This window comes from Pygocentrus nattereri, chromosome 26, assembly GCF_015220715.1.
Source record: "Pygocentrus nattereri isolate fPygNat1 chromosome 26, fPygNat1.pri, whole genome shotgun sequence".
NCBI lineage: Eukaryota > Metazoa > Chordata > Actinopteri > Characiformes > Serrasalmidae > Pygocentrus > Pygocentrus nattereri.
In genome coordinates, this window is record NC_051236.1 from 9,774,049 (window position 1) to 9,892,500 (window position 118,452).

Genomic DNA, 118,452 nt, shown 5'->3' on the forward strand with positions numbered 1-118,452 from the left:
TTTAAGACTGACATATGTGAATGAGCTCTGTTCTAAATGGCTCCTCATTCAAAACACTCCTTATATCTTCAGTGTTAATGGGCAGAGCTAAACTGCTGTTGGCTGATCAGGCCGAAATGTATATAGACTCATTTTTGTGACAACTCAAAAACAGTGAATTCAAAATGGGCTGTTTTTCCAGTTTAGCTTCCATCTACGGATTGGATGGACATGGCAGTGGATGGTTCATTTTGAGCCTTTAACAATGTTTACATACTTTTAGTTCAATAGAGTGAAGAAAGTTCAGTTTTCCATGATCCGGGCACTCAAAAGCTCTTCTTGGCCTCAGAGGTTGTAGCATGGCTTCCTTGTCTTCTAAGATACGGGAAGATGATAAACTGTAACATTTCCTTTGTGTAAAGACAAGCAGGCTAGGAGTACACAGAAAGGGGAAAAAGCTGTAGCTCCATGTAACAACTTTTTTGCTTGGTGATTAAATGGAGGATAAACCATTGTGATATGAAAGCCGACAGAAGGCTCTCGAGGCATTTTGGCTTCCTCCGCACCCCCAAGGTGTCTCTGGCATGGGTGGCGAAGAGCCAAATGTGCTACGCTTGCCTGATTTATGTGAACAAAGGGAACGAGTGAAAAGAGAGAGAAGGTCTGCTCATCAATCAACTTCATCACAATAACTGTGCCCTAATAAAACACTCCCTTCTTCTTTCTCTGCCCAACATGGACAGACAGAAAGAGAGAGAGAGAGAGAGAGAGAGAGAGAGAGAGAGAGAGAGAGAGAGAGAGAAAATGAAGATAAAAAGGAAAGGGAGAAGTGTGAGAACATGGAGAGAAGACATGCAAGGACGGTATTGTAATACTCAAGATATTAGTCATGCCAACAGTGGCACAGGAGTTCCCCTTTCTTTTCGGAACATGTGTCACAGCAAGACTGAAAAAGAAAAGCAAGGGCCTCCTTTCAAAAATAATAACGTCTCAATAATGTCAATTTTACTTTACGAATACTTAGGACACGCCCATAACACAAAGGAGCTATCATAACCGCATTGAGCAACCTGTCAGCTTAATTGGCAACTTTTCAACGGAGAAAAAAAACTGCCTCAGATATCAAGATGATTAGATTCTGTGTAAGTTTGATGGCTATAAAATTAGGCTTAAAGTGGAGGATAGGTGTAGGGCAAAGTAGAGCAGCAGTGATTTGGAAGCGATATGCTGAAAACAGAGAAGCAATGGCCTAATTTAACCTGCCTGAGGCAACTGTTGTTCCTCATAGCAAGGAAGTGAAGGACTTAGTCTCCTAGACTTACACTTATACCCTGACTCCCAGACTTTTCCCATGTTTCCAGAATTCAGTGTGTTCTCTGTAGATAATGTGTTAAATTAGGTTCACCTAGAAAAATAACAAAATATGTCATTTTACACACACACACACACAAACATATTTATATATATATATATATATATATATATATATATATATATATATATATATATATATATATATGTTTGTGTGTGTGTGTGTATGTTGGAACAAAATAGTAATTTTCCTGTTTAGCTTTTAATGTGAGTCCATGGAACCAGACTTTTCTCCAAGTAATTTTGGGTCATTTCTTTTGTCCATTTATGATGAAATTTATACACAATGTAAAAGAACAACAGACATTTTCAAATAATGTCAAAAACTGAAAAATGAAGAACAATCTACACTATGGTGAACACATTAACATGTGAAACTGAACTGTTGAGATACAATGTGTTGCCATTCAGTCATGGTATGGTAAAAACAACAACCACAACAACAACCACTACAGACCTACAACACCATTGTGAAGCCAGGCATTGACTGATTACATTTTCATGCTGTTTCATAGATATCTTTCACTTTTGTCCTCATGTGTGGCATGAAGGGTGTATTACCATCCTCATAAATGCCCCGCATCTGAAGCCCAGAGCAGCAGGTCATGATGTAAGTGTTTCTGGTGCTGCTGAAAAGTCTCAGTTGAAACCACCATCATGTGGAGTTGATTACAGTCGTGTACTTACTCACGACCATGCACCTCTTAGCCCTCATCTGGAGTTGAGCAGGACTTGGGCCCAGAATTCACCCTTGATGCAGCCCCCCACCCCAACCAAGCCCATATGTAGACAAACAGCTACACACACACACACACACACACACACACACACACACACACACACACACACACACACACAGGCCTCCAGGGCGAGTTGATTGACAGGTTTGGGTTGTGCAGTTGGATTAAGCTCAGAGAGGGGGGTTGAGTGGGGAAGAGGGGATTAGGAGCAGTGAGCTTCATTAACCTGAATGTTTACACAAGCTGATCCCCAGCAATGAGAGCTTTTCCTTCCCACAAGTGTCCCCCATCATCAGCCCCCAGTGGAATGGATGTCCACACTCTGTATGCTCTGACTGGAAGAATGTAAGAAATTGCAAATGAGGAAAATGACTACAGCTCTGCGGCAGCTTCATTACTAATGCATTCAGTACACAAAAAAGTGCTTGATAATTAATGAAATGACTCAACATCACTTCATTCAGTACAAAGATTGGCAACTATTAGTCATAGCACAAATATTTCATAAAGAGGTTGGAAGTGTTCTTGTCCTTGTATTTGATTGCACATACTTAGGCTGCAAACCTCCCATCCTCACATGTCTTGCCATCAATGGACAATACCATAGCTCCTCTACAATAGTCTGCCTACCAGCGGCCACTTTTACATGCGAGTAGAAGGGGTATAAAGGGGGAAAAGTCATAAATTCAAAGCCATCAGCCCATCTCAGACTTCAAACACTCTGACTCATTCGCTTTGTTGAAATTCTCAGCGGCCCCATAGTGGAGCCCTGAGTCACTCTTGAGCCTTAAAGACAATATTGGGAGCCTTTTTTCTCTCTATCACACAGTCTGACAGTGTGTATGTGTGTGTACTCGCTCACTAAATGTCCTCCGACTTATAGGCTAGCTGAGGGTAGAGAGAGCTTTCTGAAGAGCTGCTATCATCTCTCGAGTGGGCGCTTTGTTTAGTCACTGCAGGGCAGTTGTTTTCCTACTGCACTCAAGTGGAAAAGTAAATTAGTCTTCTCTCCCTGGCTGAGGGAACAGTGTGAATGGTGTGTGTCGACAGGCGGGGTGCTGGACGGCTCTGGGTGGGCCGAAGGGGCCGATTTGCTGCCTCTTTGGCCGAGGCTCACACTCACTCTCACTCGCCCCTCGTGGAGATATGCAGAGGCTGGCTGGGGCTCAAAGAGTAGACTTGCGCTGAGGCATGCAGGTGGAGAATGTTGGGGGATTCAGAAAGGCGAACTTTTCCCTCGGTTTGGCCAAATTCCCGGCATAGCTGTGTGCACGTGTGCGCATGTGAGAGTTTGAAATGTGATGTAGGCAAGGCTCATTTCTCAACCTTGATAAGAAGGAACATATAAGTGCTTGCCTTAAAATCCCACAAAATAAATCGTCAATAGTTGAGGCCTCAAGGGTACCCGTAGCACCACCGCCACCACATATCCCCATCCACACGGAATGTGGAATTCCAGACAGGAAGGAGGGATGGAGGAAAAGGGGAGGTGAGAGGAGAGCAGAAGAAATGTTCAAGAGACATCTGGTGCTGATTTGGCCAGGGTGCTGTGGACATGCTCGGCCTATGCTTGTTTTGACTTGGATTCCAGGGGAAGTTGCCGTTATTTGTTTTTGAATAGCAAGTGGGGCCATTAATTGATGAACACAGGGGCATGGATTGTAAACACCAAGCTGCAGAGTTTAACGGCTCAAGACTGGAGATGTCAGACGACAGCCATAGTGGTTTTGGGATGATGAGAATGATGGAGGCATCACAAATAAAGGAGATAAAAAGAAAACACTGAAAAACAAAAACAAATGGCAAAGTAAATTGGATAATACACAGTTAAAGAGCAATTCCACCCATTATAAATCTACAATTCATTGTAACAATGTAAGAATATGTATTGTTACATTCTACAATATATTCTACAGTTTTTGACATGTCATTCAGATCAGGTTTGATATGACATTTTACAAAAACTTACAGACTTTCATTTTTCCTACGGTGGCTGTTGAAGGAACCAGGGGTTGTGATGCCCACAACACCATTTTATTTTCTTTCCAAAACCACCAGTGAACCTATATATGTATTTTGAGCTTTTACATGTAATGTTGATGATAAAATATATAAATATTGGTAAATCCCAATAAAAATTACAATTTCTTTCTGCCCTATTTTGACACACAAAGGCCTGCATGCACCACTCCAGAACTATATATTAAAAACATTTTTAGTTTTAGTCCAAAACTATCATAAATGAATACAATGTCTCAGTGATCAGACAACATTACCATTGCATATAATAACTTTACTGTGAGGGAGCTTTTAGAGGCATTAAATGCTTTGGATGTCTGGTCCCTATCACCACCACTGTGAACAGTTCTGACAGAGCAAACATCAAACCACACTAAATAAGTTGGTCTACATGTTAATTTAATTTAATTAATTTATTTAATGCATTTAATTAATGCACTTTTTTGGTTGCTGAACTATTTATACTATAGATCAAAAGCATGAAAGTAAGACTTTATTATTTAACTTTGGGCTATAATTTGTCTTCTGGGTTACTCAAAGCATATATGATATAATTTGTGATATATTATTAGTTTAGATTTTACATTTTTCATCTAGAGGCTGATTTTGACATTATGAAAACAAGCATTGTAATCTTTGATTTAATCTAACTTCTAATAGTAAGTTAACAGGCCACAAATCTGCATCTTACATTCTGTTCACTTCTTAAGGCATCCTGGTGACTAACTATTTAAAATGAAAAGTGCCGATCGATTTTCTTTAAGACTAATTTCATGCAGTTTAGTGCAAAAAATGCACAATTAGCAGCTTTTCCTCAACACGGTGCTGTTGTTTCAGAGAAAAAGGGAACGACACACATACGTGGCAGGTAGGGTGAGTGGAAAAGCAAAGTTAGGCATCTGCTATGAGGGAAGCCTGACTAACTACACTGATTAGGAAAAGCTCATCACATCCAAACACACACTGACTCTTTTAGCTGGATTAAGTGAGACTGAAAGAAATGCACAGCCTTGATGCCCTGAGCATCTGCTTATGCATAAAACCACAAACCTGAGGGAGCTGCCAAGGAAAACGAACCGCAAAGGCAGTTTGCACTTAGCTGAGAGAGAGAGAGAGAAAGAGAGAGAGAGAGAGAGAGAGAGAGAGAGAGAGAGAGAGAGAGAGAGGAGATGAAAAGCATACAACAACTATAAGAAACAGGCTATGAAAAACCACTGCAAGAGAAAACATTTGAAGTTTGTGTTGTTCTGAACTCTGTTAAATATTTTCAAGAGTACTTCTACAATTGGAGGGTTTAAGATGTTTAAGTGAAAGACAAAAATGCAAAAAAAAGTGCAGGTTCTATAGCTTCAGACTGTGGTTATGAAACCTCAGACTCTGGCTTTTCCCCATTGGGGCACGGTACAAGTTGACGGTAATTGGAACTGGCATTGGCTTGATTTAGTGAGGTGTTGGGGTATGGTGTGTGCTTGCTTAAGTAATGTATTTGGTTAGGATGCATTGCAAGTGTTTTTGCTGTTGCTTATGGTAACCAGTGCTGAAGTAAATGGATACTAGTTTGATGCAACAAAAAGAAGAGTAACAAGAAAAAGGAGAGAGGAAGGAAGAGGAAGAGGAGGAGGAGGAGAAGGAGAAAGAGGAGGAGGAAAGATGAAGAAGAAGAGGGAGGAGGAGGAGAAGAAGAAGAAGAAGAAGAAGAAGAAAACAAGAAGAAGAAGAAGAAAAAGAAGAAAAAGGAAAAGGGAGGGAGGGAGGAGAGAGTGAAAGAAAAAAGGAATGGAGGGGAAGAGGAAGAAGAAAAAGAGGATGAGAGATGGAGAAGAAGAGTAAGGGGAAGAGGAGAAGAAGAAAAAAGAAGAGGAGGAGGAGGGAGAGAAGAAGAAGAAGTCAGTGAAGGAGAGGATGGAAGAGAAGAAGGAGGGATGAAGAAGAGGCGAAGAAGAAGAAGGGGAGAAGCAGGAGACAGTGAAGGAGAAGAAGAAGAAGAAGAGAAGAAGAAGAAGAAGAAGGGGGGAAGGAGGAGACGGTGAAGGAGAAGGAAGAGAAAGAGGAGAAGAAGAAGAAGAAGCAAAGGAGGAGTTGATGAAGAGAAGGAAGTGGAAGAAGAAGGAGGAGAAGAAAAAGAAGAAGAAGAAGAAGGGGAGAAGGAGGAGACAGTGAAGGAGAAGAAGGAAGAGAAAGAGGAGAAGAAGAAGAAGAAACGGAGGAGGAGTTGATGAAGAGAAGGAAGTGGAAGGAGAAGGAGGTGGAGAAAAAGAAGAAGAGAAAGCAGTAAAAAAATAAAAGTCAATAAAAACATAGCCCACTCTTTAAAGGTTCTCCAAAGAGTTCTTTGGCATAATGCCACTGAAGAATCACTTTTGTTCCCTGAAGAACCTTCCAGCAGATAGTGCTTTAAAAAACTAAGTCAGCGAATAAGATGTACGAGTTAAAAACCATAAAGAGTTAAGAGAATGTACGCCTAACGTGGAGGGTCTACAACAGTTCAAGGTTTTTCACAGAACCAAACGTTCAGCCAAGAACTATTTAAGAGCCTACTTAAGACTGCAGAAGAGCAAAGAGATTCTGAATGAAGAGCCAAAAAACTGATGCCAAACCAGGAGCTGGAGAAGGGAATGAGGGTGAAGACAGAGACGTTTGCATAAAAGAAGCAGAAGAAGCTAAAGATGAAGGGGCTGAAAGGAACTGGATGCCCAGTTTGTCAGCAGGAGTTCTGAAGAAGTCAGTAAAGAAAGCCCACCTCCACCATGCAGTTCCACGGCTACTGCTAGCACGGCCACAGCACAGGTCAGAGTTAATGAAACAGTATCTGCGAGCTGAGAGGCAGCTGGGAGGCACAGGCGCAATTCAGGGATTAGGTGTGACGTTATTCCCAGTGCTTAACAAATACAGAGGAGAGAAAGAAAGAAAGAAAGGGACTGCAGCAACGGCTCACTGAGCAAGAATGTCCTCAACCTCCTGCTTAATGCGAGGAAACAGCCCACATCCTCTGCAGTGCTGATCTGCTCAGGGAAGGTGCGCGTGTATGTGTGTGTGGTAATAACGTGGTGTGGTAGCAAGACGTTTATAATTCACAGATCAGTTCACATACATGGATCATTAAGCTTAGGAAATGCTTTAGCAAATTATGCAAGCCAAGGTATGTCTGTAAATGCCAGCCTCAGCCATTGTCAAGATTTCTTCAGACCACAATTACGCTACAGATTGACCAATGGGCTTCTAGCAGACCAGATATTCAGCCCTTGACCTCACTTTTTGGGCACTTTGTCTGTTTCATGCAGTCAGTATTTTATTTGGGAGAGCTTCCTGCACACTGAAGTACGTGCACAGACGCTTGGGCGGGAATAGAAGTGAATTAACACTTGACTGTTTTCCCGCTGAAGTGTGAAGACAGGGAGGTCTTGAAATTGAATTTGCTGGCTTGTTTTGTTTTTGTTCTCTGGTCAGAAATGTCTGTCTGGGTGAACACCCAATGCAGTAATGCGGGACTTATTTTCAGTCAAAACTCCGCTTGAATTGTCTGGAATACGTCCGCGGTTTATCTAAAATACCGTGGCTCTTTTATAATGACAGTGTTTCATTCACTGTATTTGTAGCTTATAAAGCCTCAGAATAGAGTTATTATTATGTATATCTCTTTGGAGGAGTACCTTGGGCAGCTGAGGGTAAGCTAAAGTAATAACACAATTTTCAGTCCAGTCTCTATCTGCCGCATCTGTGGAACAGTCAAATGGTACAGACGATTTCCCTGTGCTTATAAAAGAAAAAAAAAACATTCACTTAAAACCCATTTATAATAGAAGCCAATGGGCAGATGCTGTTTTCATGGGTGGCTTTTGCTCTAGGCCAAGTTAGACAGCCTCCTAAGGCTCCCATGAGCCAAGACCCCTTTGAAAACATACAAATAAGACATACTCCACATGTTAATATTAAATAATCTATTCCAACTTATACATACATTTTAAAAATAGCTGTTAATTGTAGTGATTATTTTTATTAATGTCAATGCAGCCTCACCCCCTGTTGTGGTTATAGTGGACTGTTCCATGTTGTTAAGTGCTGACACAACTGCACAAAGACAGACTGCTATGAATAAGCCAATTAAGTGATAATCTACATTATGATGAGGAGAGCCATTGTGTGATTTTCTGAAAGTTGAGATGGAAAATCTAATAAAGTTAGACAAGTGTAGCAAAGAAATAAAAAAAAGAAAAGAAAGCAAAACATTTGTTTCTGCACTCCCAAAGCTAACTTTCAGTCAGAAAAGAGTGTTGCACAGGCTCAGCAGACTGTATATACAATGCTAGTATGTATGTAACATTAATGTGATGCTAATGTTAGTGTATAGTGTAACATCTGGCTAGAAATAGATTACAAGTGTAAGGTGGCTTAATTTGGGTCAGTCCAACACTCAGAGACCGTAGACCACGTAGAGGCCAAAACACTGGCAGGCAGGCAACAACAGAGGTACATCCACAGCCAAAAACCTGAAAGACAAAGCAAGGGCCAAAACAAGAAAACAATACAGAGAAACCACAGCTCAAAACACAGAGACCACAGAGACCCCACAGACCTCTAAACCACATGTGTCAGACTTCAGTCCTTGCGAGCCAAAACACTGCAGACTTCAGTACAGTGCCTTATTAAACACACCTGATTCATGTCATCTGCTACTTACCAAGGCCTTCATGAACTGAATCTCTGTAGCGCCTTGGCTCGGAAGGGTCCCATTTGGAAGTGCATGCTCTAAACCAAACAAAGGGGTATATAAAAGGGAGTACATGAGTCTGTTGGCTAGCTACAAGTGTGCAAGGTAGACGAGGAATGGAGTCAGAGTTGAGCAAGATCTGGAATGAGCCATTCTAGTCCAGCCCAGTCCAAGGAGCCTCCCTGGGGGAAGACTTCATGACAGATAGCTCCAGTGATGGGATAGTCACTCAGGAAAAGTTACTAATTACTTCTCTCAAACTGTAATGGGATTATATTACTTTTATGTTAAAGTAACTTTATTACTCATTATTTGACTTCTATATTACTCTGCACCAAATGATCTCACTACGTTAGCAGATACTTTTGCTTGTTTTGTGTATTTGTCAAAATAAGCAAAAAGATCTGCCAAACAAAACCTGGTATCTCCATTTTTCAGTTTTTGACAGATCTGTACATTTATCTATACATTTCATGATGAATGAACCAAAAGAAAAGGCCCAAAATTACATGGACAAAACGTCTGGTTACACTGACTTCCATTAAAAGTAAAGTATGTTTATTCCTTCTCCTGTAAAGTCACCATTTTAGAGATACAAGGTTTTGTTCCAACATCAGCAATATATCACATGCATATAATGTTAGACACAATATATATAAGACGCTATTTTAGATGTTAGATATAACCTCTAATATTTTTTTGGTGATGTCACTTGACAAGATGTAATTTCTTATGAACAGCTGCACCACTAATCTAAAAATGTGTATCCAGGGGGCCCCTTTCCTGTCTTTTACCTGGGGCCCAAGAATCGTTTAATTTGCCCCTAGCTGTTATGTGTGTGCTTTTCCCTTCTTTTCTAAGCACAGGGAAACTACTGTCTGTGGTAACCGACCTTATCCTTGCTGTTTTTCTTAAACTGCAATCATAAAAACTGCTTCACAGAGATATAGTTATTTCTGCATGTTTAGTCAGTTTGTTACCAACTTTACTGAAGGCTTAGCTTCATATTCATTCATTGATATTGATATTCATTCATGCTCACTTGGTAATGCATTCTGTGACTCATTTTCAAAAGCATTTTTCTCTAAATCAGCTTATCTCTGCATTTAAAACTCTGAGCTTTCAGAATACCTGACTGATGACATTTTATGTGTTGAATCTTAACCATATTGTGAAAATATTTGAAAATGATTTCCTAATATATTACTCTCATTATGAGCCATCACGACCACTCAGATCACAGAGTGTTGGCTTATTAATAGTCCCCAGAATTCAGAAGGTTTCAGCTGGGGGAAGAGCTTTTTCTTATAAAGCCCCCAAACTCTGGAATGATCTTCCAGAAAATGTTCGGGACTCAGACACAGTCTCAATCTTTAAGACTAGGCTGAAAACTCACTTATTCAGTTTAGCTTTTGGTAGGTAAGGTTCCCCCTTAGATAAAGGCAGCAGATCCAGGGGTCCATGGACACAGGGAATTATAGTAAACTGAGATGCTGGTGCTGTCGTCCCGCTGCTCAAACACGCGGTCACTCAGGTTTGTGGACGGTGGAGCGGAGGGATGCCAAACTGTTTCAGAGTGCTGCCGTGTCTGTGTCCTTCTGGTTCTCTCCTTTTAGCTAAGCTGTCATAGTCAGATCTGCCGGAGTCGTTAGCCACACTCTGTAAATGTTTACATTCCCTATTTATGTACAAACGGATAGAATAAAACTAATTCCATCTCCCTGCTTTCTTTCTGAGTATACAATCACCCACATGTCCAGCCGGACACTGAAGGACGACCGACTGCCGAGCCCTCCTGCTACCCACTTCAGACCAGCTGCCCACGCCCCAACTGCCACCACCTGCCTTAGACTAGCTGCCCACCCTACACTGATATTCTCATAGACTCCCAGCTATTCCTAATACCAATATTACTGCTATTAATATTAGTAGTATAATCACTTGTCGGTAGTTTGACCAGAGGAGGATGGGCCCCCCCCCTGGTGAGCCTGGTTCCTCCCAAGGTTTCTTCCTCAGTTCTGAGGGAGTTTGTCCTTGCCACTGTTGCCCTTGGCTTGTCCAACGGGGGGGTTTGTACATTTTTACACTCCTGTTAAAACTTTGTCTTTTCTGAAATTCTGTAAAGCTGCTTTGTGACAACATCCATTGTAAAAAGCGCTATACAAATAAATTTGATTTGATTTGATAAACTGGATTTTTGTAGGACAAAATGACCTGACAAATGTTTTATAAGAACAGTATATAGTATTTTCTTAATTAAACAATAAAGCAATGAGATTTCGATAATCTGTCTGCTGAAAGCCTTTCTCAGCAGTACGTCCTCACAATGAAATAAGATTTTTGTTTCTAAAATATGCAAATGTGTGCTTTTTTAAATAGAAAACATCTCAAGAAAGAAAACATAGTAAAAATACTTGTAATGATATCAGCAATCAGTAATCAAAGATTCACTGTGATATCTATTCGTTTTTAAAAATTATATAATTGATAAAGTAATACAGATTTCACTGAATCCCTATAAAGGAAGCAAGAAACTGAAGGAACAAGGGAAACTCAAATCCGTGAGCCAAAACACTAGAGGTAAGGCTGAACGGCAGACGGTGAGCAGCACAGAAAATTAAACCTCTCCATCAACTCTGCCCTTTTTAGCTCACCATCCTTATCTTCACTAATGAAACACTCCGTTCTCTGGGCGTCAGAGCAAGCGTCTACAGGCCTGACCCCTGGCCATCTTTCTTACTTCATCAACACATCACTCAACCTGCTTCATCCTCAGGAAACAACTGCCCCTTGGCTAGCACAGGTGAACTGCTTAAATTAGATTTAATAGACTGATGACTAACAAGCCAGGATGAATGGTGTGGGAAAAAGAGCGCAAGTGACTTTTATAGACACAAAGCTCCATGTGCAAGAAAGCAGCCGGTGGAGAGGGTGTGCAGAATCCTGCTGAGAACAATTTAAGTGCAGATGGAGCGAATATTACAGTGTGGTTTTATTTCAATTATGCAGTGGACTGGATTTAGTTTATGCCACTTAAAGTGTTGTTAAGTTGTTAAGCTTTTCTGTCACTTTTTGTAGATAGCAGTATGGCAAGTAGTGTCAGAAACATCACAGACAAATTTGAGGCTGCTTATTAGAGAATAGGAATTTCAGCATAGCAACAAAAAAGTCATTGAGAGTGTTTGATGTGAAATGATGTGTTGTAGAGAGACTTGCTTAACAACCAGGGGTCATCATGTCTACAATGCAAACATATTTACCATCCAAAATGATCAGTGAACCTAGTCGTCTTCTAAGTTTGAAATGTAATGTTGATAATGATGAAATAGTGTTAAATCTGAAGAAATATGGATTCTTTGAGAACTATTTTGACTTACAACACCTTGCATGTTACTCCCCACCAGGAACTCCAAACGTCTGTAAACAATTGCTTAGACATCAGGTATATATTTGTATATGTATTGATTTTTGTGTTAATTTCACTTAATAGCTTTCTGTGAGGGAGCCATCCATTTACCATTGTGGAAAATTCTGACTGTAGGATGGAGACTTGAATTATGCAGATTTTTGACATTTATGAATTTTTAAAATTCTGTGGAATTCCCCTTCAACAACCTCACCTGGTTTAAGACAAATGTTTCAGGAGTGCAATCTGCATGATGCTAATCAATGAGATATGAACTTCCCTTACTTGTTACCTACGTTCGCCTTGTAGCTCCTGTACCAAACTAAAGGAGCAAACTTCAGACACTAAAGACATCTTGGCTGATACACTACATAAGGAAAAGGGGGAATTGTGTAAACAGGATTTGGATGAACCATCGCTTTAACAACATAAACATACTAAAAGCAAATTACAATGCCCTGAGTGTTTCAGGCATAAGAGGATGGCACATAAAATGAAATAAATGAGAATCATTTGGCCCACAGTGACATCATTCAACCTATTTAATAACTGAATCAATACATATTATAAAAGGCAGAACTGTATGCCAAACATTAGTAAGTACATGCAACATCATAAAATAATGCATTCACAAAAGCCCATTGAAGCATAGTATATATTTTATTGGAGGGTCTGACTTCACTTTTTCTTCTGGCAATTTGTACAACACTTGCACACAGGGAAAACTTTATACTTAGTACTTTTATACTTAGAAGAATATTTAAATTCTTTTTTTTTTAGCCTAAATCTGCTGAGTCTATAGCATATGGCTAATTACAATAGACAAGTTTGATATGTTTATCTATACTTAGTAAAAGAACAGAAACAGATTTTCATCTCATAGAGATGTCCTTAAGTCGAATATAAACTTTTAGCTTCTTATTATTATATCCATGCAACTGTAAATCCTAAAGGAAAAGGAAAGAGGCTAAACAACTTAGTTAGCCAGGCTGTACATCAACTATGCAAGTTAGTTTGCATAATAGCAAATCCAGCCAAAGATTAGTTTTAGATTAGCTGACTACTTCAGCAAAATTTGCTACTGCACTAGTGTCCAAACTACATGCTAACCATCAGTTTTAAGTTGTTTTGCCTCTTTCTTTTGAACCCCATATTTACTGCATGTAGTACTTCTTTGTGTCCATTAGATTGAAGGTTTTCCAATAATCAATGATGTTATTTGAAGCTGTAACAAACCTGATGCTATCGCGAGCTGTGAGAGATCCACACTGCAGTAATGACTGCACAAAATTCACAGGCAAAGTGAGCTTGGAAACAAGATTCATTTACTATTAAGGCCGGAGGTCAAAGTTTAATCAGCTCTACAGTGTTTTTATCTCCGAGTTATTCTCAGTTGATTCGCAAGTCAGTTAAAGTCGAGAACAAGTCGACTCAACATGCGAGCCCCTGATTTAGGTCCCCATCTCTGAAATACACTTATAATTGAAGTCAAAGAGCAGTTGCTCCATCTAAAGATAATGCGGTCAGTGTACTGATGCACTTTAGGAAGATACTTTTGCACCAAAACAAGATTAATTTGCATGAAACACCAGACTTTCTACTTTCTAATTTCTTTCCTGGATGGTTTGGTTAACACATTCAAAACAATTGCCTCTCCAGGTGAAAACCTGACTGCTTTTTTGCATTTAATATATGACGCTAGTGTGTTTGATGGCAATTCATGAACTGTAACCTTCAAGCGTCTGCATCTTAAAGAGCCCATATGCCACATTTTTCTTGTATTTTATTTTTTCCCCTTGAGCTCCACTTATAACATGTGGTCCTATGTGCCAAAAACAGTCGTAATTCATTTTTTCTATGACCATTTTCCAATATTTCTTTATTATTATGTAGATTAAAACAGGCTCTTGTTGTTACTGTGCCTTTAATATTGATATATGTAAACACCTCTATTCTGATTGCCTGATCTGTATTGTGCCTCATTCAAAAAGAAGTCCAGGCTGAAACACTCCTTATAACCTTGCCATGAAAGGGCGGGGCTAAACTGCTGTAGGCAGATGTATGCAAATGTGTAGTTTTCTGTGATAAAGACAGATTTCAAAGCAGGCTGTTTTTGCAGCTCGGTTTCTATATATGCCCTGAATGTGCGGTGGAGTTAACAGTATGTCTTGAAAAAAATCTTATTCTGTTTGCTAGCTATCATATTCTAGGATGAGATACTGGTAAGGCAACTCATCTCCTGATGGTGTCCTGTATAGGCAGCACTCCTGAATCAACATTGCAAATTTATTGACAGCCTTTAAAAATATTTACTGTGCCACTTCCTCTTCCCAACAGGCGCCCAGCCTATAATCCTTCTGCCCCTTTATTAGATCATTTGTCAAAGCCCAGAGCTGTTTTTTTCTTCTCTCTCTCTTTTTCTTTTCCTCTCTCTTCCCCCATTCCTCTTGTCCTCTCCTTTGAGAGAGTTATTGTGCAATGGGCCTCAGTGGGTTAACTCCTTCCCTCCCTCTACTTTCCTTCTTAAAACAGAATTTACAGCTGATTAGCCTGTGCAGTAAAGACAGAGCCGGTCCCAAAAGGAACGCACCGAAAACATTTATGCAAGGCCAGACGCTCAGGCTTTTATGAGAAACACATGGGGGGAGAATGAGGAGAGAAGGCAGAATGAGAGAGAGCTGGTTAAGCAGCAGCAGCTCTTTTCAAAGATTTCTGGAAACAGTAAGAAAATTAGAGAAACAGGGATGCGGTTACATCTGCACGGGGCACCACAGTAAATAAACTAAAGGGAGCATTGCTCTGCATGACACAGGAGCCCTCAGTCACATGGGGTCTCTAAAACGTCCCAGTCGGATGGGTCCTGGCAGTGGCAGAGGTGGCTCTCAGGTTTAGGCTCACACACATGCGGCTGTGTTCAGCTCCCCAACATCAGGCCTTTCCTGCCATACACATGCACACCTAAATGTGGAAAAGCAAAGTGCTGGAGCTCATTGATATGCAAAAGCATGCAGCCTGAAGGCAAGAGAGGCCTGTTATTATTAGAGTTTGTGTAGAGATGGGGTCTGGCAAGAGCTACCGTGTGGCAATGCCCCTGTGCACCATGAGCACACACACACTCACACGAATAGCCACAGGTATGTCCCTGTCTCCATGGGTAACCCCTGCCCCAGCCAAGTAGCTGTCAGGAGCCCTCTGCTCCCCCTTCAGCATAACGAGAGCCGACCAGGGCCGAGCAGCCAGCAACTGGGGTTTTTGGATTGGGGGGGGAGTTGTTCCACTCCTGCACATGTGGAGGTTTTCCCCCCCAAATCTCAGCCTTCAGGCTTCCCTCGTTAGCTCCATAGACGCTGCCAATTACTGCTCCTCTCAAGCGGTGGAAAACATCTTCTGGAGTTCTGTTACCGAGAGTGAGGTCAGGTGGAGCCTGGGAATCAGGCGTAATCAAGGAAAATAGAACAAGAAGTGTATTATCATCATGGGCGATCATATTTGATAAAACACGGTGGGTGGGTGCCCCTTTCCATCATATTACATCAGCAATATTGCATTTTCCATTAGAAAAAAAGCAAAAAAGGAGAAAAACTACACTACACAGATTGCATTGGGGCATGAAGTTTTCAGGGGCAATGTTATTACAAGGGTGATGCTTTTAGAAGCAGATGGCCAAACTAAATTGGTGGACCACTTGACTTCTGCCAAGAGTCCAGAGAAAATAAAAATTGGTCATGGCTCGAGTTTCGCATATCAAAGAATGACAGCAGTGTGAACTTGAGCTGCAGCAGAGAAGAACCACTGCAGTTTCTGATCTACTCAGATCTATCTTTGCTTTACATCATCAAAGTCAAAGTCAACTTTATTGTGAGTTGTGAGTGATGAGTGAAGGAAAAAATATATTTTCTCTGGAACACGTTGCTACATTTAACACAGCACAGCAGCAGACAGTGCAGACAGATAATAACCACAATAAATACAAATGATAAACTATAAAGATGCTATACAAAGTCATGACCACAAATGCAGGAGACTAGATATTGAACAGTAAACAGTAGACAACAGGACGAGGGAAAAACAGAATGATTTTCAATAGGGTGGGATATCACCAACAGCAATGATTATCCATCCATCCATCCATCCATTCTCTAAGCCGCTTCTCCGTCAGGGTCACGGGGGTGCTGGAGCCTATCCCAGCAGTCTTCGGGCAGAAGGCAGGATACACCCTGGACAGGTTGCCAGTCCATCGCAGGCCAGACAGACAGACACAGACAGTCACTCACACCAGTCTGCATGTCTTTGGACTATGGGAGGAAACTGGAGAACCCGGAGGAAACCCACGCAGACACGGGGAGAACATGCAAACTCCACACAGAGAGGACCCTGGTCGCCCGGCCGGGGAATCGAACCCAGGCCCTCCTTGCTGTGAGGCGACAGCGCCACGCCACCATGCCACCCAGCAATTTATATGTATTACTGTGCAATAGTCAGAGACCACCCTTCATTTATTTAATTGCCATTCAAAATGGTCATTAAGTGCAAGTTATTCATTGCTCTTATAGACATTTCTGATGAGGTTAGATATAAGATTATTCATTTCTATAAGGATGGGGAAAGTCATGGGAGAATAAGTAAATAAAGAAGAGTTTTCAAACCTGATCCAAAAAATGTTTAAATATTATTTTCAAAACGATTCAAAAAATGATTAAAAGCTACAGAGAAAATTTGACTGCTAACAACCATGCAAGACCTCATAGACCACCAAAACTGTCCCCATCAGATAAAAAAGAGAGAAGAGAAAATCAAGCTGCTTCAGATCTGAAAACACGGGTGTTTCTGTCCATCATTCCAAGCTGCCAAGAAGCCTGACTGAGAAAAGGAAATAGACAAAAAGCAATAATGTTTGCACAAGAACACCAAAACTGGACATCTGACATGAAAGGTTTATGGACTGATGAGACTAAAATTCTATTTAGGATTGCTTTGATTGTGTCACACAAACTTCTAAGACTGAACTTTGGAAGTCTCATGAAACGAACAAAAGCTATAATAAACGCAAAGGGAGGAGACAATAAATACTGAAAGAATATATATTATTCTAAGTTGATGAGTCTTCTGTGTAATTTTTGTTAAATATATGTTGTTTTCCTGAAAAAAATGAATAACTTGTACTTACTGGCCACTTTGATGGTAAATTAAATAAATAAAGGACGGTCTCTCACTGATGCAAATTCATTAGTCTTTTTTCCATGACCTAAACCTTCACGTCCACCAAGTCCACAAGATGCTTCACGGCAAAAACCTTTTTTTCAAATTCATCACTTTTTTTTACCTTCATCACCATTACATATAAAACTCATAAGATGTGTGTAAGTTCACTGGTGGTTTTGGATGGTAAATAAAATGGATATATTGGTACTAACATCATAAATCCCAATTCATCACCACCACTGTAAAGCAAAAATGAGTCAGTAAGTTTCTCTACAATTTACCATTTCACATCAAACCACTCTGAATGACTCTATTTACAGCTCAATGATTGAATCATGCAGTAATATATAAAATCTGCTGAAAAAATAAAGGTGACTAAAGGAGTGTGATGATATGGAAGAACCTGTTTTGGTTCCCTAAAGTAGTGGGACTCACTACCCCAGACCTGCACTGTGGTCTTAACCCTGATCCAGCTAATCAGCTGATTAACCAGCTCTTCCTGCGTTGAAGCAGGGAAAACACTAAAATGTGCAGGACGGGGGTCAGCAGAACCACAATGGATGGTTATTCAAATATTTTTTGTAAATGAGAAGTGTGAGTGTGAAGAACCTTTTTTTAAAGTTTGAAGAATGTCTGCATAAAGTAATGGTTCTATGCTAATTCAGGACCTTTCCTGGAATTGTATGTCCAAGCCAAAAACCATTTAGGAATCATATGTCCAAAACCAACAACTCTTTAGGAACCTTTTAATAGTGCTGATTAATATGATTATAATTAAGATTACTGTAAAGATCTTTAATAGCACTTATAATAATAGACCTCACTAATACACAGACCCCATTCCTAAAGTCATTTCAGTGAGCTTTAGTCACTGCACTATGATAACCCTTATTCAATTTGCAATGACAAGTCTAGGAACATTTCAAGTGGAGAGATATACCATTATAGCCATTAAAACTGACAGATTGGTCTAATACTGCTCCAGGTACATTCATATTAAATAGGGCGCAAAAAGCCTCCCAATCCTTAAGCAGTCTTACATTCTTTTCCCATTGCACGTATTTTGATGGACTACCTTTTGAAATTGAATCAAGATATGCCTTTCCATTCCCCAGTCGAACCATTATTATTTTAACCCCGAATGCGCTGTATGATCTCTATACCATATTGGTCTGCCAAAATGTCCCCGGTATGCTTTGCTTCCTGCTTTGGAGGAGAAAAAGCAGAGAGAAGAAAAGAAGCATTCCTTAGGTTTCCAGAATTCTGGCCTCCTTCGAGTAGCTGGAGACTCTTTTGGTTGGGAGAAGTCTCAGCCAGCACAAACAGCAAGATGCCTGCCCAATTAGAGATGCTAAATGCATTTGACTCGCTGCCCCACCAGGCCTGATGAGTGCGGCTAATGCCTGCCCCAGGTTCAAAGGCCAGTTCAAGCCGATTCCGTTACACTGTGAGGCATCAGTTCTGATTGCGTAAAAGGGACAGATATTGGGTTCTACTGTTCTTTTCAGAGAAAGGCTGTAAGATGAAATAAGCATCCCGAGATATGGGTTTACTCAGGCCAATCTTTAGGGCTGTGGTTTTGGGGTGAAAGCATAGATCTATACAACTTGGTACAAAGACAATCAAAGTATTTTAAAGAACTAACTAACACTGTGGCACATGATCTAATGAAGATCCACACTCCAGATCATTTAGCTGTTAGACCTCTACATAATCTAATAACTCGAGTCACATAAAATCCCATAACCACTATAGATAGTTAGGTAACTGTATTATTAACTATTAACCTAATAGTCTGAAGCATATTCATGCACATCAATCATCTTCCTTGCAAACTAATGGCACTGTGAGGTGCACATCAATGTTAAACCAATCACCATCTCTCAAGACTCAGGAAATAGATTTTTATTAGCACTCAAGAAAACTTTTATCTCTCACCATCAGAAGTGGAGTAGTGACCTGTCACTGGCCATTTCTTTTCATATTCATTGTTGACGGTGAGAGAAAATCGACTTGCAATGCTTCTGGGAAGGTCCACCCACAGCGACGTATTAACTACATTGTCCTGGCTACTTGGCTGTTAGGTCAGTGATGAAGGAGAATCAATTTTTCCAAAATTCTACAGAATTAAACGGTTAAGATGTAAGCAAAGTCATTCAGAGTGGTTTGGTGTGAAATGCTCCACTCTAGAGAAACTTGCCGAGTCAGAATTGTTCACAGTGGTGGTGATAAGAGCCAGACGTCCACCTCTAAAAGCTCCCTCACAGAAAGTTTTTATATGAAATGGTTATGAATGCACTGCCTGATGCCTGAGACACTGATTTATTATAGTTTTGTGATAAAGGGTTGGCTTAAAATGTATTTAATCCATTTATTTTAATTCAATCTTGGCCGAGAGGCACACACAGTGCGTTGTAAGGCAAAATAGTCCCCCTCTCAATTTATTTTTCAGATTTATGACCATGTTACCATCATTAATTTGACATATTTAAGCTCAGAAGACACATGTAGGTTTGCTAGTGGGTTTGGATAGTAAGTTTAAAGGCCATATTTGTGTTGTAGACATCCCTGGCCCTATCACCAACACTGGAAAGACGTCTGTGAGTTTCTCTACAGTTATCCATTTCACTTCAAACCACTCTGAATGACTCTCTTCACAAGGACTGAACTATTCAGAGGTTTTGAAAAATTGGTGGACTTCCCCTTTAAGCCATTTTTTCTTGTGAAAAATGTGATGGACATAAAAGAGGTTTATGTAATGTAATGAGGGGTCTTGGGCTCCATCTAGTGCTTAAACTAGATAACTTGCATTAAAAAACATGTACAGTTGTTCATTTCCACGAACACTCGGTGGCGACAATTCAGTAACGAGACCCGACTAGCTGGAGGACCCTCTTTGTGCGCTTTCCTCGTTTGTTTATACGTTAACTGCCTGACTGTGTTTATCTGTGTACTACTCGGATTTGAAAGGTCGATAAAAACCCCCCTAATCTTATTTTCAACATGGGATGTGACGGCGGCACTATACCCAAAAGGCATGAATTGGTTAAAGGACCAAAGAAGGTGGAAAAGGTAGTTAGCGGCTAGCTAAAACAGTAGCGCTAGCTAGGCTTCGATAGCCAGCCAGCTAGCGCTAGTTAGTTCCTTAACATGACGGCTCTGGTCTTTGTTAACGTTTGTCATGCTCTAGATATTCTAGTTGGCTAGCTTTTTATCGCTTTTCTCCGTTAACGTCTTTCGCACGGCTTGTATTTTATTTGACTTAATGGTCTAAATGACATGTTTGGCTACTTGACTGGCTAGCCACGAAGCTAGCTAACCTGGTAGCTAGCGTTAGCTAGCTAGCTCCCATATCAGGTCCAGTCAGCTAGTTTTACACGTTACTGATATCTGTTTTCGTTAGTATTTGTCACTACAGTATGCAGAGGGTTGTAAAGCTGTAATCCGAAAACAAACTGGTGTATTTCAGGTGGATAAAAATGCTGAGCTCGCCGCCAAGTGGAAGTACTGCGCCCTGAGCCAGGAGAAGTTGAGGCGTCCTATTGTGGCTTGTGAACTTGGGAGGTACGTGTGTTTTTTGAGCTAAGTTTGTTTAGCTTGAGGGCTAAACAGAGGTACTTTCTGTCACATCCAATATCTGTTTCCAGACAATCAATCAAATGCATGTTTAAAGCTGACTGAAGAGGTTGTTTCAACAGGCTGTACAATAAAGATGCTGTCATCGAGTATCTGTTGGACAAATCAGCAGAAAGACCAAACGTAGAGATCGCAGCTCACATCCGTGGCATTAAGGTGAGAATAAGATTTTATAGAACCAACACGGGTTTAAAAACGTGCGATTGTGTGAAAGTCATCCATTAAGTCGTAGTTAAACTTGTGAATGCTACTACATAATCTCAATTTGTCAGAAAGAAGTAAATATAAAAAGCCTGTTTATCCATTTGCACCTGCCAGTTTAGTCTCATTTTCATTTTTTTGTTAAGGTTGTGTTTAAAGTTCCCCTGAATCCTGTTTTAGTAACAGCTTGATGCTTTGCAGAAAATAAACAATGCACTGTAAGGCTTTCTTAAAGGCGTATTCTGGTCCTTTATAGCCTAAACCCTTGTTATTATTATTTGTTGTGTTGTGTAGTATAGTTTAGCACATTGCATCCCTCAGCCTCATAGATCTGACAGCGTTCACAATTTTGTGTCCTTTTCATCCATCGGTGTTTTGTCCATACAATACCTAGATGGTATTACACAAAAACCTTATTGGGAATAAACATTTCAAACCTAAAGCACTTGTAGTTTTCAAAAGTTTCTTTTATCGTCAAGATAAAACCCATAAAAGTGGGTTATCCTTGTCTTTAAACCAGACAAATCTCACTCTCTGGACTCTTGTGGCCTCATAATATGAGAGTAAACATGTTAAAAGCAGATGAACTTGGGCAGCATTAATATGCTCGTTTCACATGCTTGGTGTTTTTATTTTTGAAGGATGTGAAAGAGTTGAACCTGACCGATAACCCAGCGTGGGAAGGAGATCGGAGGAACGCTAAGGGTGACTGCTATGAGGACATGCACCGCGCCATGTTCATCTGCCCTGTTGTGGGACTGGAGATGAATGGCAAACACAAGTAAGAGCTCTCCGTTTTACCGATATATGCTCAGATTGTCATGGTCAAGTAGGACTGAAGTGTCACAAGACTTAAAATAAACAGTGGTAACATCAAACTCTCTGCTGTTTTAATATGAATAAAGCTGTCAACCTAGTGTAGAGACTGGCATTAAAACATTAAAAGATTTATGTATTTTGAACAAATGTGGACCCATTTTTGCCTGCTTGAAAACTTTATGATAATTAACCACCATTATTCAGTGATTAACTATTAACAGGCAAATCTAAAATCAAACATGTGACCCATCAAAATATCAGTAATAAAATAGATCATTCTGGTTATAAAATCTGTTTGCCTGAACCACCTTTGAAGCTATTGTATAATAGTATATCGCTGATGTTGGAACAAAACCTTGTATCTCCATTTTTGACGTTTTTCCAGTTTTTTTATAATTTGAAAATACCTGTTGTTTTTTTTACGTCGTGTGTAAATTTCATGATGAATGGACCAAAAGAAGCGGCCCAAAATGATTTGGACAAACGTCTGGTTCCATTGACTTACATTAATGTTTTTTCTTTCTCCTGTGAAGTTACCATTTTGGAGATATTGGAGGTTTTGTTCCGACAACAGCGACATGCAGAAACTTTATGATGTGTAATGTATGTGTGTATTACATGCAAGGTATACCCATAACTGTACTGTAAACACACCCTGCATCAGAACCCAGGAGACTGACAGCTGTAATGTGTTTATGTTTACATGAACACAAATGTTGACAAAATAAATGTAATATGCAATGTTGGTCTTGCTTCTGAAAAAATTCTCAAATCTACATTTCTGAAGATATATTTACCGCTCATTAGTAGCTCAAGTGAAAATGAGCATAAATATCATAACCGGGTCTAGTTTTGGCTCAGTGTACCTCAGTAGCTTTCGAAAGTCATTGGCGTTCACCAAATCCTTCTTTATAATTTTGCACAAGCATGTGTCGTTTCATCACACTGCCGTCCATTCAAAAACATTCCTCCGCTGGAAGAATAAACCAGCTAGTTCAAATAGGAACTGTTGTTCTTTATTTACTGTAATAAAATAATTTGGTCATTGGTCAACAAAGTATCTTCCACAGTTCCCAAAATATTCAAAGAAGCATGTACAACAGTGTTATTTAGATACTATTATTACCTCACCACAAAATGTTAAAATGTAATTTTTAATAGTAAGAATTTTGAATAATTTGGTAATGAATGTATTTCATTAAAATTAAATAAAAATCCCGGTGTATAAATTTACAAGATAGAAACTCTTGTATATGTTAGTTGCTTGTCACATAAAATATGCAAGTCTATTAATTTCACTGCTTAAAATTTAGCAGAAATGTATAGCAAGTCTAATTGTGGAAAATCAATATGTTAGGTAGTCCGTTTAGCTGCTGTGCCGTATTTTGTTTTACAAGTGAGCACTGGTTCCACCTAGTGGAATGTCTATCAGGATTGCATTAAAAATTGTGTAGAGAACTCATATTGTACACCATTGGTCACCAATCATGACAAAAGAGGTCTGCCTTCATGTTGAGTCTGTTTCCAACCACAGCCTCTCACATCTGGTCCAGCTCATTAACTTCTTCAGAAGTTCTTGATTGGCTATATCAGATGCATTAGTGCTAGTTTAAGGGGTGTGTCATATTAGATGCATGTTGGAACTAAACTTTGGAGGAAAGAAGGTCTGTTTGAGGAGGGTTAGAGACCTCTGTTGTACACATTAGCGCAAAGAGATTAATGAGAACACTCTGGAATGGTTCATTTGTGAAAATATAAATTCCCCTTTAAACAAATGGTAATTAATAGTAAACCGTTTAAGCAAGTTAAACAGTTGCACTTAATTATTTGTTTCTAAAGTGTCAAATTTTCGAGCCTGTGAAAGATAGTGAGGTAAGTGTTTGTCTTCTTGTCAGGTTTTGCTATCTCCAGACCTGCGGCTGTGTCTTCTCAGAACGAGCTCTTAGGGAAGTCAAGACAGAGATCTGTCATAAGGTAAGAAGCAGCCTCAAAATGTGGTCACTATTTGCTTTTTGCTTTTTTTTTTGCCATGACACAAATTTGTAGGCTACAGCATAAGGCTGCACTCTGAGGGGAAAAAAAACATGACGTTAAAGCCTACCTTAGGGCTGTATTATGTGGGTAAATAATGGAGTTATTTCTGTTGAGAAATGTCCAACAAATCCATGAGTCTGCAGTCTGTTGGTTGGTATGCACAAGTAGCATCTGGGCACAGATACTAGCCTGACCAGCTCTTGATGCCATACATCGCTTTTTCTCCCTGACAACGTGGACGAAGTAATGAAATGGTCTGTACTTTCTTGGGTCAGTGCTTGTGGATGTTTGCTGCTGATGTGATACATCATTGTACTCGTGCTGCTGCTAAATTTCGTTTCATCGTTACATAGTTTACATGTGACCACATTGCCTTCTTGTGGATAGTGGTCCCCACAATGCTCTTTTAAGCCACATACTTCTTTTTGTTGTAGGATTATTGATGAGGAGTAGATTTCAAAAGACTCAATTCTTCAACTCCAGGAAACCTGGGTGTCAGAGCTGACTCTTGGCCAATGTCTCTAAGAGTCAAAAAGCATTTATTTTCTTCATATTTGCATGATCTGTAATTATTAGGGGTAGGGGAAAAATCAATTCTTAGATGCATCGCAATGTGGATGATTCTGAATCGATTCACATGTCGAAAAATGATTTTTTTCTAAATTTTTATTTATAATGTAACATTGATGGAACACAAAAGGAAATACAGCACCTGGACAGTCTGTGGCAGCACATAACAAAAACACAACTGGATGAGTAAACAGCCCAAATGTTAAGAAGAGCCATTTGTCCTTTCAACAAGAGTCAAACCACCTTGGGAGCCACATTTTATGTCCAGTATGTCTCAGTATGTGCAAATGTCCTAGTATAGGTTAAGAAAATATGAGCAAAAATTACATACTTTGCTCTGCTTTAAGCTTTAGCTGTAGCCGCATTCCTCACATCTCCACCAGAAAACCTTTTCTTCAAAATTAGAAGAGTTTCATGTAAAACACCACTTCTCAGTCATCGAGAACCAGGGCTTTTACACACAAGACCAAAAGCGAAGTTACAAAAAATTATAACAGCCGTAACGTGCTGCGTTGACATCCATTGCCACTGGATCTTATGTCACTGTAACAGTGCACTTTATTGCAGAAGAGTGGCAGCCAGTGTTGCCAGTGTTTCCAATGCGCCAAACAAGAGCAGTGTATGAAACCCTTCCCGTTCACTTGCCACATCACTTACATTTACAGCATTTAGCAGACGCTCTCATCCAGAGTGACTTACAAGAAGTGCTTTGTCAATCTAGAGAAAGTATCTTTGCTAGTTACCAATAGCTTAGAGAAAAAGACAGTCCTGGCCTCAGATACTGCTAGAAACAAATATGTCACTGCAGACACCAAGAGAAAAAGAAACAGAGTTGAATGCAGAACTCTGTGCCATTCAATGCAATACAATAACAATAAGATAAAACACAATAAACTACAATACAGAGTGCAGTACAATAAAATAAGTGCAGCTTATAGTTCAATGCTCATATAAGTGCTGTGTAAAGAGATGAGTCTTCAGTCTACGTTTGAAGACAGCAAGAGACTCTGCTGTTCGGACAGCCAGTGGGAGTTCATTCCACCACCTGGGTGCCAGTACAGAGAGCATTCTCGACGCTTGTCTTCCGTGCACCTTGAAGGATGGCAGGTCAAGCCGAGCTGTACTCGAAGCTCGAAGTGCTCGTGGTACAGTTCAAGATTTCACCATTGCCATCAAGTAGGTAGGGGCTGGTCCATTTTTGGCTTTGTAGGCAAGCATTAGGGTTTTAAATCTGATGCGCGCCGCTACAGGAAGCCAGTGAAGGGAGCGCAGCAATGGGGTGACTTGAGGATGTATCAAGACGCATCGATACTCATTTTATAATCGCATCACTGCCTCTGAATCATGATCGAATCTTGAGGTGCCTAGAGATTCCAACCCCTAGTAATTACCATAATTTGTGTAAACTACAATCAGGATGGTTTGCTCTTTGATGCATCTTTTACTTTGCAGCTCTGTCTCTCTCAGTTATAATTAAGTCGATAGTCGGAGTCAACCCCATGAAACCTAGAGTTGTACATCATTAAGTAAGACTACTGAACGTTTTGCTTTCTTGCACCCCACAATTCAAAAACAATCCTCAGCTGAATGAAAAACTTGCCTATTTTGGAAATTAAATTAGTTTACTAAACAAAAGTGTTGGTCAAACATTTATGTATTTGAAGGTTAATGGTTAACCTTTTTAACATTCGTGTCATGATGCAACATGTGTGTCAAATTTCTGACATCAAGATGTAGTAGATCGCTGAGTTTTGAAAGGTGCCATGACTAAGCGGGAGGGTATTGTTTTCTTCTGATCTCCAAAGTTGGAAATGTCAACTTTGAATATGTCTGTGTGGTAAACATGTGTGGTTTCCAGAGAGACAAATGTTTGCTAAAAGGTCAGTGATTTCAGTTTTATTACATGTGTAAGTTAGTCATATGAGCTAGTTTGTCTGGATAATAAGCAGTGTGACTCCACATTGTGAGCATGATGTTGTATTACAGTAATTTCCTATCTTTTGTCCTAAGATCTGACAAGGTCAAGATAAGATGTTTTACAAATTCATATTACAGAAGTGAACCTTATCTTCATTTAGCAAATATATCTTACAGCATCTTATCTCAAGTTGGGAAATTACTTACTCAGTCAAAGTCAGCCATCAACTGTCATGTCTGTGACCAAGCAACTGATATGTGCACAGCTGAAATGTCAACACGTGATCAGAATAATGTTAAAAATCTAAGTTGCAGCTACTGTTACTTATTAAGTTAAAGCAAAGTTCAAACAAAACTGAAGTGCAATAAACTGGAAGTTAGGAATATTATGACAATGAAATGGGCTGTTTCTCAGAGCAGGGCTGTTCCGCAGTTTTCAGGTTCCATCTCCTAAAGCTTTAGATGGCCTGTGAGCAATGCTAACTTTATTCCTCCTAATAAACAGCCACACATTCAACCAGGTCTCCTTATTGTTATTAATCACCCCATCACTGTAAAACTGTTTGATTTTTTTTTTTTTAAATCAAAATTAACACACCATGGTCATAAGAATAGATGTTGTGAATTGAGCCACCGTATTGAAACATAAAGAAAAGCCAACTCATTATGTCAGTAGTGAACTATGCTGCCTGTTAAAACAGAAGTTAGGACACCTTCGGGGTTGTCTTAAAGTTATGACGGTATTTTATTAAATTTTGTCAAGTTATGATCTTTCTGTAAGTCTGTTTTACCATCTAGAGATAGGAGAAGAGAGAAGCTGTTATTCTCTAAAAGCTGTCCTAAATTAATTTGTAAATGAAGTTGACATAGTAACTACGATGAGATTTCAGATTTAGGATGTTTCTGTAATACGGCCCCTGAAAAAACGATGCTGTGCGGATTGTTTGGTTAAGACAAACCTTACTAAATTACTGTTTTAACAATGTTATCTATGCAGCACATTAACTTTATTAAATGAACAAAGCAAGCAAACCCACCTCAAGACTAGCAGAGAAAACTGATGGGGCTTCAGTGTTGAATACACTGAATGCAGTAGCAGGACAAATGATCTTTTTATTAATCCCAGTATATTAAATTGTTTGGAGCAAACAAAGCAGTTGTGTACATTTTTAAGTCCTCCTGAAATTACTTTATTGTAAATTAGGATGCAGTATATAAAGAAGATGCTGCCTGCATACTGGAATATTTGGCCATCCAAGGGTCTTTGGCTTTTGGAAGCTCATGTTTCTACATGCTACTCAGGAGTTTTTGACACAATCAGTACACTTGTGTTATATAGTGGGTTATTTAAAACACAGTCATTTTCTTATTCCTTTTAAAGGATGATGTAAAAAAAAAAAAACAAGCAGTGAAGGTAAGGACAGCGAGACCAGCTGCTGCCACTTTTAGTCAGTAGGTTTCTTTATCAGTTACAGTACTGCTTTACATTACCATAGCCTCTAATCGTCCTTGCAGTTGTAAGGACCCGCCACAACACTGCAGTGACGCAAGGACAGCTAACTTGTTGCCACATCATTGCCACCACAGCGATCAAAAAACACCTTTTAAATGTTTCAGCACCCTCTAGTGCAGCCTCTACTCTTTTGTCAGGGAGTATGGTTTATTCTGCCAGTTAATTGACTCAACCAAGTTTACAGTTTTCTCCTGCTGGAGCATTTAAAAAACAGCTGGTAGACCTACCAGAGCAAAAAGGTTCAGAAACAGATCCAAATCCTCATCTTTTACAGAACTAACATGGGTGTCGGGTTAAAACAGAATCAGTGTCATCATATTTTTATGTATATTTCCATAAAAATATTATGATAGTATATTGTTTCACAGAGGAAAACATGCATGACTTGCACCCCCTTCCTACTCCTAGACTTGAGCCTATGGTTGGGACATAACAAAGGCATAAATTATGTCTTTAATATATAAGTCTTAGTGTTATACAGTTTTGTCTGTATGTGTACAAAAATGTGAATTTTTATATTTATTTATGCTTTACATGTAGTGCCTCCCTATGCTCCCTGCCTTGTTTGTTTTTGTTTTCAGTATTTTATTAACAAATAAGCATGTAGATCACAAGAACTTTATTCACAAAGCCCAAGCATACTCTTTCAGACTATCATATGAAAGCATGTCCACACGCTCACATCAGTTACCAAGGGTCGTTAAGCTCTCATTATTTTTTAACAGTTTTTCTCAGTATTTAGTCACAGTACAGTTTTGGCCTTACTAATCCTACTGTTGTGCATTCCAGAATGGTAATGTCCTTAAATGATCAAACCAAACAGGATGAGCCTTATTAGCAAGCCAAACAAGATGAGTAGAGGGTTCGAGCCATAATTTCAAAATGACCTTTTTGGCTCTTAAAGCCAGTCAAAAAATGCTTTTTTGATGAGTAGAAAATTATTCTGCAGAGTCATTAAGTAGAAAGAAAGTCCACAGATCTTTGTGCTTTGATTTTCACAAAATATTGGACAATATTTGAGTATAGGACCAGAATACATCCACAATAGAACACACTTCAAACATATAATAATAGCTGTCATGTATATGCATGTGAATAATAAGGGTTTTGTGTAGGTGTAGTATATGTAATAAAGTAGTAGCACTGTGTCCCAGTTAGGTTTAGCATTATATTCATTCTCCCAAAGAGAAATAGAATGCTTTTTGTTTTTGTTCGTTTAAGCAGTGACATGTACACTGTACACTATGCCTTTTCATGCAGAACCAGAGTCTAATTTCTGTAAGGGGTTTAAAATTATTTGATTAGACTAGGGGACGCTGTAAGCCTTTAATGGGTTTCTCAGTCTTGAATAAAAAGGGATCTGGGGCCATTTGCATCAATAGTTTAATGTATTTAGTATAAAAGCTGTGTTAGGGCCTGCATGTTGTCTAGAAAACACCATCTCTGATTCTTATGAAAACCTTTGCTGCCAGAGAATTTAGGTGTGATCTGTACTGTGTCTGAAAACTGTCAGGTTATTTTTTTTCTTTCTTTTTTTTTTTTTTTTCTTCTTTTTACACAGCGTGGTCCAAATATGTTTTTTTTTTCGTAGATGCATGATGCAACATGAATGAACTAGCATCACATTTTTAATCAGTAAATGCATAGTAACCCAATTCTTTCCTGTATATTTTTACTCATTTCAGTGCTGAAAGCATTGCACACAAAGCATGTCTTGTGACAGCCTTCACAGCTGAAAATATGTTTAAGTGAGATAAGTGCACCTTTCTGAGATATGACACACACCCAGCAATAACCGTTGTTCATCATAGTTGAACAGCAGCTATTCAAAAAAAAAAAAAAAAAAAAAAAAAAAAAAACCCCAAGTGAGCGCAAAGTCAATCTTGGGTGAGGGCTCAAAAAGCCCTTAGTAAACAATAGGCTTGTTAGCCACAGGATGATGTGAATATTTATTTTTGTTTTTGTAATAGACTACAGTCTTCCTGTTTAGCATATTTGGCACGTTTTATTAGAAATGTAGGCATTTAAGCTTAAGGTTATGACAAGCTTATTTATTTTGTCTCAACTTGTTGCAAAATGTTGGGTTTAGCATTGTTTAAATCACCAAATTAAACATCAGATTTTGCAGGCCTATGCAGAAAAGCTGTTTAGGGATGCTGAATGGATGGAATTGTATTATACTAGCTCTTAGTATTTCTTTGATTTTGATTTTGACCTAAATTGTCTGTCTCAACAGCATTCGTGGCCGATCAGGTTGTTGTAAGGAAAAATAGCAGCCGAAAAAAAAACTTTTTTTCCTCAGATTTACTATTAATTTTATCAGCTTTATCTATACATCTCAGAAGATTCATGCAGTTCCAGTGGTAGTTTTGGATATAAATAAAATGCCTATGTTTGTATTGTAAACATTATGTACTCTGATTCCCATCACCGCCACTGTGAAGAAATCTGAGTCTGTATGATTTACTACTACTGACTAATGTACAAAATTTCAAAACCTATATAAAACTGCTGGAATTCCTTTTTAGAAAGAGGTCACTTTAAAAATTAATAAAAAAGAAAAATCATACCCATCTGGTCTGAATCTCCGGAATAGGAACCTGCACCTAGAGTTTCTTTATAAACTGACTGCCAAACTGACTTGAGCCAACCTCTGAAGCACCGACTCATCATCTCGGAATCATTTAGTGAAACCCCAGCTATAGTTGTCATACACGCACTACATGGACTGGGTACTGCATGACACAGTTTAGGACTTAAACAATGTTTACGTACTATATCAAAATACTTTTCTTTAAGAAAAAGTAAGAAAATATAGTTTTCTGATATGTGCTCTCATGTGTTTGTTGAAATTGATGGTATAAATCCAGAGCTTATTTTTGGAGATGAAATAATCTGTTTCTGGAAGTTGGTATCTGTTGTACTAATACATTTATGGTTTGTTTGTGGTAAGCTTCAAGAATCTGGGTGCCATGCATAAAGTGCTATAATGGAGGACAGAAAATCATCATCCACTAATACACAGCAATAACCTAATCTAATTTGCTCTGGTTGGACTCTGCAATCACTGAATTCTCAAATGCATAAAAGTACTTTAATGTAGCACAGAAAAATATCACCCACTAATGCATTGCTAATCTGACCATGCTGCAAAACATCTCTCAAGCAGCCTAAAGCAGTGTTGTGGAAGCAGGCTGGTTTCTCTGAACTCCAATATACGCTTTCACTTGTGGCTTCCTATATAGAGTTGTGTGTATGTACTAGGGCTGCAACAAATGATCATAGACAATGAACAAATTTCATAGTCAAATAATCTATTGAAAGGATTAATCGATTATTCTGACTTATGAATCACTACATTACCAAATTACTAAAGAACGCACTATATTGCCAAAAGTATTCGCTCGTTCTAACTGTTCTAACACTTTAACATGCTAGTTCACTAGACAAACTGTTTGTAAATATGTTTTTAGGTTTCCAGTGGTTGAAGGTAACATTTTCAAGGAAATGCTCCCAGACTTCTGTAATCGTTTGTAATGATTTTTCTTTCGCTATCTGCTCACATGGGTACAACACTATTTATGAATTGTTGCCCTCTGCAGGTTAAGTCGGTAGCTCACTTTAGGTAGGATAGCACTTTGAAAATGTAAACAAAATATGAACAGTGCACCACAGATGGAAAATGTATTTCTGGCCGTGTAATCGGCTGAATGTAAATGGAATCTGGATTAAACCTATCTGTAAATTAATTTTAAGATGTAGACCGAATGACATGGCTAAGTGTAAATAGACTTTAATATGTGAACATATTGAAATTAGTTTTTTTTTTTTATAGATTGTGTTTTTTTAAATCATTTAATAATGCTTTGATATCTGATTAGCAAATCCTAAAAGTAAAAAGGTAATGACTCATGGTCAGCCCATTATGACTTTATTCTGTTAGAAAAATAGAAAAGTGCAGTTATTAGTCTGTCAGCAGTTAAATATTTCATGTTATAGGTAATGTTTCTTTAACAAAGTGAAATATAAAATGTTTCTGTCACATTAAACACCTCCCCTAAATTATCTAGGGCAAAGCACCAGGCCTGTCATTTTATTGTGTGAAAGGAATAAAGGCACTAAGGATGCACTGATACCAATTTTCTTTTCTGATACCCCAGTAGTATACTAACTACTAATACTTACACTAACTCTGTCTCTGATGTATGAATAGCTAGTTTTATTTATTTACTGTTATGTAGTTAGTATTTGCTATTATATAATTATTACTAAGAATTATACTTAACCACTTAAGTAAATATGACATTTTATTGTGCAAAGTGAGGTGTACACTTAAGCACGCAGCTGCTACTCTGGCTCTGCAAAACAGTGCTAAAGATCGTTTCACATCTAGATTCAAGTAATTTGTCTCCTACATGCATTTATTTCACTTGCTCTTCGCATCAGACGTTGGAGTAAATATTAGTCATTAATGCTGTCAGTACCAGCATTTTTCTAGTTTGGTTGAAGCAACAGGCTGCGAAACCTTGCTGCTGCCAAGACTGAAGGCTATCATTTCCCTAGGACACTGGCAATTGCTTTCATGTGTCTCATTAATCTTTGCTCCTGCTCTAATAATTTGGACTAACATGAACTCAGACTGTAACTGACTACACAGTGAGAGATGAGTGTTTGTTAGAGGAGGGGTAATGGTCTGGGTCTGTTTTTTGTGCTAGGCCCCTTCCAGTGAAAGATATTGTTAATGCTTCAGCATACAAAGACATTTTTGACAATTGTGTTTACAACTATGTGGCAACAGTTTGGGAAGGCCCTTTCCTGTTCCAGCATGACTGTGCACCAGTGCACAAAGTGAGGTCCATAAAGACATGGTTTGACATGTTTAATGTGGAGGAACCCCACTGAAAACCTTCAGGATAGATTGGAACATCGAGCCAGGAACTTCTCGTTCAATATCAGTGCCTGATAACATAAACGTTGGCCATATAGAGATTGCTTGTACTCGTTTAACTTACCAGGATAGGGACGAGATGCATAGTTATAGTCAGATGTGAATGATAATTGTGTTACATTAGTTTTAACAGGTCACAGCTGTAGAATGACATCCTAGTTTACTTTAAAGTTAATATTATCTGTTCTTCCAGTAGCCTGCATTATTTTGAATGAAGTGTTTGGTTTGGAATTTATGAAATGCCAGATTTGACTAGTGATATTTGGACTTATGGCACTGAGAGCAGAACTAACAAAATGGCTTTAAACTGCATGTGTAGCTGGTAGGACACAGAGAACTCCATGTGAAAACCCATTTTATTATCTTATTAAAAGATATTCTGGTGACAAAGTCATGGAATTTTTTTAGCATATTGTAAGGTAATTCAGTTTTAGTCAAATGTGAGTCAGTCTGTCACAGTCTTTTGCATCACTGACTGGAATTTATGTTCTAAAAATGTTAATTACTTCTTCCGAAGCCAGCGGAAGTGGCAGCCCATTACATGTTTTCAGTGTACTAACAATGCAGTAATTTGCATCAGAGTTTTAATTGGCTCAAAGCATTGCAGAGAAAAATGCTGAGAATGTTTTCCTTCACATTGAAGAGTATTAAAAATGTGTTCTGTGCATTGTCTTTACATGAGATTAAATAAAAGGTACAAAGAATATGTATTTGGTTATAAGGATACGAAAGCAAACATGTTTGTAAGTAGTCTTCTGCTGGTTGTGCATTCCAACGGTCTGATCTTTATACTAAGAGTTACAAGAGTTAGAGGCTCTGTGGTTTCTGCTTTGACTACCACCTTCAAGAGAATAGTTATATGAATAAATGATTTACCATCTTGTAAACTTCCACTCTGTTAATTAGTAGTAAAAAGCCCTGCTCAATAAATTACTCTGTATTTAATGAAACTTGCATTTATCCATAGCCTTGTTTAGCATTTAATCATTGATAAGGAGAGAGACGGTTTGCATTTATTTAGATTCGGTATATATCAAGCACACTTCTGTGTCAGAAGCAGTTATCCCAACCTTTTTCATGTCAGAACCCACATGTAGAGATAGTTTGTTTTTGTCCCCCCCCGCCTGCAACTGGTTATTTCCCAGTTAAGCCTCATTAATAGTAATGACAAAAGCCAAAGTGATCAGAGTTCAGCGCAAAACCATGCGATTCCCACGTCAACAAAAATAGCCTAAAAACTAAACCACAATGACCACGCGTCTTATCTGTCACTATTTGTGTGACCCTTAGTAACACGCAGGACGCTTTGCATGCATGTGAACATGCTTGGTGTGGGTAAAAAAGCCCACATTTATCAGAGCGACCCACTCATCCATGCACTGTGACCCATTGGTTGGAAACCACCTGAAGTATTAACTATTTGCAACTGTTTTAATTTGTGACTTATAATAATTTGTGTTAATGTGGTATTTTTGAGCTCCATTTTCAATAGCCCCAATTAATCAAAGTTGCATTAAAAAAGATTTGATCACTTTTAATGACATACAGACTATTCTGCATCAGATTCGTACACCTTCATGATATTCTACACCTAAATGATAAATCGGCTTCAACGAGTTAGATCATGCCCCTGCCTACCAGTACTTTACAGATCATTTCTGTGAAGCATGCATGGAATTCAGATGTTCTGGCAGCCAAGAATAAATAAATAAATAAAGGGGTGACTGCAAGGATAAAATGTGAAATTAACAAGAACATCTTATTTTGGTTGTGTAATAGAAAATAAAGGCACAGTGTAATAAATCTTTTTTTAAAGATTTTTTTCTTTGTTCTCATTGTTAAATAAGTACATCTACGTTAGTATAAGGTTGCCATGTGTGGACATTATTAGTGCTATTGTGATTAGTTTTATTCCTATTATTGTAGATGAAATTGATGGTTTTGGTTAATTGCAAATCAAGCATTTTTTCAGGTTGTTAAACTATTACACAGACCTTTAGATGCACTTCTACCAGATTATACAGATATAACAAAGATGAAACTGAATAACAGAAGTGTTTGCTTCTGGACATTTTATGGATTGGATTTGGCTTTATGCAACTTTGATGAAAAAGGTCTGTGGTGTGCTAAAGATATCAAGTGCATTTGCTATACAGGGTGGGTCATTTATATGGATACACCCAAATAAAATGTGAATGGTTGGTGATATTGACTTCCTGTTTGTGGCACATTAGTTTATGGGAGGGGGAAAACTTTTCAAGATGGGTGGTGACCATGGTGGCCATTTTGAAGTCGGCCATTTTGGATTCAACTTTAGTTTTTTCAATGGGAAGAGGGTCATGTGACACCAAACCTATTGAGAATTTCACAAGAAAAACAATGGTGTGCTTGGTTTTAACATAACTTTATTCTTTCATGAGTTATTTACAAGTTTCTGACCACTTATAAAATGTGTTCAAAGTGCTGCCCATTGTGTTGGATTGTCAGTGCAACCCTCTTCTCCCACTCTTCACACACTGATAGCAACACCGCAGAAGAAAAGCTGGCACAGGCTTCCAGTATCCGTAGTTTCAGGTGCTGCACATCTCTCATGCTCTGTAAATTCTAACCAGTAACTAACATTCACAAGTGGAATGACTCATGCTGTGGAGATATACTGTTAAAAATCTAAGGTCGGATTACTAAAGAAAACCTTTGGAAAGCCTGAAAAGGCCAGACAAAGTTCTTTTTTTTTTTTTTTTTTTTTTTTTTTTTTTTTGTGGAACTATGCCAGTGTTACCTTCTGCATCACGTAGCACTCGACTAGTAACAGAAGAACAGAAGCTAACATGATCTAACACAAGAAATGATAGAAAATTACTTACTGAAATGGCTGAGAACATACCTGGAAATGTCTAAGATGGTGATTTCACTGTTGGGAGGCCATTTCATAACTACATTTACAAATATATATGTGTAAACTAAAGGTCAAAATATATTTTAAACATAACCTCCTTCACAATAACTTGGGTGTGTTTTTGGGAACTTGAAGCATTAATACATTCCACAATGTTCTTGCTGGTCTCAGACCAGTGTACCTACCCACTGCCTTTAAAAGATAGGCATCAACTACTTAAATCATATTGCGTTCATGTGTAAATATGTAAATCCATTTAACATTTTTGGCTCTAAACATTTTCTTTTTGTTTCCAAGTTGCCCATCACAAGTTATGAAATATGATCATTTTAATGTTGTCATACAACTTTAATTAATCACTCTTACAGAGATATGCACTGAAATTAAAATATTGAATTATAGAAATGCTTTTGAAGTAATTCATTAGATTATACTAATGGTCTCATATGAGTAGCATAAATGCTAAATAATCAGTCATAGTACATGATGACTGTTAGCTGGACATTGATATCTCAGCTTAGAGGACAGCTGAAACTGGATCATCCACTGCATGTAGCTCAAAAATACATAAACAATCACATTTCAACGCAATTGGTAAACAGTTGTTTTAAGCTGTCAAACCTGGAGAAATAGGCACAAAAACATTAGACACACTGACCCTATGAAAAAGATCAGTCAGTGTCATCTGTTACTGTAGCAGTGTTAGAATCAGCATTAAGGAGAACGTTTGATTGGGTTAGAGTGCAATCATTGATCGTCCGGACTTTAAATCATAAGCAAGCATGATATTGTTAGTAGTCTAGGGTGTTGTCCGTCATACTTATGAAATACTATACTTGTTCTCTTCACGCTATCTGAACATAGTTAAACCATACTTGTCATAATATCTGGGTGTGTTAAGTAAGCTCTATCCTATACTGTGCTGAAACTATAACCTTATAGTTTTGGTTTTTAACCCATTAAACCATTTAAGTCTTCCACACTAAGCCTAAAACCTAGATCTGGCCAATTTCAGGAGTTTCGCTAAATTCATGCATTATTTTGTAGAATGCTGCTGAATTGTCCATTGATTGCATGTTATTAATTAACAGGGTGAAAATGACAAGTTTCGTATTACAAGGAAACTTCCTTTAACCCTAGAGTTCTGTGGACAATTGTTAATCTGTAGAGAGAGAGAGAGAGAGAGAGAGAGAACTTTAGAACACACATCAAATATTTCACATACTACGTCACCATTACTTATTTGGAAACTGCCAGTGATTTAAATTCCTCACTTTTCCCCAATAACTGAAGGCCTTATAAGAAAGATGTTAGGGCATGCTCTGAGTAAGAGCCCAAATACAAAACATCTCTTACAGCTTACCAATTCTGCTGCCTATACATTTCCACTCTGAAAATGGATAATTAAAAAGCCCAGATCACCATCTGGAGCTCCTATATACTGCAAACATAGTGTTAAAATACTGAATGATTACAGAAAGATAATAAAATTGAATTAAAAAGAATTCATGTGTGACAATTAGGATAAATATTTTAGACTGGGACATTATTGTCATTCAAGTTTAGACCTTGCAGTGCGCATTAGGACAAAATTACATTGCATTGGTTTAGAGTAGATCGGGGAGAAAAGAAAAAAAAAGTAATACAATGTAGTGCAAAGTGTAGTGCATATGTGAACATGTATATCAACAGATAAATACATTTTAAATAAGTATATATACAAGAGAGTGTATTGCACTGGAGCCCCTGTGTATGGAGTAATCAAAAAAGAATTTGAGCAGCATTTTATTTAGAGTTCAGCAGTCTTATGGCATGTGGTAAGAAGCTGTTTTTGAACCTGGCTGTTCTGCTTTGAAGACTTCGGAACCTCTTTTCAGAGGCCAGCAGCGAGAATAGTCCATGGTGGGGGTGGGAGGGGTCTCTGTTTATGTTCTGAACTCTGGTCAGACAGCAGCTTGTCGCAATGTCCTGTATGGGAAGAAGTGAAGTCCCAATAATTCTCTCTGCTGTCCTTACCACCCTCTGCAGGGACTTGCAGTCAGGGGCGCTGCAGGCTCCTGCCCAGACAGAGATGCAACTGGTCAGTACAGTGCCTCTGTAGAAGGTGGTGAGAATCAGAGGGGTGGTATGCTCTTTTCATCCATCTCAGGAAGCTTCTCAGGAAGCTCTTTTGACCAGAGCTTCAGTGTGAGTGGACCCATATCTGAGAGTTTGTTATCTGTACCCCCAGGAACTTGGTTTTGCTGACTATCTCCACTGCTGTGTCCTTGATGAAGAGTGGTATGTGGTTGGGTTGGCTCCTACTGAAGTCGATGATGATCTCTTTGGTTTTCTCAAAATATAGGACAAGGTTGTTGGTTTTGCGCCAGTCAGCCAGATGGTTCACCTCCTCTCTGTAGTCCAGGTCATTGTCATCCTGGATTAGGCCCTTTAATGTCGTGTTGTCTGCAAACTTCACAATGTGGTTAGTAGTGGACCTGGTACAGCAGTTGTGGGTTATCAGGGTGAATAGCAGTGGGCTCAGGACGCAACCCTGAGGGTAGCCGATGCTCAGAGAGATGACACTGGAGGCGTTGTTGCCCACCCGCACAGACTGAGGTCTATTTGTTAGAAAGTCCAGCAGCCAGTCACACAGGTGGGTGCTGAAGCCAAGGGGGGCCAGTTTGCTTATCAGATGTTGTGGGATGTTTTAACATGAGTAATGCAAGTTCTATGCATTTTAACATAAGGAAGTAGAATCTCTATGTGTGAAGAGGACGTACCCCCCCTTACTCTGTTCCTGCTACATGAAAAAGTAATAATATTTAAGAAAACTGTCAAGAATCTCACATTGCCTCACACAGTCATATTAATTCTTTTTCTTTAGGTGTAATATCCTGTTCCCTAAATTGTCCTACTTATTTTAACCTCACACTGCACTCAAGGGTATGACATTACATAAACTGTAATGAAAACAGTCTGTCTGGTAACCTTACATAATACATAAAAAGCTGGAACTTTTGCCTGGACTCCTCACAAGACGCTTCTTCTTTCTACCTTCCTTTCAGCCTTAAGGGGCATTATTAAAAGTACTTAAATAAGTCCACTCTTACCTTTTTTAATTTGTTTCACAAACGGTCTTTTACCTTCCTACGAAGTAACTGGGTAGAAACACTAAAATGATGTGCAGATATTAGGCAAGACCCGTTGATTTGATTGGACACTTTTTTAAATTTAATACCCATTGATTTGATTTCAACTTTTGCAGTTTATCCATTAAACACCATCTCAAGCCATGGGATATTAAGTTACATTTATTTAGCACCTTTCTCAAACCAAAGGATACTTTACAGTACCAACACTACAGCAGCAGACAAAACCTACACACAAACATGTCTGAATAGCATTTGCATCAAACCATGGGGAGTTAAGTAATCTCAAATAAAATTGCTCATGTTGTTTCTGATACTGTATGACATTTTGTATAAAAATGGACAAAAAAAGCCATCTGGAAGCTTGAGTTTTGTCTGTACGTTTAAGGATTTTAGTTAATAATATGTCTTCTAATGGAAGAAACCACAAAAGTCTGTATGAGATAACAACTTGCTCCCAACTTGTATGCTACATTACCTTGTATGTCAAACTTTTTCCGTCAGTGTGACGCATAGCTGCAGTAGCCACTTAAGGAACAACAAAGCAGTGCTTTTTGCTCTTTTTGTTTTACTATCTGTTGCTGTACACCGACCAAATTTCAGAAATCATGACTGCAACAAACAACCCCAGTGTCTACCATCACCAGAGTCTGCTACAGCTGAGAAATTAGCCGCAGTCTCTTCTTGCAGACGGACTGTGGGAAGAACTGTATGAGCTAGGCTTGCACTTGTATGAGCACGGCGCTGCATTTGCCTGCTTGCCCAAAAGCGGTGTGCGAGAAGGCAATAATGAGGTAAGCGAGTTGTGGTGTGCACTCGGCTAATGGCTAAGTTCAGGCGACCAGTGGGCACTACTGGTAACCTTAGATAATCAGTCCTGCTTCTCAATGTTTGTTTTATGGAAAATAAACTGGACTACGCCCGGATCCAGCGGGCTACCCAGCATGAGTTTGGAGACTGCCGTGTTTTCGTTTTTGCAGAAGCATAGTTGACAAACCGCTCCAGACTCTGTTCTGGACTGAACTGTGTGTGTTCACACCTGTGGTGTGAAAAAACGGCGCTAGTCTGTAGGCATTGCTCACTGCTGGTGGAGTTTGCAATGGTCAGATCCAGGCCTTGACTACAGTGTATATGGCAGCAGTGTATATAGCTCCCCGTGCTAATGCTAATGCCACACTGAATGAGCTTCAGTGATCTTACAGTGCTATCAGTGATCTTCAAAACACACAACCAGACAGATTGTTGATTGTTGCTGAAGATTTCAACCACGCAATTCTGAAGTGCATGCTCTCTATATCCCCCTGTATGTGGAATCCGCAGGGCTAACATGCTGGATCTTGTCTACACAAACATCCCATGCTTGTACAGGGCCGAGCCCCACCTCCTCTACAGCTACTCAGATCACATCTCTGTGGAGCTCATTCCAGCATGGAGACTGTTCATCAGACATACCAAACTGCTTTCTTTGGTACTGTGTCTGTCCACTGCTAATGTGCAAAGTACTCTACCCAGAGTCAACCCATGAAAAACTTGAGTATCTGACAGCACACCTGGCTGGAATGTGGTGAACAGCTGGCAGATGTTCTCACAGACATATTCAACATCTCTCTGAGCACTGTAGTCATTCCAATGTACTTCAAGTCCACCACCATCATCCCTGTGCTGAAGAAGTCTCCAGTGTCCTGCCTCAATGACTACCATCCCATTGCACTCACTCCCATCATCCTGAAGTGTTTCGAGAGACTTGTCACTCACTCACTCACTCACTCACTCGTACACACACACACCTTTTTTTGATGCTCTACCTGCACCTGCGTATCTGGAACATTGCTGCTAATACTGTATTCTACTCAAGTATGTTATGATTTGGCTGCGTACACCCACATATCATAGCATGTTATTTATTGTATTGTTTCTAGTTTAATGTTTGCATACTTACGGCTGCACTGTCTCTGTCCTGTCTTTGTTCCATGTTACACTGGTCCTGGAGGAATGCAGTTTTGCTCCACTGTGTACTTGTACATAGACGGAATGACAAAAGCCCCTTGACTTAAAATAAGCTAACTCCAGCCACCAAACTTGTCTTTGCAGATACATAGGTAATAGAGTATTATAATAGACTATTTTATATTACTTAATAACTGAATGTGGTTTGTGGCAAGTGTTTGATTTAAGCCATATTTGGACAGAATTAGTTTTACATTATTATTTATTTAATGATTACCAGCATTAGTACAGCGATTTGTAGTCCAATACAAATAGGCCATGTCAGTCATTTATTTCGACAGCACTTTCCCACATCAGTAAAGATTCCACTGCCTTTTATCTCTAGCCACAAAAAAAAACCTGAAGCTGTGCAAATGTGACGTGTTGGTAAAAACGCTCTCATATCCTGTGGTCAAGGAGCAGAGTATGGAGGCACACAGAAAAGTGTTTACTTGTGTTCTCTGACAGCTGAAATCAGCTTCTTATTTGCCAGCTTCTTGTTCAAGGTTTGTCATTCCACCTTAAGTGGTGTGGCAGTTATTATATTGCCTGAAGCATCATAATGAAACTGTTACACCATTTTAAGGTAGAACAGAAAAAATTGAGAAGCTGGCAGAGAGCAAGCCAACCTGAGCCTTGTTGTCTTCTGTGGCTAAAATCAGGCTGATATGTAGCATTACTGTCCTGTTTCATGTGTACAGCAACTTAAATAAAAATCACAGAAAAAAAAGTTTGATTTTATGGTGAAGTTGACTGCTTGTTTTATCTGCAAAATTTCTCATTAATAACCTTTTTTTTTCATTAATATAAGTTATGTTAATCACAGATAATGGGAGCTCTTGGGCTCATTTCCCAGACAAAGATTAATCTCCATTCGCAGAAGTTTGTAGTTTGGGACTAAGCTTAAACCATGTCCAGAAAACCATTCCTAGGGCTCTCAAACAAATAATACTCAGTAAGAGGGGAGGCAGTCTTATATTGTATCGGTGTTTGGTCTTCACTTACCCATGATGCACATTTTATTGAAAAATATATATTTACATACATTTAATACATATTCATTTTTAATTGTTTCTTTATGTAAATATTTTTTTATAATGAAATTTTTAATTTGAAATGTTAGTTAGATACCACTCCAAACATTTTTGTTTTCGATGAAGTAAGGCATTAAGTCAGTTAGCACCTCCAGTCTTTAAAATAAAGACATTTAAATAGCTAGCATTAATCAAGCTCTGTTTCTTAACTCTGCATAAAATTATTGTTACAAGAAAACACATTGTGTGCCATGTGGTTGATGATTTCTTTTGCAATGAACCTACTTTTTCAGCCGAATTTGTGTATAAATGTATATATACACTGCTCAAAAAATAAAGGGAACACTTAAACAACACAATATAACTCCAAGTAAATCAAACTTCTGTGAAATCAAGCTGTCCACTTAGGAAGCAACACTATTTGACAATCAGTTTCACAGCTGTTGTGCAAATGGAATAGACAACAGGTGGAAATTATTGGCAATTAGGAAGACACACTCAATAAAGGAGTGGTTCTACAGGTGGGAACCACAGACCACTTCTCAGTACCTTTCTGCTTTCTGGCTGATGTTTTGGTCACTTTTGAATGTTGGTGGTGATTTCACACTCGTGGTAGCATGAGACGGACTCTACAACCCACACAAGTGGCTCAGGTAGTGCAGCTCATCCAGGATGGCACATCAATGTGAGCTGTGGCAAGAAGGTTTGCTGTGTCTGTCAGTGTAGTGTCCAGAGGCTGGAGGCGCTACCAGGAGACAGGCCAGTACACCAGGAGACGTGGAGGAGGCCATAGGAGGGCAACAACCCAGCAGCAGGACCGCTGCCTCTGCCTTTGTGCAAGGAGGAACAGGAGGAGCACTGCCAGAGCCCTGCAAAATGACCTCCAGCAGGCCACAAATGTGCATGTGTCTGCACAAACTGTTAGAAACCGACTCCATGAGGATGGTATGAGGGCCCGATGTCCACAGATGGGGGTTGTGCTCACAGCCCAACACCGTGCAGGATGCTTGGCATTTGCCAGAGAACACCAGGATTGGCAAATTCGCCACTGGCACCCTGTGCTCTTCACAGATGAAAGCAGGTTCACACTGAGCACGTGACAGAGTCTGGAGACGCCGTGGAGAGCGATCTGCTGCCTGCAACATCCTTCAGCATGACCGGTTTGGCAGTAATGGTGTGGGGTGGCATGTCTTTGGAGGGCCACACAGCCCTCCATGTGCTCCCCAGAGGTAGCCTGACTGCCATTAGGTACCGAGATGAGATCCTCAGACCCCTTGTGAGACCATATGCTGGTGCGGTTAGCCCTGGGTTTCTCCTAATGCAGGACAATGCTAGACCTCATGTGGCTGGAGTGTGTCAGCAGTTCCTGCAAGATGAAGGCATTGAAGCTATGGACTGGCCTGCCCGTTCCCCAGACCTGAATCTGATTGAGCACATGTGGGACATCATGTCTCACTCCATCCACCAACGCCACAGTGCACCACAGACTGTCCAGGAGTTGGCAGATGCTTTAGTCCAGGTCTGGGAGGAGATCCCTCAGGAGACCATCCGCCACCTCATCAGGAGCATGCCCAGGCGTTGTAGGGAGGTCATACAGGCACGTGGAGGCCACACACAATACTGAGCCTCATTCTGACTTGTTTTAAGGACATTACATCAAAGTTGGATCAGCCTGTCGTGTGTTTTTCCACTTTAATTTTGTGTGTGACTCCAAATCCAGGCCTCCATTGGTTAATAAATTTGATTTCCATTGATGATTTTTGTGATTTTGTTGTCAGCACATTCAACTTTGTACAGAACAAAGTATTCAATGAGAATATTTAATTCATTCAGATCTAGGATGTGTTAGTGTTCCCTTTATTTTTTTAAGCAGTGTGTGTGTGTGTGTGTGTGTATATATATAATTATATAATTATCTGCAGCAGTAATCGCTAATTGTCATTTAACACAGCAAGGCTATATGAGTAGGTTTTACAAAGCACTAAAAAGGGTTCTGCTGTTATATCAAACTTACAAAAACTCAAGAACCATTTCAGGTGACAGGTAGAACCGTTTTCAGAAAGGTTCTGTTTAAGACCATATACATCACATTTTCCATCAATCTGAAAACTATTTCACCCTATAGAGAACCTTATAAGCTTTCATGTTTTTTTGAGTGTCCATGGTTCTATATAGAACCACTGTCTACTAAAAAAATCTGTGGAGAACCATCTTTAAGTGTAGGCTTCCACCTACTTTTTTTATATGTATAGAAGTGTGTATGCTTGCCTGACAAAGCTGTATTTTTGCTGATATAAAAGAAATATAATAAATTACAATGGAAACGCATTTGCCAAATTTTGCAACAATATACAGTGTTTCCACTGTAGTAGTGAAATATGATAGAAGGCAGTATGCAGGTATTGGCTGACTAATTAAAAAGCTGGAAAGTAATGTTATATGAACAAAGTGCAAAACAGTGGTGCAAACAGTAACAGCAAACAGATGTAAGTTGCTTGCTGCCAGCATTTCTTTAGTCATTACAGTGTATCCAGTAGGTCTGAAATACATTTGTATGAGTTTGTACTCTGGTCAAATGACATGTTTTGTGGATTTTTTGAGTATAATAGTGCTCTTACGTAATATATGTTCTTATCTCATATTAGGATTCTTACTGTCTGATTATTGAGTATTAATAAAGCAAGTATGTTTAGTCTAGTGCCTTAATCTGTAACCCTAGACACAAAACAATAAATCTCACATGATCTTACATGAGAATACAATTTCTAAAATGTAGCATTTCCTCAATGGCTTTGGATCATCACAAATATGGAAAGCAGTCAGAACACCACAGCAAATAATAACGTAAGCAAAATTCTTGTGAAATTTTGTGAATTGTGTTTAGTAAAAGTGGATGTGGCCAGTGTAGCTTTCATACTGAGCTTTTCTGTTATATTGACTCCACTTCCCATTACAGTAAAGTCCATCTAATGAGAGTGTAACACATTATCCTCCCTATGTTTAATGTAATTTATTATTTATGAATGACTGATGCCTGCTAAACGCAGCTGTAGGCAGATGTTGTAAAGAATAGTTTCTGTTTGTGAAAAATTTCACAGATAGTTGTCATACACATAACCCTGAGCAGTAAAAATAAATAAGTCAATATAAGTTTAAAAGCTGTAGTTTTAAATATGTTTCTGCTAGTTTTTGTTTTGTTTTTTTCACGTTGACTCAAAACAGAGTCTGTAAGAAGTAAAAAGTTTTCAGTGGCACCATATTCTCATTTCCGCAATATACAGCATAACAGCTACATACAGTTAAACAGCATGAATTCAACAGTGCAATAAATATCAGGCTTCATTCACCAAGCATGCTTAAGAAGAAATATTGTCTTAAAACACACACACAGTTTTTATAAACATTCTAATGTTTGCCAGTGGTTTCTTATTTGAGATTTGTTCTTGGGTAAGAACAGAATCTACACACACTCAAGAGTGCAAAGGTTTGAACAGTTCTGTGCTTTAAGAACACATCATGAATCTGACAATCTTAGGATTTTCTCAAGAACAAATTAAGAAAAGGGAAGATGTTGGTGAATGAGGCCCATAGTTCTCTAAAGTAGTGGTTCTTATGAACCTTTTTAAAATAAATACAGGAATAGGGCATATTTCTATATATTGTATCCAGTTCCAACGTTTTTCATTTTAGTCTGGCTTATATTTAGTTGATGCCCTTTTCTTAAACTTTGTCTTTGGTGCTTCCACAGCAAGCTGCCATGATGACTTAATGGGAACTGTTGCTTGTTGAAGGACTTTGTGCCTATGCCACTGTTCCAGGCAGTCCAGGGCCTCAGGGAAGCTATTGCTCTCAAACTTATTAGCAAACATGCTGTTCTTCTTGATTATCCAGGGTAAGTCCTCAATAGCGTATACGCAGATGTCCCTAACGTAGCGTCCTGTCAAGGCAAACGTAATGTTCTTGATTAGATTAGTACCACAGATGTACCACATCTTGTGTTATGTAAACTCTTCAGAGATAAAATTGTTGTAGGTGTCGTACCGTTACAGCCATGGTGTGCTGTTCCTTGTTGGTCCCTCCATTTAATGGCTCGAATATTCCCTTCCCAACCACCTTGTATATTACTGCCTGGAGCATCTGTGGAGGTTTAAACATTTTTATTACAACTGCAGTTCAATATGTATAATTCCTTTCTTTTTTTCCCTAATACATGATTGCCTTTTCGTGTCCGTATTTAACATCCTGTCTTGCCCTGTCTTTGTCTTTCTTGGTTTCAGCCTTTTTTTTTCTTGTTCCATGCAATTTTGTTGTTCTGGTCTGTGTGTCCTCCCCAGTTTTTTCATCTCATCTGTCTCACCTGTTTGTAGTCTGAAGCCCCACCCACTCATTTGTACCAGGTGTTTGTTGTTTCTTTCTTGTTTATTCCTATCCCTAGTTGAGTGCTTGGTGTTTTGTTCTCCCAGGTGCTGTTTTGGTTCTTTTTTTTTTTGTTTCTTACTCCATGTACCTTTTTGTCTTTTATTTTCTTTCTGTCAAAGCTTTTTGGCATTAGTGTTCCTTATATGTTTAGGCACTTTATTTCTTTCAGTGTTTTCAGTAAATGAAGGGATGCGTACATGTGTCCTGCCTCTTAGTCTTTCCCAACCTTACACTGTCCATTTCGTGAGCTGTGGTGTTTTTTTTGCAAATGTGGGCCATTTAGAGCTCCCCTGTTTATTTGAATATACCCGTGTATCATTTTTCAAATGCTGTACTTACCTCTCGTGTGGCCAAAGGTTTGTTATTATTATATGTATTATTTTAATAGATTAATATTTCATTTTTAAAAGTTTAAACATGACTGTCTTTGTATTTTTTTCCCAGTTATTACTGGATAAGACAGTCATTTTACATTAAAATTCAACATATTATCCTAACGTATTTCACCAGCTGTGGTGGTAGTTTGCTTATTTTAGGCACTAGTACAATGATTATTTGTTTATTTGTGTATGCCTATGTATCGTTTTTCATAGACATCTGTACTTACCCTTCACATGGTTAAGGGTTACCCAGTAATGCTCATCAGGGCTGTATGTGTCCTTAGACCACTCTAACAGGTCCTTAGCCACTGAGCTGTTGAGAACATACTCCACGAATGTTCTCGTCAGTGCATAGTAGGCTGTGCCAAAGTAGATTTGCAACTTATGTGGTGCAGGGTTCTTTGTGATACCCTTGGGCACCACATAGGCACCTTTGATCTCCACATGCTGCTTTTTCGTCCTGTGTTGCATAGAGGTTGGCTGTTTGATCCCTGGAGTCATATTTATGTCCCTCCATTCTGCTCCTTGCATGTATTGAACGAGTTCCAAGTTGCTCATGGTGGGGAAATCTTGGCCACATAGGTTTATGACCTTTCTCCATTTGACTGGAGACCTTACTAGGTCCTGCATACAGTTGATGTCAGCCTGTAGCCGAGAAAAGCCAGCGTAGGTCACCCTCTCGCTCACTGAAGCCAGAAAGATGTTGGGGAAACACCCAGCCAAGCTTTTGACACTTGCTTTGTAACCTGGTGGAGCATTGAGGTCTACGTGAATGCAGTACACATTCTGAGGTGTGTAGATGGCTCTCAGCAGGCGCACAAACACTTCAAATTCTTTGTGGATGGTGATGATGAAGGCCAATGGGTAGTCTTTTTCTTCTCTGCTTAGAGGCTCCATAATGAAGTGAAGTTCAGTTTGTATCCAGGAGCAGTTGAGAGGACTCTCGAAGTTGCTGACCTCCTGACATGCCGATCTTTGCCATCTTGTGGAAGATGAACTGGGTGGCAGAACTTGGCAGTCATCAGGGAACGGGTGGCAGCTGAGGCTGTGGCCCTGTGCCTTGGGTGTATCTGAGTTCTTGGCCTTGATATAGATGACAGAGCAAATAAATATGCAGATTCCGAGGCATAAGAGAAAACTGCACTTGGCGCTCTCGAGCTGGAGCATAATAGTCCAGCATCAAACTGACCAGATGATGTAGTACCACCTGAAATACACAAGTTGGGGGTGTAAGAATCAGTAAGCTCACTGATGGGCATGTATTCTTTAGGCTAAATGTAATCTACGAAATTTGTGTTAACTATTTAATACCAGACTGATAAGACCTTTCTCCACATAAAACATGCAAACATATCGTTGATGTCAGACAAAACTTCCAAAAGGGGTCACTTTTCAGGAGAATGATAAACGTTCTTAACTTTCAGTGGAATAAAGATATTTTCTTCCAAGTAATTTTGTAGCATTTCTGTAGGTTCACTTATCATGAAATTTGATGCTGTGTGAAGGACAGTATTGTTGTTGAAAAACGTTTTTCAAAGTTTTGTTCAGACAACAGTAATATTTGCCAACAGCTAGGATGTGACAAATCTCCAAATTCTGCCTCTCTCATTTTCATGTCTTTTCTTTGTTTGCCTTATCTCACATCTGCTAAGCTCTTTTTGTTTGTTTAGGTTCATATTTGTTTTTTGTGTGCTTGTGAGGCATGCCTATGGAAATTTTTATGTAATAATGCCTTTCACATTTAAATATGAATGCTCTTGCTTTTTGCCGAATGAGGGCACTTGTTTGCTTAAGTGTTCAGCACATCGACAGGTTCCTCAAAGAGAAGAAAGATGTCTTATAGAATTTGCTCAGAGAATTTTACTGAATCACAGACTGCTGAAGGGTGTGACAGAGGTTTGTTCACCATGTTTTTACCAGAAATGTCTGTTAATGACCCACATACTTGTGTGGTTTATCAATTGCGTCACTAAGTTAGTGTATGTGGATGTTTGTGAGTCAAATCTCAGGCTTCATCAGGATTTGTTTTAGAAAGATCTTATCTTTAGTGCAGATGAGAGTCCTTAATGGGGATGTTCAGATGTTTTTGACTTTTCTCAAAACCAGAACTTTTTAATAGACTTTAACAGGGAATGCCAATGTTTTTTTCAAAATGTCTTCATACTATATGTATACAATCATTCAGAGTGTTTTGAAATGGTTTGTTGTAGAGAAACTTAACAGCTCTTTACAGTGGTGGCGGCAATGGAAACCAGAGGTTGTGATGTCTGATACACATATATATCCATTTAATGTACTATCCAAAACATTGTTGTTTTTTGTTTGTTTGTTTGTTTTAAAATAAACAATGTTGGTAATCGTAAAATAGTGCTAAATTAGAGTTTTCTTTGGGCACAGTGTTGTCTTACAACACCCTGCGTATATCTTTCCACCATTAATGTATGGTAAAACTGTTCCTTTTAGGCCAAAACCTAGGGCTGTTGTGATCATCAAATTTAGCTGATGTTGACTTTAAATAATTGCAATTAATAATTTAATTGTCTTTTCTTCGATGTTGGAACTATTAAAATACGAGACTAAATGTGGACAGATTGGCTGATGTCACTTTATTTGCTAGTTGTGTATTTAGCTAAATACCGGTTGTACTGTCAAACCAGTACTTATAATAATACAACTGTGTGCACACTCAGACCAAAGTTCGCAATTAGACAAAATCGTGCAGAGTTGAGCAAACTTACATGTCCTTTACGAGAGTAAAAAAATAACAGCCAAAAAAAAAACCCCACCTATGCCTGTGTACATGCTAAAAACATTAAATTGGCTACATAGCTAATAAATAAACAAAACATCCTCAGCAATGCCTTCTTAAACATCATAGAACTCCTGTTTTCATATTTATAATTTCCATTTATATTTAGTTTGTTGCAGCATAATGTGAATGTGAAGTCTAATGATTGTGGAAAATGATTGAAGGCAGCTTAAATAATTGTGATCATCTCAAATAATCGTGTTTCGCCACTCATTGTTATGCAATAACTGGGATGGGGCTGTCAAAATCTGATGTTAGAGCTAAGGTAGAACAATATATCAGGCAATGCATTTATGATTTCATGTAATTATATTTTACATCTGGTTTCTGTCAGCACCACTGTGAACACTTTTGGCTTGGGAAGTTTCTCTAGAACTGCCTATTTCTCCTCAAAGCACTTGGAATAACTTTGTTAACCTTTTAATTATGCAGACATGGTAAACAATCTATGGAATTCTCCTTTTTGAACACATGGTGGCATTAAATGTGATGTGAAATTGCGTCTCTAAGGCGTCTCCAATGCTCTGTGGTTGCATTTTTACAGAATCATGAATTTAACTGCAGTTAGACACTAACATATTTCATTATCCAATCTTACAGCTGAACACATTTTTGTTTTGATAGCAGATTTCCTAAATGTTTGCAGCAAAGTTCTTAATGTTTTAAGCTATATTCGTCTACCAAACCCCCACTCACATGAGCTAGTTCTTTTAAGTCATGCTAATTACCTCACACAGTGACCAGAGTGCTCGTACCTTTCAGCTCCTGCAGAGTCCAGTTCTATTATCATCAGAAGGAGTTAAACATTAAAGAATGCCGCCGCTCTGGAGAGTCTGTTCCAGCATGACCTCAGCCAAACACGCACTGCCTGAGGGAGAGCAGAGTCATGACTGCCATTCGGTTTGGAGATCTGTGCCTTAAGACCTGCTTTCTGTTTGTGTCGCTGTATTGCTGCTGCGGTGGAATCGGTGTGCTGTTCTCTGTTCGTCGCGGGTTTGGCTGCTCAGATACTTTCCCCATGAGACAGGATGAGGGAAAGCGTGAGAGCGAGAGAGACTCATAGCAACCACTCATGCTTCACGTCCTCAGTCTCCTCCCTTTTCTCATTATTTCCCACCACGCTCACTCTGTACCTCTCTGCCTCCCTTGCTTTCTTTTTGTTTCTCCATTGGTCCTTTTTTCCCATAGCTTTCTCTCTTTCTTAACCTCGATTCTTGGTTCGATTCTCTCAGTTGCTCTTGTTCACTCTTGCTCTTGTTACTCTTGCTTCCTTCTTTTTCTTCTTTCCTCTATCTGGTTTTCCTGTTTTCCCTAAACAAAATCCTCCAGTCCGTCGGAGAGGTGTGTAAATACAGGAGATCCAACGTAGTTTGCTGCTGCTCTGAGCCTTGGCGGCAGCATGTTTATGTGCTGTGCCTGGTCAGCTCAGGAGATTAGCCCCCTTGTGTCAACCACCACTGCGGATAGAAGTCACATTGAGCTCACTGTGGGAGACAATAGTTTCCCTGGTAGTGAATGCCTTTGTCTTTGTGTGAGCTCGCAGTACGCTTTCATCATGTCGGCCAGTAATTGTCCTTCCCCGTTTACTTTATTTAGCCTGAGAAAATGATTGGCTCATATTGTGCAAGTTCCCCTTTAAGGAGGAAGCCCTCCCTTTTCTACTTTTTATGTGCAGGGAGACCACTGTGTAGGAATCAACAGTTGCAAATGTTCAGGGTTTCAGTTTCTTTCTTTCAGCTCTTAAGTCTGTTTCTCTCAACAGTTAGTTAGATGGTTTCCACTTTGAATTTTAAAGGGGAATTCCACCAATTTTTCAAAATTTATTCAAAGTTCACCTCAGTGAAATGCCAGTTATTCAGAGTGATTTAATGTGAAATAGTAGCATGTAGAGAAATTTACCAACTTGGATTTCTCTACAGGAAGTCCAAGTCAGAAAGTTTCCAGTGATCATAGTTTGCAATATCTACAGCACAAAAATAACACAATTTTATGTACTAACCAAAATGATAGTAAGTGAAACTATGTGTTTGACTTTTTATATGTAATTTAGAAAATGGCAAAATAGTGGTAGTGGTTAAAATAAATAAATAAATAAATAAAATAAAGATTTGGGTACTTGCCTTACAATATTAAGCGAGCACCTCTCTGCCATGAATAACTGTTTTAGGCCAAAAACTTAACGCAAAACTATCATAAAACAGTGGCCACATTTTTCCACTTTCAAGCCAAATTGTGCTGGTACCGCTATATCAGAACAGGAAATACTCAAGAAAACCAGCTAGCATTAGCTTAGCTAGGAGGCTCCAGACACAAGGGAACAGGTTTAATTTTGGTTTTCTGTCCTGATCTCAGCCACTCGACTTTGCTTCCTCATAGGTGAGTCATTATCTAAATTTGTCAATAAAGCTTGTTTGTTTGTCAGAATCGAATATGTTCTGTAATGACCAGAGCAGACAGCATACTGCCTAAGCTAACACTAACCAGTTACTCTCTCCTGGTTATCAGCGCTGTTTAATATTTAGAAATTGGTGTTGGATTAAAACTTTGGCATTTGTTGAACGGTGGGTTTAAAATCGTGCATTGCTTTCATTTATTTTCTATCTGTGTGAGTGAACTAAACTTGTTTGTTTTCAAGTTTGAAATAACGCAGCAGTATGTGGTGGCACCATAGCATTAAATTAATCGCAAATAGCTGCATCATTACATCATCCTACTGAATGGTTCTGTGGCCCCGAGTGCAGTTAGCTAACCATACTGGAAAAAACGGGCTGAGCCCGGTTTTTAAGCATTCTGTGTTGAACTGTTACCCTCTGTGCTCAGACTCGTTCGGCCCTGCAGTGGAAAATAGGCCAACAATATTTATAAGGATTTCTCGATATAAAGTTCTTTGATGTAGCTTTTAGAGTCATTAAGTGTTTTGGGCATCCTGTTCTCATCACCACTGCTGTGAACAATTCTGACTTGTTAAGTTTTTCTAGAATGGAGCATTTCACATGAAACCAATCCGTACGACATTGTGTACCTCTTAACCACTCAGTTACGCAGAAATCCGAGTTCCCCATTAATAATATCTGCTTCGTTAACACGTGAAATGAATAATGGCATGCTATGGAATCTAATGTTATTTAACATTTACTTAGACTTTTGAGTACAGCATACAGTCAGTAGGCAGGCTGGATAAAAGACTAGTCAACATTGTAAGCAAATTTGTTTGATAACAAATGGCAAACAATGAAATAGATTGATCGGGTGATTTCACAAAGTATAAAGTTCAGATTTTTTTTTTTGTTTGCCTACTGTAACCTTATAAAACACATCTTGCAATAACCTGTTTAGTTGATAGATGTATTATTGTCTGTTTTTTATATTTAAGATTATAGGCAAGAGATGTTCATTTGTAAGCATAGTGAAGCACCATCAGCTGCTTACATATGCAGCCAATTTGAGTTTTTTTTGTATGCCTGGAGTGGAACCAGATTTCTCACCAGTGGAATTTATTAATGTAAAATGTACAGTTTTTAATTTTCACTTTTTAGCTTTAAGTTCAAAAGATATGTATTTTTACCATTGATTCAAACCTCAAAAACACCTTGAATCAATTTCTGTTCCCTTTTTTAAGGTGTTTAGTCTTAGTCTAAAGTTGGAACTAAAGTGGTTCCTCCTTTAAAATTTCTCTTCTCTGGTTCTGATCTTTGTAGTGTGGAGATCCATTCCGTGATGAAGACATTGTGGTGCTGAATGGGAGCAAAGAGGAACAGGAGCAGTTACAGAAGACAATGGAAGAGAGGAGGGCCAAAGCTAAAGCGGGAAAGGTGAGGCTGCCTCAATTCATCACATGCATATCCCGTCATTTTCTCTGAAATTGTTTTGTCATAGCCATGTTTCTAAAAACACAGGAAGGTGGTGTTTCGTTTTTACTGTGTTTCTCCATTGTTGCAGGGTGCACTGCTGCAGTTGGAGTTGCAGCTTCTATCAGATTTTTCTTGATGAGCTGTTACACTGCACATGCAGCTTGTTTATGCCACTGTAGTGTTTCGCCTATGTTATGCTTGCTAGTTATCCATTTACCATGCTATTTTGTGTTTATAATGTAATATGTGCTTAATAATGTACTATAACGTTATAATGCAAATCACAAAATCAGATGTTAGAAGACAGAAAAAACAGGAAACCTTACCTCAGCTGAACAGCATCTGTTTTCTTCTAGTTCCTTCAGACAGTACATTATATAAAACACCTGTAATTTTGCTCTTTTCTTTTCTCAGAAGTCAAAGAAAAACAAGGGTCTTGAGACTGTTTCCAAACCTGTGGAGTCAGAAGGTACAGTGAACAATGGTGTTTCATCTAAAATGTTTATTTTTCCATTGTTTGGTTAGCTATTATCAGATATTGCACAACATGCTCACTTTTCATTGCTCCACTACCATATAAATCCCTTTTTTTGGGACTTGGTTGCATGGTTTGGTTTATAATGCAGAGTCTGGTTGAAACTGTGTTAGTTTCTAGTTAGCATGAGATTAATATTGTGCCTGAGGGTATTGTGTCTGGGGGGTAGTTTATTTTTCTTGCTCTGTCATGAGGTTTTATGTATTTTTAAGCATTAACTCTGGGGATTCACACACTATTATCAGTATAACCTGTAAAAAAAAGCACTGCTTTTACATTATTATAATAATAATTAGAATGTATTATAATAATTATAATGTTTTCTTGTTTCAATTTGTTTCTTCTTCCATGATGTGATTTCCATAAAGCGTCTTCTGAGTCTACATCCACACCAGTGAACGGGGGGGGCAGCAGCAGCGGTGACTCAGGTACAGATTTCTCATTTCACATGCACAGAAAAACCAATTTGCACCCTTTTCATAACCCAGCATTGGGTCTCAATATAACAGAAGACATGGCAAGTTAATCTTTGACATTTACAGTTACATTTATTAATTTTGCAGACACTTTTGTCTAAAGCGACTTATAATTGAGGCAGACAAGTGACTTTTTTTTAAAATATATGCCTTTGATTTAACTTTAAAAGATTTAATAATATTCAAACATATTACATATGTTCACAGAATTTATCCTACAAAAAGAAACAAAAGCAACTGTTAATGTGCTGCCTTTATCTGGTCTGTCTTGTATTCTCTGGACTGTTTTCTGCCCTCATTAGAGTTGGCTGACCACGTCACATGCTCACAGGCTCTTCCGATAATATTCAGAGACAAGGTTTAACTTCAACTCCAAATATTTACTTTAGGACTGTAGAACACCAACATACAAACATCACCAGTGTGTCTGTTTAAGCCCAAGTTTAAATACTAGTGCTAGCTTGGTGCCAACATATAACATATGGAATCTCTTTCTTATGCTATTAAGAATTAACATAGTATTGTGCCACTGAATGAATAACGGTTACTTTATTAAACACAGACTTTAGTTGTCCATGGTATAGAAGATATAAGAAAAGAATAAAAAGAAAATTTGGTGAAAGAAGCTGGGTTAGCTGTGTACCGAATTCTGGCTCACTTGTTAGCCACCTACAATACATTAATTACAGCTAGCACTAAGATCTGTTTAAGATCTTAACAGTAATCTTGCCCTAATTGTACATAGAAAAACTTAAATATTTTAAAGAATATTGCTTACATTTTAACAACCACAACTCTGTGCCCCTACATGACAGGAGTCCTGTCAATGTGGACGACTTCTTAACATGCTATCATCACAGTAAAGCAGTATGTTTCTGTTTACTGGATGCCCTAAAACTAACCCAGCCATGCAAAAACTACCAAGCACTTAAATGACTGACTAGTTTGAGTTGAGAGAACCTCAGCGGTTTTGGTTTTTGGTGTACAGAGAGACAATATTTTCAAACATCTTCAGCCACTCAGAAGAACATAAGACTCCTTCGGAGATTAGATAAGAGCAACTTCTATTCTCTCATAAGGGAACATTTACATATTTACCACAGCAGAAAGAATGTATGTATGTATGTATGTATGTATGTGTGTGTGTATGTATGTATGTATGTATGTATGTATGTAAGTAAATAAGCGTGTGTGTATTTGTGTGTGTATGTGTGATCTGCTTAGAGTAGTGATAAGTGTGACCACAGCAGGAAGGAAGGACATGCACATGCCTCTCCTTTGCACGCCACAAGTAGAGAAGTCTATCAGGTCTATTTTTTCTTTACTCTCCATCTGAGATGTAACTGACAATAGCAGAGTCATCAGAGAATTTCTGCAAGCAATAGTTTCTTGTGATGTCTGAAGTCTGTATTAGGCTAAAAAGGAGTAGAGTCAGTACTGTTTCCTGTGGGGCCCATGAGCTGCAGACAGTTGTCATCAGACGCACAGTTCCGTAACCGTACATACTGTGGTCTATTGGTAAAGTAGTCCTGTGTCCATTTGATGAGGTTATTGTGCATCCCTGCATGCTCCTCCTTACTCCTCAGGAGTGTTGACTAAATAGTATTGAAAGCACTGGAGAGATCAAAAAACAGGTTTTTCATGTTGCTTCCAGCCTTTTCCAGGTGAGAGAGAGAGAACTGTGGAGATAATCAAACTGCAGAGGATCCATGGATGGGTTTAACAGGGGACAAAGATAGGCAAGGACCAGCCTCTCTGGGGCCTTCATTAGATGGGAATTCAAAGTCACTGGCCTGTAGCTGTTTAAAGTCCTTGGTGTGCAGTGTTTGGTATCAGTACCACACGGGATGTCTTCCAGAGGAGCAGCATCCTCTCCCACTTCAGGCTTAAGTTCAAGATGTCCTAGACGTTTCCACACAACTGGTCTGCACAAGACCAGCGGGGGTGGGGTGTGTGGGGGGGGGGTCTTTTAGGTCTTTTAGATTCTTTATGTACCAAGATGATTTTAGGACCCTTCTATAATAATAATGTTACATTTTTATAATTTCATAAACCCAAGATTGCTTCACATAGCATGGGCTAAACAAATAAATAAACTAAGCAGCGAAGGAAGAAATAAAATGCACATTAATGAGAAAAGTCTTTAAGTCAGATTTGAAATAGGAAAAAGAAGGGCAGTCCCATGAGGGATTGAAGAGAATTCCAGAGTTTGGGGGCCATGGCACTGAAGGACCTCCCTCCAAAAGTGGAAAGTGGTGCGTGGGACAAGTTAGTTATTACAAGAAGGCCTGAGAGAGCGAGAGGGAGTGTAAGAGATCAGCAGTCCTCTGAGGTACAGGGGAGCAAGGTTTTACAAGGCTTTGAAAGTGAGTAGTAAAATTTTAAACTTTATACGGGACAGGACTGGTAGCCAGTGTAGCTGAGAGAGAATGGGGGTGATGTGAGCTGAACACTTAGTATGGAGAGTGAGATCTCTAGCTGCAGAGTTCTGAATGTACTGTAGCTTTTGTATAGACTTTACAGGGAGACCAACAAAGAAGGAGTTACAGTGGTCAATGCGGGACATAATGAATGCATGAACCAAAGTTTTTGCATCTTTATCAGTCAGCAACGGGCGGAGGCGAGCAATGTTATGTAAATGAAAGATTAATGCAATATTAATGAGGAACTTGATATGCAGATCAAAATGAAGTGAGGGGTCGAGTAAAACACAAATGCTGCACTTAAGTGATAGATAGATAGATAGATAGAGAGAGAGAGAGAGAGAGAGAGAGAGAGAGAGAGAGAGAGAGAGAGAGAGAGAGAGAGAGAGCGAGAGCTGAATATCAGGATAATTATATCAGTGAAAGTTAAGGCCATGGCTATGAATGATCTGGCCAACAGGTGAAATGTAGATTAAGAAAGGTAAGGGTCCAAGAACTGAGCCCTGCGGGACAACACATGTAACAGAAGAGGTGGCGGACTTCTGTGGACCTAGTGTGATAAACTGCTGTCTGTCTGTAAAATACGACCTGAACCACTGTAAGGCTGTGTTAGTGATACCAATGGAGAAAAGATTGAAAAAAATAAATAAATAGAAATGAGAACATCATGATTAACAGCATCAAATGCTGCACTTAAGTCAAGGAGAAGGAGAATACTGAGAGAACCACTATCAGCAGACTGGAGAAGATCATTAACTACTCGCAGAAGAGCTGTCTCAGTGCTGTGGTGAGTACGGAAACCAGACTGCAATGGCTCATAGAGGGCATTATCACTGAGAAATGTTTGAAGTTGGGAGGCAACCACTCTTTCCATTACTTTAGCTAAATGGGGGCACGCTGACCCAGAAAGATGGAGGAGTTTAACAGCTCGAAAGAGAGTTTTCAGCCTAGACTTAGCATCATTTATGAAGGAAGGGAGTAGTACTTGGTAGTATTAAGGGCATCACTATATTTGTGGATGTGTTTATTGTAAAGTAGAGAGTGGAGAGTAAGGCCAGTTTTTTATAAAGGCGCTCAAGACGCTGGCCAGTGAAACTTTAGTTCAGGGGTGTACCAAATACACGAGTGGGTGGCAGGGAGAAGTCTGTTCTTAAAAGGGGCTAAATCATGACACAATCTCTGGATTGCTTAATTATAAAGGGAAACCATACTGTCAGGGGATGGTAGGTTATGTAGGTCAGACAGGGCTGAAGAGAAGCAGCAAACAGATTGACATTGACAGACTTAATATCAACAGAGATTTTCTCAGAGGGGGGAGGAGTAGAAATATGAAAACTACATTCAATGAGCTTATGGTCAGAGATAACAGAAACTGAACCACAGACAGAGATATCATTTAAACCAGTAGAACAGAGCAAATCAAGAGTATGACCATGAGTGTGAGTTGGAAAATCAACATGCTGCATCAAGTTAAAACACTCTACAACTAAAATGTAAAAGAGCATTCAGTATCAACTTGGAAATTGAAGTCACCAAGCACAATTATGGCAGAGCAAAGGAATGAGATGATTGTGAGGAGTTAATTGAGTTCAGACAAGAAGCAGCAAGTTTGGGAGGGCGATAAACTAACAGCAACAGTAGAGGTTAGGAGGAAACAACCTTCAAAGCAATATATTTAAAGTATATATGTAGTTTTGTAGGATGTAGTATTGATTGAATAGTGAAAGTTATTTGACTGTTAAACAGGAATATGATGAACCACAGCCAGACCACCTCCTCACCCTTTCAGTCAGGGTTTTAATAGATAACTGGGGGTGTCGGCATGTTTAAATGTAAGTAGTCACCAGGTTGTTGCCATGTTTCCGAGAGAAAAAACACATTTTTTCTGGCTGATGAGGTCATTGATGAGGTCAATCTGTGAGTACATTGCCAGAGCATAAACAACAAAAACGCACAGCACAACTCTAGGCCAAAAACAAAAACTCTGGACACTGGTCGTGGACATGACAGAAGAGATAGTAAAAAATGCCAGAGCTCAGACCATGCACATTTGCCAACCAAAACCCACTACACCACCCAGCTAAGACTGTGAAAAGCACAAACAGAAATTCTGAGACCACAGAACAAACTGGCAACAGCAACAAAACAAGCGGGTAGAGACACACTCACCACAGATGCAGTCACGGTGCAGGAGAAGAGGAAGAGGAAGAGGGCTTGTGCAGGTGAGACATAAGTATTATCACAAAGCAAGATTCAGCTTGTGCGTAGAAAACAGACGAGACAAGTGAACCACAGGAAAAATAAAACACCTGCGAGTAGCGGCAGCCAAACCCATACAGCATGGACCATACAACTGGACTCACAGCTGCAACTGATTCTCCGTCCTCTTCCTGTAGCATGTTTTGCTCTCCCTGATAAATAAAATAGAATAAATACAAATGAATGTGTTAATTACAATTTTGTGTGCATTAATTTTTTTCCAAAGCACTCCTAGAGGAAATCTAGTATTTGCAGTTGCCATGAAGTAGCTGGTTAATCTCTGTGTTAAAGGTTGTCAGTACATTTTGTGTTTGGAATGTGAAGCCAGCCAAGAAACTCCAGTTAGTAATGAAAGTGGTGTTTCACTTTCTCGTTTTCTTCAAACCATTCATTTGGATATGTAGTCTGCTCAAAGTAAAAAAATATTCTTTGGTGGTTTGTGCATTTATTTCTGTAAATTTCAGTCAGTGGACTAGTTTAAAATGTCCACTGTAATTTAGCATGTTGATTAATGCAATTTGAATATTAAGGTAGTGTAATGACTAATACTCAGTTCATGATACTCTGCTGATGTCAGCCATTCATTGTGAGCTAGCTAGGTATTTAAAGTTACTATACTATCCTGTGATAGTATTCAGAGACAGAGTTTAACTTCAGATTCAAATATTTGATATTTTTGGTTGCAGTAGTGGTTGTTTTGAAAGGCTTTCAATGGTTGCAGCAGTGGTTGTTTTGAAAGGCTTTCAATGGTTGCAGCAGTGGTCTCTCTCTAAAAAGCCTGTTTAGATTTCTTTGTTTTATGTCGCTAGTTAATGGTAGTTACTATACAGCTACCATTAACTTTGTTTTTATATGGTGCTGTTAGAATAGTTTCTTGAAAATGGATGTACCTCTTAGCTTAGGACTTAATTCACTGATGATCATAAACATTCAGTGAGCTAGATTTGTCACATTTTCTTGGGTGTTCTTAATTATACTGCTCTTTAAAGAAATCAGTATTTGAGAAAAACGCATAGGTTTAAGGGCTTAGGTTTAACTTGCAGTTAAACTGTTTTGTGTGCAGAAATTCCTGGCATGTCATCAAAGCATTAATGGTTATTAAGGGGTTGGATGGCTGTTAATTATCATTTTATGTATGTTTTTTTTTCTAAAAACTCAAATTAAAATTAAATAGCAACAAGGATTATTGTTTAATGAAAATGCCTAATCTTCCTAAGAACCCTCTGAGACCAGTGATAAAATTAAGCATCTAAGAAAAAACAATCAAGACTTCGGTTACTATTTTAATTCAGGAAGCTCTGTCTTTAAGCATTTATTGGTTAATTATAAAAAAAAATCTGTGAATAGTAACGTTTCACATGGGCAAGGCAAGTTCATTTTTATAGCACCTTTCATACACTGCTGTCATTCAAAGTGCTTTGCAAATAAGAAATACAGTTGTTTAAAGAAACGAAGAACAGATTATTGAAAAAACATGATTAAAGCAATAGAGAAAAAAAGGGAAAATCAGTCATTTAAAAAAAAAAATTTTAAATTAAAAGTTTAATTAGGATAGGAATTTAAAGTGGTTTTGCATTGTGAAAATGTAGCATAAACAAGCATTTTAGGATGCACAGTAAAACCTGTCCATTTTCACCACTGATTTGACAAATGTGTCTGTTGGAAGCCTTTATAATGGTACTGACTGTTAAGTTCATTTATAGCTAATTACAGAAAGCTCCCTTGGCTGTTGGCTTTTCAACGTTGTGCAGCCCCTGTATATATGGCCTCATGGGAGTGAAGTAAAGCATTGACGCAGAAGGTGGCTAGGATTGCAGGCTGATGTGTTGGCTTTGTGCCTGAGGGCTTGCCTTTTGGGATCTTATAGGTTGGGAGTGGGGACATTTGGGATCGTTTTGACAGTTGTGTGAATGTTCTGTGTTGTATGAGTTTGTTTTTAAGGGAGCACTTCGTTGTTGATATCTTTATTATAAATATAGCTGACACAGAACATGCTGAATGCAGTTGAAGAATGTTATGCATTCCTTTTCAAATGCTTAGAATTTTAACTTTTGCTTATGTTGGTGTAACCAAGCAACTGTTTACAATCTTTAGTGATGTGGTTAAAAAGCATGCTGTCCATCTTCCTCATGTTTTGCATGTAATGTTAGTACACTGTTCTTATGCAACACAAATGAGCTTTAAAACATGGTTTAAACATGTAACTGTAAAATATGGAAATTAGTTCTGTAGCATTTTAAACATACTCTACTTGATAACAGGAGAAACACAACTGATTTAGAGAATCCTCCAAATGATGCAGTAGAGCAAGCACAAGAACAGTTAGACTCTCAGTTAGATTTCATACTGTTTAATAGGTTAACACCTCTGCCTTCTACACTGTAGACTGGGGTTCAATCCTCACCTGGGCAAACACCCTACACTATACCAATAAGAGTCCTTGGGCAAGACTCCTAACACCACCTTGGCCTCCCTATGTAAAAATGAGCAAATTGTAAGTCGCTCTGGATAAGAGCGTCAGCCAAATGCCATAAATGTAAATGTAATACTGTGAAAAGCCAGCAACTCCTTCTGTTTAACTGTTAACTGTGGTTAACCCAGAATGCAAACTGTGTTGCCAGCACAGCCCTAATTTCCCAGACACGTTGGGCCTCTTGGCTGGTTGTATATAAAAGGTCAACATTTTTAAATAACCTAATGTAATGAGTCTGATCGCATGTTACCACTCAGGGATTTTTTTATTTTTTTATTTTACAGTGTTGTGCAAAAGTTAGGGACCACTCTTTTTCATTTATTTAGTTGCCGTTCAATACAAGATATTCATTTTTCAGTGTCTGAGAAAAAGCACAAAACATTACAAAAAATACAGAAGTCTCAAGAGCTGAATATCATTTTAAACAATCCACTCTGTCTTTATTATAGCTTCAATTATTTTTTTAAAGACACTTGTTATTAGCTTTTTAAAGAAATCTGCAGGTACATTTTTCCACACTGCCAAAGTTCAGTCTTAGAAGTTGGTTTCATTTGCTGCTTCTTTTTTTCCCAAGTAATTATAAACATGTTCAGTGGTGTTTGGACTCTGAGGTAGCCTGTCTGATTTTTAAGAACAGGAGAAACTTTTTTTAACTTCTTTAAGGGAAGTCATTATGAAATACTTGGCAAATCAGAACTTAAACAGAACTAAAGTGTAAAATTGCAAGCTTCCATATGTAAATATTTGAAACTTTTGGATATGTCTACAACTAAATTGGCTTAATGTTAAACATTGATTCCAGATGTATGAGAGCTTGTGCCTGTTTCGCTAGTATTTGATTTTGCATCTTAAAGGACGTTCATGTGGTTTGCTCAGTTTTTATGACTGAGAAATATGTAATATGAGTAGAACTACATTTCGTTTTGTCATTTTGTCAGGAGCACAAATAAATACACAGACCTTAGTTTTAAACATTTCAAGTGGATAGTTTAGAGAGAGTGGGTGCTGTAACTTTCTGAAGTTCTGGGCGTTTTCTTTGCAAAGAGTGTGGTTAAACTATGTGGTGTGCAGCCTGACATGAATTTTCCGGTGTCTTTTGCTTCATTACATACATTGAGCAGTTTTGTTTTTCATTTGTGTTTTGATTGCTACTTGAAAATGGATATCAGTACGATTTTCTGATTTATATTATTTAAAATGTATTTCACATTGTGATATTGGAGGACTGCACTGTCTGAACTGCAACTGTCCATGCATGCTTGATTTTACACACTGAAAGAAGACATTCCAGCACTGACATGCATATTTTGAAAGCATTTAAGTGTTATACTCGGCTCAGACTCTCTACCCGTCAAAAAATGAAAAATTAAGGGACTTAGGTTAGATTTAATTAGTTTAACTCACTTTCAAGTATAGTAATAATGATGGCTGCAGCACACTGTCTTTAGAAAGGTAGTTTCTAACAAAAAGTTGCACCATTTGCTGTGCAAATCTCTGTGTCTTCCTTTAGTGCCACTATGCACTACAAAAATAGTTTGTTCCTCCTAAAAAACTAATCTAGTAACAAGCAGTTGGTTTTTCTGGTATTTTGAATAAAACAGTACAGATGTACTATGCATAATTTCATACCTCAAATACACTTCAGTTCCATTTCTTCCTGGATCTGCATTTTTAAAGTGTATTGGGCAGCAACAGAGGTGGTGTGTATTTGTTTGTTTGTTTGTTTGTTTGTTTGTTTTTTTTGTATACTATGTAATGTGTAATGTAATGCATTAGCTGATAGCGGTCCAATCAGATCTTTTTATTTACAAAAGTACTACAGCCACACAATTTAAGTGTGGTATATTAAGCTTTTTAAAGATTATTTATATATGCATAATGTGATATTCTGGACCGGTATTATTATTATTATTTCTTTTTTTTTTTTTAATAAATATGGCTATAGTGTTTGTGATCCTGACTCAACAACCAACTTGTCTGCCCGCTCAAAGTCAGAAGTCAAAAGACAACTCTTCATTTATTTATTACCACTTATAAACAGTCCTTAGGTACAAGTTATGCATTTTTAGCACCAGCAAAAAGCATAAAACAGAACAGGAAACACAGAATTCAAAACTAGCTCCAGAAACTAAATATAATAGCAAATGTATTTAGTCCAGTGGTCGCCATTTTAACAGCTTTCTGTCTTTTCAGGAGACTTGCTTTCAGTTTCTCATTGACATCTGCAGAGAGATTATTCCACACCTCCAACATTCTTCCTTAGAATTTAGTTGCATTTTCTGCTTCTCATGATCCAAGTAATCCAAACACAGTCAAAATCTGGCAGGAGTGAGTTTTGTTCATGCTTCTGGTGACCTGCCTGTTGCAGTTAGCAGCAGAAAGAAGACCTGAAGTAAAATAGCCACACCCTTACATTTTACATGCCCATATTTTTACAGAAGGCAGTTGGCCTACACGTAGTTCAGACACTAGCAGTTCAGATATTACAGGTTTTCATTTTCTTCTTTAAATTATTTTTGCACTGTAGACGTTCCACGTCCGTGTTTTTCCACCACACGTTCGAAAACAGGAACAGAATCCATGAGGTTCTACTTCATTTCTGTCCTGCTTAAGAACATGACTGGAACAGTCATAGTGACCGCATTAAGTGAGACTACTACATGCTTACGTTAGCATCACATATCTAAAAATTATATAATGCTATACTAAGATATTTCTTTGGGGACACAATTTTAGCCACATTTTCATGTAGAGTAGGGATGGGAAGGAGCATTGTTTTGGTCAACATTTGAACAAGTTTAAGACTTTAAAATCTGTTGTACAATATTAAAGGAATCTTGTCAATTATACAAAGCTTTGAGTAGGTGCTGAACGGTTAAACAGGGTTGTAAGTATAGAAATGAAATATTTGCATATGGCACATTGGCATATTTGATATGTGCAGTAAAAAGCAGAATTGATCCGTCCGTTACACACTTAGACATCATCAAGAGTAGACACAAAAGCTTCAGTGTGCACAGTAAAGCAAAGCAGGTACAAAATGCAAGTGGCTAAAATGTGAAAGGTGAAAACTACTAAATACCCAAATACAGAAAGTGGCGTTTTCTTCCTCAAACTGGTCTTTATTACTTTCATCTTTGGTGCCCTAATACTGTAGTACTGAAGCAGAATAAAAAATGAAAGTGTAATATGTATCATATTAAAATTTTCTGCTCATATATGCAGTGTTGGGCTCAAAATGAAAGTTTAATATTGCGGTTTTAATGTGCCATTAGGTACAGTGGTATTAAGTTATTAGTCTTAACGTTTCATTTGCGCAAAATTAGATCATCTTTTTCCAGGTACCGATAATTTTACACAGAACTGAATAGTTATGCGTCACCATGATTATGCAATAATGGAGGCTTTGTACTTTGTAATAACGCATTTGAATTTGTCTTATCAAAGAGAACATCAAAGCTAGCAAGAGGGAAAATTTTAATGAGGTGAAGCAGAGCAATATATCCACTTATAATAATATCTATTATGTCTTTGGACATTACTGAGTGAGTGTTAAATCGTGGCCACATGTTCTGGTTTATGTATGTGGGAGTTCATGATAAACTGAGAGCAATGGCTGAAAGACAGGGAAGCTGGAAGGCCTGCCATACAGATTCCAGTTGATAAAATGTAGGAATGTCCTTTAGAAAACGAGCATCAGATTATATGGATATATTGCTCTGCCATCAGCACACCTGTTAATACGCTACCTGAATAGTGGACGGCTACAGAGTCAAGCTAGCTAAAAGTCATTGTTATAACTGGCTACATTCCCAAAAAGGCCCTCAAACACACTTAACATTTTGGCTAACATGAACCAGCTCAATACCAGCTCAATTCACACACATACCAGCATTTTTTTAATAATATACATTTTTAAAATCACATTATTAAATGTTTATTTTCATTTTGAACCCAAAGTTTAATATAATACAGAAATCTAAATTTTTCCTTTTAATTTTACCTCTGATCATTTTTTTTCCATTCTTCAGGTATTTCTAATACGTGTTCAGTTTGTTGTAAAGCCATAGACGAACTAGGACGAGCTGAGTAGCATGTGTTTGGTCACAGCTTATACATTCCAACACAGGACTCATCAGAATTTAACTTGGTCATTTTTGGTTGATGACATTTGCACTCTGTAACTACAGTTTTGCATACTCACTTGATCTTTTTCTTTTATTTGATCCATCTACAGCTCCAGGACCATCTGGCTCCTCTAAAACAGTAAAACCTGTTGCTGCAGTGGGGAGTAAAAGATCCATCCAGAACATGGAGGGGAAATCAGAGGCCTACAAATCTATCTTTACTACCCACAGCTCCGCCAAGCGCAGCAAAGACCAGATTTCCAACTGGGTCACCCACACTCCTTACCACTTTTAAGAGCCGTTTCATTCTTGTTTCTGTGGCTGTAGCACCCTCTAGTGGTGATGGAGGGTTGTTGAATTCTTCCCCTTCTCATTGTGACAGTTTGTGTCCACTGTTGGCCGCAATGCATTTGAATTTTTTTTCCTTTAAGAAACATTTTTACAGTTTCTTTGCTTTTGTTAATGTAGATGACCTTTTCTTCCAGCATGTTTTTTTTTTTTAGACAAAATATAATACTTGGAGCTGACAGCAAAATGTGATATTTGTTTTCTTTATTATGATAAATTGATTTGTCTTTATTATGTGTCACTAATGCTATACACCAGCTACCTGTTTATGGCCAAATATTTAGGTACACCTATAGCTACAGGTTTGTAGGTGTACAATTATGCTCCTACACCTTGTACTAAGGCTATATTCACATTACAAGCCTTATTGCTCAAATCTGATTTTTTTTTTCCTTCAAGTCCGATCTCTCTGACAGGATGGTTCACATTTGTTTAGGTAAGTGATTCAAGCCTGTTATTAATGTGAACGAACCAGCGTCCGGAAATGACCCACATAAGAGCATCCTACTCAGTAAGGTCAAGTGAATGAATCACGTGGGTCACGTGTTGTCAGCAAACAAATTAATGAGCAGAACGAGCCTTTGCTGCAAAGATAATTTACTCTGATAAGCTCTCAGCTTCATTACTGGAGCAAGATGAAGGCGAAACAGGTGAGATGAGTTGCTTTTCCACAATTCACAGGCTTCTGATCCTGATGTTGCCATGGTAACACTAAATGATGGCGCACCTGCAGTGCATAAAAAGCAGCTGAAATCGGATCTGAGCATCACATTAAGGTCTCATGGGCACGAATTGGATTCTAGGATCATATATGAAATTGGCTCAGGTCTTATTCGAAAAGATCAGATTTGCGTGTCCATACAGCTCTGGGTCACATTAGGGCAAAAAAATCGGATTTGTACCACTTCAACCTGGAAATGTGGACGTAGCCTAATAATCCACTACCATGTTCGGGGCACCGCTTTGCTGAGAATGGTCCACCACCTGAATACTATATAATAGTATTTCAACCTTTATGGTCTTTATAAGGCAAAAGCCCTGATGAAAAACCCAGATTTTGTAGGGGCCGGTAGTGACGGCAAGAAAATACACGCTCGGTAATGGTCATGTGATTAAAAACCTGCAGTAACATTATTCAAAGAGTAATTCGTAATAAGTCATAGTTCTAAAGAAAAAGACAGAATAGTAACATGAAAATCCATTTTTATCACAAGTATAAATCAATTTGCTGCTTTAGTTTGACCCACATGACCAGCTTTCTGAATGAGACGCCCATCAAAGGAAAGGCTTGATGTTCAATTCTTCATTAAGCCCATATGGACATAGTATTCCCAAAATCATCATGCCTGGATTTAACCGCTTGCTTCATACCAAACGTAGCTAGAGGGACTGCAGTAGTTGTAAACCTTCGAAGTCCGCCTGTGCGGTAGGTGTACCTGACGAATTGGCCACTGGCTAGCTACATGGTAAACTGGGGACTTGGTTTATATTAATATACTGCTTTAGGACGTGAGTGGATAAAGGTGTCCTATATGTTGACTATGTGACGGTATATTCCATTACTTGTTTGAAGATGTCAGTGTGCTTTTTATTCAGTGGACAGTGTACACCCTTACATGCAAAATGCGATTTGTAAATAAAAACTCATACCTATTGTTCACCCGCAGTTACTGTCATTAGCCATTAGATGGCAGCAAATCACTGATTGTTGGTTAAACTCTCAGCGCAGTCCGGGGGTTTGGGATAACGACAGATTTGTTAGCTTTATGTTTGCAAACGGATGCTTTAAAGCTTGAAGTCTGTTAGCCTGAATTGGGGAACAGTCTTTATATATATATATATATATTTATATATATATATATATATATATACACATATATACATATATACATACAGTCTGTATTATACAGTCTGTTCTGTATAATTCTTATATATAAGAATTTGATGTAATATGAACATTGTTAAAGGTTTAAAACATACCATTCCCTCCTCACTTCAGACTTGCTGAGGTTATAAAGAGTGTATCAGCCCGGGCTGCTTTTTGAGTGAAGCACAGTACAAGACAGCCAATCAGATAAAAGAGATAATTTTTAGAGAGGTTAGAAAATGACCACGTGGAAATGAATTAGGACTGTTTTTGGTACATAAATCATAGGTTTATGGTATAACTTGACCTCAGAGGGGAGAAGAGACGCAAAGAGAAAGGGGGGGACATGGGCCACTTAAGCAGTTAAGTTTTGTACCTTTAGAAAAGAAGAAAAAACAGACTGAATCACGTATTAAACATATTAAAAGTCGTTTAACATACACGGTACTTAGATTTAGTTAAAGGGGATGACTCAAAAGAATTATTATTATTATTATTATTATTATTATTATTATTATTATTATTATTATTATTATTATTATTATGCTGGAGGCGGTGTGATGCTGTTACCTGAGTGCTGAATAAGGGGCGATTCAGGTGGGAGGAACTTTTTGAAGAACGTAGTTCTGAGTCCACCTTTATTCTAATGATCCTCGTTTATAAAACCTTCTTGAATTTCGCTCTGTATTTGTTCGTATGGTCACTTCTCAGTATTTGAGTATTTCTTTAATGCGTGTGCCGCAGTCAGGCTGCCGCTCCTACACTGAGTTGCCAACACGTCCATCTGCTCACATTTTCGTTTCAGAATCACTGCATTTAACCCGCTTGTTTAGCGGGGATTTTCAGCTGCACTCTCAGTTGTAAAGATATGAAACTGTTACTGGGGCAGTTCCCCATCTCGTCACTGGGTTGGGACCCTCAAGGGGAACATAATCGCACTATAATCCACTGAAATGATATTTTCTAAGCTGTACTGACTCCACACACCTCGTCTCGTCTCCAGGCTTTTATTTTATTGCTCTGTTTTAAAACATTCGGTTATGAAAAAGTACAAATACGTACTTTCACCTAGAAAAAACGTATTTAAGCTACACAATTGAACCTTAAAGCCGCTGCTGTACCTTTGAGGGAAGATTTACATTGTTCGTACCTTGCTGAACGAAAACTGTCCAGAACCTTTATTTATCAGGGTGCGATCATTTTTAGATCAAATCTGCGCGAATGTTTTACAAACTTCCAAAACACCAGACACAAGTTCCTTCCTGACGTTTGCCATTTTCCCCACTCCTTACTTTCCTTAGATTCCGAGATATTCTGTTCCACTTTAACCTGTGTAACATTACTTATAATGGAAATGTGCCATATAATGGAAAAGCGAATATTGTAAAAATAAATAAATAAATAAACATCATGTATCATGATCTATTATGTATACATTTAAAAGTACCATTCACTCCCCCAACGCCTATAATCCGTGTATATATAGATCATAAAGCCTCAAAAAGAGCTCACTTTGAATCTATGAAACAATCTACAGGATCCAATCTACAGGATCCACCAATTCAGAGCATCTTAGCTCCGCCCAGGCCCCTCAAAGTTAAAAGCAGTGTTTTAGCCTGGACTGAACGAGTTACAGCACAGGTCAGCCAATCAGAGCAGAGCTCATTTACATATATCAGTCTCCAGGCGCACTAAGCAGCGCAACCCTTTTAGGTTAGTAAACGGTGAAAATGAATCAGGGCTGTTTTTGGAACATGCAGCTACAGGATTGTCGTAAATGGGATTAAGGAGGGAAAAATAATAAACACCGGCCTCGCAGCTCCGTGATTAGTCCCCGCGCTCCGTCTTTGTATTGATTGTTTTGATGGCTGATCACTCTTATCCCGAGCACGTCTCTGAGGCAGATCTGAGCGCTTGTTGTCGTTTCTTTTCACACTCGTTTTCATACAGGCCCCGCCCTCCCGCGCCAGGATTGGCTGGTAGTTCATGCTCGAATCCTCTGGGCCGCCCCGCTTGGCCAACCACGGTACAGGAGGGCGGGGCCTGTCGGAATACCGGTGGGCAAATGCCGCGGCCTCCACTCAGGTGTTGCGCTGATCCGCGCATGCGCCGCGAGCCAGGTGTAAGTGAGCGCTCTCCCTCAGCGCGAGCTCAGCATTTGCTGTTTGTCGGAAAGGACCGTGCAGCCACCCATGCAGATGTCCTTATTAGAGAGGCTCGACTGGAGGGTGAGTCCCGTGTCTGTGTTTATTAGTGACCTGCTCGGACAGTGACGGTCCGGACGGTCATTCCGCTCTGAGAGCGACGAACAAATACTCTGGGGTTTTTTTGTTTGTTTGTTTGTTTGTTTTTGCATTTTCCGGACTGCGCTGAGCATCTTCTGCTGATGGGTATTAGAGGATGAGGCCGACGTGGACTTTCCAACTGAATTTATTAGTGAGAAGTCTTAATGGGCTCATTTAAACAGCCTGCCTCAAATACAACGAGGGAGCTTCAGGGTTTTCTCACATCCGCGAGAAAGACATCAGCAAATGTTAAATAAACTGCTGGTGATAATGATCGTAAGACAACAACAATAACAACCATATCACTACTACTACTGCTGCTATATATACTGTTAATGTAGTAATAATAATACTACTACTACTAATACTACTACTACTTGTAGTAGTAATAATACTGCTGCTAATAATAGTAATAATAATTGTGCCTACATTCCGTACATTTGTAGTTTTGAGGACACTCTAACTCGTTTTTAATGGATACGTACTCCGTTGATGTTTTTAACTGTAAATTATTAGCATATATGTAAATATATAATGTTCTCTATCACGCTTTCACGTGAAAAATGTATTTTTATTCGGATAGCTTAATTTACTCATATTTAGACAACAGAATGCAATCGGCGTAGATTAGTGATTATATAGATATATATTAGATTATATATACATAAAATGATCATATATATTTATGTGTGTATATATATGCAATTATATTACATATATAATTTCAAGACACTTGATAGATAGATATATAGAAAGGTATATAGAAAGATATATAGAAAGATAGGTAGATTAATAAGGCCTTTAATTAGGCCTACAGAGCGTCTGTTATTGTGTAGCTAATAAGAAATGTTATAATATAGGCCTTTACAGTCAAGGTAATATGATATATCGAAAAACATGACATTTGAAATTCTATCTAAATTGCATGTTTCTTGGAAATCTGAACCCACTGCAGGAGCGGTCGCCTGGCTGTCGACCTCCGCAGCCAGACTGTCTATTTTAAAGATGTGGGAATCTGTGTAAGTTTCACAGGTCACAGCAGTGAACAGTGCTTGGCAGGAAAACTTTTTTTTTTTTCAATACAGAACAGTTTCAGCCGAGGCCTCATTTTGGGCAGCAGGTCAAGAGCGGTGGAAATGTCTGAGCTGGAAATGTCTGTTCGCAGTGGATGAGTCGGCTAGCCTGTCCGCGTTGGGTTCGTGTGCTTAGAGGAGCTTTAACGACTTTACATAAATTGATCTTTAAGGACAGATTCGCCAACAATTTAGCAGCACATGTTACTGATTATTGCGCTTTTTATTTATTTGGTGAACGTCCCCTCTGAGCTCGGCTGTTGTTTGGTTCTATGTAGACAAAAGCGGAAAGCTTTGTTTTGCCTTGTTCTGGCCGCTCGAAGTTCCACCGAAAACGGTGATTAAGATTAGAGAGGCAATCTGTGGCGCTTAGTGGTTAAGAAAACGCAGCTCGCTGTGAGCGAGGAGGCAAAGATGCAGCAGACAGACTCCGCTCTACCTCAGCATGTAAACAGCCAAAGGCTTATAGACTCAGGGCTTATATGGGATTCACTGGTGTTAGAATGACTTCAAAGGATGATGGGATGGTACCGTCTACAGACAGAGCTGACCTCTCGGTGTGGGCATGGCTTCACTCTTTCACCTGACGGCTCATAATCTGAGGGATTAAATCTCGATGTATAGCACACAAATGAATTTAGAGGTAGAAGTGAGTGCGCTGGTGACGTGTTAGCGGAGCACGTCATTTATTTAGTCAGTTCTTATTTGTCTTATAACAACAACGAAAATACACGGTACCGTGCTGTGATTCCATCTCTAACGCTTGACTAGATAGATAGATAGATAGATAGATAGATAGATAGATAGATAGATAGATAGATAGATAGATAGATAGATAGATAGATAGATAGATAGATAGATAGATAGATAGATAGATAGTAGCAATACATATAACTGTTCATAAACATACATATATTAGACAGAAATAAAAAATAGAAATAAAACAGACATAAATATTAGGCAGAAATAGACAGACAACAGATAAAAAGACAGTTGGAGTATATATACATATTCTCTCTCTCTCTCTCTTGCTCGCTCTCTCTCTCTCTCTCTCTCTCTCTCTCTATATATATATATATATATATATATATATATATATATATATATATATATAAAACTGTGAAATAGCTCATAATCTGTTGTTATAACAAACACTTTAATACCAGCTGTTCATCTATACAGTAACCATGGACTGAACTGTATATAGAAATGCACACACATAAATATATATATATATATATATATATATATATATACATATATACACTCACCGGCCACTTTATTAGGTATTCAAGTGCTTGTTTACACAAATAGCTAATTAGCCAATCACATGGCCGCAACTCAATGCATTTAGGCATGTAGAGGTGGTCAAGACAACCTGCTGAAGAGCAGACCGAGCATCAGAATGAGGAAGAAAGAAGATTTAAGAGACTTTGAACGTGGCGTGGTTGTTGGTGCCAGACGGGCTGGTCTGAGTATTTCAGAAACTGCTGATCTACTGGGATTTTCACGCACAACCGTCTCTAGGATTTACAGAGAATGATCCAAAAAAGAGGAAATATCCAGTGAGCGGTCAGTTGTGTGGACAGAAATGCCTTGTTGATGTGAGAGGTCAGAGGAGAATGGGCAGACTGGTTCGAGATGATAGAAAGGTAACAGTAACTCAAATAACCAACCAAAATCTCTGAGGAATGTTCCCAACACCTTGGTGAAAGTCTGCCACAAAGAATTAAGGCAGTTCTGAAGGCAAAAGGGGGTCCAACCTTTTACTAGCAAGGTGTACCTAATAAAGTGGCTGGTGACACACACACACACATACATGCATGCAAACACATATATTGTGGTATGAAATGTGGGAAATACTACAAACAGCATTTATTCAAATCATGAATCATACGTCATTGATAATATCATAGTTTGAGGCGATGTGTCTCCAACGTGATGCCAACTTTCCCTTTCGTTGTTATTTTATCGAACGCAAAAATGCCACCGACTTCTGAACATCCAGCAGCGCTGGCTCGTGAGCAGGCGGACAGCACAGTAATTGGTCCATTGTTTCCTCGTCGGCCAATCGTCAAAGCGCGCCCCGTCGTCGCTCATTATGACGTCTTGACGGCGCCCCGCCCCCTTCCTGCGGCTGGGCGAATATAGTGGTGAGGTTTAAGGAGGGATGAGCGAGTGAAGGACAGCAGAGCAGATCGGCCGTCAGAGGGAGTCCGGGTTACTCTGCAGAGCCCTGCGCGCGCATGAGTCGCTTCTTCCTGGAAGGGGACGTTTGGCAGCCGTTCATCTCCCGACAGTCTGAGCCCAGAGCTTCATGTGGCTCGCTGGTCCTCCTCTCCGCACACTCGGCCGCCGCCTTCGCCAGTTGATGCATTTGCTCGCCGCTCTCTCTGGAGTAAAAACTGTGCACGAGCAGACACTGTGACAAGCCCGCGTGCGTGAGACTCGCCTTGATCCGAAAGAGAGAAGATGCTGTGGAAGTTAGCAGATAATGTGAAGTACGAGGAGGACTGCGAGGTAAGTGCGCGCGCCGGGCGTCCTGTCTCCGCTTGCCCTCGTGTCACATGAGCCAAAGTTTCAGCGCGGAGTGTCTTTCCGTTGAAGTGAGCGGACTGACAGCGAGGGCGGCTTATGAGTTTTAACAATAAACAGCTACAAAGTTTTCCGCTTCAGTAGCAGGATTTGTTTACAGCAGTTCAGCAGCTGGAACGGCCTGTAAATCCTACAGGGCGCGTGCGTTTAATGCTCGAGCCGATTAAACAGCGTCTGACTTTTAAAAAATAAATATGCAGAAGTAAAATTTAACCCTGGTCTCGCGCTGTCCTGGTCTGGTCCGTGCTTTGATTTCGCTTCTATTCAGTCTGCAGTCCACCTGAATCTGAGCTGACTGGTCTTCAGTCTTTGTCCGCAGTGTCAGTTATATCGCAGTAATAACACCTTGACAAAGACAGTCTCGTTCAAGGTGTGGACGTTTGACATTCGGGGACAGATTCTGACCGAAGTGACCTGTACTCTGTCATATACGTGCCCCGTGGTGATACATATGTGCTAATATATGAAACTTATTTGAGAAAAAAAATTCAGTTAACTTGTATTGTTCTTGACTTTTTTTCAGTTTATTTATTTGTTTATTTGTTTCTTTATTTATTTGTTTATTTGTTTATTTTGGCTAATCAGAATAACATTGTATGCTATAATATTTCTAATCTACAACCGAAATAATTAAATGAATCTATATTTTTAATAAAAACAATTAAAATCTGCCATTCTATCCTGTTGAGGGTAAATTGTGTAAGTTGTCATTTACTTTTGTTTGTTTGCTTTTTTTTCTTTTTAACTTTTCAAGTAAACAAACGATTCCCTTTTGTTAAATGGCTTAACTCTTTTCTCCTCAACGCTTCTTGCCTGAGACTCTTCTTTGTCTACGCTTATCTTTCACTGCTAATCTTTTATGTTGCATCAAAACAGAAAAACATTTCAGGTGAAACTTCTCAAACTTTAAATCACCCTTTGTAGAGTCTGTCCACCGCAGCTTTGTGATTTTTGCATGCCTTTCTGACTGACCTTCAGGAGAAGCTGGTGTGTTCAAGTAGGCCAATTAAAGAAACTGGTTTGTTCCAGTTGTAGCTGGTATTTAAATGAGCGAAAGGAATCGCCATAAACAGGCAGCTTCAATTACAACAGCGTGGACTTTAAATGAAGCACTGCTACTTCTGTGCTGACCTGACGTCCCATCTGTGTCTCTATTCCAGCAGGAGAGACATGACGGCAGCAGCAATGGGAACCCCCGGTTACCCCACCTGCCCGCGGTCAGCCAGCACCTCTACAGTCCGGCTCCTTCCCTTTCTCACTCCACTGGCTCTGACTTCCAGCCCCCGTACTTCCCCCCTCCGTACCAGCCCCTGCCCTACACACAGTCCAGCGACCCCTACGCCCACCTCAGCGACCCCTTCAACATCAACTCCATACACCAGTCTCCAACGTCCAATCAGCAGCAGCCGTGGCCCGGCCGCCAAAACCAAGACGGGCTCGGGCCGCATGGCCGCAGCGGGCTGGCCAGCCAGATCCTCGGTTTGGAGGGGGGATCGTCCGGGGTGCGCAGAGACGGCTTCAGAAGACCCGAGCTGCTGCCCCCGCACATCCATAGCATCGAGGCGGCCATAGGCGAGAACATGGGGATGCACGACATGGGCCAAGGACTGGACGACGTGCAGGTCAGCGCTCGGACACTTTTTAGAGAAACTGTTGTTTGGTTGAGGCTTTTGGACTGTGATAGACTGAGGAATCTGACTCGGTGTTTGTTCTGTGATTTAGTTTAGTCAGTTTAGATTTACAGTAGCAGCGTAAAGCAGTTTAGCCATATTAACACGTTTAGTCTTTAGTCAATATTTGGCTTATTTGTAATAAAGTTAACCGAGTGAGTCTTTTTAACTTTAATATTTCATATCGATTTATTTTACACAGCATGTGGACGATCACAGTATTGTAATCGCCGATCAGACAGTCATCAAAAAAGGTAGGTTTTTATTCTTCTTCTTTACATACATACATACATACATATATAAAACCCAAAAGGTTTGATTTTGTAAGTGGAAAAATCAGTAAAGCCTCTAGGAAAACCTCACAAATATGCCAGTTTTTCTGAGAATTTGAGTTCATGTTTTCCGTTTGTTGAGTTTAGAATAACGGAAAAATACAAGGTGCCATAACTTTTGCACAGGCTACGTCTTATGTTGTCTCCAGTTCAGCAAGTAAACAGCAGATATGCCTTCAAATGTGCAGAGATGTGTTCTCTGTCCACTTCATTCAGACGTCAGAACGTGGAAACCAAGAAAAACGTCCTAAACGTGGCCGAACTTTTGAGTTTTGGGAAAGCTGTGTTATGGCCTTAAAAGCGTCACACGGTACTTAAACGCTTATCAGAACGCGTAACAGACCACGTTAGACTGGATAATATATCCGCTGAAAATCAGGCCGGATGAGGGGTCAAAGCAAAGCGCTCTCCTCCTCATTAACACTGATAATATGAGGACTGACAGGACAGACAGGGGAAGCGCACTAACATACAGATGGGCATAAAATAACACGATGCACATCTGGCCCCAGTTACAGCTCCCAGCTCCGCAGTGTGGCTGCTTTTACCCGGCCAGAGGCTGAGAGGGAGAGGCTGAGGAAGTTCTGCTTCAAACTCTCTCTCTAATCCGTTTTGGCCGCGTGCTCCATTTAACTAATCTGGGCTTGATCCTCCTCGCATTGTAGTCCTCACTCGGCATGAATGGAAAGTCAGGAGGAGGAACCCTCGCGAAATGGCAGACGAGCTGACAAGTTGTGGAAGTTGGGCAATCTTTAAAACGCTCTGTTGGCTCAGAGAGAAGAGGCCCGGGCCATCTTTGTTCGCCGAGCTTAGTGCTGCTCGCTGCAGTGAATGAGCGTTGAGTGCTGTCAGAGCTGACCGCCTCGGCGGAGTCACGCGAAACACGCAGAGAGACGTGAAGGAACAACGCGCGGGGTGTGGCAGCTCTGAGACGGGCAGAGCGCAGAGAGCCCGGAGAGCTCAGTCAGGTGTTGGGACACGAAGTGCTTGAGACTCAGATAGACGGAGACATACGGGAAGCTCTTAGTCACCTGTGCACTGACGTGACGTAGTGAATAGGTGAAATCGGCCGGGGCTTAAACCCCATTTGAAGCGCTGGAGACTGTCTGCTCAAAAGTTTGCGCACCCCGTGTACATGAGGTTTTTATTGATTTCTTTGCGTGAGGATAAGTGAACACATCCTCTACAGAGAACACACCACTGCTCATTTTAATGCATATGTGCTGTTTACTTGCTGAATTTCACATAATGGAGAAGACGTGGCCTGTGCAAAAGTTATGGCACCTTGTGTTTATTTTTCTGTTGCATTATTCCAAACAAATGGAAAACATGAACTCAAATTCGCAGAAAATTGGCATATTTGTAAGGTTTTCCTAGAGGATATGCTGATTTTTTTTTCCACTTAGACAATCAAACATGCATACTTGCGAGGAAGGTAATCATTTCCACAGCTCCACTGTGTTCATTCACATTAAGGTTGGGTTTAATTTCATTCTGTTCTGTTGGTTCAGCATCTGGACTGCCTGGCGTTGGTCAGACCTCTCGCTTTGTAGCTTTTGCAGCATCTTAATTTAGACCAAATGTATCCCGAAAAGGGAGGAATAGAGCCGAACAAACTTCCTATGCAGATAGATGCTGGGTGTAGTAAGAGGTTCCGCTGCAGTTCTGCAGGGAACTGAACTTCAGGAGTTTAAAAATACCTTTTCACTCCTGTTTAAGTTGCTCTTTGGCCGCTACTGAGCTTATTTCACTGAAGTACCACTTTTACTTGATTACAGTTTCCGTGTACCCACTCATACTGTGAGCAGATCTCTCTGAAACTTTGTAATGACTTTATGCCTCACCGAGATGTGTTCATACAACAAAGTAGTATAAAGGGTGTAGCTAAGTGCAGCGCCGGGAAACATGACTATATTTGTTTTTGGGATAAATTATGTCACAGTATGTCATGTTTAAAAATTCACAGATCTTGGCTGTTGTGACTACCTAAAGCTGCAGGTTCCATTATAAAGAGAGCTTAATTAGTGCTGCTTAAATGCAGAGATAAAACAATATATAAACTGCGGCACTGCTCTTTTGCTGGTATTGTATCTGTTCCAACTTCAATAACATTCTTATATTTCTGTAATGTGGAATACAGGAATATAATGATATGTATTGTGTAAGTAAAGATGTCTCCAAGTCATATTTTCACCCACCCTGGTTAGATGTAACATCTACGCAAAGACAAAACATGCTATATCTACTGTAAATAAAAAGAAATAACAAAAAACAAATGTATCAAACTCCCCATACGGTAGCGTACAACACTGTGATAATAAAAAGTGATAAGCTGAGGAGAGTTTACTGAAAACAGTGCAATTTTGGCTAGAAATATTATGATCAAAAAGTTATATTTGATTAAAGTCTGTGAGCATATTTCCCACAAAGAGGCTGCATGGCTTTTAAAAAATGTCAAACGAGTATTTTTTCACAGGGCTGCATTTTAAGTGACCAAAAGGATGGCTAGAATCAATGGGCACAGCTTTTTACTAATCTTTGCCATTTTATACGGTATAATTTATTGTGTCTCTGTGCGTCCACCATGGGATGTTTCCACCACAAGCAGATTTGACAGGTTTGGCATTCGTTTTCGTCAGTCAGTAATTTCGAGTTTCTTTTAACTCTGTGGAGCATCTTGACAAATGCACATTTACGCCAATAGATTTGAAGACTTGATTATAGTATGGATGACTGGCACAGCACAGGTCCCTATTATGGCTTACATAAGTCTCAATTTTGGCTCACATTTATTATCTCGTTGGCTTCTTCGACCATCTGAGTCTTGGCTCGGACACAGAATAGGCCATTTGATAAACTCTGAACATCAAACGGGGACGGATTACTAGTCAAACATTTACATCATCTATTTTGTTTTCCCAAATGGTCTCGGAGTTGTGCATATTTTATTAATGCCATATGGCTTCTGCCCATGCTGAAACACCACAGGACACAAACATCCGTTTTTGTCCTGAACGACCACCCATCCTGCTTTTGAGGTTCTACTCTTTGGTGTGCTGCAGAATTAGAACTGTGGCATCTTGATCACTTTCAGAGACGCTGTGTTGAGGGGGGCTCTCTTAGTAGTGGTGCCTGTTTGGAGGTGATATACAGGGCAGACTCTCGGAGACCGAGCCTGGTCTTAGTCTCTCAGGGCCAATTTCAACACTACATTGAAATGTCAGTGGTGAGTCACTGCTGAAAAGCCCTTTTAGTCTTGGCTTAAGCTCAACCCGGGACTAGAGTTTAGCATTAAAATAGGTTCTCACTGTTAAATACTGTAATATGCCGACTGTGGAACTGATGGCTTTTGTTTAGCAGTGCTAATTGTGCTGACTGTTGAATGTGCTGTTTATTACTCGGAGCACGGCCTGTGGAACCATTTGCTTAGTTTGTAGCAATTGTTGTACAGAATGAGGCAGAAGAGCTTGCCTGTAAACAGCAGTGACTTATCAGGGTCTGTATCTGCTTCTCATTAGAGAACTTCACATCCAATTACTTTGTATAATTCTATGAGTGGGTGATTTCAGTATCGCCACAGATACTGTGAGGGATATAAAGGATGTACAGTCATATGCAAAACTTTGAACAGCCACTGTCAAATGACATGTTTTAGTAAGTTAACTCATCCTCTACAGGGCACACATTTAAATTATATTATTACATTTTCGTGCACACTTTCTTTGTATTTACCAAGTTTAACATGTTGGAAGTTAAACTTGGTAAATTTAAAATTCTGCCATCATTTTTGCACAGGCCACATTTTTTATTATTTTTTCTCCATGCATTATTTTTTTCATATTAAGAATAATGCAGATGTGTGTTGGTGATGTGTGCAGAGGGTGCGTTAACTTATTTTTACTTAGGAAATCAACAGAATGTGTAATTTGACCAAATGCACATGACTGAAACAGATTTCATGAGGATAGCAACTGTTTTAACTTTTTTAGGCTTCTTATTCAGTTATTGATCTTAAGACTTATTAGTCAGTAACTATTAGAAAGGGTCCAAAACTTGCAAAGATGCAAGAGAGAGGAATAGATGTGGGGACCCACACTCAAGTGTCTTAGACTTTAAGAGGTTAAAAGGTCAGCTTTCTCGAAAGCGACAAAGGTTGTTTACTTTTAGCATGAAACTTCAACAAAATTGTCCACATCTACTATAGTCTGTTCAGTTTAAATGCCATTGAATTCAATATTGGAGAAATACAGCTCTGAAAAAGATTCTGGACGGCTTCTGGATGGCTTCACAGCCATAAAAGAGATATTGTCTGTTTTCCAAACAATCGCAAAGATTCCCTCCATAAACTCTAATTATAAATTAAAATCACTGTCTGCCTTTCGTCCACCTCCGCTGTGTTACTGGAACAATATGGTTGAGCATAATTGTATGTCTCTCCTCCCCAGGTCCAGTGACCCTTCCCAAGGGGAATCCGATGGGTCTTCCCTTCCAGAAGGAGTCCCTGCTGGGTATGGTGTCCAATCCCACAGAAGTGTTCTGCTCAGTTCCGGGCCGCCTCTCTTTGCTCAGCTCCACCTCCAAATACAAAGTGACTGTAGCCGAGGTCCAGAGACGCCTGTCCCCACCTGAGTGTCTCAATGCCTCTCTGCTTGGGGGAGTACTACGCAGGTGAGAAACAGAAACTAATATGCCTATAAATAAACACATATTTTCAACCTTCACAAAGCGCTGGTTTAACAAATGCCCAGTTTGTGTTCTTGATATATTTTAGTGGAGAGAAGCACATGGTGTTTTTATCAGTGATTACTTATTTGTTTTTGGAGAAATGTTTAAAGTGTAATTCTGTATATATTTGTCATATGGATATACAAAATGAAATGACATAATTTGTTGCCATAAGACTGTTACACACAGTCTCTACAAATTACGCTAGTTATAAATTTTTTTCTTATATTTGTATGTTTGGACCTCATGCTTTATAAGCCTTTTTAAACACTGGGTAGCTTTTTTATTATATTTTGATGTTATCTGTGGTACAGCGCAATGACTTATCTTTTAGTTAAAACTGTTACATGTATGCGATGTGCTGTAGCGATTAATGCCTTCAGTCATTCTGTAGATGGTGAGGAGCATTACATGTATATCTGTATCTGTGTGATATTGTAGTTTATTGTATTGTATTGTATTGTATTGTAGTGTAGTGTAGTGTAGTGTAGTGTAGTGTAGTGTATTGTAGTTTATTGTTATTGTATTGCATTGAATGGCACAGAGTTCTGCGTTCAACTCTGTTCCTTTTTCTCTCGGTATCTACAGTGACTTTGTTTCTAGCAGTATCTGAGCTCAGGACTGTCTTTTTCTCTAAGCTATTGGTAACTAGCAAAGATACTTTCTCTAGATTGACAAAGCACTTCTTGTAAGTCGCTCTGGATAAGAGCGTCTGCTAAATGCTGTAAATGTAAATATAAAGGAGTGAGGAGGAGTGTATGTGTGAAGACAGGGGCTGCTTGGCTGATTTCAACTGTAGCTGAACAATTGACCTCATGCCCCTTGTTGCCCCATATGCGGGCAGGAACAGTGTTGAGGGAAACAGAGAGAGAAGGGGGTGTTACCGTAGCTCTGATGTGTGTGAGCTGTTTTTGCTGGGAATGCCCGTTTTTCACTTCCTATGTGTGTCATACACACACACACAGGTTTGTTTTTGTACTGTGTCAGGATGTGCTGTTTTACAAGTGTGTCATATGTATTATATATAGATTGGGGTCAAAAGACCACATTGAAAATCCTGGAACTTTTTTCATTTAAACCTGGAAATAAATTCATTTTTATAACAAGAGGAAATATCTAGGTTTCTGCACTAGGTCTGGATTACAATTCAAATTTAAGCAAAATTGTAACCTTGACCACATTGAGTCCTTTGTACGAAAAGATAAAAATAAACATGCACGCCTTCGTTAAAAGAAAAGGAGGAACTTTCAAACACTGAGAAATTCTGACATTCATGTTAAAATGTCAAAAACAGTTCAATGTTTTCAAAGAATGCAAAATACAAGCATTTTCTCTGGTGACCTCAGACTTATGGTCAATGTATGTAAATACTTCAATGTAATAGTAATATAATTGATTTGTATTCAAAGTTTGGGCAAATGACAGGTTTTATGTATTTTACAAGTAAAAAATTGGCACAATTACTGTTTCTCTGCTGAATTTAACATATTGGGGAAAAATCAAAACACAAAATGTGGCATGTGCAAAAGTTGTCTTTTATGTTATATTTATGTTATATTTTTCCCCACAATATGTTACTAAATGTCACTAAAATTTACAGAAAAGTGACATTTTAAGTTTGGCTCATTTTACCGGAGGTGTTCAAACACACACACACACACACACACACACACACACACACACACACACACACACACATATATATATATATATATATATATATATATATATATATATATATATATATATATATATATATATATATATGCATCTATAGTGTGTATATATATATAGTGCATCTGAGTGTGTATATAAGTATATATTTGTAATAATACATAATTTGCTGGTCCTGACAGTGAAGGTTAGTCCTGTTTTTTTCTGGTTTTCCTACAATGTCAGGACTTTCTTTTTCCTGAAACAAAAACACATAGAGATGTGTGACAGACATTATTAAGTAGGTCATGTAGAGATCATTTGGGGTGGGGGGGGGGCAGTCAGGGGGTAGTCACTCCTCCCTAAAGATGTCGCTTCTCACTCACCCGCCATGCGGAGGGCAGCGCTAGGCCTCCAGGCCTAGTCATGTGGAAAAATGAAGCGGCTCAATTAAGTGGGGAATTTGTGCGTGTGTGCATCTGTGTGTGTGTGTTTGTGTATTTTCCTTCCAAGGGCTCTGAGGCTGTGGTTTCATTTGTCTGCACACTTGCAGTTTTGTATTTATTCATGTGAATTTCAAGACGCATACAGTAGATTAGAGGAAAAATATCTCTCATTGTCAAAGCTCATGTGTTTTTCCTGCAGTTAACATGTGGTTAATTAGGACAGAAACATTTACATATGGTTTGTTGTATCACACAGGGCTAAGTCAAAGAACGGTGGACGATCCCTCAGAGAGAAGCTGGACAAGATCGGGCTGAACTTGCCAGCAGGTCGCAGAAAGGCAGCTAATGTCACCTTGCTAACAGCACTAGTAGAAGGTAGGAGTTTTTTTTCTGAATGTCCCCTTTTGTGGCACCATAGAAGCAGTCATGGTCACAAGTTAGCAGTGCAGCCACATTTTAATCTGTATGTGATGTGACAGATAATATTTGCCCCAAATAGTGTCATTTAAAATAGACATGGTTACACAAACTCCAAGTCAGATTTCACTGACTTGCTATTACTGCTTGCTTGTCTTAAGCTCATGTTTTTTATTCTATACCCAGTACAAAAGACAGAATAGCCACTATGTGAATGCAGCCTAGCTTTCATCAGACATAAAGAAAGAGTTTGCATGTGTGAAGATGTTTCAGTTGACATTTTGAGGTTAGCAAGCAGCTGCCCAAAACTTGAAGAGCAAGAAATGGCTCATAAAAACCAGACCTATAAATTCCAGCGGATCATCTGCACTGGAGCTGTTTATCATGCTAGACAATGACATGTACTGGCTCAGCCATCTCAAGCGTTCTTAAGATCTTAAAATGCTAACCGTGTTTTTTTGTTTTTATATATACTCACACGGTACAAATTGACCTTAAGGGCATGTGCTAACAAATGCTTTAATTTCATGACATTTCATCTGAAGATGTACCTTTTGCAAGAGCATATTCAAGCAATGAGTCACTGAGATGTTAATGCAAGCATCATGAGTGAGCTAGAGCCCACAGCTACACGGAATACTCTTTTCCTTTCCGTAATGTTGCCATTCTCACTGTTAGTAGGACGAGGAACATGACTGGAAGGCTATGTTATTTAGAGACCTTCAAAGCTGAATTGGAGCTTGTTATCATGTGTTTGCTAGCCAAGAGGAGAGACTGACCTTAAAGATGGAGACTCTGCGGTGTAATGGGTGGTCTATCAATAAGAGCCTCTGTTGGATCAGTGGAACTGTTTGCTGCCTTCAGCTACATAAGCCCATTAAAAGCATGCAGTATGACCGCCCACCCCTCCCTTCCTAGAGAAGATGTGTCCATCTATGTTCTTCTCAGTAGCTCTCAAATCCCTCTGGCTGGGAACTGATTCTTTTTTGTGGCACTACTTGAGTCACTGGGTGAACTGCTGGGTTGAACGATGAGTCAATTTCGTTTGCACAGTTTTATGAACCTGACTCACCTCTGATTAACATCTGCAGGTGAGGCCGTACACCTGGCCCGAGACTTTGGTTATGTCTGCGAGACTGAGTTTCCTGCCAAGGCAGTTGCCGAGTACCTTGGACGTCCACATGTAGAACGCAACGAGATCAATTCTCGCAAGAACATGCTCTTGGCAGCCAAGTGAGTAACTCTCAGTCCTCTCAGTTTTTCCATTTACCACATTACTCTCAAAACCATCCTACTTCTTCCAGATTCCTAACACTTCAATCAAAATTCTATAAATTTTGTAGGCAATAGTCTATGTTGGTTTAATATTTTGCCTTAAGAACTTCCAGAATTATGCTCAAAATAAAGAGTAGCTTTCTTATTTTCCCATTTGAAACATATCTGCTCATATCTGCTGTCCCCTGACCCACTTCTGGTAACGATTGGTGTCTCTAATGAGCTCTTCAAGCTTCAGAGATTCCCAACAGCATTTGCTATCTTGTGTTTTTTCACATCAAAGAAAGTACTAGTATCCTGACTGGGGGTCAAGTGACTCATCTGCTAAAGTGTGGCGTAATTAAAAATGAAAAAAGTCTCACATCTGGAGAAAATAAGGTTCAACATTAGTAGTCAGAATTCAGCAATTTAACAAAATTTGGCATCCCTCTCCAATGTCTAGGCCAGAGGTATTCAAATCTGCACCTTGAATCCATATTCCAGGTTCCCTCTGATCTAGACAGTGCAGATTAATAAGAATAATATATTTGTAGACATTTCTACATTGTTCCACAACTGTAGCAGTCTGACACATGTGGGGGTTCCATGAGGTGACTCATTCTATTTATGTGCATCTTAACTACTATTATTGTTTATTTCCTAAATGAAAAAGAAAGATAGATTGACAAATTTTTAATGTGTATAATTTAAAATTCTTCCCAACCAGGCAAATCTGCAAGGAGTTCACCGACCTCCTGACCCAAGATCGTTCTCCGCTGGGCAACTCACGGCCTGCGCCCATCCTGGAACCAGGGATCCAAGGGTGCCTGACCCACTTCAGCCTCATCACCCATGGCTTCGGCTCCCCGGCCATCTGCGCTGCCATGACCTCGCTGCAGAACTACCTCAACGAGGCTCTCAAGCAGGTGGACAAAATGTACCTGAGTGCAGGTGGAGACACCTCACAAGGCTCCTCAGATGGAGGTAGCAAAGCCACAGACAAGATGGACAAGCACAGGAAGTGAACGGATGAAGCTAGACTGGAGCTTTTTAAGGACTGTGGTGTCTCATGGACTACCTTTGACTGTCGCATTCTTGTCATCGTAGTTGTTGTCATTGGTTCAGTTTCACGTTGATTTTGATGGACGCTGGGCATCGCTCAGTGTCCCTTCCTTCATGTCCTGGTCTTCCAGAACTTCTCCTTGACACAGACGTTTAAGTGCTTTGCCCCTTTTGAGTGGCTCATGTAGATGATTACCACTTTCCTCAACAGCATCTGTAGACACATGCATGTTGTCCATGGCTCGACGCTGAGAAGCTTTTTTTTTTTAAAAAAAAACTAAAAAAACAAAAACAAAAAACAAAACAATCCAGACACCATTTCAAGAGTTTATGTGGATTTAAAATATTTTCTCTTGTGTTTTTGTTTATTTTTTCATGAAGAGGAAGTCCTACATTTTTGTCTTCTTGGTGCTGAACCCCTATAGAACATGCAGAGGACATGTGATCGAGAGAAAGAGTTGCTCTTTGCTTGATTCAATTTGGACGCAGTGTTATTGTACTTTTTGTCTGTGGGAGTATTGTTAGCATGAGTGAGTGCTATGTATGTTGTGGATCTCAAGATAAATAAGTCCAGATTTAAATCACCCTAAAGGCACTAAATCATTGTGGAGACTACATGCCACTTTCAGGAGCGATATATTTTAGTCTCCTTAAATTCCCAGGTGTATTATATTTTAAGGCTTATTATTTAGCAACTACATGAAAAACAATGCAAACAGGCAAAGATATATGAGAGTGGAATGAAAGCCTGGACATATTGCTGGCTCCTGGCCATTTATGGGGTTTTTAAGAACAAATTGTCCCCAGCTACGAACAATTAGGAACTTCCGCTCAACATTTTTTGGAATCCGTCGGTCAGGGAAGATCAGATAGACATATGCATGTATGTTTTGTGTGAAATTATATATGTTTTCTGTAAATACAGTACGTCTTTTTAATGCCTTTAGATGAATTGGACTAGAACTGTTGTTTCCATCTCACCCTAAATGTAAATATTTTCTAATTTATGTTGTAATTTAATGGGATTTGTAAATATCGGTACAATTCTGGTGTATGGTTTAACTTTCAAACAGATGTGTTCAGCTTTTTATAAACGGGTTCGTTTTTTTATCATATAGTGGTTAGGCCGTGGGGATGATTTTCTTTTCATATATGTGTAAAAGTCTTTTAAAGCTATAGGATAAAGAAGAATAAAAAGAAAAATAACAACACTGTTCATAGTGCTTGTTAAGTCTTCTCATTTATGTCAATGGGTCATCAGTTCATGTACTTCTGCCAGTGAAGCATGCAAATAATGGCTCATTCAAGTGCACAGTCTTTTTTATATATAAGAGCACAAATAGAGCAGCAGTGACTGTTACATATCTTATTTTATCAAGCCTGAGAAATGCAGGTCAGTAAATGATGACCGGATTTCCCAGGAAGCTCCCAGGAAGAAATGAGCCACAGAAGCAGGGCTGGTTGTTTGTTCTCAGCTTTTAACGTCTGGCACACCTGCCTTACCTGGATCTCTTCTTGCCAATGTGTTTGTTTATTCATGGCCTCTAAACACAGTTCCCTTTTTTCAGCTCTCACCTCTCCATCTTGCAAAAGGGCGTGACGGCACAACAGATGGATGCAAGATAAGATCCAGTATGTGGTCGATCCCTCAATGAATGTATGAGAAGAATAAGCTCTTGAGCAACAGTTGCCAGTAAGGAATAAGATCATATTTGCTCATTACTACACATGGAATCACCTTGACTTTTTTTTTTTCCAAGCTCTTCATAATTTATGGGACAGAGATGTGTGGCTGGTTGCGAAATTGCTGAATTAATTGAGTGAACTGGCATTCTAGTCTGACATTAAGAAGGGGAATTCGCTCTCTCGAAGGGGATGGGGCTCTAGTGTGAAAATGATAAAGTTGTTCTGTGACAACTTTAACCATTGGCAGGGTAAAATGCAGCACTAGCAATTACAGACAAGTTATGCCTGGCCTTGACACACGGACACTGCTTGAAAGCTCATATATCACTAAAAGGTGCAGATGAGCCATTTGTTTACTAAGCTGAAGTCGGCTTCTTATTCAAATTTTCCATTCCACTTCAAATGGTTCAGCAGTTACGCTCTGGTGCCTGTGGCCTGTGGATCCAGAGCTGCACCATTTAATGTGGAATGGACCATTCAAATAAGAAGCCAACTTCAGCCATGTGTTTTGTTATACATCTTCACCGGCATGCTTTATTTTGCACCGTTTCTTCGTTGCACACTCTTTTTATGCATGTATGTTTGTGTGTGAAGTGAGTGACTCATGCACCTGAGCTGACAGTAGAACAAGTATGAGCTTCTCCCTCAGAACCTGATGGACCGGCCATGTGGCTTTTGCCTAGCTGTGCCTGCCTGTAACCGCCTTCAGTTGATTCTTTTCCTTGCGCAGGGATGAAAGATGAGACATGCTAACTTTGCTTTTGGAGACCTTGCTTTGACGACTGATTGGTTGTGGCATTTGCTTCCTCTTATTCCTGAAAGGTGTTGATGACCAGTGTGAAATGAGCACAAGCTGTTTTTCAAACTATTTGCTTGCACTCTGTAAGGCAATGGATGTTAAGTTAGTTTATTCCTCTGTTCAGAGCAGGTCCGGGACCAGGCCTACTGTCAAAAAGTATGCATTTTGAAATTTGCTTTAGCCTATAAGCCTCACTGGAGGCTGAGAAAGCAGTTTGTTGCTCCTTTTGACTTTCACGGGACATTCATCAGAGCTAGAGATAGCATGATACCAATTTTTTTTCTGATACCAATATTAAAACTTTGAGTATTTGCTGATACCAGATTTTTTTTCCTTTAAGACTACTTAGCTTTAAATTATATGTTTACAGACAACATGGGGCAGTCATAGGTTGGAGGTTAGGGAACCGGCCCTGTGACTGGAAGGTTGATGGTTTGATTCCCAGACCTGACAGCATATGACTGAGGCATCCTTGAGCAAGGCACCCAACCCCTCACCGCGCTGCAGATAGGGCTGCCCACCACTCCGGGCGAGTGTGCTCTCTAGTGTGTATGTGGTGTTTCACTTCACGGATGGGTTAAATGCAGAGGTGAAATTTCCCCGTTGTGGGACTAATATGGGTCATTTAATTTAATATCCTCCATTATTCTCTCTTTTTTGTTAACTGATGACATTTCTGTGGTTTTATGTATCAAAAACAGACCATTTTACAACTTCTTATCCTTTGGAAACAAAAACAGGCTGTTTCTGTTACGGGTCCCTTTAAGAATGCTGTATGGTAATGACCTCTGTTCTGATTGCTTGACCTGTATTGTGGTTTAATCAAAAAACAGACCAGACTGTTGGCAATCCTTATCACTTCAACAGAAATGGGTGGGGCTTAACTGCTGTAGGTTGAATAGGCAGATATTTGTAAATTTGTTGTTTTCATGACATCGCAAAAACATTTCATTCAAAACAGGCAGTAAAGTTTCCATTTGCAAACTGAGTGCTATGTTTTGAAACTTTAACAATGTTTACATACTAGCTACTATCATACTCTTTTATTTAAAAAGGAGAGAAGAACATTTTCCCTGATATGGGCCCTTTAATTATAGCATTTCACTTAAGATGAGAATTTTAAAATAATATCTCATCACACAGTGTGAGTGAATGCTATTTCATAACAGATTTGTTACAAGATTGGATCACATTCAGTTTTTCCCTATAATATCTCTTCCAGATTTTTTCTCTGACACTGGCCTGAGACTGATATGACTTTGTAGTGGATCGATGAAGCCATATTACATACGTTACATACAAAACATAAAACATTTTACCAATAATTGAACAAAACTTTAACCTGTAAATTGAGGTTAAGAGATTTTATTCCAAGCAGTTTTGGACTATTTCTGTTGTTCCATTCATTGTGAAATTTTCAGACAATGTAAAAAGACAGCTGGTGTTTTCAAATACTGTCTAAAAAAAGAAAAACAAAAGTGGACAAACACAATTTTGTTTGCTTAAATTTATTTTTACAGTTTGTAATCCCTACATATCCCTATATACTCTCACAAGCAATTAGTCACTATGTTGCATTTAATTGTATGATCACACCTAGTATTGTACAATGGCTGTTTAGGACACAAATATTTGCCCCAAAAGTTTTTTTTTTCATTTTGTTAAATCAGCAGCTAAGCTTGACTTCTTAGTTTCTCCCACACTAAGGAAAGGAGTCATGCTATTGATGGTTGACAGCTCCTGCATATGTGCATATGCAACAATTCAATCCAGTGGCACAATTTTGTTGAGAGTCGTTTAACTTTTGCTGTTTTTTATGGTCACAATACAGTTTTTTGCACCATAACTTTATCACTCTGCTGAGCATTGGTTGCTATGAATTGACTTGCTTTACGCTGCAGCTAATTACTGAGTTTCAACTTAAGCATATGTAAAAACAGAAAACGGACACATTAGATAACTTCTATAAGCTAATATTTGACCCACAGTCTCCTTGGTCAGATTGTAAAGAAGAGAGTGACCACAGGATTATATTTTAACATGTTGTTGTGAGCGTTCTGGTTGGCAACTGTGATGGAACAACTAAACAAACTGGAATAGGCAAAGGACAGTTCAGCAAACAAGATGGAAATACTTGAAAAAATGTATTGAAAAAGTGAGCTGAACCTGATATTGTTAGTGTCATGACTCTATCTATAAAGCAAAGAGTAATACTTTTGTGGCAGAAGGAATTGCGACTAATATAGCACATTTAATACAATCTTTCTGTGCTTTACATTTTTCTTTATTCTGCAGAACTGTTGAATAAAAGCAACAGTGTGTTATCATGAATACCATCACTACTGTGATGATTTAAAATATTTGCTTTCAGCCTGTGACTGAATCTCAGCTATGATGTTATTCATGATAACACAGAAACCTTGAACAAAGACGGCTTAAATGTTGTAGTACCAGAAAAAGTATTCTTTTACTACAGGGATAGAGCCATAAAACCATCATAACATCAGCTTTAGCCTAACTTTTTTATACTTGCCTGACTAACCTGAATATCATTTTGTTCCAGCCAGTCTCTAAAGAATTTCACAGCTCATGAATTATATTAGTTTCTGGCTAACTCCAGCTTGTCATGTCATTTGTGATAACATAGTCCTTGTTCTATTGCTTAAGTTAATAGCTTGACTCTGAAACATTACCTAAAAGCAGTGATGTTTGTGGATGCATTTTACTGAAGACTGAGATTTTCTGAAGAAGCTGCTCCCTTACAATGTTTATTTGCATTGGCTGTAACTCAACAGTCAAAATAGAAATGTCATGGAGGCTTTAACTGGAAAGATTAAAAGCATATGTGGGCTACAGAGAAGACCAATTATTAGTGAATTAAAATAGACACAAAGAGTTGGTGCACAATTACGTATATTGTCGCTGTCAGATCATAGTTTGTGTCTCCAGAAAACTAACCTTACAGGACAAGAGAAAAACAATTACCTTTCAACAGACCCTTTTCATGTTTCTACATTCCACAATGATGGTTGAGTAGAACTTGTACAGCTTACCCGAGTGTTGAAGCTCGAAACAAAAGCATTCTTGCCTTAGTTTCGATGGCTTCTCAGCCTACAATGAGCAGAGACAAAAATGGCCTTGTGTATTTAGGAGAGAAAAAAGAATAAAGTTTCTCATGCGGAGGGAAAGTAGCTCTGTGTCAGCATTACAACATTACACTGCAGGCACTCTGCACTTTAGAATTGGTGCTGTTCACAGCCGCTTTCAGTGGAACAGTTTTCAGATTTCGCTGTCAGTATTTGAGAAAGTGAGTGCTCAGCAGCTGGAAGATGTTTCTTCCCTGGAACTGGCAGTTGTGAAAAAAACATGTACAGTGGTGTTACGGACCTTGTCAACACAGCACACTCCCTGCTAGTGCTATGTACATGTTTATTGTTGGATAACAAAGTATTGTTTCAACATTCAAGCTAACATGGGTAATCTATCACTTTGGATAAAGTTTTTTTCACCTACTCATCATTTTATCAGTCTGTAGATGTTAGCTGACCGTGATGTACTTTGATAGATGTGAAGGAATTCTTCCACAAGGATTTTTTACTCTTTATTCAGCCTGAAGTCCCATGTTGTTGTGTGTTTGGTGTTCTCTAACAATTCTGGAAGCATCCTTGAATTTCATTACTGACTTCAACTATGACTTCAGTACTTCAGTATTTCAATCATGACAAAGATAAAGTGACACTCCTTTCCTGAGGTGAAGCTGTGAGCTGAAGGTATTTCTGAGCTTAATAATACAGGAAAAGCTGAATTTGTTTTGCCCTAAGTTTACATACTTCCATTTCTTGTGAAAAGGGCCCATGCAAGTTAGTATAACAAAGTTTGAGTGTTTTTAATCCATTTCTGTTGGTCCACTTGTCATAAAATCCTAACACGGTGTAAATAACATCTGGCGTTTTCAAATTTAAATGACAAAACTATATACATAAAAACCTGTAGGCCACTTGCTTTAGATTGATGAAGCATATATTATGGAATTATGAATCAGTATATAATTAAGATGGTAACATGCTTCTACTTTGTAGTGCTTTTGTAATATATATTAAAATGAATAAGAGAAAAAGATAGAAAGCTGCACCTCACAGTAATTTAACACTGCAGCCAGGCAGCCTTCCCAATACTACAAGCACATTGTTAGCATTTCTTCTGTTTTGGTGTGCCTGAATTATGCCCATTAATGCACATTGAGTCTCCAGCCTTATTAAGATAAGCAAAGCCAGTTGTCATGCCTCATTTGTTTTGGCCTTAATTGCATTTAATATGATCCTTGATTAGTTGACCTATACTAATGTAGGTCGTAGGGCGCTGAGTGACTCAACATGAAGAAAAATGTGAGTGCGTAGTTCTTAATTTGTTTAATTTGCTCAATGGGAAAGGTACTATACTGTGTAGCATTGTCTTTCAGCTGAAGTTAAGTCACGACCAGTGCTTGGAAACGCACTGCCACGAAACATGTTGCATAATCATTTGGCTTCACAATTTGCACAAAAATGTGGAGCATCATGGCATGGCTAGTGATCACTGAGCAATCAATCTCTCAAAGCTTTGCCAAGCTGAAGATATGAACATATAGCTTAAACCTTTCTTTTTCATTTACATTTGAGTTTTTTTTGTGCGTGCCACACCTCTAACTTGGAGCGAGTTGTGTACCCCTCAGCCTGGTTTGCATTAGGAGTCATTTGCAGGAACACTAATGGGAACAGAAACTCCAAACCACTGTAACCACTTGGTAATGCCTTCAGATTAAATGGGTTTTGTCATGTGTCCATCAGCGCACACCAGCCCATGATATGTACAGTTATATGTTCTAAAGGCTCTGGTAACACTATGGTGTGACATGCATGCAAGCCATTAGCTTATACGTTACCTGGCTGTAGGCGTGGGGGGCAGGGAGTGTTGTAGCTGTTTTCTAGCCAGCAAAAAAAAAGCTTAGAGGGGGACCTGGTGGGGGGGTGCTTGTGGGCACAAGGAATCCAAATAACAAGAGCATAAAAACGTAAGGGGGGGAATGAACATGTAAGCCCTGGAGAAAATGTGGAAGGAATTAATCTAAATTACAGACATGGAGTGCGCTTGTGCCCGCATCGGTTGGGGTGTAAACTGGGGGAGAAGGAGAAGAGGAGGAGCAGGGCTGGGAAAGAGTAGACATGGGAGCATGGAGTGACTCCTCTTTTTGTTCCTTCTTGACTTATTCTGTGGGAATGTGGTGGCCTGGCTCCCCCTCTCTTCGGCCAGCCACCCAAACACCCCTCCCTTTCTCTTTCCCTCACTAGCAAAATACTGCTAATTAGGCTAGCGCGGCACTGCTGAGGCTTCTCTTCTTGTAGACAGCAGATGTCTATGTTTCTGAGGGAACTGCATATCTCCTCCAGCCCAAAGCTCAGCATAAACACCAACTCTTTACTTTTTTTCCTCTGTGAGATACGGAAATAAGAATTTGTCTCCTTGGAAGGGCCTGTAGCTACATCACTGCACAAGGAAAGTTTCAACATGGTGCATGCATTTGAGTTAATTAAAAGCATCTGTCCTTCATAATCAGTGGGCAAGCAGCCACTGTGTCCATCTAACTGCACTCGATTTTACCTTACATTTAATGCTAAAAGGGAATTCCTCTGATTTGGCAACATTTCTGTATATTTATGTTGTTAAGATGATGACAAAGGCATTTAGGGTGGTTTACTGTGAAATGCCTAGATCTAGAGAAACGTATCCAGTCAGAATCGTTCATAGCAGTGGTGACGTCTGAAAAGTTTAATGCTTCCTAAAGCTCCCTCACATAAAACTTTTACACGAAATGAAAAAATGTATGTGAAGATGTTGCCTGATGCCTAACTGTTTAGGCCAAAAACTACTTTAAAACGATAGTTGAGAGGTACATGTAGGGTGTTGTAAGACAAAATTGTCTCAAATAAGCTTTATTTTTATATTGACCACTATTTCACTATCAGTAACATCACATAAAGGAACTCAGAAGATGTGTTTAGGTTCCTGGTCATTTTAGATAACAAGTAATGGCAATATTTTTTATTGTAGACATGGCAACCCCTGGTTCCTATCTGCACCAGTGTAAACTAATCTGAGTCTGTAAATTTCTCTACAATGTACCATTTCATATCAAACCACTTTGAATGACATTGTTTATATCCCAGTCACTAAATTATAGAGAATCTTATTTCATAAATTAGTGAAATTCCACTTTACATGTCTAAATGGCATAGTCATGAATACTTCATTTTCAGTTATTATATTCAAAACTCAGTGTCAAACTAAACTAGTCCTATCAGGCTTTTGATACAATTGTATTATTGACTAGATCAGGCTACTAATCCTGCCACATGGTCATTTCCCAGGGGTGTTATGCTAGTGGGTGATAACCATTGCTAATACTGTGTAATTTCCTGAGCAGACTCAATTTTTGTGCGTGGGGTGGGGTGGGGTGGGGGTGAGGGTCTGTGAGCAGGATAGTCTATGAACCACCTGTCAGAGTTCCGTTCCCATCAGATTCCGTGGATTATAGAAGAGCTGCATGATGCCATCGAGTAAATTAATCAAAACATTTTGTTGACGACTTACTTTGTATCATTAAACTGTCTCCCGCTCTGGCTATTGATATGTCTAAAATTAAAGCAACAGACAAAATAAACAACAAAATGCAGCAAGAATTAAACAAAACAGAAGGGAAATGGAGTTTGTGTGCTGTATCTGTGTCCACATAAAAAATCGATAATGCAAGTCACAACAATTAACCCCTTAAAATCCCAGGCTTAGACTTACTTTCATAGTAAGGCTTATTATTCAGTATCTATTATTATTATTATTGTTGATCTGGACTTCAATGCAAGCTAATTGAGCTATATTTAGGTTACTGAAGTGAGTAATAAAAGTTGGGCCTGCTGCTGGGCCCTGGCCATGTATGGGCTTCACTGAAACCTCAGTAAAATAGTGTAGTATTTTCATATTGATCTGAGAATACTTCACACCGCAGTTAATTGATGGTAGTTTAGTGTAAATTTTAGAAAAATACCTCAAAACTTGCTCTCAGAGGCCTAAGTTTTTGTGTAGTTATACATTAAATAGGCTAATGTAATTTGGAATATGTAATTTTCATACTTTTGTTTAGATTCTCTTGTTTTGTTAAAAGTCTAATGTGACCAAGAACTGAATTTGATCAAGATTGTCAAGCAATAAAAACTCATTTTTAAACTTTTCTTATTATGGTCAAGCAAGGAAATGTGCAATTGCAGATATGAACATTAACGATGTAATCACTTCATCCTGTTTATTATACATCACACAATTACCTCAAGTTTGTTCATAATTTCGGATGACAGTTTTTTATTCACACTTGAAGTGAATAAATGTGGATTTTTTTGACTAATAATGAGCAGTGATGACATTTATTGATCAGACTTTGACAAAATTCCACACTGTATAATTCATACATCTTGTGTTGACATTTCACTTGTCACTAGACCAGCTAATCATCACGCAAGTGACACCATCGCTAATTATGTGACATGTTTCCTGTGAGTGAGGGGTATTTCCCATAATGCAGAGGAAATTGTGCTTTTCATTAACATTAGGAATATAAGCGGGGTACCAGCGAGCCACAGAATTCATCTTATTCTATACTCTATATATAGTATTACTCCGTGTTTAGTGGTGAATGTTGTTTTCAGAACTGTACTGGACCTTCAACTGTTCTACTACACAGCTCTCAGTGGTGGCTGCTCCATGTTCAAACTGCAGTTTGAAAGCGAAGTGTGTCTCTTAGAGCTGCATGTCTCTGCATGCATTCACAGCAGCGCAAGCGGAATGGCATCGTCTTGCCATGCCTGTAAACTCTCTATTGCAGTCCTAGGAGCGGTGCAGGGCCAAAGCTGGCTTTGTAATGCTAATGAAGGCAGCAGCCTAGCTGTGATCAGGAATCAAGTGATGATCTTGTTTGCATGATTTTATGTATATAACTTACACTTATTGCTGCTGTCCAATCAAATCCTTGTATCTTCAAAACTTTACAGGAGAAAGAAAAAACATACATTACTTTTAATGGAAGTCATTGGAACCAGATTTTTTCCAAGTCATTCTGGGTTATTTCTTTTGATTCATTCCTCATGAAATTGACACACAATATAAAATGCAAAATGTTATGCCAAAAGCTGAAAAACAACAGAATATATGTACAACACTGTGCAAAAGTAAGAGATCAACCATGTATTTTATTTTCAGTCAAAATAGTTGTTCATGTTTCAGGAGAAATTTCAACAAAGAACTTTTCTAAATTAAAGATGCTGCTGGTGTTTTCAGAACAATGGACTGGCCACTACAGTGAGTACAGACCTCAACATCATTGAATTGCTTGGATCATGAGAAGTAAAAAATATAACCCCCATATAACCCCAAATAACTCCCAAACAACTTTGAAAGTGAGGAAAAAATATCCCTGCAGATTTCTTTAAAAAAAACTGAAAGCATGTCCCCTTAAAAGAGTGGAACCTGTAATACAAGCGATGAAATTATATTAGGCTGTTAAAATGTTTGTATAATGTTCTGTTAAATGTGATTCCTGTGTTTTTTCTGATGCTAAGACAGGAATCATTTTTGACTGTTTTGAATGAAAGAAAAAATTAATTGTGGTCTCTGACTTTTCCACAGTATTTTATGTACATGTATTAATACATATCCAAAATAAAAGTTAATTTCGGTGATGACACTGAAATCCCAAATCTAAACAGAGCACACATGCTCTGCCTATTAGTATGATTCATGACTTAATACAAAACTAGATGTAAAGTCAACGTGAAGTAAAGCCTGCTAGTCTGAGCTGCTCAAACAAACATTAGTGTGCTATAAAATATTCAGAACTGCAGCTATTGTTAAGCTGTTCTGTGATGTTGTTAATATGCAAAGATAATCCCACACTGATAACCATCAGCAAATCCCTTGTTATGCTACATTGTGACAGCTAAAGCCTGGACCAGCCTGTCTTTACTGAGTTAGCTTATGTAAGACTTTCACCTTTGCTTGATGGAGTATTTGTTTAGTTCTGATAGTCAGATGAACATAAGAGCTGTCAGAGAGAGAGAGAGAGAGAGAGAGAGAGAGAGAGAGAGAGAGATGGAGATACAGAGAGAGCTGGAGAGAGAGTGCAGAAGTGCCTGGAGGCAGCCAGCATTTATGGTTCAGCTAAAGGTAAAGCTCATTACTCGGCCTGCCGTCACTAACCAGCTGTCCTGCATGGCTAAAGAAAAGGCCTCAGGGCTGTTAGACTCTCCACTGATAGCGCTTGCTAAGAGAGAAAGCGAGCAGCACACCAGGATTTGAGAAACCCAGTGCACACTGGATTTTACCTCTAGCCAGCCAAGCCGTAAACGACCACAACGCTCAACCAAAGTCAGTACCGAGATAAATCTCCAGTCATAAGCGCTTGCCATAAACAAAGTTAGGATGAAACTCACAGAATCCTCTAGTGTATTACAAAGCTTACCACATTCATAAAGACTCGCTAAAATTAGCAGTTACATGAGAGGAAGTCCATCTCTGCTCAGTTGTTAAAGGAAACAAATAGGGTAAACAGCAGCATAAGATGCTGTCTAGTATAGTAATCATGTAATGTCTGAAAGCTTGAATGAGTTTCTCAGACAATAAGTGTTTCCAGTCTAGGGTGAATCACAGCCCAACCACACTCATTTCCTGCATGTGTTTATCTAGAAAAAAAAGAGGGGGAGATGCAAGCTGTCCAGACTTGTTTGTAACACGCAAGATGGAAGGAAGAAGATGAAGAAGAAGGGATGAGTAGAGATCCCTGCCTATCCAGAGCACCCTTCTTGGGCACAGGCAGAAACAAAAATGAAAGATTCAAACCAGAAAGGACCGTGGCATGAATTATCTCGCTCTGAATCAGCTTTCGGTTGAGTTTTCTGAATAATAGCGAAACACATCAGGGCTGACTGCATTAAAATGCCATACAGCTGCATTACCTTTAAAAGGGGTGTATATTGTCTCATTCAGCTGCTGGAAAACAAGCGTTCACCCAAGACTTTGGACATAAGTCTCATTTCATGTGCAGTCTGAAAAGTAAAGGTGCTCTAAAAGAGTTCTTCAGAGAGATACCATATGGAACCACAGCAGGTTCACTGAAGAACCTTCCAGATTACATTGAGAGTAATAAAACATTAAAACATCCTCCACAGTTGCACTTCCAAAAGTGTTTTGTAACTCAAGGAGCACTACAGAACCTCACGGTTCCCTCCAGCTCTGTGAAAAACCAGAGCCTATCCAGAGCATCCTTTTTTTCTTCAAAAATGGTTCTTTAAGGTTCTTTAAACTTTAAAAAAGGTTCTTCAGTTTGGCGTTTACAAAAAGTGTTCATCAAAAAGTTGAAAGGGACCTGACAAGTCTATAGTGCTCTCTGAAGTATTTGAACTATTTTTGTAAATGTGACTCTGAAAGAACCCTTTAAACTTGGAGAAGTGGTACAAAAACTGGTATGGAACTGTTGCTGGGGCAGTTCCCCTCTTGTTATAGGGGTGAAACATTCAAGTGAACATCTCAGCATCTTTAGTCAGAGAACATCCCTGTACCATAATCCATTGAAATGATATTATTTTGAAGTTGTACTGACTCCACACACCCCATCTCATCTCCAGGATTTTATTTTATTGTTCTGTTTTAAAACATTAGGATATGAAAAGGTACAAATATGTAGTTTTCACCTGGAAAAACTTATTTAAGGTGCACATTCAGACCTTAAAACCACTGTAGTACCTTTAAGAGAGCATTAACATTATTTGTAATGTTTGAACAAAAAATGTACCTGCACAGAACCTTTATTTCTAACAGTGTACACCAACTACAGTAAAGTAAAAACAATAAATAAATCAAGCTAAATACCCTTTGGAGAACCATTTTTGCCAACATAACTTTGAAGAACCATGTTTACATTTACGGCATTTGGCTGACGCTCTTATCCAGAGCGACTTAAAATTTGATCATTTTAAACACGTAGGTAAAGGTGGTGTTAGGAGTCTTGCCCAAGGACTCTTATTGGTATAGTGTAGGGTGTTTACCCAGGTGGGGATTGAACCCCAGTCTACAGCATAGAAGGCAGAGGTGTTACCCACTACGCTAACCAACCAGGTTAAAGAACCTCCACATAATAATCCTCTGGTTCTATGCCAAATAAAGCTTTTCGTGAAGCCCTACATCCAAGCCAAGAGCAATGTAGGAACCTTTGTATTTTTTAAGAGTCTACCTTTCATATTTCACTCTCTGCTATTGCTTGTCGGCATGTTCTTCCTGATTGTCATCCACGAACAAACGCTGTGTGCTGTTACTTTAGAAGCAGAATCTTAATCATGAACATTCTTTTCGCGTGATCTGGAGGAGGGTCACAGCCTGTTATGTACTCTGTGTGTTGGCTTATTGTGCAGGAAGCATCGCAGTGTTTACAGTAGACGCTGGCCAACTTCCAGAGTAAAGATCCGAGCATAAAGAAGCTGCACGCTGACGAAACGTGTCAGCATCACCTTGTCAGGGAGCAATCCTCTTTAAACAATGGAGAGGGAGTTTGCTAGGTACAGAGAAATAGCTCCATCAGGTCTACTGGAATTTAATATTTTGTACCTGCTCCCTATCTCGAGCATGATCAGCATTTGGCAGGATGTAGTTTGGGGTGCGTGTTCGTGTTTTGTCATAATATTTCTCATGTGTTGCACAAAGTTTGGTCTTGGGAAACAAAAACAACAAATGCAAATGGGTGGAGGAGAATAAAACATTGAAATCATTGTAGCGTTATGATGCCATGTGTAATGTAACCAAATATACCAAAATAAATGCAGATCAGTACCAGAGTGATAGAAACAAATGTTTACAGTCTCTGTGGAAAAGTTGCCCAGTGCACCTGGTCAAATTGCATATTTGAACTGAAATAAGTTAACACACCCTAGAGAACCACTCAGCGGGCTGTACACTGTGAAAATAGTATCGTGTTAAGTAAAATTATCTTTAATATAGTCAATATATCCAATATTTTTCCTGTTGACATTATGTGCTTATTTTAAGATTATTTAACTTATTTTTACTTGTTTTAAGTAATTTTATTAAGTAAATTTATCTCACTATATTGGTAGATAACTTTGCTTGTTTTAAGAAATGTGCTCAAAACAAGCTAAATTATCTGCCAGTATAGTGAGATCATTTTACTTAATAAAACGACTTAAAACAGGTAAACCATGTCAAGAATTAAGCTAAATAATCTTACAATAAGAGCACAGCCATCTCAAAATAAGAAATATTATGTGTAAAATAGGATTTAAATAACAAATGCTATTTTTGCAGTATATGAGAAGAATCTGTTTTCTGTTAAAAACTAGTTTCAATATTAGCTCATCAGAAAGCAGCATTAGGTACTTCAGACTGTCTTGAATATTCTGAATAATAAACCATGTTTTCAGATGTTCTCCTCTATGAACTACCAGGTACATCTACAGCTTTAAGGCATTTTGTTGCTTCACATCGCATTAAAAATGTCAAAGTGTTGCCAGTGTGATATTTAAAGGTACAAACTGAAGTTATAAGTAGAGTTTCAACATTGTAAGACATAATACAGGTCAGATAATCAAAACAAAGCTCATTTACATATATCAGTCTTGAAGGCACGGCAACAAAAACAGCCTGTGTAATTCTTAGGGAAAATAAATATAAATGAATTGTGCATTATGCATAATTGCTGGTGAATTGTTTACACTTACTATTTATTTGCCACATTTAATATACTGGAAAAACAATGGCCCAGTCCAGTTAAGTCAAAATTTATTTATATAGCACTTTTTACAACAGCCCCTGTCACAAAACAGCTTTACAGAAAAAAAAATCTGGTCTCAAGCCCCCACAAACATGCCAGTGATGACTAGGGCAAGGGAAAACACTAAGACTCAAAAGGGGAACCCATCCTCCTCTGGTAATCACATAGCAAACGGTAACACATAAAATGTGACTAAACTCAACAAATAAACAGAAATTGTGCATTAAAATGTGTAAAAATCACACTTATGTGTGTCCTCTGTGGAAGATGTGTTCATTATTTTCACTTTAAACATAAGCAAAACAAAGTCTTGCATAAAGAAATAAGATGCTAATGAGAACATGCTAAAGAATCGTGTCAGATTGAATTGTTGAGGCTAGAATACATGGAACAGTACAGTAGATTAAGGGGTCAGCGATGGGTTAGTTTCTCTGCACTGACACATCTTTCTGCTTTCTCTTTGCACTTGTGCACGCTGTATGACGTGTCTGACTCGGGGGCGAGAATGTTTAATTCTTTTTCTCCCACAGACTTAACCTGAGGCGAGACCGGGCTCTGTGGCTCTACATGAATTCCACTAATCAAAATATTTTGAAATCTGACACCAAACAAATGAAACTAAATCTCCAACACTGCTTTGCTTTCATTCAGTCCTGAAATGTAAGAATTGTATCATACTTTTTGACCTTTATTTAGTCAGACAGAAAGGACGTCGAGAACATGATTCTCTGACTCTTCAACAGGAAAGAGAAATTTAGAATGAGCTTGGGGTAAAATACCAATCACAGCTCATGGGTTAGCAAGCTAACTGATCCTATTTACAATAATCAGAAGCTGAACCCAACATTAGTTCACTAGTCTGTGAATTCCTGCCAGCAGCAGTGCTCAGCGCAAGAGCAGAGAATGATAGCCAGTGGTCAAAATATATATATATAGGTTTAGCGGGTATATTGGTGTCAAATGACGGGGGGTTGGGAGGGAGGGTGGAAGGAGTTGGTTGTAAACTGTAGCTATACTTCCTTAACAGAGCAGGGCCTTTTCAGATCTCAGTCATCTTATAGTGTGATTTGTTTACACATAACAATGTAAAGGCACTTAAAGAGTATAAATCATAGAAAACATCATTTTCTTCACTTTTTTAAAATAAGAGTTTGGTGTAGCATATAAATAATGTGCAATGATCAAATAGTATCATTTGTTCCCCATTCTGGTCTGTAGATGGAAAATAAGCTGCAAAAACAGCCTGAAATCATTGTTTTCCTGACATCTTGAAAAATGAACACAGTTCTGTATATATCCACCTACTCAGCCTACAGCTGTTTAGCCCCTCCTACTCATATTGAAGTCATAAAGAGTGTTTCAGCCAAAACTGCTTTTGGAGGCGCACTTCAAGACAGTCAATCAGAATAAAGATCATTTATTAACCTTAAAGCCTCAGCAACAAAAACAGCCTGTTTACTTTTAAGAGAAAAGGAGAGGTTGGAATATGATCACAGAAAAATGCTAAATAAATAAAGCAAAAAATAAGATAAGGCCCCTTTAAGAGCTTCCAGTGACCTCCTTAGTGCTTTTCCTGATGCAGTCATGGATGGAGTTGAGATTTCTATCTCAGGGTACAACATAACGATCATATGGGAACACCTCAGATATAGAGGAGCGTCTATTTAGGGCTGTGATCTGGTTCTGTAGGTCTGCTTTTCTGTGGAGTCTAATTTCAACCATTATCTGCCACACCTTTTTCAGCTAATTAACTTCTTTAGAAGTCCTGTATTGGCTGCATCAGACGCACCAGTGCACTCATAAAAATAAAGGTAACCAAAATAAAGGTGCTATAATTCCAGCGGAGACTTTCCATTTATTTATCCTAATGGACCATTTCTGTAATTGAAAGAATCTATGCATTATATAAAGTTTCTATGAAAAATGTGTTTTCCGTGAACTGTACATCCAAGCCAGGAGCTGTCTAGGAAACTTTGTTTTTAAAAGAGTGAATGAGGAAGACCCAGACAAACAGACAGATGCACAGTGAAAGCCAAAAGAAACATGACACAGAAAATGTACTTAAATTGATAAATCAGCCACTGTGAAGATTCACCAAGTGTAAGACTGCAAATGAAATATCTCTATTTTTGTAATTTTTTAGTTTTTGACATACTTTGAAAATGTCCATTGCCCTTTATATTTTGTGTAAATTTTATAATAAATAAACTAAAAGAAATGGTCCAAAACGACTTTGAAGATAATCTGCCTCCATTGACTCGCATTAAAAGTAAAGTAGGCTTTTTCTTTCTCATGTAAAGTTACCCTTTTGGAAATACGATGTTTTGCTCGTCAAAGCATGTTGAGTTTTGTGGAATAACAGCATTCATTTGAATTGACTCACCCGAAGGTTCTGAATGGTAAAGGGAAGGTCTAACAGAGGAAGAGCTGTCATACCTTTCCTGTGCTACCTTATTTGTTGGAAGAAAAGAAAGTGCTCTTTCTTGCTCTTTCTCGTAATAATTAGTAGAGCTTTATCAGATCAGGTTCCAGTTAGGAGACACAGTGGAAATGTTTGTTTTTCTGTCTGTCTCTTGTCAGTTAAGCAACATCTTTCCTTCCCAGTAATGTAGTGTGTCAGTTGGGGTGGGGAATATAAGTGTCAGCAGTGGTTCTACATACTTAAAAAAGTAGTTCTTTAAGCATTCTTTTGTTAAGAAAATGGATCTATATAGAATCATGAACCCTCAAAGAACCCTTTGCATGATTAAAGGGATCTTTGCATCCTGAAATGGCTTGTCAGATTGATAGAAAATGTGCTGTAGATGGTTATATATAGAACCTTTTTTTGAAAAGGATTCTATATAGAACCAAAAAGATCCACAGCACATTCTCCATCAATCTAAAGAACCATTTCATGATGCAAAAAACCCTTTAATCGGTTCTTTGAGCGTTCATAGTTCTATATAGAGCCACTTTCTTTATTAAAGAACCTTAAAGATCCACCTTTTTTAAGTGTGTAGAACACAACTGCATGCATTATAAATATATTTAGGCCAGTGTATAGTACACACATAAACTGCACATTAATAGGTGTAATAGGTGTAATAGGTGTTAATAAATTTGAAATTCCATTGTCCCAAATCCCAATTGTTTGATTTTTTACCTCCATCTGAGATCAACCTTGTTATTTCATGTCCATCTCATTTAATCCCTTTTCAAGGTAACCATAAAGTACAATTTCTGGATGGTTTAAAGTTCCACTTTTGCACTGTGCATTCTTCTTTATGAATAATATTGATGGAATATAGTTGGAAATGTGTATGATTTACAAAACTAGAGGTCATTGATATGACGATTTTTTAATATGAAGACAGTTGCAGCTGAGGTTTCACCCCACACTTTTCACTCCTTATTGCTTTTTATAAACCTCAGAAAAATGTAATATCATGATACATATCATATAACATAATAATGTTTTCAAGTTTTATGATGTTATATTTGCCATATCGTCCATTCTTAGTGTCAGCGACAGTATGAAGCATTCCAGCTGAGACTGTGAATTTGCCCTCAGTGTCTTGACGGTGAATGTGTGTTTTGGTGCCGTGTTATCAGCAGTTTTGAATCAGTAGTTGCAGATGTGATGTCAGATGTAGAGGACATGTGTCTAACAGTTTCCCTCATATATGATGGTCGTTTGCCAAGCAATGTCAGGGTCTGTGCACACTTACTGAGAGAGAGAGAGAGAGAGAGAGAGAGAGAAAGAGAGAAAGAGAGAGAGAGAGAGAGAGAGAGAGAGAGAGAGAGAGAGAGAGAGAGAGAAAGAGAGAGAGAGAGCTAGTGCACACCTGTCTCCTCTGGGCTTCATAAGGTTAAATATGCGTGACTGCCACAGACAGCGGCACTGCTGACACAACTGCTTCTGGAGACAGAGAGAGAAACAGGCACATCAGAGACAAAAACAGAAAAACAGACAGACCTTTCAGAGAGAGAGAGAGACTGATGAGCAGATGGCAGAGAGATGGAAATAGCTCAAATAAACTTACCTCAGCAAATCTACAAAAGCAAAAGGAGGAGCAATTCATACAGTAGTTGACTCATGATAACAGTAAGCCAAGCTCAAAAATGGAGGCAATAGATCAAATAAGACATGACACAAGATATGATGAGATAGATAGATAGATAGATAGATAGATAGATAGATAGATAGATAGATAGATAGATAGATAGATAGATAGATAGATAGATAGATAGATAGATAGATAGATAGATAGATAGATCAATTGATCGGTCCTGTGGGGCTCCTGACCACTGATGGCAGGGTAAAGGTGGAATAACAAACTATTAAAAAAAACACATGGACTACAGTCTGTAATTGTAGAACTACAAAGTGCACTGAAAGGGTAAGTGGAGCTGATAAAATAGACAATGAGTGTAGATACAATGTAGGTGTACCTAATAAAGTGCTCAGTGAATGTTTACATACAATACATACTGGAATGGAGTAGATCAAACATGTGTTAGATTAAAACAAAAAGTATCAACAGGGCATTGGTGAATGCTTGATTAGTGCCAGTATTCTGGAAAAAAAACTAACAAGAAGCAAAACAAGGCATGGCTTTCTACTCCAAATGTCTAACCATGTCCTAAAGCCACTGCATGACAAGATGTCCTAGTCATCAAAGTGCCATTAACTCATCAAAAAGAACGACAAAGCCACAAGTATTTTAGCAGTTCCTCTTTAGATGGCTTTGTATGACATTCTCTCTCCAATTTTGTGACACGGATGTTCTTCTAAAGCTGATTTTGGCTGCAGTTTTGAGAATGCATTTTCAAATTTCTCAGTCAGCTGACAGTAGTGTCCTTCAGCTAACTCATGCGCTCACACACAAAGACCTGAATTTCAGGTTTTTAAGTCTCAAGTCCCTCCCGATATGTCTCCCTTCACTGCATGTTGCGTTCCTTCTTTGTTGCCTGGTTTATAACTTGGCCACATGTTCAGGCTTGAAGGTAAATGGCAGATATCTAACGTGGCTTGACTGTCGTAAAATCATTGTTATGTGGCTCTTTACAAGAGCATGTGATTGGTCCCCCAGCAGTCACATGAGACTGGAATGGAAGTAATCATGAAAATCTGTTGTAACAAGAAGAGTGGCTGTCAGCATTTTGTAATAAATATTCTTGTTTACTAATAATATGTACTTCATACTGACCAAACTGTATACTCAGCTCAAACTACTGGGGGTGGTGGTGGTGGCGGGGGGGGTTGGGAGGGCGCAATCACACTTGCGCCCATGGTGCAGAGAAGCCAGTTATGACCACATTCATAGTTTGTAGAAATGACTCTTGTGTTACGTGTTTAGAAAACAATTCAATATTAATTGAACTGTTCTTCATCACTTAAATGGCCTGGGGCTGTTGGTGAGCCCAAAGTTTTATTACACACTTCTTTAACCTAAGAATAGCTCAGCCAGTTTGCACTGAAGGCCCTAGTTACTGAATAATAAGCCTTGATATGTAAAAAGACTGGGATTTTAAGGGGTTAAAGTATTAGTGCTGAGGATAATTATTCTAAGCCTTAAATCCAAATGCAGTCAAATAAAAGAGAAAGTCTCATGTGATTGAGTCTCATTGTACCAAAAAAAATCAAGTTATATTTAAAATAAGATGTATCCAATATCACTGAACTACTTTGAATTGAACTTTTTTGATGATTTCATGCATTCAAATGGAATCTTTAAATAATCATATTAAAAGTTAATGCATTCTGTTGACATTAGCAGCTAGAGAGATTAGCAGAGGTGATAGTATTTATTTGCATATTGGAAATGTCTTTTCTCTTGTTTTGCTTACCATCTCTGTGTTGTCTTTTCTCCTGGGCTATTTACCATGGGTGGATTCTTACATTTTATGTTTTGTGGAATTTCTTAGTCTTTATATCATTGGCTGTAAGAGAAAGTTACTGTATTTTCCAATGCTGAGAGTAACACTAAACTGACTGCACACTATAATGACCACTTCTAGGCCTCTACGAAGATATTGGACCATTGTAAGTTGCATCAGCATTAGTGAATCAAGTTCAGTGAGCCTAAATAAGATGATGGAAATATGTCAGCAGATTTGAATTTAACCAATTTTGGATCAACAAGATTGTCTTACTTAGAGGAAAGTCTATAAATGCTGTGTAAATACTTTCCCTGGTTCAACTGCATTCAAACAAAGAATGATTTTTTGAGTGAAACTTTATTGGGCCCCTCACTGACACACCCATGACTCATAGAAAGATCCAGTTTCTTAACAACATGCCTCACCAGTTAGCTTCCATCAACACTACACAGACAGTCCCAACATCTGATGACAATAGTGAGTAAACAAGCAGATTGCGTTGTCATTTTTTATTGATTGAAAGTAGTTTTTACAGGAGTGGGGGGCACACATTTACGCCACTGTGTATACTGTGGATGAGCAGTATGTTTGCTATAGTTGCTGTTAATATCAGCAGGAAAACACTTGCTAATTGACTATATATTATAAGAAAAATGAATGAATTAAAATGGTCAATATATCTAATTTTTTAATGACAAAGTTGCATTAATAAGATCTAAGAGTCCATATGTGGGCCTACACATCCTTACATCATATTATATAACTTACAAATTCATTTCATTGTCATGACTGAATAAGGAGCTCAAAGATTAATACCTGCATAAACAAAGTATATAATACATACACTAAAATTTCAATTTGCCATTTAATGTATTCCATCTCTTAAAAACTCAGGCTTATTAGATCCTAAGGCTTATTATTCAGCAACCGCATGGACTACAATGCAAACTAAATGCAAAATCTGATATTTTAACAAACAAGACTCGTGAGGCATTTAGAAATAACTATCTATAATCCTCTCCCTTCTTTCTCCTTCTCTTATGCACATTCTCTAAGACACTCAAGCGCATACACAAACACACAGACAGGTGTTGAAGAATGAGGTGTGTCTTCATCAAAAGCAGTGGAGGTGTTGGGAAACAGCGTTTCTGGGCTGTGGTGAGAGAGATGGCATGGGACAGATTTGAAGAGAAAGTATAGTTTATGATTTTCAATATAATTACAGTGAGATAGAGGGGGTGTTGGAAGGCCTGAGGGCTAAGCAAAGGCGCATCGTGTTCTCTAAAACCTACCCGTTTATTCATAAGGACTGTCAAGCTCATGTCCTGTAGGGCTTCAGCATTGCCTCATTAGAGCATTCCCTGATTTAGCCCACCTGATTCACCTCATCAGCTAATTATCAAGCCCTTCATGAGGTAAATGAGCAGGGATGCAAATAAACTGTGCTGTACTGTTGCCTTCCAGGTCTTTTTGTCTTTTTGCAAAGCTGAACCAACTTACTATACCCTTCAATAGTCATTGCAAATGAGAGGACATCAAAGGAATAACTATTATGTTTATCATGGCGACTATTTAGTAGCTCAGTGCTACTGTGCTGTTTGTCGTATGTTCTAAAGCTCCAATGGCATTCCAATTCCAACAAGCAGGAAAAATATGTGGCCAGGGAGAGAGTTACCAGAAAAAAAGAGACATGTCCTAACAAGTCGTAATGTAGTGTGGTGCATAAATACGCAGCATTAATAAGGTACACTTCATAAGCTTTTCCATGGCAGTGAAGGTTATGAATCTGCTTAAACAAATGTGGGGAAATGTGGAGAGGAAATGCAAATGATATCTGTTGATATCAACATAATTAGCATGCGTGGGAATGCAGATCAACACCATTATGATGATGCTAGTTGCAGTTGAAAATTCTTTTTTAATTTTTGTAATTTAAAATGTGTTCAGCTGTTAGGTTCAAGACTCTAAAATTGAAGAAATAAACACAGCTTCTGCAGGTCACTCATCTGCTAACATTAGTGTTTGCTATGTGGTACGTACATTACATGGTGTTCAGCCACACCTATTGCTAGCAAAAAAAATCACATAGCCATACAATCTCCATTGACAAACACTGGCAGCAGAATGGGTCATACTGAAGAGCGCTGTGACTTTAAATGCTATCATTGTAAAATAGAAGCTTTTGGGAGTAACAGCAGCTCAGCCATGGCTTGGTAGACCATGCAAGCTCACAGAGAGGTGCTGCCAACAGCTGAAGCATGTAGCACCTCAAAATCACTATCCTCTATTGAAACAGAGTTTTAACTTGCTGTGGAAGTAGCATCACCGCAAGAACTTTACGCCTGAAGCTGAAATAGGTTTCCATCCAGCAGTGGCTTACAAGTCTAAGATTACTATGAACAATGGCATCATCTTTGAGTGATTAACCACTCTTCAGTATCTGGCAGTCAGAAGGACAAACCTAGGATTGCCAGGATAATGCTATCTACCAGAATGCAAAGAGTCCAAAGTAAAGTTTGGTGCAGGAGGAATAATGATCTGGGGGTGTTTTTCATGGTTTGGGCTAGGTTCTTCAGTTCCAGTGAAAAGTAATATTAATGCTACACAGTAGACATTTTAGACAATTATATGTGTCCAACTTTGTGGGAACAGTTTGGGGGAGGCCCTTTCTTGTTCCAGCATGACTGTGCCCCCAAGCGCAAAGGGATGTCTATAATGAAATGGTTTGATGAGCTCTGAACACCTATGGGAGGAACTGGAATGTCAATCGCGAGTCAGGCTTTCTTGTCCAACATCAGTATCTGACCTAACAAATGCTCTTTTGACTGAATGGGCACACATTCCCTCAGACACTGGAGGCTATTGTGGGATGTCAGTAAACTAATACAGGTAACATGGTAAGATGTGTACATACTTCTGGCCATATCGTTTATGTTATCTGACACGGTTAACAATATAAAGATAATACACAGAATGGTGTAATTGACCTATTCACGCTCCACCCACCAATGCATCTTTTTACATATGATGTAAATGGTAACAGTATATTTCACTAAAAAGCTGTAAGCAATTTTATGTAGTTTTGAACAAACGGATTATTCAAAGATTTTAACCTTTAATTGGTTAACTGACTGAAATGACCAATTGGCTTCCCAACTGTTTTGAAAGTAAACTGTGCAGCGGTGTGCAGTGTATCTTCAGTGTAGTGTAACTTGCAACATTGGACAAACTTTATAGACCATTGCTAAAAATCACATTCAACTTTTACAAAAATATGTCAGTTCAGACTGTGTTATTAGTTTTGAATGATGTGTATTTGCACACTGTTAGCTTAAAGCAGGTGCATTTTTGTTGTGCAGTTGAGCTAGCATTAGCATGGTGGCAAAATCATCAAAATCTACCTGGCCTTGATTGTCTCCAACAGCATTTTCCAGCTCTGTAAGACAGTATTTTAAATGCAAATTGTTATGAAGTGAACCAAACAAAGCTCTACGTAGTTGAACTTTACTGCTGTTGTTGTTGCAAATTGAAACTAGACTGGAAGCGGCAAAGTGCAAAAAAAAGATCATGTGAAACAAATTCTAAATTTAGGTATTTGGACGAGAAAAGTAAGGGGATTAGGGGATATTACCCCCTCACTTTTTCATGTAAAACATTTAAGTTAATAACAGAACAGGGCATGCATCCACCTACATAAGACATGGTTACGTAGAATCACACACTTATACTTTTCATTGCTGTGGAGTGCTTTGTACAGTATGTGCAGCGTAGCCAGGGCTAATTTAACAATGGCATCACATAGAACGTCTATAAAGTATAAAGTTATAATAAAAGAAACTATAAAGTAATTCTGTCGAATGACTTTTAATATGATTTTTGCTAAAAATACAGTAAGATCCATTGATCTTTAGGGGAAAAAATGAGATAGTTAACTGAAATAACCAGTGGGAGATGTTTGAAGTTAAAACAACTGAAAAGTTTAATTATTGCACTATAATCTATTGTAATATTTATCATAATGTTTGGTTTGGTAAATGATTCAAATTAATGTAAAACGATGGAACTGCAGTGTGTATCTCCAGAATGTGAAATGCTAAGCTGACTTAGTGATATTTTACCAAGCAGTGTTATTAACGCTGCAGTGATGGTGTTCATATCATGACTAATATATTAAATGTTGTTGTTAAATTGCTGTGGAAAGTTTTCTTAGAGGGAGTAAATTACTGATTAAAGGAGAACCCCCCCCTCCCCCCATCCATCCCAACTCTGGTTGTTGGTTGAACCCATCCATCCATTTTTTATTTGTTTTTATTTAAACACTGTATGTAATTGTTGTTGTTTTGCCTCTCTACAGTAGCTACAAGTTTTCATAGCACTTATGTTGCAAATTGGTTTGCATTTCTGTTCAGCCTCTAATGTTAATACTATGTTTATTATTTAAAAACTGCTAACTGACTTTTTTAGCTGATTCTTCTGAACCAACACCTGCAAGGCGGATTGTTTTTTCCCTTATATTTCTTTATTGACTCACAACAGCTTTGATCCTCCCCCCCTGCCCCCCTCACATCCACTAGCTTGGCAGGTTGATTTTATTGGCAGAAAGGCTTTGAGTCTCTTTCTTTTCAGTTGCTAGCATAATCTGTTAGCATATCTTTACTTAACTTTTCTTTTTTACATTATTTCAAAACAGTAGTTGCAATGTACATTGCATGAGGACAGAACCAAAATAAAAGGTCCAAAATGACTAATGTAATGTAATTATTAAAAATTATTAAAAATGTATTTACATTCAGGGCTGTCCAGGACTATGCTTAATCCCTGCCCAAAATCACACTGTTAAAAATGAGGGGTTTTTAGCTTAAAAAGGGTCTGGGTTGACTTAAAATTTGGAGTTGATATGGCACAAAACAGATTTTCATTCTGTTAACTTCAGTGAAGTCAACATTTTAAGCCAGCCGGCCGAACACTAACTGTTAAAACAACATTTTATTTTTTTTTACAGTTGTTTTTTATTAACAGTCAAAGGGCTCATATCCTACAGCATTATTGTTTTTCCCCTCTGAGGTCCACTCATAAAATCTGTAGATGTTTCTGTACCAAATGCAACCATAATTCATTTTTACATGCCAATTTCCAACCTCTCTTCATCTTTTAGGGACGAATAGGCTGGTTTGTTGCTCTGCCTTTCAAACTAAAATAGTCAAATGACTATTGTGCCTAGTTCAACAAGCAGTCCATGCTGAAACACTCCTCATAATGAATGTATATGAATTTTTTTGTTTTGCAGCATCAAGAAAACAATGATTTTTTTTCAGTTTCCATGTATGGACTATATGGGCTGAAAGGATGTTTAGAAGCTTTAACAACATTTACAAACAACATCAAACTGTTTTTTTTTTCTAAAAAGTAAAAAAAAAGAAATCAATTTTCCATCATATGAGCCCTTAAAGAATGTTTTTGTTTCTCCTGTAAATTTACCATTTCCGAGTTATGAGGTTTTATCATGGCATGCAAAGGTAATCAAGCCCCAGCTACCCACAGGCCAAGGTTGGGGGGAGTAAGCAGGTCAGACACAAGCGGGTCAGAAGTGAGTGGACTGAAGGTGAATGAAATTGACCCCTGTGCGTGTGTCTGTGTACAATGGATAACAAGAAGTGGAAGTGGGGTAAAAATGAGAGAAAGAGAGAGAGAGATATAGAGGTGGGAGGGGGCACACTGAGCAGCATGCGTGTGCGTAAACATCCTGCGGGCAATGGGAGTCATCCTGGGAAATATTTATCTTAGCTGGTAATGCAAAGAGGCAGCCAAAGCTCTAATCTGGCCCTCAGCTATTTTCTCTGAAAAAATCTGGTAGGGGGAAGTGGGGGGTACAAGGAGAGGGCGAGCGGCTGAGGATGGAAAAGAGTGGTAGGCAGAAAGAGAGAGGGCAGGACGGTGAAGAGGAGCGATGGATAAATGGATGTGGACAGGAGTGGCGTGGTTGGTGGTGGGTTTTTTTGGAGGAGGGGTGAATGAATGTCCATAGGGGAAGGAGATGGGATGTTGGTGGGGGGGGCTTGGCGCTGGAAGGGCTGGAGGGTGGAGAGGAGACACAAAGACGAGGGGGTGGAGGTGAGGAAAAAGGAGAGAGAATGACTCGGGGGTTGGATGTTGTACATGATCTGATGTGAATGGCAGAGTTGCCACAGTGCCCCATCTGGGCCAAATCTTTTCTGACACTCTGCATTCTCTCAGACGTCTGCTCCGAGAGGGAGAGAGTACACATGCATACTTGTTTTCATGTACTGTCAGGCCATGAGATCACACATATGCCCCTTTCAGTTTTAAAGAATGAAACGTATAGCTTTTGTCTGTCCTGATAGTGAAGGTTAGCACTGTTTTTCCCTGGTTTTCTTATATAGTGGCCTGCAAATGTATAAAAACAAGCACAAAAGCAAACACTCCAGCATATACATGAGAAAGCAGATACATGCATGATTAAGACTAAAATACCCACTTCATTTTATTTACATTGCATTTGAATTACTTTATTGAAATAAAAGTGTTTGATGTAGTATATATTGTTTAATGGCCCATATCTTGCATTGTACTTATATTTTAATTACTTCTTGTATTTCAAATAATAACATTTGTGTTGTTTTATGTAAAATTATAATTGCACAGGAAATGTATAGTTGTATAATTTCATACCATTTTCCAACCTCACATTATCCATTAAATTTGAGATTGAATGTTCTACATTGTGCTTCACTTGCAAATCAGTCTGGGCTGAACATATGTAAGAGGCAGGTGTATGTACATGTGTTAGATTTCATGACATCACCAAAGCAGTGAATTTCAAAATGGATTGAAATCACTACACATATACAGTATAGGTTGTATGGACTGGGGAGTGAATGTGAAATTGACACATTTTATTTTTAAAAAGCAACAAAATGTATTATTTTACTAAAAGTGTACTACAACTACTATTCATATATGTAAACTGAAGTGGCTACCATGAATTCATTGTCTTTGTGATGTCACAAGAAACAATATTCACATGTCCACCTATTCAGCCTACAGCAGTTCCTCCCCTCCCACTCACAGTGAAATTATAAGGTGTGCTTTTTGAATGAGCTGTGATACAGGGCAGCCAATCAAAATAAAGCTTATTGACATATTTCAGTCTTAAAGGTAATAATAAAAAGAGGCTGTTTAGTTCTAAGGGGTATAACAAGAGGCTTGAAAATAGTTATTTACAGGGTTTTGGTGCATAAAGTATCGCGCAAACATCAAAAGCAGACTTCAGGGAAAAAATCTAAAGTAAAAATGTTGTGGGCCCTTTAAAGCACAGCACAGTCAGTGTTGCAGGGCTGTAAGCTGGTGACATCTCTATCTCAGTTAATATTGTGCTATGAACAGAAGCTGTGCTTATGTCTCTCTGACACAGAGAATATGTTCCACAGCAAGCGTGCTAATGTAAGTTGCCATCTGTGTCGATGAGCCTGTTTCAGTGTGACACAGAGTTGTGAGCTTTGACGGGTGGGGGGTCAGAGTCATACTGCTCGCTGTACTGCTCACTGACCAAGAGGGAGAGAGAGAGAGAGAGAGAGAGAGAGAGAGAGAGAGAGAGAGAAAGAGAGAGAGAGAGATTAAAATGAGGGATGTTTCATGTTTGCTTCACCATAACAATACCTTTAATCATTAAATAAAATAAATTTATTTAAATGTTATAATTATACATGTTTTAAAAAATGCACCTTTTAATTTTGACTGAGGCAAATGATCTGGAATGCTGTTTTACACACAAGGTTAGTGAAAATGAGTCAAGACTCTACAGAGAAAACACTTCTGCACATATAAATGCACACTTAATTTTAATTTACCAAATTAAACAAATTGGGAAAAATAAAACATAAAATCTGGCCTGTTATGGCACATTTATTGTTATGTTTTATGTTATGTTTATGTTTTGTATTACATTTTTCCCTAATTGTTTAAACTTTTGTTAAAATAATAAATGTTTAACTTGTTTTAAAGTGGTGCAAAAAGGCAATCACTTCTAAAGCCAATATGTATCCACTAAAATGGCCAGGGCCCACCAGCAGACCTAAAGTTTTACTACACACTTCCATAGCCCAAGAATAGTTCAGTCAGTGTACACTGAAGTCACTGTAGCTACTGAATAATAAGCCAAAGTATGTAATAAGCCTAGGAGTTTAAGAGGTTAAACACTTTAATCTTATGATAAACATAAACAGAAATAGTTAATAAACAGTACACATGTACCAGAGAGAGAATATGGGAGATATGTTTTATGTAAATGAGAGTTGAGCTCTGTTTGCCACATCATTGCTGTGCAGGCACTGTGTTCATACCAGCTGAAGGTAGTCTATGAGAGACAGAGCTGATCTCAGTAGCGATCACATTTGTGAGCAGGTATTTGCACATCAGACGCTTGTATTATCTATTATGTGAATATATGAATAATGCATTAGCGCACCGAGTGTAAACTAACATTGCGTGCCTGCTGTTGGCTTAACCAAATGTGAATCATGCTGTTGGTATGTCTGATGGCTTAATGATGAGACCACATGCAACACATGCAAACACTTGTTTGTTGTGCATTAAAGTTTTTCTTTCTTGGTTCAGTGAAGCAGATTTTGAATGATAGGTATATTGTGGCCTTGGAATATGTATCTATGTCTGTATAAATATATGTGTGTGTGTGTGTGTGTGTGTGTGTGTGTATACATATATATATGTATACACACACACATACACACACACACACATATATATGCATGTATATGTATGTATATATATATATATATATATATATATATATATATATATATATATATATATATATATAGTCATTTTGTAATTCATGATCATTGATATTAGAGTTTCATTCCGCACTGTTGTTAAATGTTGAATATAAAAAAAAAGGTAAACAACTGATTTGTAATAAAAAAACACATTTTATTTATTTATGTATTATTGGAACAAAACCTTGTATCCCCAAAATGGTTCTTCACTTCACTTCATTTTCAAGTAAAGGGAACCAGACCTTTTTCGTGAAATGTACACCCATTATAAAGGACACCAGTCATTTTCAAATTATGTTAAAAACTGAAAATTACAAAAGTATTGATGAGATTCCTACAGCAACAATAAGTTATATAAATTATATATTCTCTATAAATATATAACTATATAACTCCAGTAGCACTGCTGTGTCTGACCCACTCAGACCAGCGCAACGCACACTAACTCACCACCACCACGTCAGTGTTACTGCAGTGCTGACAATGATCCACCACCCAAATAGTACCTGCTCTGTGAGGGTCCATGGGGGCCCTGACCACTGAAGAGCAGGGTAAAAGGGAGCTAACGCTAACAAAGTATCAGAGAAACAGATGGACCACAGTCTGTAACTGTAGAACTACAAAGTGCACCTATATAGTAAGTGGGGCTGATAAAATGGTCAATTAGCATAGAAACAAGGAGGTGGTCATAATGTTATGCCTGATTGGTGTATATGTGGTATATATTGATATAAATTGCTATATATTATGTTTTGAAAAACCCTTTAACCGCTCTAGCTGACCACCTCATATGATGAGGCCTCCTCACCATCAGCTGTGCAGCTATTTCTCTTCTCTCTACTGGCTCCATAAAGCACTAACCAACATTCAGCATGATTACAGGAGAACCCTGGAAGAGCTCTGTAACTGGCACTGTCGTTTTCATTTCTGCTCAGGTTGCCTCGTTTACTTGCACATGCCTTCCTTCCTATCTTCACTGATTGCATGCAGTAGTTGTATAACAAACATTTGATTGGATTCAGCTTTGTGCTTTGGGTCTCCATTTTCAAACCCAGTCTTTGAATACAGTTTAATGCTTTCCCAGCTCCCACCACACCTGTCTCAGTGCATCAGTTAATCAGCAAGGCCTTCATGACCTGAGAATGGGTGTGTTAGACTACAGTAACCACTAAAATGTGCAGTGCAGCCTCCCCACGACCAGTACTGGGAAAATGCAGTTATAGAAATGTGCTCAGGGGGGAGAGGGGTGGGTGGCATGTCATGGCCTGTAGTACTGTACTGGAGGTGCAGTCACTAAATATAAAGACGTGAGAGCTCCACAAAATGCATACATACACGTACCTACCCTTGGTGTGATTTTATTTGCAGGGGCTGAGACTGTATGTACACCGCATTTCAAGAGTTTGGGATTAATGATTTGTCACTGTGTTGATTCACAGGTTTAAAATTATTAGTAAGACATTAGAATACTGTAAATGAAAAGGAAGACATAATTTACGAAGACATTCATTTACAGGAATCACCTTTATTTTACACACATTTATGTTTATTTTAATAATTGTTATTTTTGTTATTATTATGGTAAAAGACGGTCAGAATAACTAGTTGAACTAGCTCAAACTACTGACTTACAGTAAAAAGCAGTTAATTAATAGGTTTTGTATGGCGCCCCTGCCGCTGGATGTTTTAGCATTTTTCTTTAAAGTGTAGACAAACACCTTTAATCTATCTATTGACCTTATCACTACTTATGATACTGTTGTATAGTTAAGAGAACTATTTTTCACAATAGTGCAGTGCTTCTCATAACTCACACCACTGAAACGAACATCACATTCACAGACATTGCACTCATACTACACTTATATCAGCTATAAAGATGACAGCAGCCAAATATCTTTTAACTATATACAACATTACAGGACTACTTAACTGAAACACAAAAGACCCTTACGACTGGCCAGAACCAAAACATATATATGTTTGAACGTAATTTTGTGGTAGAAATAAAGTTAAAATATGTTAAAATAAAGGTTTTCCTGTGAAATGAACTGTAGATGAAGAATAAAGCTAATTGACAAAAAACTGATCAAACTGCATGGACGTCACTGCAGTATTCAGAGACAGGCTGCTCGAAACACTGCACAGCACTAAGTACTGCTCACTTTCCCAGTACACTTTGCAAATTGGTAATTACTGTAAAAGTTGATATGTTAACCTCTTTGACAAGAAACTTGACCTGTTGTTCCCAAAATGCCATTTTACAACAATCTGCTGTATTTACAGAATTTATTCAAAGCACTGCAATGCTTTAGAGTGTGGTAGCAAAAGGAGAGGAACATAACATAAGTTCACTTCCATAATGTGGCATTTACTTTTATGTCGCACATTTTCTGCATAATATAGCATACTAATAGAACAGAATAGAATAGAGTAAAATTTTTATGTTCAATGACAAGCACAGCAAATTTAATATAATGAATTATTGATTATCAAAATGAGGTATTAGACGATCACAAAAAAATTATTACTTGTTTTTTAATATTATTTGCATTTATTCTAATATCAGAATAGAACAGAATAGAATACAGTACAACAGAACCTGTATTCCCCTCTTACTCCTAATGTGTGTCTATGTCATTGTTAGTACATGTGAAACAAATGCACAAATATTGCATGTAACAAGCCCTTTTACTGAGAGAGCAAGAGACAGAGAGAGAGAGAGAGAGAGAGAGAGAGAGAGAGAGAGAGAGAGAGAGAGAGAGAGAGAGAGAGAGAGAGAGAGAGAGCATGAAGCGTGGATTATGCAAGAGCCCGTGGTGTTGGAAGGGCAAATTACAT

At 38.8% G+C, this 118,452-nt stretch overlaps 3 protein-coding genes across 5 annotated transcripts; 2 read left to right on the forward strand and 1 right to left on the reverse strand.

Moving 5' to 3' along the window:
- Positions 1 to 20,270: 20,270 nt before the first annotated feature.
- On the forward strand, positions 20,271 to 67,870 carry rtf2 (replication termination factor 2). Its single transcript, XM_017705257.2, has 9 exons — positions 20,271 to 20,497; positions 20,895 to 20,989; positions 21,124 to 21,217; positions 21,904 to 22,043; positions 23,977 to 24,055; positions 53,417 to 53,530; positions 53,984 to 54,038; positions 54,473 to 54,532; positions 65,973 to 67,870. Exons 1-9 carry the CDS (start codon positions 20,429 to 20,431, stop codon positions 66,155 to 66,157), a joined length of 891 nt encoding a protein of 296 aa, XP_017560746.1. The 5' UTR covers positions 20,271 to 20,428; the 3' UTR covers positions 66,158 to 67,870.
- On the reverse strand, positions 45,324 to 51,307 carry gcnt7 (glucosaminyl (N-acetyl) transferase family member 7). The gene is made up of 4 exons (XM_017705256.2): positions 50,474 to 51,307; positions 47,137 to 48,116; positions 46,152 to 46,247; positions 45,324 to 46,047 (listed from the first exon to the last, which is right to left on the reverse strand). Exons 2-4 carry the CDS (start codon positions 48,074 to 48,076, stop codon positions 45,797 to 45,799), a joined length of 1,287 nt encoding a protein of 428 aa, XP_017560745.1. The 5' UTR covers positions 48,077 to 48,116; positions 50,474 to 51,307; the 3' UTR covers positions 45,324 to 45,796.
- A 2,376-nt stretch (positions 67,871 to 70,246) lies between the features above and the next one.
- tfap2c (transcription factor AP-2 gamma (activating enhancer binding protein 2 gamma)) lies at positions 70,247 to 86,805 on the forward strand. Of its 3 annotated transcripts, none has more exons than XM_017705255.2 (7): positions 70,247 to 70,305; positions 75,194 to 75,652; positions 75,903 to 75,954; positions 80,478 to 80,700; positions 83,113 to 83,231; positions 84,365 to 84,506; positions 85,255 to 86,805. In XM_017705255.2, exons 1-7 carry the CDS (start codon positions 70,270 to 70,272, stop codon positions 85,550 to 85,552), a joined length of 1,329 nt encoding a protein of 442 aa, XP_017560744.1. In that variant the 5' UTR covers positions 70,247 to 70,269; the 3' UTR covers positions 85,553 to 86,805. The 3 variants fall into 3 exon arrangements, with proteins under 3 accessions (XP_017560744.1, XP_017560742.1, XP_017560743.1); XM_017705253.2 differs by lacking the exon at positions 70,247 to 70,305 and adding an exon at positions 73,614 to 73,955 and having other exon boundaries at positions 75,191 to 75,652; XM_017705254.2 differs by lacking the exon at positions 70,247 to 70,305 and adding an exon at positions 73,614 to 73,955.
- The last annotated feature ends 31,647 nt before the right edge of the window (positions 86,806 to 118,452 follow it).

Bases quoted from the DNA above. Each gene is read 5' to 3' on its own strand.
- rtf2 (XM_017705257.2), top strand. From the start codon at position 20,429: ATGGGATGTGACGGCGGCACTATACCCAAAAGGCATGAATTGGTTAAA. The intron at 54,039-54,472 runs GTACAGTGAACA...ATTTCCATAAAG, and splicing joins CAAACCTGTGGAGTCAGAAG to CGTCTTCTGAGTCTACATCC. The intron at 54,533-65,972 runs GTACAGATTTCT...ATCCATCTACAG, and splicing joins CAGCAGCAGCGGTGACTCAG to CTCCAGGACCATCTGGCTCC.
- gcnt7 (XM_017705256.2), bottom strand. From the start codon at position 48,076: ATGCTCCAGCTCGAGAGCGCCAAGTGCAGTTTTCTCTTATGCCTCGGA. The intron at 46,248-47,136 runs GTAAGTACAGAT...AAACCTCCACAG, and splicing joins AACCCTTAACCATGTGAAGG to ATGCTCCAGGCAGTAATATA. The intron at 46,048-46,151 runs GTACGACACCTA...TTGCCTTGACAG, and splicing joins AGCACACCATGGCTGTAACG to GACGCTACGTTAGGGACATC.
- tfap2c (XM_017705253.2), top strand. From the start codon at position 73,908: ATGCTGTGGAAGTTAGCAGATAATGTGAAGTACGAGGAGGACTGCGAG. The intron at 73,956-75,190 runs GTAAGTGCGCGC...TCTCTATTCCAG, and splicing joins AGTACGAGGAGGACTGCGAG to CAGGAGAGACATGACGGCAG. The intron at 75,955-80,477 runs GTAGGTTTTTAT...TCTCCTCCCCAG, and splicing joins TCAGACAGTCATCAAAAAAG to GTCCAGTGACCCTTCCCAAG.